This window comes from Ambystoma mexicanum, chromosome 1p (assembly GCF_040938575.1).
Source record: "Ambystoma mexicanum isolate Mex_15411 chromosome 1p, UKY_AmexF1_1, whole genome shotgun sequence".
Lineage (NCBI taxonomy): Eukaryota > Metazoa > Chordata > Amphibia > Caudata > Ambystomatidae > Ambystoma > Ambystoma mexicanum.
The window spans coordinates 1,483,695,338-1,483,839,516 of NC_090921.1; positions in this window are offsets into that span (position 1 = coordinate 1,483,695,338).

Consider the following 144,179-nt stretch of genomic DNA (forward strand, 5'->3'; position numbering starts at 1 on the left):
TATATTACCCTAGAACTATGATACATAAATGGAGGTGTGCCCCAAACTCGTATTGCCTCCGATGTGGGAGAGAAACCGGAACATTTATATATATCCTGTGGGAATGCCCCCGAATCCAGACCTTCTGGGGTGAATGCTGCAGGGAACTGTCTGGGGTACTAGGTTGTGACATAGCGCTAGACCCCAAAATACTTCTACTGGGTAAAGCCGACGGAAACATAGCGAACAAATGGGAGGGATTGCTCCTGGCAACGGCCGCAGGACTGATGAAGCGAAACATCGCACAGAAATGGCAAGCCCCGGAATCTCAAACACTGGATCAGTGAGCAGATGATATGGATGCATGTGCAATGTTGGAACACAGAGTCTACAAAGCAAGGGGCTGCCCCACTAAAGCTTCCAAAATATGGGGGAAATGGGAGGAATGTGGCTCCCTGTAGTCTCTGCAACCTCAAAGAACACGCTTTATGAACACATGGAGATGGCTATAGAGAGGAAACATCGAACTCAAATCATACTTTATTATTGATTCACTCTTTGAATGCATATGTTTATTGAATCTGTTTCTTTTTTTTGATTGTTTGGTGATTGTTGTTAAAACCAATAAAATATATTGTTAAAAAAAATAATAGAAACAACTCAGATAGTTGCCAAAAGATACTGTTTGAATGTCAATTATCTAAAACAGGGAGTACAACGGATATCAACAGACATCCCTCATCATGATCTCTCTCGATACTTCTCAAAGCGTTTCATAAAAATTACATTCTTATAGTAAAAAATCATCATAGGTGACGTTTAACCTGCTTATTACTAACGTCACCCTACGTGGCAAACCACAAAAACCTAATGGTGAGTGTGATAGGTCCTAAAAGGATAATCTAAGTATACGATCCATACTTGTGTAGAGAAGTGGAAGAAAGTTGTTTCTTAACATCAGGTGGGGTAACTAAGCCCTTCCCTAAAAATATGTCACTATGAATGTCACTAAACATACGTCTAATTGGCTACTCAATTATAGGTCCCTTGATCATGCGGTCCTCTATCATTGGTTACTTTCCAACCTCTGTCAATCCCTTCAAAGCCTACGTTGGCGGTACACAGGTTGAGAGTCCAGGTGCAGATGAACTTGTCTTTACCATAGCTTCTCACCATTTAGCATATCCATCCATCATCACCTCAGTGGTCCACTGTCAATTAGGTCTTTGAACTCGGCCTTGAACATGGTCTTTGCTCAGGTGAATTCAGGGGAGTGAAGACACGTTCTGCCCTCATGCGTAGGTGTGACCATCATGCTCGTCCAACTTCTCCTCCCCACGTGACTAGAGACTATGAAATTGAGCTTTCAGTGTATAAAAACACTATTCTTTAATAGAACTCTGACTTCTTCTTGTTTTTGTCCAACCCGTCTGAACAGGAGATTCGTTCTTTCTCATGATTTGTATCCAATGTCAGCTCACCCCAGCCTGATACGGCCTTGGCTTCTTGGCTCATCCAACCTCGCCTTTCTGAGTTTCACTCTTGTTAATTCACTTGTTTTTTAACTGTGCCACACTTGGAAACTGGGACAAGTGGCCTTCCTTCTTCTTGCTCAGCACTGCTATTATAGGTAGTAGAAACATCCATCCTTTACTGACTCCAGTATATATATGTATATGTTCATATTGGCGCATGCCGCAGTCTATTCACTATACAGCTAGCCTTTAAGAATACTTCACCTGCTTGTGTTTATTTGCATGTGTATACGTGTGAGATAGCTTTATCTCTTCATTATGTCTGCAGCATAAGATCTTTGATCTTGATCCCAAGATGTCATTTATCTTGACACTTTCTTGATGCCTTATAGAATTGTCTGCATTCTCTAGTCTCTGCATCTCTTCTCTTATACGTCAACCTTGCTCTGTATGCCGGTGGTGGTGACGTCACCATTCTTCTTCATCATTCAACCGTCCTGTTTCTTCCTTAATTTCATTTAGATGACCATCGTATTGTCTCGTATGCAAGTATGGTTTCCAAAATGGGAACCTTGCCTCTCAGATTCTCCTAGGTATCAGTATTTTCACTGGTACTGCACATGTTTCACACTCTGTCATCCAACGTACAGGTGCTGTGGGCGAGATGGTTGAGGTGGGGGTATTTAGCTCCTTCTCTACACCCTACTTATAAAATCAAATACAAATAAAGCTCATAATAACAGAATATTTCAAGGTCGGACCCCAGCTGGAGGCTTTGGCTGGGCATCTTTTGAAATGGCTGAAAAGTTTTGAAAGACCTTTATCAGTAGATGTTCAAATGTTGTGCACATTATGCAGAGTATAAATATATTTGCACTTTTCAAATAATTACTACAAATAGGTGCCAAACACCACACAGAACAGCCTGTATTATTAAGTGTGAAAGTGGAAAAGCCACAGCATAGTCTGCAGAGATCTTACATGTTGTCCCATCTGATGGGAGGGAAAAAAACAGTCCTGGCTTTTAAACTCACATAATTGTTTATTGTGGTGCATGTGGGCCAACATTTATAATATGGACTGGAAAGAAGAATGGCATGCAATACAAATTCAAAAACGTTTAGTATATGATTTCAGATATCTGTTTAAGACATTTTTTAAGAACTGGAGTGTTTATTCAGTACTGAGAAAGTTGGGGAAAGTATAGAGTGGTTTTCTAGATTACTTTCTTTAGCAGGGTTTAAAGTTTTCATATTCACCAGTTTGTTTCCATGCGTTTGACTTCGGAAGAGAAAACATTCATACTTTGAATACCGGGAATGCTGACTTTCATCTTTGCGCAGTCAATACAAATATGTTGTCGCTTCATGTGCAACAACAACTTGCATGCCCTTGGCAAATAATTACTATAAGCAGGGGCCCTTACCAGAGTTTGTTTTGATGTTTGTCTTGCAAAAACAGTGGTCAAACTCAGAGAATATTTTGTTTAGTTTCCCTTTAGTTTGCGTACAATCAAAGTGTTTTTTTGTTGAATTGTGTCTTCTTAACTAGCTAGCTAACAGTACACTATAATCTATAATAGTTGAACTTTGGCTGGGCCTGTGGGAGAATACACAAGAACACAACGTGATAAAATAAATGGATCACCTTTATTTGCTGTGATCCTTGATATAAGCGCATGTATAGACTGTGCAGTCCCGCCATGTAAAAAAAATCTGGGCTGCACACGTGTGTGTGTGTGGGGGGGGTGAGGGGGAGGGTGACGGTGTGTGATTGTACTGGTATTGTGAGGACCTGGCCTTTAACACTGATAGAAAATGTTGTTGTGCAAACCCTATTTTTTGGTTATGTGTCCATATTTACAATGCAAGTTGATGTACATCCCCAAAATCCATGTAGCGAAGAGTAGAAAATGCAACACTGTCAAATTCATGTTCTGTCTTTTTGTAGCTTAGTGACGATATACTTGGGGCCTTGCCATTCAAATGTCTGTCAACTAAGTCCTCAGAAGGATGGTAAAGTAACAAAAAAGTTCTCCCGTTTTACTTTGGGTCATCACTATAAAAACTGCGTGTTACTTCAACTATGTGAATCCTCACACACCTAGAAATGATAGACTAGGTGGTTTATAAAGATTTTACTGCACCGCATGTGCATTACTGCACACAGAATTTGTGTGTGAGTATTAGGCAATTAACTGCACAGGGAAGTGAGTGTGTTGACTTATTTATTCATTGATTGAGGGGTGTTGTATAATGCTACATGCCCTCTTGCTGCCAATTGAAAGTGCATGTCTCCCTTGCAGACAAGATCAAGGTAGAAGTCTAGTCTCATGGTCTATGGTTGCCATGGTTCTTTGATTGTCCAGTTGGTTGTTTCAGCCCGGCTTTGAAGCAGGGTGGCCGGTGGAGTCTTGCCAATTGGTGGGGCGGGGTCTCTCGGATGAGGGTGTGATGGCTCTGGATTGGTTGGGTGTGAATGAAGGCTATTATGTGGTGCATACACACATACAAACCTTAGGCATACTTATGCATAGGAGAGTTGCCAATCCAATCAGAAAGAGGCAATGTGGAAACCTCTTCTGACCTCAGCATGCCTTGTTGTGAGGCTATTGCAATCTCATTCAGGAGAAAATCCTGAGGATATAGTAAATACCCTCCTACTCGTGCCTAGGTCCCAAACTACCATGAAAGTCGGGGTTCCATCAGTAGGAAAGCTGGGTGCACTCTCAAATCAGGATGTGCTGTGATTTGTAGCTCTTCTCGAATCAATGCCCTGTGCTCAGAGGAAGTTTGTGAGGTGCTAGCAGGCTTTTTAGATGTCATTAGCTTTCACTAGTTTTAGTAGCTGGCTGCTTATGCTTGGTGTCAAACACGTTTTATTATTACTTTGTTGAAAAAGAAAACATTCTGGGCAAAGGCTTGATGCCACTTGCTGTTGAACCAGTAGTTGGGTGCATCTCCACTTCTGCCTGCCATAATTTCAGGCTCCTGTGTGTCCCCTTGCACATAACCCTCTCCCTGCTCCCTGGCACTTACCACCTGAATGGCTCAAGCCTGTGAAGTTCACTTTGTCTCCTCCTCGCTCGTGCCGCTTGTAGCACCACAAAGTGATGCATGGCGTCTCTTCTGCTAACACGTGAGCCTGCTGAAATGCTGCAATGGAGCTGTGGAGCTCTTATCACCATCGCTACAGAACTGCCAAACTCTCGTAGTGCTGGGCAATCTCTCTCTAACCCCTAACATTTCTTGTGTTTGAAATTAATTTAAACAGTCTTAAAAAAATCATGTCTTCATATTCTACAAGTCTATTTGACTAAGTAGCCTAGCAGTGTAGCGTGGTCACGCAGGGGTGTGGCTAGGTTTGTGAAAGATTGTGGGCTTTGCTACGTTGGGACTGTCAGGACTCGGGGCTAGCTAGGCTTTTGGTTGTAGCTCCTGAGCTTCTAACCGGGCTACAGCCAAAACACCCAGGCTATATCCCCCCCAGCAGTCTCCTAGCAACGCACTGGCATGTGTTAAACCTATTTTCGCTTAAGGTTCTAATGCAATGTTGAACCCATTGATCAATCTCACTGGAATGGGTTTCTTCTATAAGTAACTTTAATGAGTAAAAGCCTCAGTAGACAGGAGGTTCCAAGATTTTTTGAAGTAACAAAAGTTGTCTCCGTTTGTTCAAAGCTTCCAATGACCACAGGCCAATTTCAAAGGGAATTATTGAGATGGGTAGGCCCTTAGGAGGGCCAGCACACTACACCAAATTAAACCCTTTAAAACTGTCATTCGGCTTATTATTTGTTAAAGAATAAATTCTGCTTCAGAAGTTGGGGAAGGGACTATACTTTAGCTTTATAGAAATTCGGGAGTGGCAAGAGTGAACATTTGCCATATCCAAACGCGAGGGTCCCTAAACGAGGTAGGCGGGCCGTTACCCACAGGGTGGGCCCAGCCACTGAGGGGCATATCGCCATCAGCACCCGTGTAGATCACTGCATGGGTGCTAATGGTTTTATTTTATTTTTGAATAATGAAAGGAAAACAGACCTTTCTGAATACGTTTTATGAAAGATATTATAGCCCAGGTAGGTAAATGGGTCCATCACCTGTATTTTTGATAGTGTTAATTTCCACGGGAAGGACCAGTGGTGGACAAGCCCACAGGGAACTCTGGAGATGTCCTGGTGGGCCTGTTTTGAGTGGGATGAAGTTAGGAATGTGTTAGAAGGCTTCCAGTATATGTTACTATGGGGCCACTTTTGGTTCCCAGTCCAGCCCTGGGCAGAACTGGCCCTTCCTTGAAGCAGAAATAGCCCCGACTTTGGATTTGGAGTTGCACATTACTAGATCATTCTAGCGCTGCAAAGACCTGTGCAAGCCGATGGGTGACTGGTCTAGGACTAGCAGGCCGTCTGTGTCTAGCAGCCAGCCCTTAGATGCTGTCAGTGACGCGACACATGGCTTAATGAATACAAAAATAAGGTAAAACAAAATTTACCATAAGCTCTCTAAAGTCAACAAAAACAGGGGAACTCGTGCATTGGTACAATATGGTGGCATAAAGATTAACCTCTGCTGGTTCTTTCATGTTGGCCGGTGCCAGCATCCCGTTTCCGGCAGCTTGAGAGCAATATTTTGACACGAATACTCGTGCAGCCCATACCTGTTTTTTTCCAGAATTCTGAAAAGACGAGTGAGCCGGCACGAAGAGAGCGGCCGTCTGGATAGTTTCCAAAAAAACATCAGAGCACAACAGCCCAGGCAATTGTTTAATAAATTATGCAAATTGCACTAAACCAAAGTCTTAATGCACCTTCAAACGATCAGCCGCCGTGGGTTGGAACGTGAATTTGAAGTTCTGCCAGAAGGATAAAGCCCGCGGCTCGGGACTCATCAGGGGAAAAGGCGCTGAAGGATGGCTTTATCGCAAGCAAGACAACAGCCTATCACTGATATTAAGCAAAATAAATAGATTCACGTGTGAACGCATTACTGCTTGCCGGTTGCAGCGATTCATCTTAACTTCAACCAACCGCTGGATTAGTTCCGCCGGCGAACGTGTCTGGCTTTTGTTTCGAAGCCAGCTTTGTTATGCTCGGGTTCTCCCTCCCCAAGCCAGCCCAGAGCGCCTCTCTTGAGAGCTGGTCATCCATTCCTAATGCGGGGGCCCGGTGCTGTGTGGGATTCGGGGCTGGGTGTGGGGAAAGACTGTCTTGATTCAAATCACTGCATAGCCAGAACATTAAACACTCTCTTATTTTCATCTTATCGGCTTTGCTGGGGGTGCAGCTGCAGTGGGGGCGATGGCGGGAGCTCTGGTGCTCTGACTCGTGGGCACCAGTGGCAAAGCCAGAAGGTATTAGTCCAAAGATCGATAGCTAGGAGGCAGTCGCAGATCTAAAGCACACATGATCCTAGTGAAGGCACCAACCTTATACACGTCTCCCAATAATAATAATGAAAAAAGCACCCGTCAGGGAATGAGACCAAAAGATAGTTGTGCAAGGATAACAACGTTTATATGGAAAGATGCCAGCAAAGACCTCTGCTGGCGAGAGAGCTCTTCCAAAAATTACACGGGCAGCACATTATAAAAGACAACTGCATTATTGATGACGATTCACACAAAGGCAGATGTCGTGTTGTGGGGGACCTATAGATTGGCCTGCTCTATATGGGATGCCAGGCCCTAATTGGCTGCTGCTTCCCAGTCAGTCATGGTGCACATGGGTCAGCTAGGCTCCTCTCCGTGGTGAAGGTCAGTTCAGGTGAGCGAAACATTTCTAACTAATCTAAGCTGAACAAAAGGAACTGGTAAATTATACAGAATGGCAGACAACTGAATGAAGCATGCAAGGGGGTACGTTGAGAAGAGGGGATACATTATTGTCATTCTAACCTCCACATTCAGGGCTTCATTGATACTGCAATCCCCGCAGCCAAGTTTCTCTCATAGGGGCTTGATCTACCTCCTACCTTCCCTGGTGCCTCATGATACGGACAGACGTATGTTGTTATTGAGAGAATATATTGCTGCCCAGTATTAGGTCTACGGTCGGCGTTCTGGAATGGCCAAGGCAAGGGGGTTAGATGTTTATCAGCATGAAAGGGATTGGGGGGTCAGGACTGGTGGGCTTTGGCTTGGCGGGGTGGGGGTAGAGGGGACACGGACAGTTTAGTGGAGATAGATGGGCATTGGTGCTTGGGCCTGTTTCTGTCTCACACTCTGTGCAGAGTGCATTCTTTGAGAAACGATATTAGGCATTTGAAACATTGAAAGAACAGTGAACGGATGGACTTTTGTGGGAACAAGGCTTGTGTACAGCTGGCCTGTTAAGTATGTGCGGTTCGCTTGGTCCCTCTGTGAGAGAGGCCGGGGGTGCGAGTGCTGCATCCTCATAGAATGATAGTTTTTGGGCCTAGTAAAAGATGGTGTTTGGGCTCGGGGCAAAAATGGAGTCCTAATGCCAAGGCATAAGTTATGTTATTCACCTGCTTCGTTATGTTATAGGGCTCTTACCCTTGCAGTGGAGGGGGGGGGGCTTCTCCACTCCTTGCCTTCAATGAAGTTTATTCAGTGGCTAGGGGGGTGGGATAGGACCATCTCCTTCGCAACATCCCCCCCTTTTGTTACTCCTACAGCAACAAATACCACAAATATCCTCCCCTGGTATTTCTACATTCATTAGCCCTTCTTTCTTCTTCCTCCCCTACACTTTATAGGCATCCATGCTCAACACATGCTTCTTAAGCTCTCCCCACATCTGGCATATTCTTCAGGAGTACAGGTCATATATATACATCCCCCATCTAAGTATACCCATACTTCCTTATAATTTTCAAGATCTGGGGGTTGTGTTATAGTTGTATGATAATAATTGTCCACCTCACCCTCGGTGTGGTATATTGCTACCGTGTGGTATTTGGGCTCATTGCTCTCTCCTGTTTGTATTTGTGCTTCTTGAGTATCATGAAGAACCTTATTATTATTTCTATTACCAATAGTCACCATTATCATTGCACTATTAGGAACTGCTTTTGCGCAGCATCGAAGACCCAACTGGCATACACAAAAGATAAGCAAGATGAACACAATAATGGGGATCAGCATCTCCATAGTGTTACCAAGCCATGAGGGTACCCAGCCAAAGGCAATGTTAAGCCAGTCAGTTTCCTGCACTCCGGCCTCCTTCTTCATTTTGGCGCCAAGTTCATGTACCGCTGCTATCACGTGTGATAATGTCCCATTTTCAGCATCTGCAAAAGGTACGAACGTCCAACATTAACTCACTAATTCTTGCAAACCCTGCCCTCCATGGCTATGAGGAGGTTGAGGACATATCGGTTCTGCATCGCCATACAGTCCACCTTGATAACGTTGGACCCTTCCTTAGTGTCATTCACCAGCTGGATCAATTCCCACCGGACAATCTGTAGCCATTTGGCCTTTGCTCTCGCTTGGATGCTGGGCACAAGGGAAGCGAAATATGTCTCTGCAGAGTTGAAAAGTTTGTATTCATCTGAGACCTGTTCTGTCTCACGCCCCCCCCCCGCAGAGCGCATTCCTTGAGAAACGATACTAGGCATTTGCAACATTGAAAGAACAGTGAATGGATGGAGTTCTGGGGGAACAGGGCATCTACGGAGCTGCCTGGTGTGTGTGTGTGTGAATGGCTTGCTCCCTCTGTGAGAGAGTCCGGGGATGTGAGTGCCGCATCCTCACAGAATTATGGTTTTTGGGACTAGTAAAAGATGGCGTCTGGGTTTGGTGCAAAAATGAAGTCCTAATGCCAAGGCGTAGGTTATGTTATTCGCCTGCTTTGTTATGTTATAGGGCTCTTACCCTTGCAGTGGAGGGGGGCTTCTCTCCCCTTGCCTTCGATACATTTTATTCGGTGTCTAGAGGGGTGGGTTAGGACCATCTCCTTCCCAACACTATCATGACCTTCCAATACTTGATATGCCACGGCGTGACTTTCTATATCTGGTGTTTTAAGTGTTTGTCCTCCACACTAACCTGCCCACCATTCTGCGTTCCACCTTATACCACAGACATACTCTCGTACCACATGTGAACACCAGCTAAAACCGTCTCCCCTGTGCCAACTAACACTATCAAAATGATGCATCTCTCCCACCGGCTTGTCACACAATGCCCTCCAGCAAACCTTGACCCATCCTCACTCTCAGGGCACACCTTGATAGAAACCAAACAGCCTACCTGTCACTGTGTCTTCTTTCTGGAGACCAGTTGCCTTACTATCACTTACCTCCAAACATCCCAGTATACAGGAACCGGCTTTGCACTTACCAACACTTCAAGTTTCATATCCTGCCCCTCCCTCCCAATAATAACACCCACCCCTACCCCACACCAAGATGGAACCAAAATGGAGGATGTTGTGCTATATAAGACCATTTTACATTTCATTACTTGGCAAGGTCTGCAATCACATGCTAAGTGCAATTTGAAACGGCTCCGCAACAAGCGTTGGCAAAGCCCATAGTTTTGATATTGAGCAGGCATTTTCCAGACACTGCCATAATGGTACTATCTAGCCATGAGATGGCAACAGCTGGTAAATGGTGTTAGTACCTAGGAATGTTGCTGCAGTGCCTGGCAAAGGGCACTCCAATGCCTATCCAAGAGCCAAAGGAGTTGGTTTTGCTATTGCTTGTTTTGGAATTCAGGAATTCAGTGCAGGGAACAGATGCACAAGAAACACAAACTGCGTATACTTCAGGAGGTTGACTCAAATGCTGCCTTCAAACTGTACAGAGCTCCGCTTTGACCCTACTCTGTGCCTGTAACAGCATGGCAAGCTGCCTCTGAACCGCCCAGGAACTGGGAAGAAATTGATAAGCTCAAGACCCATTGGTCCACTTTGAGGGCCCTGGTAATTGATAAGCCACTCGTCTGCACTTTCATAAAGACATCCTTTTTGGTGACTGTCTGCAGTTTCTTGCCCATCACCCCAGCTAAATTATTTACATTGCTTGCAACATGTAAATTGTGCATATTATGTGCCCTTTTCAGAGTGATTGCATATCGGTGTATTTAAGTATACTTTTAAAGAACCTTGATTTAACATTCCTTTTTTTGGACTGTACTATTGCTGTTTGGGTTGCTATTGTTATCACATTCACCCACTTAAGAAAATAGCTTGCCCCGTTACCACAAAAGGCAAAAAAGGTACTCTGCTTGTTGCAACCTTATGATTGGGATTGTCACACTTTATAAGGCGGTCACACTCAACTCAGGGAGTTCCTTTCCCACAAAGCAAGGTGGCACGGACCTAAAGCGATATTTCAGATTCACTTTGGTGGGACCTCCAACACGTCTTGCACTGACCCCAGCAAATACACAGTGTCACTGAGGGACTAGGTACCAGGCCGGTGTATAGGAAGAATATTTATTTATTTAAGGTTTAACAAAGAAGACTAGCAGCCAATATCAGCCACCAATGCTGTGGAAACACCCAATATCACAACTCCCCATTATGTTCTGTTATTAAAACAACAGAGAGAACATTTTGAAACATGCAGTTACAACTTACAACACATTTTATTTGAAATTAACCAATAGAAAACATTCACAATACAAGGGAAAAATCGTTTTGCAACACACATTCTAAGGACAGGCAGTGCTTTCGGATTTTGGTTTGGGAGGCAAGGGAACCAATGGGAAAATTCGTTTTTAGGCTTTCATTTGAAAGGCACAGTTGGGAAAAGGAACTCAAATGGGGAAATCGTTTTTCAACTTGTATTTAAAAGGCAAGGTTGGGACAAGGAATTGAACAGGAAACTGTTTTTGAACACACAGGGCCTCATCACGAGTTGGGCAATAACGCTGGCGCTAATAGCGCCGGCGCTAATAGCCCTACCGCCAAACCCCCGGCGCTATTAGCGCCAGATCACGAGTTTGGCGGAAGGGTTATTGCCCATTCCCCATTGGGCCCATTCGGGAATTCCTCATTCCCCATTGGGCCCAATGGGGAAAATTCGCACTATTACCGCCGGCGGATTTTGGCAATTTTGCAACGGATTTCCCCCCAGCTCAGAGCTGGGGATAAATCTGCCAAAGCCATGATCTGGCGGACCCTTAAATGCGGCAGTAATAGCGTTACCGCCACATTTAAGGGTTACCGCCAGATTCGTGATGAGACCCACAGTCAAATGAGAAGCGGTGCTTGGTACTTCTGGTTTGGGATACAAGGGAATAAATGGGACATTCATTTTGCAACACACATACCATTGAGATGTAAGACTTTGCAATTCTGACTTGGGATACAAGGGAATCAAGGGAATACATGGGAAATTTCGTTTTGCAAAATACATACAAATGAGATGTAAGGCTTTGTAAATCTGACTTTGGAATCACTGGGAATAAACAGAAATTTTGTTTTGTACCCTCTACATGCACTTGAAAGGTAGCATTTAGGATTACTTATTTTGGGATTAATGACACCCCTCTTCGGGTCAGGAGTCAGAGGTTTCGGAAGGACAGACACCCAAGTCTTTATGGTCTATACCGGCTCTAACACACTGGGCATGTACTTAGTTAGTTTAGAATTCCTGCAACACTCATCCCATGATTTTCTATCTGGGAATTAATTGGTTTAAGTTCAATCCAATGCGCTAAGGATCTACACATCTTCCCCCTTCCGATAATTTAATGAAAAGGATTAGGGTGGGCTGTTCCCAACACAATGCAATTTAAATGGAAAGGGTGAACTTCTATTGTGGAATGAATTTGAATTGGATTTAATGCAATGTGCCAATGGCCTACCACCCCCCTAGCCACTAATGCAAAGAAATAAGCCAAATCTATTAGTCTATCAATATTTATAATTCCTCAGATTTATGAAAATGCCAGAATCATACTTTTGATCATAACATAGGTTATGTACATAAAAAAACGTTGTTTTTACAAGGCACCAATTGACTGTTTATCCTCTTTAAAATGAACCCGGGGTGGGCTCGATAGGAAACACAGTGCTCTCTTTATTTAGGAAAATGTGTTCAATGTTTAATCAATGGCATTACATGCTATGAGAGGTAGTTTAATTTCTCCTCCAAGTTTCCATTTCCCCTTGAGCATGTGAACAGTCACCTGCTCAGGCCAATGTTTATTCTACCCTCTTCCGCTGAGCTTCAAAGGGTCTTTGTTCAGAGCTAATGCACATTTCATGTGAAACCTGACCTTAAAGGTCATTTCTGTTGGTCATGTTATCTATAAATCCCATAATTTCAATCTACTTCTTTGTATATTTTAGCATTTACATTGACAACCAGACCTGTTTCCTTGGTGGACCCAGTCCCAAAGGTCTTGGTGATCAAAGTTTCAGCGCAGAGAGAAAAACCAGTTCCAGTTCACAATTCTAAAGGTTTAGCACATTGGCCCTCATCATGAGTTTGGCTGTAACCCTTAAATCCGGCGGTAGGGCTATTGCCGCCGGAGTTAAGGGTCCGCCAAATCAGGGCTTTGGTGGATTTCTCCCCAGCTCTGAGCTGGGGGGAAATCCGTCGGAAATTCGCACTCTTACCGCCGACGGGAAATCCGCTGGCGGTATGAGCATGAAATTTCCCATTGAGCCCAATGGGGAATGGGGAATTCCCGAATGGGCTCAGTGGGGAATGGGCAATACCCATTCCACCAAACTCGTGATCCCGCGCTATTAGCGCCGGGGGTTTTGGCGGTAGGGCTATTAACGCAGGTGCTAACAGCGCCGGCGTTACCGCCCAACTCGTGATGAGGCCCATTGTATTTACCCACTGTGTACATGTAACTTTTAATGCTACACCAGGGCCTGTTGTTCACAATATAATCTTTATATACTGTATAAACAGAGCAAAGTTTACTCTTGGTATTCTTCACAAAATATGCCATAGTTACATAAGAAACAATTTTTCAGTCATGAAATAACGAAACAGGCCTTTCGTTATAAATGTTGTAATTTCACATGCTGAAATTATGTCTCTTTATTCCTCATGAAGGCAATTTGTCATTCAACTTTACTTTTCAAACGTAAGGCATCATTCCTCCTTTTTAATTTCCAAATGCACAGTATTTCAAATGTATTTTTCTTTCCATGTGCACTGTTGCAGTTTTGAATCTGTCAAAGTGGGCATTTACACAAAGTCCGCATCTGAAGTGTCCCATGTGTTTTGGAACCATTTTGACGCAGTTAACCATATTTCAGTTCTAAGTCTCACTTTTTTCTGGCTGGATACCTGTACATTGTAACAAAATGGAGGGAGGCCCATTCTCGCTCATTCACTAAGCCTCATGTTGAAATCACTGTTTTGTATTGTACTGGCTTTTATTTTTCAATGGAACTCCACACTGAGCCAGCTTCACTCTCACAATGGGGCCTACTATGGCCTCTACATCTTTGTCACTCTGGGGCTGTGTTTTTACCCCACAAATCCCCCCCGGATCTTTGATTCAGGTGACTCGGAGAAAAGAGCAAGGGGAGGGTGATTTTTTTTTTGTTTCCTTTTGGCTTTGGTTCATTCCATGAATTTCCTTGTCAGACAACATCTGCTCTTTTTCCTATCCTGAGAGAGTAGTGCTCTGGTCTGCACTCTTTTTGGATTTTGGGGGTTTGGTCCTGAACCCCACCCTTTTTGGAAACTCCAGCCTCCCCTTGTGAAGTTAAGAAGTTATTGAATCTGCCGAGAGTAAAAGAAAGGTTAGGTAAATTATACAGTACTTCTTTCTCCGTTAACTACTAGGGATACAAATTGACAACAAACAACAGTTTATGCATTGCAACCAAATGTTAACATTGATTTCACTTGACATACGCTATTCAACAACTTTCTCTTTCTCTAATTTTGGTACATTCCTTAAGTATGAATTGCTTTACTCCCTGTTAATGTGCTATATTCTTCATTTGGGTTTCCATCCTTTCCTTGCATTCTTCAGATGTTCCTGGTCTCTACCCTCATTGGGTTCTTCAATCAGTCATAGCGCCTGTCAGGGTGACAGCTCTTCAGCTGATTGATATGGACCCATTAATCATCCGTATGTTCTCATTTAGGGATGCAGATCTTATAGGCGACAGGTGAGAGTTTATCGACAATTTCAAAGGCACAGCACCAAGAGGGGCGGAACCTCCGCTCCTTGGTTTGGTTCCTTTGGAATTTGTACAGGTAGACCCTGTCTCCTACTTTGTACTCCTTCTTGGTAGTTTTTAAATCATACTAGGCTTTCCTTCCTTCTGCCGACTTTTCTTAATTGCACTGAGTGTAAACAAAAGCGTGCTTAAGGTGTTTTTTTGTACATTTTCAATGTACTCATGGGTCATGGACGTGTTGCTCAGGGTCTGCTGTTGAGTTCGGCAGAGCAGATGCTGAGGTAGCACCATTTTTTGTCCAGTCATGAGCTGAAACAGAGATATTTTGGTTGCAAAAGATGGTGTGCACCTGACGGCCATTAGGACAAGTGGTAACTGGATGTCCCAACTTGGTCCAGAGTCCAGACGAACTTCTTCAAGATGCCCACAATTGTTTGATTGTACCTCTCAACTCCCCACTTGAGGCTGGCTGCTCGGCTTACTTGGGGAAGGCCGAAATGAGAGAAGATGTGATAGATCATCAGTGCAGCAGCTGTTTCCGCCTTACAATTTGGGACCGGAAGACATTCTACCCACTTGGTAAACAAGCATGTCACGGTCAACATGTACTTGTTTCCTCTAGAAGAGCGAATCGCTGGCACAATGAAATCGACTTGTAAATCCACCCAAGGCAGTGTCATTCCCCTTTTCTGTATGGGAGCTATGTGTTTGAGAGAACTTGCCTAAAACTGAGCACACACAAGGCACCCCTTTAAGTAGATGACTAGGTCCCGGTCCATGAGTGGCCAATATACAACCCCACACACGATTTCTAATGTTGTATGATGCGCCCTATGACCGCCAGTGACTGCGTCATGGGTGTGACTTAACTTCAGGCTTCAGAATGAGGTACGTACTACCCACTGCTCACATCCAGATATGGATCTGCGTACCAACAAACCGTCTTGAATTCAGAACATTATGGAAAACATCATCAACACCCAGAGATCCTCCTTCCAGATATAATTGGATCCCTTCTGAGGAAGATTCATGGGGTCTTCAATATTTTGATAACATTTGGCAATAATTGGATCCTCTTTTAGTGCAGTAATAAAATATGCATCTGGGGTTTCTTTACTGCACTGGGCAGTTGATTTTTGGCATGGGTTTGGGACCTGGTGACAGCAGCAACCTGGATTTCCCAACAGGGATTCCGTTTCTCAGAGATCCCCATGAATGGCTCCGGTTTTGGCCAACTGGTCAGCCAAGTCATTTCCAGTTTTGTCCGGTCCCTCTATGTTGGAGTGACCTATGATCTTTTTCCAATAGATGGTCATCTCATTAGAGGATACCAGATCATCAATTGATTGTATTAATTTCCCCTGTTTGAGCAGTTTGTTATTCGCACACAGCATGCCTCGATTTCTCCAATTAATCAGGTGTTCTACGATCCCATTCCGGACACAATCTGAATCAGTGATTATGACCAGCCTTTGAGTTGGTGTTGCACGGCAGTGAGGATGGCTTGATGTACCGCAATCAAATCTGCCTTCCGACTTCTTCGGGGACCTATTTTGTACCCAGCAGAGGGTTCCAGGGCATCATTCACCCAGGCATTCCCAATGCCAGCCACTAGTTCTTTTCCCCCGTGATTGTCAACATGGTAGGAAGATCCATCGACATACACTGTGGGTATCCCCTGGCACGTGTCTTCATCATAGACTTTGTACAGGGATGTAAGGTACGTCTCCAGATTGTCATTGGTCCTTAGAGTTTCATCCTCAAGACAGTTTTCTTGAGCACAGTCATGCAAGTTTGCCAATCCTTGCGCTAGAGGACTCTTCCTGTTTTGGCCATATCTGACCTCCACAGGAAAGCCTTGCATGGACAGAATCCAGGAAATAATTCTGGAATTACTCACGTTCCCTGTTCAGATTCGGTCACTTTGAAGATAATGCAGGGTTTGTGAGGAGTCTCCACTATGATGTGGTCTCCCTGGATAAATGGGTGGTAATTCTTCAACTCCTGCGTCGTTGCCAGGAGTGCCTTTTCACAGTCATTTAATTTTTCATCCACAGAGGACAAAGTCTTGCTCACATACGAGATTACTTTGTTGACCTTGTTGTGCTTTTGGTATAATGCCGATGTGAAGCAAGTATCTGAGAACTCTGTTTCCAAGAAGAACTCCTTGTTCTTTATGGGGTAAGTCAAACAAGGGGCTTGGGAAAGGCTTTGCTTTAATTGTTTTAATGCCTTGGATTGTTCTAGACCCCACTCCCACTTGAACCCAGCCTTTAATAAATGGAACAAGGATTTGTGACCTAAGCATAGTCTTCAATGAACTTTCTACTATAATTAGTGAGTCCAAGAAGGCTTCTTAGATCTTGCACAGTGGTAGGGTCTTTCAATTTCAATAATGATTTCACCTTTTTTGCCTGGGCACTGAGACCCTCAGGGTGATTTCATGCCCTAAGAAGTTCACGCAGGTCTTACACCACTGTACCTTTGAAAGGACAGTTTTGTTCCGGCTTTCTGCAACTGGGTCAGAACATAACGTATTTCAGCTATGTGTTCCTCCACAGTTGAGCTCTTGATCAAGACATCATCTACATAGGCCAAGTTTCCCCTTTTGCCCAAATTGGGCATGGCCTTATGTAGGAAGATATTAAATTCATTGCCTGAGTTTATGTATCTAAAGGTGGTTTGGTTCCACGTGTATTGTTGCCCCTGAATATCAAAGACAAGCTTGTACTGGTCTTCCCTACTCACTGGTACTGTCCAGTAACTGTTGGTCAGGTCAATGACGGTATACACCATTGATCCTTGGATCAAAGTTCAAGCTAATCCTATAACTATCTCTTGTGGCATTCCACAGGGATCATGCCTCTTGCCCCTGTAATTTAACATTTACTTAAGACCCTTTATTGACCTTCTGGATGTTCTGGGTGACCAATTCGCAAATTATGCAGATGACACCCAGATCCTCTTACAACTCTCGGGTGAATACTCCAGGGATACAGCCTCTGTAAATATGGTATACCTTCAAATCCAAACATGTATAGCCGAAGATTCTCTTGCCCTCAATGATTCCAAGACAGAGCTCCTCATTAGGACATCTGATCCCCGCCTGAAGAAACTTGATGCCCAATACTTATATTTTGACATTGCCAGCACTAAGATTGCTGTTAGTAAAGCTGTAAAAACTCTAGGGGTATTCTTTGATGCAGAACTGTCTATGAAAAGACAAGTTTCACAAATTAATTAATCTTGTGGACATGTTATCAAGCTGCTGCATCAGATTAGGCCTTACCTATCTGTCACAAACAGAGCGCTTCTTACATCAGCACTCGTTAACTCTATATTAGACTACTGCAACAGTCTATTACTGGGCACATTACAAGGCAACCTCCATCGCCTTCAGACCACCCAGAACAGGGCTTTGAGGGCGGTTTTGGACTCCCTAGATGAGACCAAGTCACAGACTCAGGAGCAAAATGCACTGGCTTCCTGTACCACCAAGAATACGACACAAATCACTTTCTCTTGTATACAAATGCCAGAATAACAGTGCCCCTCTGTACTTATCTCAGAGGTTATCCCTCAAAACCTCTATTAGACACCTGCACTAACACTGTGCTGCTAAAAAAACCGCATTTTCATTTGAAAACATTTGGTGAATCTACTTTTGACTACCATGCACTATGTGAATGGAATGCTCTTCCTCCTTCTATCAAAATGGCGCATTTGATAGTCACATTGAAGCAAAGCATAAAAACCCTTTTCTTTGATAAGGTTGACTAATCCATAATTTTGCTGAACTGACCTACCCTGCTGCTCTGCTTTCCTCTTACTTGCTTTGCTCTAAGGCCTTAGGGCATGTATTGCCTTCCATAAAAAGTAAAATAAATAAATAAATACATCTGGGCTAGTCTCTGATCGATATAGGGTAGAGGCCATCTTGCCATGTGGACTCCTTTTTTTAACTTCCTTAGGTCTGCGCAAAGTCTCCATTGGGTTTGAGTATCTGCAGTACCGGGTTGTTAAAGGTACTGTGGATTGGAGGCAGATGCGTTGCTAGGGGGGGGGGGGGCTAAAGCGGATATAGCTCATGGTCTTTTGGTTGTAGCCCCGGATAGAATGTCAGGAGATACAACCAAAAGGTTAGCTAGCCCCCAATCCCAACAGTTCCGATATCAGCGTAGCCCCGGGTCTTTTCCAGACCTAGCAACACCCCTGATTGGAGGAATTATCCCACGGGATTCTAAGTTTTTAATAATCTCTGTGAGGAACTCCACAGACGTGAGAGGTACCCGGTATTGCTTGACAAATACTGGAGCCATTTTGGGGGTCGGTAGGTATGGTGGTTGAATGTATCTCTGTGCGTCCACAATCATAAATCATAAAATCCACTGCAAAGATATCATAAAAATCCCAAAACACCTATTTCAGCTTCTGCTTTTGCTCATCAGTCTCACAGACATCAGCAAGATTGATTTGTTCCTCAACCATGAGGTTAAAGCCTGGAAAGACCTCAGGCATGGTAATTTCGGTGGCATCCTCCAGTTGGGTGGAGGGATCTCTCTGTATGGTGTTGGCCTGCACGTGAGATTTCAAAAGATGGAGGTAGTCACTGTTGACTCGGAATACCACCTCATCCTTACTGATGTCACAGGTCACCTCTCCCCCACCATAAGGGCAGGAAGAGTACACCAAGAAATTATCCCCTTGCCTGATGAAAATCTTTTCCAGAGGAACATTGTCGTTAAAATTGAAGCAGCCATTTGGAATTGGTCCAATGATCTCACTACCTAAATCAATAGAATAATGTTGGGCATCAACCACCATTACAATAAAGGTGTCTGTGCCTAAAGTGATACTTCAAGGGTCGCTGTTATCTAGCAATTTTCTAATGGTGTAATGTTCTAGGTCAATTAGAGGTGTCAGATGTAAATACAAACCTTGTTGTTGGAGATGATAATTTAGATTTATATAGGCGTATTGGTTTTTGAGGTTCTGTCCTTGCTTAATTTTTAGGGGGATTGTAAATTGTTGCTGGGATGGTAACCTCTTCCCTCACTTCAACCTCATACAGCAGCAATTGAGCTGACTGAAATGCTTTCTCATTAATGTCAAAGCCCATGGGTTACCCCCAGTCGGCGGGATCAGGCTTTGTTATTAATTAGGTCCAAAATAATTGTGAATTGATTGAGAATGTCACTGCCTAAGTCAAAGGTGGAGGGGACATCTCTCACAACCCAACAATTATGTTCTATGCTTTTGTCATCAATGGAAAATTTTAGCATGCACCTGCTACACAGGAGATGTTTGGAATTTGGAGTTTCCAGGCCCATTTCCCACTTGTCAGTCAATTTAAACCTGGGAATGTTCTGATCTTTTTGGAGTTTCCTGAATAATGTTTCACTGATGAAGCTTCTTCCCTTATTCAGGCATACTCTGGAGAGAACAGGCTCCTCCCCCTCATTTATCTGAATGGGTAAAAACAGCTGTTCACCCTTTATCTGGATGTCGGACAAATTTTGAGCTGGTTTTTCATCATCATTTGTCATGTGATTTGGGTTTTCTTCTGATTGTGGATTGGTATACAATTTCAGAGTATTTCCTTCCAGTGTGGAATGCCACTACAAACTGGGAGGGAGGTTGATATTCAAAAATGGAGAAGGGCTCCCATCACCAGTTTGTTCTCCTACAGAGATGATGGTGATGTCTGGGACTTGATTGTTCCTAAAATGGAATTACATTTTTTTAGACCCCTGTTCAATCATGTGGAATGTGCCATTCAACCTCAAATAATTTGTACTTTGTTTTAGTTTGATTGGCCGGTTAGTCTGAGTCCAGAGGACCTTGTTCACACAGTCAATCAGGGGTGATAATCTCCTAGGGGTTCATTCCCCAACAGACAAATTGTGCACTTTGGATTGACAACTATTACCAAGTGTTTCGCCCTATGTTGCCCAAATTTGGTATGCAGTTCTGCAGTCCCATCGATGGAAATATCATTCCCATCAAAGTTTTCCTTGTCCAGGAAGAGGTATGAGTGGAATTTGGTGACTCTTCCCGCCTTCCTGAATTTAGTTGGTCAAAGGCCTTTTAGGACAGGAGGGTGGCTTGGGATCCAGTGTCCACCAGTGCTGATAATGCACACTGACCCTGTACCTTGATGCAAGCATAACATCTTCCTTCTCTTTCCTCAAGGGGGCCAGGAAAATGTGTGTGTATACTGTGCCAGTTTGGCAGTTAACTTTTTTATATTGAACTCCCACACTGTGTGATCTTGGACAGTTCTCTATGTCGGAGTCAGGGAATCTGTAAAAAAGGATTTGCACCCAGAAACAAGTGGGATTGCGAAGTCCTCTTCTTCCCCTGATTCTTTGCTGTCCCCCTTTTCTTGGAGACAGTTACCTGAACCTGTTTGCAGGGACGATAGCTCTGTGCTTTCATGGGTATCTGGGTGACATTTTTGGGGTTTACAAATGTGTTTCTCTGGGTCAATTTCCATACTTATTAGAGTGGGTTGGTTGTAGAGGTGCACACGTGCGTTACTAAAAAGAGAGAAATTGACTAATTAGCTCAAAATTAATGGTGCTCCCTATTAGATCTCTGCTACCAGATCGAATGTAGATGCGAAAAGAAATGGTACCTCAAAAAACATTGAGATACAAACAGGGGCACAACCACTACAACCCAGAGTAGTGAACATAATTCTCAGAAAAATAAGTTTAGAGAAAGTCACATTCTTTTCAACAGGATATATTTCCAAAATTAAAGTACAGTGTTACTTGACACAATTATATGTACAATGAGTAATTCAAGATTTCAAAAAATGTATATAAAGAACCAATGGTAATATTTGCAATACATTGATCATCAATTACATCAACAAGTTCATATTTATTGTAATAATAACTAAACAAATATTATTAACTCCTAATTTTCATTAATGGGATTATCACGATATCTAGACAGGGTATAATTATATGAATGGATTTAGGGATACTCTGCCAGTCTAATACTACGCGTTTCGGGCTTTACACCCTTTTTCTGGTATTGATATCGTAGATAGTCTTTCTGAAATTTCAACAGAAATAAATACATTTTAGTTTTTTACTTACCCAGTCTAAATCCGGGTCTTTTGGGACCCATTTTTCATTGGGATGGATTCTTCTATCTCTGAAAGAAAAGATTTTCTTCCCCGAATCCTAAAGGGATTCTTCTCCTTCGAAAGGGATGATGTGGACTTCCTCCACAAAGTGTGTTGTCTTTGGCTTTTGATTCCTCTTACTTACCCTCTGTGCTTTTGGATCTAGCTTTTCAGGGGTAAAAGATTTATGTTCAGGTTCAGAGTTTTGCAGGGATTTTGTTCCAGTGGGAAAGTAAGCTTCCTCTAGGAATTTGCATCTCCCTTCTACCCTGGCCCCCTCCTATGGAACCTGTTGGTTGTCAAAGGTTTCTTCCCATCATTGCCCCAGGGCACCAGACCCGAGTGTCGAGTTATTCTGTGCAGCAGTTTCCAGTTGAGGGTTCTGCTGTGTCCTCAACATGCGGTCTTGAGTTAGTTGTTGGACTTGTCGCTCGAATTGTGAATTTTTTTCTGGTTGGTAGGGAGGTCTTGATTCATACCTTTGCTGCTCACGGAAAGGGTAGCTGTCTCTTTTCCCAGAGTAGCTTGGGTATTGAGATTTTCCCTGATAACCTTCCATCCTAGGTATCCCTTCTCCCTCATATGGCAATCTATTGTCCTGAAAGCGGGGAGAGGGAGCAGGATTGTTCTGTAAATTGGGGTTTGAAGGGTATCTGGGAAAGAAACTTAGTTTGGGGTGGAGTATTTCTTCCCTCCTGAGCGAGGCTTGGGGGGACGTTTTGAGGGTGGTTTCCTGTGGCACTACTTACCTGATTGAACCCCCCCTTGTGCTAGGGGGGACCATACATACCCCAGGATGGGTCTGTTACCCTTGTATCTGGGACTGATATAGCTGGCAGGGTCAGATGGAGCATCGGTCTGGTACCCTGATTGGCTACCACCCGATTGGGTTGGATCTGAGGGTCTCCTCTAACTCTCATTCTGCTTGTTGGTGGGAGGAGTATTTTTCGGCCCCCCCATTTCCAAGTCCAATATGGGAGTTTCTTTCACCTCTGCTACGTTTGCAGTGGCGGGCGTGTTTGATGGTTTGGGGTTTTTAGTGTTGTTTTGGTTTTCAGAGGGCTTTTGGACCGCATAAATCCAGGTGGGCTTTTCTATCGCCGAATCCAGGATCTTATGCTCATGCAAATCCCTTACTAGTTGTGTCATAATGTATTTCGGAAGCGCATGGAACTATGATATGATATGATATGATATGGCATTTGTAACGCGCCTATACACAAGTGTTTCAAGGCGCGATGAGGCAAGGGGGGGACAAAGGGAGACAGACAATGATCCTACTAGGCTAGGTGTCATTCAGATCGCGCAAGTGCAAGGGTAGAGGGGAAAGGGAGAAGTGCAAGGGGGAAAGGGAGAGGGGAAAGTGCATTACAGGGTCAATAGCATACAGGAAATAACAAGGGCCAACAAGTGGCAGTGCGAGTAAGTGCAGATAAGTGCTGGGAAGGGGGGGCTGTGGGATACAGACACAGTCCCGTAGTGCAGGGGGTGCCAGGGAGGCAGTGAAGGGGAGAGTGGCTGGGCCGAGGACCGAGAACGGCGAGTGGCCCAGTTGCAGATTCAGTGCAGTTTCAGTAACTTTAGCAGGGGAGAGGGGGAGAGAAAGTATGTGTTGATTAACTCCTGGCTATTGGTGTTCACCCGCCTAGAGGTCTGTGCAAAAGCTTGCTTCAGCTCGCTCCCATACTGAATATTTGGCGTACTTACGGTAGGGAGCCATACAACTATTTATGGCCTTTATCTGCCGAATTGTGTCTTTCACAAGACCTCTCTTCTGTTTGGTAGACTTTCTTTTCAACTGAACTGCACCTGCATCCACTCAACCTATGGCTGCTATTGGTGGTCCAGTCCCTGTCCTCTAGGTGCTCCCTACCTCTATGAGACTGGGAATCCCACTCAGAATGATGGGGTCTGGTCTCTTATCCCCGGTGATGCTGTGGGCTTTCAGGGTAATTTCCCTTGTACTCCCTTTTTCGCACATGGAAGTACTCATCCTCCTCATCCCTTTTTCCGGGTACAGTGGGGCATTCCCCCTACCTCCTTGAATGTGTGGAGGTCTTTAAGAGGCATAGACTCTCATTCTTCTCTGTCTGCAAAGCGGACCAGGTGGTCCCTTTGTAACTTCCTTTTTTGCCGGTCCAACTCCCTGATCATCATAGGAGCCCTCTTGGTCAGAAGTACATGCCAGGGTATTTTTAAATTCCCCGATTCCACTGGTCCGGCAACCTTCCCTTCTACTGGGTAGAGATGAATATTCATCAATATCTGATAAGGACTGGCCTTCTGGCACAGTTGGACTAGGTCTTGTCGAGTCCAGCTGCCTCAAGTGTCCCTGTTCTTGAAAACTGGCAGGTATCAAGTCAGCTGCATCCTTTACATATGAGATGGTGAGTTGGCTTGAGATCCCTGATAGAGAGGTTATCACTCCCTAATCGGAGGGTGCTTTTCCATACCCTGACTGGTTGGGATGCCTCAAAGCCTGTTTGTATTTGGCTATTTCATTTTTCAACCTCTCACATTTGCCTTTCTCAGTCCCTACCTCTTGGTGATATACCGAGGCCTGAGTTTTCAATACTGACACCAGTGCTTGAGGGACTTCTAGCACTTTATTTTTTTGCCATTAATCAGTGTCTCATTCCCTTGTTCTCTCTATAATTGGACTAATTTTCCTTCTGTGAGGCTTGTATTGTCTGCTTCTTTTTCAGGAGACTAATCTCCTCCTTTTGTGCAATTCTGGCCTGTGTTGCCTGCTGTATGTAAACCTCTGCTTGCCTCACATGTAGCATTCATTTTGCATTTTCTAGCCTCATGTAACTCAGTTCCCGAGAACATAATTCACTTTTCTCCAGGTCCTTCCTTAACTAACGCACTTCCTGAAACAGGGCACTATTCTCTTGACTCAATTTGTTCTCTCTGCTGTTTCAAAGTGTTCAGATCTTTGTGGATCTGATCGAATTCACCCTGAGAATTAATCTCCCTAATGACCAACTGGCTGTTTTCAGTTGTTTAACCTGTGCTTGAAATGTGCAAATGTCCTCTTTGTGCACAACCTGCTCATTTAATTTGTGTTGACTTGCGCTCAGATTTTCAACACATTCTTTATACTCCCCTTGCAGTGTAGAAAATTGAGCCTCTCGCTCTGCATTCACTTGCTGTTGTGTCACTAACTCATCTTTTAGCTGTTGAATAATATTTTCTAATTTTGACTCTGAATTTTGGCTCTGTTGTGCATTTTCTTCTAATTGTTTCATCTCTCTCTGGGCTTCATTCAAAAGCTCAGACTGGTTTTGCACAGAGTATACACTATCCTAGTATCTTTCTTCCATGATCATCATATGGAAGTACATATACCCTGTGAGCTGAGCCATTTTAATTTGCTCATCTTTGCTGGTCTGTGTCATGTAAACATTGGTCAGGGCCTGATGTAACAGTCCATTATCCTGCCACATATCAACATTTGCAGAGGTAACCTCCTGCATCATTCTAGATTGACATTGATCACCTTCTTTTCTACCCATTCACCTTTAATAAACAATTTTGATAGGTGGTGCTTCCTGGCTATATTAACTTCTATGGTGCACATTCTGAAATGTGTTATGCACCTGATATACTCTCTATTCGAGGGCATCCCTGTTCCTGCTTAGTTTCCACTCACAATGACAAATCAAAATGAACACTGTTTTACCTATAAACCACCCTGGAACCCAGGGTACAAGTCTGAATGGCACCATCACAATGCAATACAACTGTCCATCCACTGCAACGCAATTACACCCAATTGAACAGTCTGCTACTGTACTGTCACAAGTGAAGACTCTTAACCAAAACCCGGCCACGAGCACCCAGCTTCGCTGCAGTTTATTAGGCGGTCACACTCAACTCAAGGAGTTCCTTTCCCCCCACGCAAGGTGGCACGCACCCAAAGCGCTATTTCAGATTCACTTTGGTGAGGCCTCTAACAGGTCTTGCCCCACCAACAAATACCCTGTGCCACCAATGGACTATATATATATATATATATATATATATATATATATATATATATATATATATATATATATATATATATACATATATATATATATATATATATATATATATATATATATATATTTAAATTCACTACAAAAAAAACTTTGTTGAGGGGACGTTATTTAAGTTGCCCTACCAAAAACCTCTGCACTTCACTAAAAAAACAATTTCACCCTCCCCTTTATGCTTCAACTTACAACCGAAAAACCCCTGAAATTTGACAATTATGGTAAACTAAGCCCCCAAACCTGCCACCACCCCTGTGCACTGCTAACACTAACATCCAGACCATGAAATATGTCATCTCAAATGTCACTGATATCATCACTGACAACATCACATGTTTAGCCCCTTTGTTTTTGTTACCTGCCATATATATATATGTACATTCAGTAAAAAAACTTTGTTAAAGGAATGTTATACTTCACAGTGAAGCCAAACACCACTGCACATTCCGCCATTATGGTAAGCCAAGCAACCATAACTTTCACCATCTACGTGCATTGCTAAGAGTAACACGTAGGACATCAAAGATGACATCACAAATATCATTGATGACATCACTGATGACATCACATGTCTGCCTCACTTATTTTGGTGCATTGAAAAATGTAGGCCTGGTGGTTTTATTCACTGACCATCACAATATGAGAATTGAAAAGGTGCTGTATATCAAAACGTTACCCTTGTCGTGTGTTCTTAAAGTACTTTCCTTAGGGTCTGGTCTCAGCACATGATGCACATGCATGGGGCAATAGCAGGCCTCAAACACACAATTAATTTGTATACAGGAAGATAAAATGTCTGATGCTGCTGTTTCTTTCTTCCTCACTTCAGTTTCCCTGTATGTGGCTCTCATTTATATGCATTGGGTGTTCATATGTATTGTTTGTAGTAGCACAAGTGTGTATTAAGTCTAGATTTGTGAGCTAGTTATTACATGTTTAACATTACACAATCACTCCCGACATCTTGCTACCAACATAATAGAAAGAACCCCTTGTAGGTAGGGACTTTTCAGGAACATTATTTTCACATGTGATGTCATCAATGATATGTGTGATGTCATCTTTGATGTCCTGGGTGTTAGTCTTAGCAATGCACGTAGATGGTGAAAGTTATGGTTGCTTAGCTTACCATAATGGGGGAATGTGCAGTGGTGTTTGGCTTCACTGTGAAGTATAACATTCCTTTAACAAAGTTTTTTTTAACTGAATGTACATATACATATATATATACATATATATATATATATATATGGCAGGGAACGAAAACAAAGGGGCTAAACATGTGATGTCGTCAGTGATGTCATCAGTGACATTTGAGATGACATCCTTCATGGTCTGGATGTTAGTGTTAGCAGTGCACAGGGGTGGTGGCAGGTTTGGGGGCTTAGTTTACCATAACTGTATAATTTCAGGGGGTTTTCAGTTGTAACTTGAAGCATAAAGGGGAGGGTGGAATTATTTTTTTAGTGAAGTGCAGAGGTTTTTGGTAGGGCAACTTAACCATAACGTCCCCTCAACAAAGTTTTTTTGTAGTGAATTGTACCGGTTTTTCGAAGAGGAACTTAATCATGACATTGTGGCAATGAAGTTGTTATGCAGAATATGCATTGTCATTATGTGATCTTGGGAGATATGTAGTGTAATCTACGTACTTGATATACATTTAACACAGAACATACAGAACCCCCTCCCTACTGATATTAGAAAGGGACGGACTGAGCGCCTGTTTGCGGACGGGGGCGGACAGGATCAAAATTACCCAAAGAGGCGGGGGATATCTGAAAATGTACTATTGTTTTACACAAAAAGTGTGCAACGTAGAAGAAGGGCATAACGATGTTATAAGTAGTAATAAGTAAATATGGAAACCTGAAGATGAGAAAAGAAAATGACACATTTAATAACCATGTAGAATGAAGTGGATGGTATAAAAAAAAAAAGGATGGCTCCAGTGTAATCACTTCACAGAAACTCGGCAGCCTAGAACGATAGTGGACGGACGCAGTAAGACGAAGGGAGATTACATCAAAAGAGTGAGTGGGCATCATTTTTTGGTATGTGTGGTTTTTTTTGGTATGTGGTGCAGAAATAATAATTTCTTTCTATTGTTTTGACTTAGAAATGGCAAGTACTTTGGAGTGGCTGGAGGAGAATTTTCTGCATAAGGAAATGTCTGAAGACAGCGACAATAATGGTACACATTGCTCTGCATATGCAAAATAATGACCAGTATTTTATAGGCATTTAACATATGTATATTTTTTTTAACAGAACAGGAAAGAAAAGAAGAAAGGGCAACAAACGAGACAGGATAAGAAGGATTGAGCAGAAAATTGACATATTGAATGAAAATCTTTAAAGTTTAAGGGAGTTTGTGGAGGACTGTGTGAGAGGAAAAGTTTGTTACCATTGCCCCACCTGTACCTGCCCTGCTTCTCCATTCCCTAGTTAACCTTTCCCAAACATTCAAGAGGAAAATAGACGTTTTGACGAAATATCCATCCCTTCTTCCCCTCACAAATCTTCTCCTCATAACCAGCCCGTGTTGAATCCTAATTCCCCCATATTTGTGTCAGTGTCCGCTTCCCCCGCTATTTCTTTGGACTGAAGTGTGTGTGTGTTTGGAATGTTTTTGTACAGTAGTTGTAGTGAGAGAGTTTGAGTAAAAAGTTTTTTTTTTAAAAAGATGTAAAATGTTCGCGAACAGCGCGCATGTTCATCCTATCCGCAAGGAATGCAATGTGGGTGCTAAGAAGGCAGCACACCTACCCTTACTAATGTCAAGGAAGATGGATTTGATGGTTTAATGCACCATCTGTAGAAGGTGTGCGTACATAAACAGAAAGGGGTGTCCTAAGGACATTATACCTCACCGTACCGCTTGCAAACAAGATGAAACATGTTCGTAGAACACACCAGATGTCCGGAATGGGTGTAAATGAGCAAAATGGGAGTGTGTGGAGGACAGTATACCTGTCCGTATCGGGCGCAGCCAAAATGGTGCCATCCGTAGAACAGGGGCGGTGGCCGGCAAGTTCGTAGGCAAACAAAATGGAGTTGTCCTAAGGACACTGGAACTGTCCGTACAGTGAACATATCATGTGTGCACATGCCCAGTACAACCGTAAGTATAGTGAACATTGCATCTGTCTCTAACTGTCCGTCCCACGTGTGTCGCAATTTGAATTAGTTGGAGAACCCGAACACTGTCCATAGGACACTTGCACGCATGCGCACATTGGGTAATCTGCATTTGCTGTCCAGCAGAGTCCCATTTCTGGCGCGGATGTGTTGAGGACGTCATCATGTGACCACACCCACGCTGAGCGTGTGGACTAATTTGCACAGTTTGTATGCTTCTGCAGCAGTATAAAAGAACTTGTAGGCACAAGGCAAAGTATTGTAGAGTGTATATCCCAGACAATAGCTGACCTGAGGACTTGGTGTGTAAAATGTTTGTACCGCTTTGCAGGGAAGAAGACGGTCACGAGGCACACCCCTCCACCCCTACAAATGGCCACACCCCAAGCGCATCTTCATTGTCCTTTTAGCTATAGCAGATTGAGGTGTATTGCCTTTACTGCTGTAGTGACCAAAAGGAAACTAATCAGTATGGCTTCCATGGCGGCTGTTGGGTCATTAGCCTCTGCACCACCCCCAAACCCGCCACCACCACCACCTCCCCAAGGGCCGCAGAGAGATATACGGGTGAGGATGTAGAGGGTGAGGAAGAAGAGGAGGAAGAGAATTAAGTGGATGAACTCTGCACTAGGAGCACTCGCCGGGAGTCGTGGGTGTGGCGGTTGTTTTCCGTTTATGGGAACGTTCCAAAAGCACGTGCGAACCTGGGGAAGTGTAACCAGTGCGAGGTGGTGCTGAGTCGCGGGAGACTTGATGCGTACAGCTTTGGCACGACAACCATAAAGCGACACCTCCCTTCGTTCCACACTGCGGACATTCGCAAGGTGGTGCCATGTGAAGAGCGTAGTCGATTGAGTTCCTCCACAGCATCCTCTGTGCACGATCCTCCCACCACAAGAGACACTCCTGTGGGGGAGCGCCTCCCTCCAGCTGCCTCACAAGCCAATCGCAATGCTGTTGACCCTTAGCATTTAAAGGTGACAGTAGCGTGTACGTATTGTGATGCAGTACTCTGCAGGTGGGAGAGTTTTTGAAGTGCTTTTGAGGTGCAGTCACAGAGCACCAGAAGATCTGCTCATTACCTAAATTAAGCTCACCCTATATATTTCTCTGTTCACTTGCCCTTTCTTATCCCCGTGGCTGGTGTCCCTTCCTTACCCTCCTTTGGCCTCTTCTCCTAGTGTGTCGTGTGAAGCACTAAACGTGAAAACAACAAAAATTACAGAAAAGGCTCTTTTCAATGCCGCCTTTCTCAGTTTAACAATAGAATTATGAAATGACGGCCATAGACCCCCGCAGAGTTGTGGAACAGTTTGCGGACAGTCGTAGGGGAAAAAAAGGAGGGTGCAAGCGGAGCAAACACAATGGCCCTCATTACAACTGAGGTGCTAAGTGCACCAACTTTACCACCATGGTGTAAACTACGTTTACACCATGGTGGATGGCAGATTTACCGCCCCATTACAAGGTGAGTGGGGCGGTAAATCCCCATTTCCCATTTTCCCTTCCCCATTCCCATTTTTGCCCCATAGGGCATAATGGGAGTGGGGAAGGCGCTAATTACGGCACCGTAAATTACGGTGCCGTAATTAGCACCAAGGTGCCTTAGCACCATGGAACTTAACGCCTGCAAAAAGCAGGCGTTAAGGTGGGAATCAGGCGTTAAGGGTTAACGGTGGCGTTAACCCTTAACGCCTGAGTTGTAATGAGGGCCAATGAAGTGTACGCTGGGAGTAAGTGATGGCTCTGAAAAGAGCCTTTCGGTGGTGTGTTGTGTGGGTCAAAAACTGTGGATTGGAGAAAACGTATTGTCAGATAGGTTAGTGTGATTTCAAAAGAGGTCGCAATGCATTTTGTACATTGTGAAGAAAAATCTGATTGCCAGCATATGTGAGGTGGACTCCATCTCTGCGGAAAATGAAAGAGCTGCGAAACAAAATGTTTTCAATGTGGAAAGAGGACATGCCAACATCTCTTAAAAAGCCAAAAACAGCCTTATTCACATTGCGTCTTGCTTTCTCCATTTGTGGACCAAAAGCAGAAGAACGCAGCCATATTTGTCTTTGCGCAATACGGGAAAAAAGCATTTGAGAATTTGGAAACATGTCCATGAGCTTCTGTATTGCTCTCCCCCGAAAAGTGCACGAAACAACCATACATCATCAATGCAATTATAGAGCAAATACTTTGAACTATAAACAGACAGACACAATAACTCACAGCCACGCACTCTTATAAGATAATCAGCTCTTTACGGCTATTTATTCAAAGCTTTCAAGTACATAGAAATAACTCATAAAAATAATATGGACATAGATCACAGAAGAAGTAAAGAAGTCAAAAAGAAATACATCACCGTGAGCGTAACAGAATTCCTCATCTCGTCCAGAAGCGGCTGGAAGACCCCGGGAACAGCCAGGCCGAGAGCACCACAGCTCACAGGAAGGCCGGACGTAAGCATCCTTCTCCGGCTGAAGTCTCACCTGACCACCTCCGGGCTTCCGCATATATACACACTCCACAAAGGGGAGTTAATTCTCGAACATTCTGGAAATTGCAGTTGCGCAGTTGAGGAACAGCCGTCGGTTGCCAGCTGGGTCAATCGAGAGCTCCCCCCAAGAAGCGCAGTGCCTCCCTTCTCTAAAAACACACTCCACGGAGAACAGTAGCAAGCCATAACAACGTTAGCTTTTCCAGTCGAAATGGCCTTGACCGCATACCAGGTTTGGAAAAGCATGTTTGTCTCAGCACTGTGAATCTAACACTCAGCAAAATGTGTGCAGCGTTTCACTGCGGTATGAAGTAAATATCCAACATGGCTCCGAGCGCTCGCAGAATGCATTGCGCACCCGCGCCATTTTGGATCAAGCATAAATCAAGCATAACAATTCCACCCTTTGGATATTTATCTTCCATATCCCGGTGGCACAGGAACCGGTCTCTGAAACCTACGAAATGTTAAGACTAAATTGGGAATACATTGAAGGCAACAACAACAGGCAATTATAATAGACAGTATAATAAAAATACAAGCAAAAATGTAACGTAGTGTACCCCCAATATCAGGTATCCGTGAAAATAACCAATCCCACCAATTTCTGTTACGATCTTGAGACACTTGAGAAATGAGATCCCTCAAAACACAAATATGACTTTCAATAGATTATGAGTGGTCACTTAAATTGAAACAACACATACCTTCAAAGGCATTACACCCTAAATTATGTTTTAGCAATAGGTTTTCAACAGCAGCTCTGTTCTGCAAAGTTGCTTTTCTAATAACTTGACTTTCAAGGAGTCATTCTTCTAAAGCCTGCGAAGTATGATTAAGACTTTTAACTACTAAACACGCTAATTTCATCAAAGGTTTGTAACCTCCAGCAGCTAAACCCCAAACACCCACTAATGAAAGGGTTAATGCTAGAACCTCAGCTTCTGATAACAGATGTACATGTGAATCACAGTCAGGAGATATCCCTACAGATTCAAAAGTTGACCTTTTACCTCGAGTTATCGCTGAGTGTAAAGGAAACATCATTAGTCCTAATCGAGTCAAAGCACATGGACCTCCAGAAATGTTAGCTGGAATATAAGTATATGTAATGTTACCACATGAAAAGAGCCATCCTGTTGGAAGTTTCACATGATTCATATGACTAGCAGTTATCACTGTATGATTGCAAGACATAGTGTTATTTACACTGGTGCATTTGCGTGACATTAGCGAACATAGTCGCCTCTCGAACATTGTATGATTGTACTGATTGGTCAACTGTGTGTGTGTGTTGCCACAGAATGTTTTACAAAAGGAACACAAAAAATGTGGACATAGCATACAAAATGGAAGACAAGGAAGACTCCAAATGGTTTGAATTAGCTCTGTACCTTTTAGCTGAAAACAAATATGAACTAACTGAACGCCTAATATGTTGCAGTTACTGTACTACAAAATTAGATAACAACCACACTCCTTCACGTGCTATTACAAATAATGTGGAATTGTTTCCATTACTAAAAATCCTGCAACAGCTGAATTTGTATGAGAGCATAATAATTCAAACAGTTCACCCATTTCAAGCAATTATACGCCATCATGGAAAGTTCAATAGAGCATTCTTTAATAGTCTTGGTAAACTCTTGCAAGCTGTTTCAAATTCAATGAAACAATGTTAAAGAAAGAAATGCAACCAATAATAGAAATTAGCGCCACAGACAAACTAGACGTACATGGTATGACAGTACCCATGTGTGAACAAGCCACAACAAGACTAAATAGTTTAGAACATTCAATCTCCAACACTGCTGGTTTGGAAAAAATATTGAAATTATCCTTAAATTGTAGAGTAATGCTTAAATGTAACCTTGACGTAGAGCAAGAGCTAGTTAATGGAGCACTGGGCACAGTTGTTGGCTTTCAATCATACCCACGTGATAGAAATATTCAGTTTGTAAATAATCGCATTGATAAAGTTTCAGAAGTGAAAAGGATAGGGCGCTCAATTTCTCGATTCCTTCTCTTCAAAGACATGTATGTACGTAGAGAGCAATTTTCTCTAACTCTTGCATATGCAGTTACCATTCATAAATCCCAAGGTCTTACCCTAGACAAAGCATTGATAGATATAGGAAACACAGGGGTCGATTCATGGAATTAATGTGCGCCGAAAATTCCCACGCAGAGGTGCCAAAACGTGCGATTCGCAGTAAAAGTGCGCAAATCGCAGTGCAAGTGCGAAAATCACAGGGAAACCAGCGCACATCGATTCATGGAAGTCCGTGCGCGAGAAAAACATTGGATGTGCGCTGAAAATGTGCGCCGCGCACGCCGGCGCACAGGTCATCCAACAGCGTGCGCCATGGCCACTGCAAAATCGCACATAGCGCGGCGCACATCACAAAAGTAGGCGGAACACGGGGCGTAACACTCGGAATGGGGAACAACGTGTGAAAATATGGGCGTCACAGGGGATGTACAGGAGGCAAGTGCGCGGAACGCCCACACGCTCGCCTACAACCCGTATTCATGGAATCGAATAGGGCAAACCAGCGCACGGTCAAAGATGCACACAGGGCCAAACAAGTACGCCACAAGAAAGCAGGTGGTAGCGTCCCTGCGCCTGAAAAAAATGTGCGCCAAAAAGTGTGATAACAAAAAGCACCCATATACAGCCATGATGAATGGTCCATACAGTGGCCCTCTAGGACAAATGAGGTGCAAAGGGGTACCGACAAACACGGACACCCGCTGTGTGAAAAATAGCGTGTGCGTGTGTACCTGGGTGCGCGGGAAGCCCCACACGTGATTGGCCTGGGTACGTGTACTTTGGGGTGCGCGGGAAGTCCCACACGCGATTAGCCTGGGTACGTGTACTACAGGGTGTGCGGGAAGTTCCACACGCGATTAGCCTGGGTACGTGTGTTTCGGGGTGCGCGGGAAGTCCAACACGCGATTGGCCTGGATACGTGTACTTCTGGGTGCGCAGGAAGTTCCACACGCGATTGGCCTGGGTATGTGTACTTTGGGGTGCGCGGGAAGTTCCACACCGATTGGCCTGGGTACGTGTACTTCGGGATGCGCGGGAAGTTCCACACGCGATTGGCCTGGGTACGTGTACTTCAGGGTGCGTGGGAAGTCCCACACACGATTGGCCTGGGTACGTGTACTTCGGGGTGCGCGGGAAGTCCCACACGCGATTAGCCTGGATACGTGTACTACGGGGTGCGCGGGAAGTTCCACATGCGATTAGCCTGGGTACGTGTGTTTTGGGGTGCGCGGGAAGTTCCACATGCGAATGGCCTGGGTATGTGTGTTTCGGGGTGCGTGGGAAGTTCCACACGAGATTGGCCTGGGTACGTGTACTTCGGGGTGCGCGGGAAGTTCCACACGCGATTGGCCTGGGTACGTGTACTACGGGGTGCACGGGAAGTTTCACACGTGATTAGCCTGGGTACGTGTGTTTCGGGGTGCGCGGGAAGTTCCACACGCGATTGGCTTGGGTATGTGTACTTCGGGATGCACGGGAAGTTCCACACGCGATTGGCCTGGGTACGTGTACTTCAGGTGCGCGGGAAGTTCCACACGCGATTGGCCTGGGTACGTGTACTTCGGGGTGCGCGGGAAGTTCCACACACGATTGGCCTGGGTACGTGTACTTCGGGATGCGCGGGAAGTTCCATACACGATTGGCCTGGGTACGTGTACTTTGGGTGCGCGGGAAGTTTGGAAGTTCTATACGCGATTGGCCTGGGTACGTGTACTTTGGGTGCGCGGGAAATTCCACACGCGATTGGCCTGGGTACGTGTATTCCGAGGTGCACGGGAAGATTCACACGCGATTTCAGCAGGGTACGTGTATTTAGGTGGTGCCGGGGAATGCTACACGTGATTTGGCCGTGTGGGTCCTCCCAGGTGTTCCCTCTACACCCTCCACGACCCCTGCAGGCAGCCCACACCACAGGGGACTACCCTGCACCCCTGCTCATGTCCCACAGGCAACCCATCCACCATGGCCATGCCCCCCAGCCAACCCACATGTCACCTTGCACTACTGATCACCAACACATGTCTCCCAGCACCCGCACCCCCCAGCATCCAGGGGCACCCTCCACCAGGCCCCCACACATGTCCCCCTGCACCCCCACCCCCCAGAAGTGCAGGGGCAGCCTCCACCAGGCCCCCACACATGTCCCCCTGCACTCCCACCCCCCAGCAGTGCAGGGGCAGCCTCCACCAGGCCCCCACTCATGTCTACCACCACCCCCACCCCCCAGCAGTGCAGGGGCAGCCTCCACCAGGCCCCCACTCATGTCCCCTATCACCCCCACCCCCCAGCAGTGCAGGGGCAGCCTCCACCAGGCCCCCACTCATGTCTACCACCACCCCCACACCCCAGCCACCAGGGGCAGCCTCCACCAGGCCCCCACTCATGTCCTGTAACGCTCACCTGATTCCCACGGAGGCGCAGGTCTGGCTTCGAGTGCTGATGCTTCTTCAATGGTGAAACGCAGGACTCTGAAGATGGACAGGAAGGGCCCCCTCTACTCTGGCTTCTCCGGCTCGCAGGAATATTCCCCTTAGGGTCAGGAAGGATGAGCTCTCCATCCTGCTTCTGATGCAGGGGCGCGTTGAAACCCAGTTACTTCACTGGATTGAGGATTGATGGGAGTTCAGGTAAGCTTGACTATTCAGGTAAGGCTCTGTAAAAGTTCTGTTACAAGTTTGAAAGTCCAAGCTTAATAATAATGTTCATTGTCTTTTTCCCCTTAGGGGCCGGGGTTCGGAATGCCGGAGATATGGCGCCGACCCGAAGTGAAACTTCCAGTAAATGACAGGTAAGTTCTGGATGAGCGCTCGGGTAATGTCTTTGCATTCGCTCATTCAATGTCTTTGTCTTTTTTCCCCACAGGGGCCGGGGTCCGGATGCCTGGAAGCGGCTAGACCCAAAATGAAATGGAATGACCCAACAGGTAAGACTTAGAAGGAAATTGAGCTTTTCCTATTCCCTTCCTTCTCTCACCTTGTTCTTGTCTTTCTCTCTAGGCTCTGGGAAGTGGCTGTGGATCCGGATGATCGCTGCTGAAGATGGTGGCCTCCAGGAAAGGTGAGTGAAATGCAGCGCTGCAGCGATCGTAGCAAAATGCTTTTAAAATGATGTCTTCCTTTTCAGGATCGTCAGTGTGATGTCTCTGTGGTGCTGATTTAGCAGGTAAGGTCTTTTGTCTCCCTTTGCAGGAGACCCAGGATACTGACAGGCGTGGCTGAGGTCCGGATGCAGGAGCTGACACGGTGAGCGTCCAGCTGCGAGGAGCAGAACAACGCGAAGCGTGAGTTGCTGATCAGGTGTGGTTTAAATAGCTTTGGAAGAAGTTCCAAGTGTGTATCCTTCCTCCGATCAGGTATGTATCCTTCCCCGACCACACCCGGGTGGAAAGTAGTCCCAAAGGTAAAGTAGTTCCATTCAGGCCTCAAGAGGGCCTGGATGTGGCAGCATGGTCTGCATCAGGTAAGTGCACATTAAAACACTTGAACACATGTCTAGCTTTATGAGCCTGGCGCCTAAGGCGCCAGGACAGAGGTCCAACATGAGCCTGACGCCTAAGGCGCCAGGACTGCGTCCAAAGGGCCCCAGCTTGGGCCTGCTGGCACTCCCCTGGGGGAAATGATGCCTGCCTCTGGGGTTGCTGGGTCAGACCTGGCTCCTTGGAGGTAGGCATCATGACAGTACCCCCCCTCAAGGCCCCTCCCAAGGTTCTTCCCTCCGGGGGTTTTGGCTTGTTCGGAAATCTCCGGTGAAACCTTTGTACTAATCGAGGTGCGTGGACATGGTTACTAGGCTCCCACAATCTCTCCTGAGGTCCATATCCCTTCCAGTCAACAAGATAGAAGAGTTTCGACTTTACCACCTTGGAGTCTAAAATGTCTTTGACTTCGAATTCTAGTTCCCCTTCAATTTGAACTGGATCTGGAGGCTTGGACAATCGGGTTCCTGGTTGCACGGGCTTCAAAAGTGATGCATGAAAAACTGGATGAATACGCATGTTGGATGGTAGATCCAGTTTAAAGCCAATGGGTTGATTATAGCCTTGATGGGATAAGGTCCTATGAATCTGGGATTGAAGGTTCGCGGGCCCTTGAGGGTTAAATGTTTAGTTGCTAGCCATACCTGGTCTCCTACGTGGTAAGGAGGAGTTTTACTTAGGTGCAAATCAGCGTTTTCTTTATACTTTTTCTTGGCTTGCTGTAAATGAGTTGCAGCTTCTTTGAAGGCTCGGGTTATTGTGGAATGCAGATGATTTACTGCAGGCATTTCCAGGGTCAGAGGTGGATCTAGGTCAGAGGTCCGAAGATGGTGACCATACAAAGTATAAAAGGGGGTTTGTCCGGTTCCAGAATGCACTGAATTGTTGTATGCATATTCTGCGATCCAAAGGATGTCTTTCCAATTTAACTCGGATTGGTGTAACATGCACCGAAGATATTGCTCGAGAGTCTGATTGGTTATCTCGGTTTGTCCGTCGGTCTGAGAGTGGTGGCTGGTGGATAACCGCACATCTATTTGTGCTAGTTGGCAACACTTCTTCCAAAAATGGGAGATAAATTGACATCCACGATCCGAGACTAATATGGAAGGAAAACCATGTATGCAAACTATATTCTCCAGGAATTCCTTGGCCAAGGTGGAAGCAGAAGGCAAAACCTTTAAAGGGATAAAGTGGGCCATTTTGGTGAATAGGTTCACAATTACAAGGATTGTGTTGTAACCAGCACAAGGAGGCAGGTCGGTTATAAAGTCCATTGACAGGGTGTGCCATGGTGCCAGAGGAATATCCAAGGGTTGAAGTAGGCCGGCTGGCCTTTTCTTTTGAGCCTTATTTTGGGCGCAAATTCCGCAAGACAGAACAAAAGACTTTGGGCCTCATTACGACCCTGGCGGTAAGGGGTTAACGCCAGCGTTAGCTGCGCCGACCCCTTACCGCCAATTACGAGGTCCCTTAGCGCCATGGAGGTTTTAACACCCGCTTTTGGCGGGTGTTAAAATCCATGGCGCTAAGGGACCATGGAGTTAATTACGCCACCGTAATTTACGGTGGCGTACTTAACGCCTTCCCCACTCCCATTATGCCCTATGGGGCAAAAATGGGAATGGGGAAGGGTAAATGGGGATTGGGGACTTACCGCCCCGCCAAGGTCGGAATGGGGCGGTAAGTCCGCCAACCACCATGGCGTAAACGTAGTTTACGCCATGGTGGTAAAGTCACGGCCCAGGCGGTAACTTACCGCCTGGGTCGTAATGAGGCCCTTTATGTCTTTTCTCCAAGAAGGCCACCAGAAGTGACATTTGATTTTTACCTCCATTTTAGCGATACCAGGGTGTCCTTCCATTAAAGATTCATGATGATGGGCAATAACAAGTTCTTGCAATTCTTTACTTGGCAGAAACAACCGCTCCTGGAAGTAGGGTAAGTCATCCTTAACAGTGTAATTAGGACCCTTCTGACTCCATTCCAGTAAGGTTGAAGAGTCTAGAAGTTGTTTTACTTGCGTTTGGATGTCCTCAATAGTTTGCAATGAAGTTAAGCCTAAGATTCTTTGCTCAGGTATGATGGGCACAGGTTCTAAACTCGAATTAGGCTCTTCCATGCCAATCCGGGATAAGGCGTCCGCTTTTCCATTCTTGCAGCCAGGGCGATAGGTAATTACAAAATCAAATTCCGCAAAGAATAGAGCCCATCGGAGTTGTCGTGAAGATTGAGCTTTGGCTGTCTTTAAATACTGTAAGTTTCTGTGGTCCGTAATTACGGTAATGGTGTGTCTTGCCCCGAGAAGGTAGTGACGCCAAGCCTTGAAAGCAGATTTGATGGCTAGTAACTCTTTATCGGTAATTGCGTAGTTGATTTCAGGAGGAGAACATTTTCTGGACCAAAAGGCCAGTGGGTGTAGTTGGTTAGTTTTTGGGTCTCTTTGCGACAGGACAGCTCCCATGGCCGAACTGGATGCATCGGTTTCCACTATGTACGGGAGATCTGGGTGCGGGTGTTTCAATACAGGTCCAGAGGTGAATTTGGTTTTCAGGTCCTGAAAGGCTTGTTCGGCCTCAAGAGTCCATTCGAAGCGTTTGTTTTTCTTTAGGAGAGCGGTGATGGGTTGGACTGTTCGGGAAAATTCCGGGATGAATCTTCGATAGAAATTGGCAAAGCCGAGCATGCTCTGAACTCCCTTCACCGAGCTAGGAGATGGCCATTTGAGGATGGCGTCCACCTTTCGCGAGTCCATTCGGACTCCTTGAGGTGTCAGGATGAATCCGACAAACTCAACTTCTGTGGCATGAAAAAGGCATTTTTCGAGTTTTGCAAATAGTCTGTGCTGGCGCAATTTCTCAAGAACTGCACTAACATGTTTTCGGTGATCAGATTCTGAAGAAGAGTACACCAGGATGTCGTCAATGTAAACAATGACACAGACATCGATAAGTTCCCGAAGAACATCATTCATAAAGTACTGAAAGGCGGCAGGTGCATTGCACAACCCGAAGGGCATCACCTGATATTCGAAGAGCCCAAATTTGGTGCGGAATGCAGTCTTCCATTCGTCACCTTCTTTTATGCGCACCAGGCGCTCCTCGGAGATCTAACTTGGTGTACACACAAGCGTCTTTCACCTGGTCGATAAGCTCAGGGATCAAGGGCAGAGGATAACGATTCTTAATCATTATTTGATTTAGGGCGCGATAGTCTATACACGTTCTAAGGTCGCCTTCTTTTTTCGGCACGAAGAACAGAGCTGAAGAGACAGGAGACTTGGACGGGCGAATAAAACCATTGGCTAGGTACTGATCTAAATACTGACGCAAATGCTGGTTCTCAGGTTCCGTAAGAGCATAAATCCTACTACAAGGTAGTTGAGCATTGGGTACCAGATCGATTTGGCAATCATAAGACCGATGGGGAGGTAACGTGTTAGCCTGTTCTTTCTGAAAAACGTCTTGGAATTCTTGGTATTCTGACGGTAGCTGCACAGGGGTGGAAGTTGCTGAGGCTAGACCCATAGCTGGATTTCTAGGATAACAAGTTGGTTCACAATCAGAAAAACTTATCTTCTTTGCTCGCCCGTCAATTCTGGGATTATGTGCTTCTAACCAAGGAATTCCAAGAATTACTTGAAATTGGGTGGCCTTGATCACATCAAACACGATTGCTTCCCGATGTCCATCCTAACTCACCAGAGTCACTTCAACAGTGGAATGCGTTACAGGCCCTGAGGCTATTCCGGTTCCATCTACTGTAGTAATGACATCTTGGGTTACTTTCGGGCGGAGAGGAAGCTTAATCCTGGAAGCCAATTCACGGTCTATGTAATTTCCAATAGCTCCACTGTCGATGTATGATTTTATAGCATGCAACTGCTGAGGCTGTTTTGGGTCCACGAGCACCATTGGCATGACAAAATGCGAGGTCAAAGAGTTAGTTTTCAAGCTCGGCAAGCGGACCCCTACGCTTGTCGGGCTAGGTCGTTTCCTGAATCAGGTGTCGATAATTCGTTATCAGTAGCTCCAACCACCTTCTTAAGGGGTTTAACTGGACAATTTCGAAGAAAGTGACCGGAAGTCCTGCAATACAGACAAAGTTGCATTTGCCGCCTTCTCTCTCGTTCTTTCTGCGTTAATGGTCCTTTAACACCACCGATTTGCATAGGTTCAGATACGTCGGTACTCTTGGAGTTAGCGTGGGTTTTGATCGGTACTCGGTTTTCATACTTGAACCGATCTGCTTTTCTATTTTGAAGTCTGTGATCAAATTGAACCACCAAGTCTATGTAGTCTGCGCAGACCTGGGATGGGTTTACTATCTGAGCTAGAACATCCTTAAGCTCTCCGCGCAGGCCTCGATGAAATAAGGTGATCCTTTTGTTTTCTGGCCATCCAGTTTCCACAACCAGTCTGTTAAAGGTGGCAATGTAGGACAGAAGATCCTGATTACCTTGTTGTAAGGATAGCAGTTCGTTATCAAGGGCCTGTCCTTGAGAGTGTCGAGCGAACAATCTTTCCATGCTGGCCTGGAAGCCCTGAAAATTCTGGAGAGTGGGATCATCCTGATTTACCAATGGAATAGACCAATCGGCAGCACTGCCACGGAGGTAAGATAGTATAAAGGCTACCTTGGTCTGATCGTTAGGGAAGGCTCCGGGTCTGCATAGAAAGTGTAAACGACATTGGTTAATAAAGACGGCATATTTCTTGGGGTCCCCCGCAAAACGTTCAGGCGGGGCCAAAGGCATGTGTCCAGGTAGATTAATTTGTACCGGTTACTCAAACCCATTGATGTGGAAATGTCTCCAGAACTAGGTAAAGGAGTGTGCCCTGCCTGGGCCTGTAATAACCTTTTGGCTAGGTCATCTGTTCTTTCCTTGGATAAGATCAGTTCTCTTTTGAGAGCGTTAGTCTCCTGGCGGGCTGAGTGCACCTCCGCCCGTAATTCCCCCAAAAGCTGGGCCAGCTGGTCAGTCTCGGAAGTCTCCATAGCGCCCGGGTGGGAAATTGTGGGAAGGCTTCGTGTTCTGTAACGCTCACCTGATTCCCACGGAGGCGCAGGTCTGGCTTCGAGAGCTGATGCTTCTTCAATGGTGAAACGCAGGACTCTGAAGATGGACAGGAAGGGCCCCCTCTACTCTGGCTTCTCCGGCTCGCAGGAATATTCCCCTTAGGGTCAGGAAGGATGAGCTCTCCATCCTGCTTCTGAGGCAGGGGCGCGTTGAAACCCAGTTACTTCACTGGATTGAGGATTGATGGGAGTTCAGGTAAGCTTGACTATTCAGGTAAGGCTCTGTAAAAGTTCTGTTGCAAGTTCGAAAGTCCAAGCTTAATAATAATGTTCATTGTCTTTTACCCCTTAGGGGCCGGGGTTCGGAATGCCGGAGATATGGCGCCGACCCGAAGTGAAACGTGCAGTTCCAGTAAATGACAGGTAAGTTCTGGATGAGCGCTCGGGTAATGTCTTTGCATTCGCTCATTCAATGTCTTTGTCTTTTTTCCCCATAGGGGCCGGGGTCCGGATGCCTGGAAGCGGCTAGATCCGAAATGAAATGGGAATGACCCAACAGGTAAGACTTAGAAGGAAACTGAGCTTTTCCTATTCCCTTCCTTCTCTCACCTTGTTCTTGTCTTTCTTTCTAGGCTCTGGGAATTGGCTGTGGATCCGGATGATCGCTGCTGAAGGTGGTGGCCTCCAGGAAAGGTGAGTGAAATGCAGCGCTGCAGCGATCGTAGCGAAATGCTTTTAAAATGATGTCTTCCTTTTCAGGATCGTCGGTGTGATGTCTCTGTGGTGCTGATTTAGCAGGTAAGGTCTTTTGTCTCCCTTTGCAGGAGACCCAGGATACTGACAGGCGTGGCTGAGGTCCGGATGCAGGAGCTGACACAGTGAGCGTCCAGCTGCGAGGAGCAGAACAACGCGAAGCGTGAGTTGCTGATCGGGTGTGGTTTAAATAGCTTTGGAAGAAGTTCCAAGTGTGTATCCTTCCTCCGATCAGGTATGTATCCTTCCCCGACCACACCCGGGTGGAAAGTAGTCCCACAGGTTAAGTAGTTCCATTCAGGCCTCAAGAGGGCCTGGATGTGGCAGCATGGTCTGCATCAGGTAAGTGCACATTAAAACACTTGAACACATGTCTAGCTTTATGAGCCTGGTGCCTAAGGCGCCAGGACAGAGGTCCAACATGAGCCTGGCGCCTAAGGCGCCAGGACTGCGTCCAAAGGGCCCCAGCTTGGGCCCGCTGGCACTCCCCTGGGGGAAATGATACCTGCCTCTGGGGTTGCTGGGTGGGACCTGGCTCCTTGGAGGTAGGCATCATGACATGTCCCCATGCACCCCCACCCCCCAGCAGTGCAGGGGCAGCCTCCACCAGGCCCCCACACATGTCCCCCTGCACCCCCACCCCCCAGCAGTGCAGGGGCAGCCTCCACCAGGCCCCCACTCATGTCCCCTATCACCCCCACCCCCCAGCAGTCCAGGGGCAGCCTCCACCAGGCCCCCACTCATGTCTACCCCACCCCCACCCCCCAGCCACCAGGGGCAGCCTCCACCAGGCCCCCCTCATGTCCCCCTGCACCCCCACCCCCCAGCAGTGCAGGGGCAGCCTCCACCAGGCCCCCACTCATGTCCCCTATCACCCCCACCCCCCAGCAGTGCAGGGGCAGCCTCCACCAGGCCCCCACTCATGTCTACCACCACCCCCACCCCCCAGCAGTGCAGGGGCAGCCTCCACCAGGCCCCCACTCATGTCCCCCAGCCAACATGTCACCACAATCTAAATCCCTGGCCCTTATGGTCAGCCTCCAAATGCCAAACACCCACCCGAGTATTGCATCCACCCACTTAGAAATGGCAAAAACATGATAGAACCCCAATTGCAAGTTTGGAAATGAACACATGTCCCTCACATACACCCAATGGGTGTCAGTGAATGTCAAAACCCATATCATGATATGCATGAAACCAATGAGATGATACTACACATTGAACTTTGAAGAAAAAATATGTATTAAAAGCAACATAAATTGAATCAAAAATAAACAAACAATAATGGAAATTAAAAAAACAAAAAACCAGCAGGTACGTGAAATAATGCAAAACCACAAATCATAATGCAAAGGAAAGGTGTCCAAAGTCACAGTCCACAAAAGTAAATCCAATGGAAAATTAAAATCGAAAACCATTGCTCCATGGGGAAATCATAAAAAATAATGAAAATCCAAAAGTCAACTATATACAGATAAACAATCCAGGGTCCATGATCCCAACTGAAAAAATGAAACCTATCTAATAACACTACCTAAAAAAATAAACTATATACAAAAATGTGGCCCATTGGCCAAAAGGTCCAAAAAAAATGCTAAACCAAAGGAAACCTAACACTAACTACAGAACTATTTACAAGGGCAGCGGCCTAGTCCGACGGCTCACTTCCGGATGTTCCGGGCCAGGGCATCATCAAACTCCTGCTCAATGTCCCGGAGGCGGTCCTCCTCCATGGCCCAGAGGGTCCGCAGGGCGTCCACATGTTCACCCCAAACTCCCTGTGGATTGCCTCGAGGCACTCGGCCCGCCTCAGGGCCCTCCGCATGGAGTTCTCCGCCCTGACCATCGTGAGCCGTGCCTCTTCTGCCCGCTGCCGCTCCGCATCTATGGCGTGGCCCAACCGCTGCCACACAGAAGACGCTTCCCGTCCTGGGTCCTCCTGCCCTCCGGCCAATGCCTGCCCCTCTGATGTCGAAGGCCTTGAGCCATCATGGCTCCCACCACATTGCTGCTGCTGCTGCGCCTCTGCCCGTGCACTGCCTCCTGCTGCCTGCACATCCTCCACTGGCTGGGGTGCAGTCGTTGATGTGGCCACCCCTGCTGGACGTCCGATTCCCGACTGTGGCAGGGATGCCTCCTCCACCAGCCTGGCCGCACCGTCAGAGGCAGCTCCACAGGGCACCCAGGTGACTGATGGGTGGGAAGATGGCACGGAGGACGACTGGCGCATAGGGGGTTCAGTTGAGGAGGGGGTCGTAGCAAGCCCCATCAAACGGAGGAATCCGGCCTGGGTGACCTGTCCCAGTAGGCCGACGCGGTCGAGCCATTCGAGATGACGTGCAGTCTCCTCATGAAAAGACTGCAGGTCACCTCGCATGGCCCATTGACGCAACGCCACACCAGTCAGGACAGGCTCAACCCGGACCCGGATAGCCACTTCCGCAGGCAGAGGAAGGCCAGTTGTCGTGAGCTCATCCCCTGCCTGAAAACGGGTCTGGATGTAGGCATCCCTGCTGGTGCAAGATGATGCAGTGACAGGATCAGGGACAGGATTGCACACAGGCACCTCCGCGGCGACCTGTGCTGCCTCCTGTCCCTGGTCCTGCACTGTACCACTAGCACCAGTGGAATCCCCACCTCCAGACCCCGTCTCTGTTGCTTGCACGGCCTCCTCCTCCACCAAACCCTCCACCAACCTGGATGGACTCCGAGCCATCTTCCCCCGTTGGGCCCTGTGGGGTCCCAGCTGCCCCTTCTGCTGCCGAGGAGTCCACTCCGACCTCCGCCTCTTGGACCTCCCCCTGGCAGCTGCGGCCTGGGATGCGGCACCGGACTCCTCACTCCCCGACGAGATCACAACCTGGGAGGGGAGCCGGGCCTTGCGTCTCCGGCTGGCGGTGCGATCCCCGCCGCTGTGCTCCACAGCACCTTCTCCGCCCTCTTCATCAGTTGACGCTGCAGACAGGGAGGAATAAAACACAGGCATCAGGGCACTGCACAATGGACACATACACACATGACAGTTGCACATGAGTGGCATTGGCAAACCTCAGACATGGCATCACAATCGGCAACACACATGTCATTTCAACTTGCACACATGAGCCATACCACAGCCACATCGCAACTGCCAGCACCATCCATACACATACAACAGCATGAGCAGGCAAAGGTGAGCCAGACATCACATGCAACACAGGGAGTGCACTACACATGCACGCACACCACCACACTTGCATGAATGTGTACACCTTTGACATCGGAGGGGCAGGCATCGGCCGGAGGGCAGGAGGACCCAGGACGGGAAGCGTCTTCCGTGTGGCAGCGGTTGGGCCACGCCATAGATGCGGAGCGGCAGCAGGCGGAAGAGGCACGGCTCACAAACTCCATGCCGAGGGCCCTGAGGCGGGCTGAGTGCCTCGAGGCAATCCGCAGGGAGTTTGGGGTGAACATGTGGACGGTCCTGCGGACCCTCGGGGCCATGGAGAAGGACCACCTCCTGGCCCGGAACTTCCCGAAGTGAGCCGTCGGACTAGCCCTCTGCCCTTGTAAATAGTTCTGTAGTTAGTGTTAGGTTTCCTTTGGTTTAGCATTTTTTTTGGACCTTTTGGACAATGGGCCACATTTTTGTATATAGTTTATTTTTTTTAGGTAGTGTTATTAGATAGGTTTCATTTCTTAGGTTGGGATCATGGACCCTGGATTGTTTATCTGTATATAGTTGACTTTTGGATTTTCATTTTTTTTTATGATTTCCCCATGGAGCAATGGCTTTCGATTTTTATTTTCCATTGGATTTACTTTTGTCGACTGTGACTTTGGACACCTTTCCTTTGCATTATGATTTGTGGTTTTGCATTATTTCACGTACCTGCTGGTTTTTTGTTTTTTTAATTTCCATTATTGTTTGTTTATTTTTGATTCAATTTATGTTGCTTTTACTACATATTTTTTCTTCAAAGTTCAATGTGTAGTATCATCTCATTGGTTTCATGCATATCATGATATGGGTTTTGACATTCACTGATACCCATTGGGTGTATGTGAGGGACATGTGATCATTTCCAAACTTGCAATTGGGGTTCTATCATGTTTTTGCTATTTCTAAGTGGGTGGATGCAATACTCGGGTGGGTGTTTGGCATTTGGCAGCTGACCATAAGGGCAAGGGATCTAGATTGTGGTGACATGTTGGCTGGGGGACATGAGTGGGGGCCTGGTGGATGCTGCCCCTGCACTGCTGGGGGGTGGGGGTGATGGGAGACATGAGTGGGGCCTGGTGGAGGCTGCCCCTGCACTGCTGGGGGGTGGGGGTGATGGGAGACATGAGTGGGGGCCTGGTGGAGGGTGCCCCTGCACTGCAGGGGGGTGGGGGTGGTGGGAGACATGAGTGGGGGCCTGGTGGAGGGTGCCCCTTGTGGCTGGGGGGGTGGTGGTAGACATGAGTGGGGGCCTGGTGGAGGCTGCCCCTGCACTGCTGGGGGGTGGGGGTGATGGTAGACATGAGTAGGGGCCTGGTGGAGGTTGCCCCTGGTGGCTGGGGGTACAGGGGGACATGCGTTGGTGGGCAGTAGTGCAAGGTGACATATGGGTTGGCTGGGGGGCATGGCCATGGTGGATGGGGTGCCTGCGGGAGATGTGCAGGGTAGGCCCCTGTGGTGTGGGCCACCTGCAGGGGCCGTGGAGGGTGTAGAGGGAACACCTGGGAGGACCCACACGTGCAATTCACGTGTGGTGCTCCCTGCGCACCCCTGGTATACACGTACCCTGATGGAATCGCGTGTGATACTTCCCGTGCACCCCTGAAATACACGTACCCTGCTGATTTTGCGTGTGATACTTCCCGTGCACCCCTGAAATACACGTACCCTGCTGCTTTTGCGTGTGATACTTCCCGCGCACCCCTGGAATACATGTACCCTGCTGTTATTGCGTGTGATACTTCCCACACACCCCTGGAATACACGTACCCTTATGGAATTGCGTGTGATACTTCCCGGGCACCACTGAAATACACGTACCCTGCTGCTTTTGCGTGTGATACTTCCCGCGCACCCCTGAAACACACGTACCCTGCTGCTTTTGCGTGTGATACTTCCCGCGCACCCCTGGAATACACATACCCTGCTGTTTTTGCGTGTGATACTTCCCGCGCACCCCTGGAATACACGTGCCCTGTTGGAATCGCGTGTGTTACTTCCCACGCATCCCTGATGTACACGTACCCAGGACAATCGCGTGTGGAACTTCCTGCGAACCACTGAAATACACGTTCCCCGCTTGGCGTTTGGTGTTTGCCAGCCCTGTGAACTGGTCCAGGGTTAGCGCAGCCCTTTGCGATGATTTGGGGATTTTGAAGGTTTTTCCTTGCGCGAGGGCGCTCTTGGGGGCGTAACTGGCGCTGCTGCAGGGTCGCTGCGCCACTCTGCACCACGGCTGGTTTCGGAGGCTAAAATCCATGAATACGCTGTGCGATGAAAAGGATTTTTTCGCACGCAGCTGGCGCAGTGTATCGCACGGGGACACCTTGCGCCAGCCGCGTGCACCATTTTTGTGCGAATTTCTATGAATTACCCTGACAGTGTTTAAGGAAGGCATGAGCTAAGTAGCATTATCACGCTTACGAACACTTGACGGTCTATTGCTAATAAACTTTGATTCAAGTAAAGTCAAAGCTGATATTCCTTGCATTCTAGAATACAATAGATTGCGTTCATTGTACACCCCTCATCTGAAACAATACTCTGTTCCAGATAAAGTAAAACGTGGTAAAAGAAAAGTAAATGAAATAGGAATGCAACAGAATTCAACAGCAAATTACGCAAAGAAAAGAAAAGAAGCTAAAGTTTCATCATTTACTGCAAACATAGAACAGCCTATTAGGGAATGTAAACCAGGGACGTCGGCAAAGAAGCAACAGAAAAACCAAGAAATGCACTCAGATACAGACAGAACTTACTGGGCCATTCAAATTTGCAAATTAAAGTGGGGTGAGTTGCTATGCAAATGTAGCAATGAATATTCTATTTCTATTGCCACCAATTGTTAGTAATATTTACCTGCAAAGTACAGACCAATTGTGTTTGCAAATGTTAGTGCTGCATAGAAATGCAACAAGCAAACCTGACAACAAATACAGTGTGTATGGAGTAAGGCAACAATTGGACGACTGTGCTGGAATGGTGAGATTCACTATGAACTCACAAGAAGATCCACAACAATTTCTTATGTACATACTATTAGTATTGGAAAACAAAAGCATACCTGTAAATGAAATCTTCCAAATTTCGTACATGTGGAAACATACATGTACTCACTGTAGCAAAGTGATACAGGACGAAATCCCAAATTAGCGATTTGTGTATGTTTCCATACCGAATTGTGAGAGCATTCCATTTCAGCAACTTGTACAAAATGCAAACCATGGCAGATTATGTACTATTTGAAATTCAGACAATCCTCCACCTTACTAATACAATCACATAGTACCTACATAATAGTTATGCAACAAAGGACAAAAAATGTTGCCAACAATTAGTGGACTTACACACAAGTACTACAAGGAAATAAATATTGATGAAAGCTTAAGGAAAACAACTGAAATAATTCAAGAGCCATCAGAAACTGGGAAATTCAAACTTCTGGATCCAGCTACAGTATCCACTCTTTTGGACCATTACACAATTCATCCATTGCATTCCAATGAAAGCATAGATGATGCACTAGAAACTTACCAAATGTGACAAACCAAAGGATCACCAATGAGTATTTGGGAAAAAAGTATAGAAGCATGTGCTTTTCCACTGCTATTTCCTACTGGCAAAGGTGGAAGATACGATGATAGACCCACTCAGATTGGGGCATCAAAATACTGCTCATTACGAATGTATTCACAAGATCCCAGATTTAGACAAAATGTGGAATACATATTCCACCTACTCTTTGAAAGTGAATTAGCAACACTATGTTATGGAGTTGCACACATTCTTAAATCTGGAACCAACTTTCAAAATATGTCAGCTACGCAGTTAATACAAAAAGTACAGGAAAAAGATGAGGTTTTACAATCAAGTATAACACATTTGTTTGCAAACATGCGTGGTACAAAGGAATATTGGTTCAGACGGCACGGAGACGTGCGTTGCATGATCAGAAACCTTGGACCACCGACTTGGTTTGTTACGCTAAGTTGTGCAGAATATGCATGGGAAGATTTACATGAGTTCCTACGCATAGCAAACAGCAATAAAAACAAGATAGATATATTAACACCTGGAGAACTTTGCTCTCTAGATACAGTTAATATCTCAAGATATTTCCATCATCGTTTCATTGCCATGCTACACTTTATTTGCAATAGAACTGTTCCGCCCCTTGGAGAAGTGCAGCACTTCTTTTGGACACAAGAATATCAAGCGAGAGGAGCACCACATATTCACATGCCTTTATGGATCAAAGGTGCACCGAAATTTGGCACGACAGTGATAGCACTGTTTTGCAGCTTAGCAAAAAATATGTCACATGTGAAATCCCTTCCCAACAGACACATAGTGAGCTGCATGGGCAGATTTTACAATTTCAAAGACACAAATGTGGCAAATATTGTCGCCGCAAATACAAAAACAAAGGTAAATACTACACCAAATGCCGCTTTGGTTTCCCTAGACCAGTTACAGAAACAGGTGAAGTAAACAACTTTATATCTTCAGTTCGACATAGGGCCTCATTACGACCCAGGCGGTAAGTTACTGCCTGGGCCGTGACTTTACCACCATGGCGTAAACTATGTTTACGCCATGGTGGTTGGCGGACTTACCGCCCCATTCCGAGTTTGGCGGGGCGGTAAGTCCCCAATCCCCATTTACCCTTCCCCATTCCCATTTTTGCCCCATAGGGCATAATGGGAGTGGGGAAGGCGTTAATTACGCCACCGTAAATTACGGTGGCGTAATTAACTCCATGGTCCCTTAGCGCCATGGATTTTAACACCTGCTAAAAGCAGGTGTTAAATCCGCCATGGCGCTAAGGGACCTCGTACTCAGGCGGTAAGGGTCGGCGCTGTTTACGCCGCCGTAAAACCCTTACCGCCTGAGTCGTAATGAGGCCCATAGTGTTAAAGGTAAATCAGCTAAGAACACATATTACATAGAAAGAAGGGAAGAATCAAAATATATCAATGATTACAATGCAATCATTGCCCTCTTATGGAATGCAAACATAGATGTGCAGTACATTGCAGAGAATTCAACTGCTGGTGCACGATATGTTACAGCCTACTTAACAAAAGCAGAAAAAACAGAGCTTCAAGACCTCTGGGATGACCTAGCATCAGACAAAACATTATCACAGAAATTGTACAGCCTAGGCATAAAAATGCTCTCTCATAGAGAATGTAGGGCCTATGAAGAAGCAGATCGTTTAACTGGCACTGCTTCGTATGGAAAATCAGACAACATAGCATGGCTCAATCTTGGTCCTGCAAAATCTAGAAAAAGAGTGCTAAAATCATATGAGGAGATAGAAACAATTGCCATAAATGATCCCAACAGCCAAGACATTATAAAAAACAATTTACTGGACAAATACTATCCGAATAGGAGTAGCACTCTGGAAAGCATGTGTCTATACCACATAGCTCAAAACTTTGCAGACAAAAATAATGTAAAACCCGATGAAAGCAAACGTAGATATAGAGTGAACGATTGTGAAGTTGAAACCTACCAAACAAAGCTTAATTAATCATGTAAAATTGTCATTAAAAACTCAACAGAAAGAACTATATTACATGTCTCTGTTACAACTTTTCAAACCATGGAGAAAAGAGGAAGACATACTAGATAACTTTGACTGCTATGAAGATGCTTTCAAAGCAAATGAAAGCACATCTCACCGATATCAACTTTAAGCAGTACAAAACAATGTTACACAATGAGCAGCAACAGGAAGAAGAACTTGAGACCCAACTAGATAAGGACTCTTCTGACAGTACTCAACCTTCTGTAACAGGAAGTCAAGAACCACTAGGACAACCATTAATAGCAAATGAGGCTGAAGTAGCTATGGCAGAAGTAGAAAACACCATGTATCAGTATCAAGAAGATACAGAAGACTTAACTGTACAACAAACAAAACTTAACAATGATCAGCGCACCATTTTTGAAGACGTAACAAAACAAATTGTACATGGTGTACAACACGAAAATAAAGAATGTACCTGCCAAAATTCCTTCAACAATTGACAAACAACAAACTGTCAGCTGTTGTAACGGCCCCCACAGGTTTAGTTGCCTACAACATAGGCGGTGTCACTTTACACCGATTACTACTGCTTCCAGTAGAGCATCAAAATAAATTAGACTACTACAAACTTTCTGCAGAAGCTGCAATGGAATTACACAGAGTATTGAAACAAATGAAAATGCTACTAATAGCTGAAGTGAGCATGGTCTCCAACCTAATGTTGGCTTTGATTCATCTCAGATCGCAAGAAGCACTTAAAAATAACAATGAAGAACTCTTTGCAGGGAAACACATTATCGTTTTCGGAGATCTTCTACAATTGACACCAGTGGAAGGTGAACCGATTTTTAAAACCTTAGGCCACAAACTCTGCCGGAAAACTGTTGGTAGCATAGGTAATGTTAACCTTTGGCAACATTTCCAGTACAGAGAATTAACTGAGAACATGCAGCAATCTGCAGATCACACTTATGCCAACATCTTAAAAAGTATTAGAGTTGGTGTATTATTGCAAGAAGCACAAGTTGTATTGAAAAACCGACATATACATGCACTTTATGGCAATAATGCATATGCAACTGATGTTATGGAACAAATAGCACACAAAAATATGAATTGTATGGCCTTAATGCCAACTCTTGCAAGCTGTTTCAAATTCAATGAAACAATGTTAAAGAAAGAAATGCAACCAATATTAGAAATTAGCGCCACAGACAAACTAGACGTACATGGTATGACAGTACCCATGTGTGAACAAGCCACAACAAGACTAAATAGTTTAGAACATTCAATCTCCAACACTGCTGGTTTGGAAAAAAAATTGAAATTATCCTTAAATTGTAGAGTAATGCTTAAACGTAACCTTGACGTAGAGCAAGAGCTAGTTAATGGAGCACTGGGCACAGTTGTTGGCTTTCAATCATACCCACGTTATAGCAACATTCAGTTTGTAAATATTCGCATTGATAAAGTTTCAGAAGTGAAAAGGATAGGGCCCTCAATTGCTCGATTCCTTCTCTTCAAAGACATTGATCTATGTAGAGAGCAATTTTCTCTAACTCTTGCATATGCAGTTACCATTCATAAATCCCAAGGTCTTACCCTACACAAAGCATTGATAGATATAGGAAACACTGTGTAAGGAAGGCATGAGCTAAGTAGCATTATCACGCTTACGAACACTTGACGGTCTATTGCTAATAAACTTTGATTCAAGTAAAGTCAAAGCTGATATTCCTTGCATTCTAGAATACAATAGATTGTGTTCATTGTACACCCCTCATCTGAAACAATACCCTGTTCCAGATAAAGTAAAACGTGGTAAAAGAAAAGTAAATGAAACAGAAATGCAATAGAATTCAACAGCAAATTACGCAAAGAAAAGAAAAGAAGCTAAAGTTTCATCATTTACCGCAAATATAGAACAGCCTATTAGGGAATGTAAACCAGGGACGTCGGCAAAGAAGCAACAGAAAAAACAAAAAATGCACTCAGATACAGAACTTGCTGGGCCATTCAAATTAGCAAATTAAAGTGGGGTAAGTTGCTATGAACATGTAGCAATGAATATTCTATTTCTATTGCCACCAATTGTTAATAATATTTACCTGCAAAGTACAGACCAATTGTGTTTGCAAATGTTAGTGCTGCATAGAAATGCAACAAGCAATCCTGACAACACATACAGTGTGTATGGAGTAAGGCAACAATTGGACGACTGTGCTGGAATGGTGAGATTCACTATGAACTCACAAGAAGATCCACAAGAATTTCTAATATACATACTACTAGTATTGGAAAACAAAAGCATACCTGTAAATTAAATCGTCCAATAATAGTTATGCTTCTATGTTATAATGTGGATGGCACCAAAAACAACTGCAAACTGACTGGATTCACACATGGTCAAGTGTCACTTGGAAAGAAAACCTTTACAACAGTAGGTATAATCTACCATGCAGGAGATAAAACCAATGCAGGTCACTACACTGCATACATTAAAATGAATTGTGGATGGTTTGAATGTAATGATAGCACCATTACTCTAAAGCAGAACTTGCCAGCTAATCTAACAAATGCGTATTTAATGTTCTTAAAGCCAAAATCTACGAAATAATGTGTACTTCAAGATTGTCAACAAATTATGTGAAAGACTACAAACAGTTAGAATACGCCCACAGGTATCTAACTACCCAAGAGGATGGAAGAATGACACAAATAAAAGATTATCACAGATCGTTGGAAACAAATGCACAGGTAGAATACACCTACAGGTATCTAACTGTTGTTAAAAATCGTCAGGAAGGCAACAAACATAACATTGATCAGAAAGATGAAGGAAACACGCAAAGGAAACAAGGAAGTAGTTAGTACCATAGTAAACAAAGGTTTTTTTTAATCCAACAAGAATTTTTTTCCCCAGACGCAAGGATTAGAAAAGCAAACATGGAAACTGAGCGCAATGCACAGTACACTGGTTTGTAAACTAAATATGAGGGTAAAAAAAAAGGTAAAGTGTCTATTATGCAATGTAGTAAATTTTCAAAAAATGCAAACACTAACACACCTTTTTCTTTTAGCACAGAAATGGAAAAAGGGATACTTCTGCCAAGTACGATAGCCACTTAAAATTGCATGTGGATTCTGAACAAAGTAAGGAGTAAGTATATTGGCAGTCATTTTCTACACATGGGAATCTACACGTCTAATCTATGGTACTAATATGCTGCAATGCCTGTAGGCTGGCCCTTGCATCTTCGGTGAGTAATGGACCACCTACACCTTACAACCAAGGTGCAAGGAGTATAGTTCCTATCCACAACCATCGCTCCATATCAAAACCATGGTCCTTGTAAATTAGCTACTTATAAATGTAGATTTCGGACCATCGCCTGCAGCCATGAAGCTAAGACACTAGGGCGTCAACACAACTAGCGCATTACACCACACCCATATTGACTTGTAACTCCACTGCTTATGACTTCAGTTTTGGGTGCATGGCCTTTGGGCATGCAGTCAAGAGTCTGAGTCCTGGCCAGAAATACCACAGCATATCGGAACCATGGTGCCTTGTCATTTTACTATGTACACACTTGGTTTTGGCGGCATGGCCCTTTGGCCATGCTCCCAAAACGCTACGCCCTCCCCACAACCATCTTAATGATGTTGCATAGTACAAGTGTACCAATAGCTCTGATATGTTGCAGTAGTTTGTAGCCACTGGCTACAGAGGTGAGTTTGAGGCCATAGCATTATGAATGTATGGGTATACAGTATTTGAAATGCATAGTTACTTACAACTGCAGTGCTTATTACTTAGCTCAAGTATTCTGCATCCTGGCCACTACTACTAAACCATATGACATTCATTGTGGCATATAACTACACTATGATCAAATGTACTTTTGGGGGCATGGCCTTTGGCCATGCACCCATGATTGCAGCCCCTCCCCACAGCTGCCAGAGTGATGCACTACCACACCATATCGTACCCACTGTACCTTGTAAGTACACTACATATAACTGTGCTGTTGGGTGCATGGACTGCGGCCATGCACTCATGACTGCAGACTCTACCCACAGCCACCTGATTGATGTTCAATACTAGGGGTGTCTGTGTAGGTCTGAAATGCTGCACTGTTTGTGGGCAGGGCCTACAATGTTAGGTGTATTGCCATACATTTCAATATATGGTTGTGAATTGGCTTATAACTCCAGTTCTTACCAGTTTCCCGTGGGGTGCATGCTTGGATGTATGGCATACAGCCTGCAAACATGCACTCAAAAGTTCACATCTTGTCCACAACCACCGCACTACATGAAACCCATGTGGGCTTGTAAGTGAAAAGGTTATAGCTTTGTTGTTGGGGGCATGGCCTTCAGCCTTGCACCCAAGAGTGCACACACTCCCCACAACGTGGCAATCGATAGGCATTAGTAAGAGCGTATCCATGGGTGTGACATGCTGAAGTATTTGTGGCCAGGGCCTCGAGTTTTGGAAGTAAGGCCTTCGGCTTCGGCCGACGCCCATGCATCCAAGAATCCAGGCCCTGGCCACAACCACCGTAGCATGTGACACCCATGGCGGCGTACTAAAGAATATAATAATAGCCGTAGGAAAAAGTAATGCAATCACGGCATGTTGTCAATTTTAATGTTTGCTGCCACTATGCGGGTCCTTACAATTGTTACAAGTTCCCTGTGCACTGGTCGGACTGAAATAGTGCCCTTATTGGACCCCTAATTTTCTGTGCATACAAGGTGGCCATAGGAAATACATCATAAAGAGATTATCTCACTCTTGGTTGCATGGCCTTTGGCCATGCACCCAAGAGTGCAGGGTCTCTCTACAACCACCACAGTGATGTGTGGTAGTGGGGGTTTTTCTATAGGTGTAGTATCCTTCAGTGGTTCTGGATAGAGGCTTTACTCCTAGCTGTATGTCCATAGATCTTACATGGGATGTGTGTGCAGTGGCTTCCACGTCTAGTACTTATAACTTTGGTCTTGGGTGCATGGCCTTCGGCCAAGTACCCAAGACTGTACGTACTCCCCACAATTTGCCAATCGAAACGCAATACTACGGGTGTATCCATTGGTGTGACATGCTGCGGTGGTTGTGGCCAGGGCCCACAGTCTTGGAAGGAAGGCCTTCGGCCTTCGGCCGACGGCCATTCATCCAAGACTCTAGGCCCTGGCCACAACCACTGTAGCATGTGACACCCATGGCGGCGTACTAATGAATACAATAATAGACATCGGAAAAAGTAATGCAATCACGGCATGTTGTCAATTTCAATGTTGGCTACCACTACCCGTTTGTTTTCAACAGTTAGAAGTTTCCTGTCCGCTGCATGGACTGAAGTGCTATCATTATTACACCCAACATTTTCTATGCGTACAAGGTGTCCATAGAAAGTACATCATGAAGACCAACCCCCTGAACAAATGCATTGATCACCCATGTCTTACCGTCTGAACCTTTCCCAATGCCCTGTGACACAGCAAAAGAGTTTTATAAATAGAGCATGTGTACGCTGGTTGTTGCTCCGCTTTCGGCGGATCCAAGATGTCGGCGCATCCAAACAATCTGATGCAGAACACGTCTTGCAGCAGCCAATGGGCAGAGACGTTGCGTGTCTGCGGTCATGACGCCAGCCCCTTAGCCAATCGGTATCTTGTCCGTGGACCGAACAGGGAAGTGTGACCGCAAAGCGGACATAGATATCACTAATTTTTTCAGACCTACTTTTTGATAATTTCAAAGAAAAGTACTGCAGGGAAGCTCACCAAATTTACAAAAGCACGCTTTCAGGACCAAACCGCTGCCCCTGCCACAAATTTGGTGAAAATCCGTCCAGCGGTTTGAACTGTAGCCATACGCAAAGTTTTTACCCCTTTCAGTCTATGGGAAAAAAAGACGTTTTGGGACCCCCCCCTAAAACTTTTGCCCCCCTTGACCAAACATATCCAAACTTTGCAAATAAATTCAGAGTAGCCCATATACTTTTACAAAGTTTGGTGAGGATTCGTCCAGGGGGAGCAAAGTTATAAGCCGCCCAAAAAGTGCTCTTCCTATGGAAACAGCAACTTAACCATAACTACACGGCCACTACTGTGGCTGTGTAATATATATATACATTTATTTATTTAAGGTTGGCAAAGAAAAATAGCAGCCAATATCAGCCACCAATGTTGTGGCAACACCCATAAAACAACACAAATAAAATTCTAAAACATTCAGTCACAACTTACAACAGATATAATTTCAAATTAACCAATAGAAAACGTTGAAAATACAATGGAAAAATTGTTTTGCAACACACATTCAAAGGACAGGCAGTGCTTTGGGATTCTGGTTTGGAGGCAGGGGAATCAATGGGAAATTTTGTTTTTAGGCTTTCATTTGAAAGCACAGTTGGGAAAAGGAACTCAAATGGGGAAATCATTTTTCAACTTTTATTTAAAAGACAAGGTTGGAAAAGGAACTCAAAGGGAAATCGTTTTTCAACACCAATTCCAATGAGAAGCATTGCTTGGTATTTATGGTTTGGGATACAAGGGAAGAAATGGGAAATTTTGTTTTGCAACACACATACAAATGAGATGTAAGGCTTTGTAATTCTGACATGGGATACAAGTGAATACATGGGAACTTTCGTTTTGCAACACAAATACAAATGAGATGTAAGGCTTTGTAATTCTGACTTTTGAATCACTGGGAATAAATGGGAGGTTTTGTTTTGTACCGTCTACATTCACTTGAAAGGTAGCGTTTAGGATTACTTATTTGGGGATTATGGACACCCCCCTTCAGGACAGAAGTAGGGGGTTTCAGAAGGACAGTCAACCAAGTGTTTATGGTCTATAGTGGCTCTTACCTGCTGAGGATGAACTTTGTTAGTTTCGAATTCTAACAACACTCATTCCGTGATTTTCTATATGGGAATTCATTAATTTAACTTCAATTCAATGTGCTAATGATCTACACAGCTTACCCCCTCCCCACAATTTAATGGAAAGGATTAAAGTGGGCTGTTCCCAACACAATGCAATTTAAGTGGATAGGGTGATTTTCTACAGTGTAATTAATTTAAATTGGATTTAATGCAATGTGCCAACGGCCTACCCAGTTTCACCGCCCCTACCCACTAATGGAAAGGGACATGTCTTGTAGCTCCCCACACAATTGATGGCTTTTGGATTGGTGTACTTTCATGGGAGGCTTTGGACAATGGGAAATAGCATGGCTCCTCTGAAGACAGTGCAGATCTGGTCAAGCGGTTTCGGTCAAGGATTTTCTCCTGCACCCAGACTCCTTCTGTACCTCTGGTGGGGTCTGAGCTAGCCTCTAGATTTCCCTGTTAATGTCTCCAATGCAAGGATTGAGGCCTCTCTGCTAGTTGTTCCTCGCAAGAGTCTGTCATCAGGCCATCTCCCTGAATGAAGTGAAAAAGCCCTGTTCTGATGCAAACATGACCTCTTATAGGGCTGATGACACGCCAACATTGTCATTATTCCCACGGTAAGGATTGGCTAGCACTCTCTCTTTGCCTCCAACCAAGACGCCCAATGGCTGCTGATAGGACCAGAAGTTGGGAGATACGTATGATGTAGGCTGAGGGAGGAGAAAGATTTGTCATCTCAAAATGACAACCTTTTTGTGTTCTGAAAATCTCATAACATGACAGCTATGCACATTTTTCAGATAACTACATACATCAATATATTTTTGGATTCTACATTTTATGGCGTGTTTGAAAATACTAATTTTGTTTCGGCACACCCGTCCAGGGCAGAGCCACAATTTTTTCACGGTTTGCTGTTGTGCCAAAATAGTGACAACTCTGATACTACATACTTCCAACATTCATTTTACAGACTATTAGTCTATCAATATTTCCAATTCCTCTGATTTATGAAAATGCCAGAATCCTACTTTTGATCATAACTTAAATTATGTACATCACTAAAAAAAATATTGTTTTTACATGGTCCCGACTGGCTTTTAATCCCCTTTAATATGAGCCCAGGGTGGGCTCGACAGGACACACAGTGCTCTTTTTATTTAGGAAAATGTGTTCAATGTTTAATCAATGGCACTGCATGCTATGAGGGGTAGTTTAATTTCTACTCCAAGTTTCCATTTCCCAATGTTTATTCTTCCCTCTTCTGCTGAGATTCTGTCAAATTCTGATGAACCCTCCCGGTCCTCCTCCTCACCTGTGTCTTCAATTGTACTGTCGTATGTCTCTGATTCCTTCTTCCGACGAGGTCTTCGTAGTTCCTTGGACCTTCTGTCTTTTTTGTGATGCAGATAGGGACGAGCTCCCTCAGAGGCCACCTTGACCTGAATTATAACGAGGACCAGGGGGACCCAGAGGAGCAAGCTCCCAAAGTTCAGGGAAAAAGCCATGTAGGCGTAAAAAACCCTGAGTGATCGAGATCTGGAAAACCCCTGTAGCGGTTTACAGATGAGGGTTGATTCTTGCACTTGGAGTCCTTATAGATCACAACAAATGTCCGTGAGGTAAATGGAGAAGGATGAATAATACTTCTGGCATAGTGTAACAGGCTGGACACTGAGCTTGTCTGTGAAGGTAGGAAGGAGGCTTCCCTTAAACCAGGTGGCGGAAGAATACTGATAGTCGGAGTGCTAAAAAGGTAAGGCACTAGGAAGAGATGTGGAGAGAACAGGACGTCGGAAAACCGTAGAAGAACGGGGAAGAAATGTAAGGGTAAAGAGGAAGAACGCCAAGTGGCAGGAGGGAGAGCGGCAGGTAAGAAGTACTGGAAAGATACAAACAACCAGTTTACAAATGTAAACACGGAAAGGTAAGGCAAAGGCAAGCAGATGGAAAATGGAGGCAGTGAAAGAATCAGGGCGGAGTAACAGAGACAGAAAAGGTAAGAATGAAACACCGAATAAGCAGGCTGTGTAAGAAAAGGGAATGAATACACGTGCAAAGACACTTACCCGGCACCGTAGATAGTGAAACTGAGTAGGTAAGAAACAGGTATCCACTGAGATGGGAAGGGAAAAGGAATACCGGACGAGACCGGTACAAAAGCTGAGCGTAGACAGGCAAGGGCAAAAGTAGAAAGATCGGGCGGAGCCGATTGGGTAGCAGGAGGTGAAAAGATTCCTCCGGGAACAAAAACACAGCAGAAAAGCACGGGAACGTCACCAATAAATGGATACAACGCTCAGAGCCAGGGAAACACACACAGGAAATAGAACTGGTGGCCATATTGGGAAAAACACTAGACTGCCAAAACGGAACATGCACCACCATATTACAAGTATTTCCATCTTTGCCATACCTTCCACGAGCGTGGCATGGCAGATTCAAAGGGTCTGTGTTCAAATCTTATCTGAAACCTGACCTTAAGAGTCATTTCTGTTGGTCATGTTATCTGTAAATCCCATAATTTCAATCTACTTCTTTGTATATGTTAGCATTTCAATTGAAAACCAGGCCTGTTTCTTGGTGGGCCCAACCCCAAAGGTCTTGGGGTCAACGTTTCAGCTCAGAGAGAAAAACAAATTGCAGTTCAAAATTCTGAAAGGCTAGCACATTGTAATTTACCCACTGTGTACATGTAACTTCCAATACTGCACCAGGGCTTGTTGGTGACAGTATAACCTTTCTTTATATACTGTATAAGCAGAAATAAGTTCACTCTTGGTGTTCTTCACAAAATATGCCACAGTTACATAAGAAACCAGTGTTCATTTATACAAAAATTAAATAGGCCTTTCCTTATAAATGTTGTCATTTCCTGTGCTGAAATTGGGTCTCTTTATTCCTCATGAAGGCAATTTGTTATTCGACTTTACTTTTCAAACGTAAGGCATCATTCCTCCCCTGTTTAGCTTCCAAATTCACAGTATTTCAAATGTATTTTTCTTTCCATGTGCACTGTTGGAGTTTTGAATCTGTCAAAGTGGGCATTTACATGAAGTCAGCATCTGAAGTGCCCCATGTCTTTTGGAACCCATTTGACGTAGTTAATCATATTCCAGTTCTAACTCTCACTCTTTTCCGGCTGAATGCCTGTACATTGTAACAAAATGGAGAGCGGCCCATTCTCGCTCATTTACTAGGCCTCATGTTGAAATCACTGTTTTGTACTGGCTTTTGTATTTCAATGGAACTCCACACTGAGCCAGTTTCACTCTCACAATGGGGCCTAGCATGGCCTCTCTATCTCTGTCGCTCTGGGGCTGTATTCTTACCCTGCATGATAACTGCTGCTTTGTAGTAATAAGAGGTCAGAGTCAGTGGTTAGCCACACCAATTCTTGTACTCCTGCAGAGCGGAGTGATTGCGTCATACGAAAGGAACTATTTATGGTATGGGAGTCTCGGTTTTAATGAAAAGTAGACTGTAGCTGTGATATGCTTGAGATAATGAAGAGGACCCTTCAGGTATAGCTCACACTTCACTAGTACAACGTGACCATGCAAGTAAGACAGGCACTAGGAGGGACACTCCACAGACCTGATTTCTCTTTCTGTTTACCAACTCTTTGACCTCGCGCTATTGACTATTAAGTATGTTATATCCCTTCTGGCACCGGCTAGGCAATCCTAGATCCCTCTCTGAGGTCTGCTATACTAATAATTACCCAGTTATAAGCGTGTTTGCAAGAGTATTATAATATACAGAACTATTACCCGAAGTGTGCACATTTTTAAAAAAAATGACACTAGACAGGCCAAGGACATATTAAGAATCCCCTTTTTGGTTTTGGTTCTTTTTGGTGGTGTAAGTCACCAAATATCGCCAAAACATTGCTAAAGAAGAAAGGGGCTCTAAGAAGCAGTATTCACCCATTCGTGGAGAAGGGAGGCTTGCGGTGAGAAAACAGATCACTGCGCAGTGGAAAGTCACACAGAAACGTGACCAGTGACAGTACTCCTGATTGGAGTACATTAATGAACACTTAGTGAATCAGCAGTGTATACCACAGTATTTACAGTTGTCACGTCAGCCACAAATACTGCTTCTTGGAAGGCCTTTCTTCCTTAGCAATGTTTGGTGATATTTGGTGGCTTCCGCCACCAAAAAGGACCAAAACCAAAATGATAGTTAATTTCAGCTAATACCTATACATGGTACAGGCAACATATGTAAGACATTTACTCAAATGGGCAGGGGCTGCCATCATATGTAGAGCTCTGGCTCAAATGCTGCAGGAATGGTATCTCAGACCAGTTATTATATCTTATATCTTATTTGATAAGGAAATATGATTATGATTGTCATAAACAGTTCATAACACTGTATATAAAATCACACCTTAGTGTTCCAACAATAGCCACTCACTACCATCAATGTATGCTATGAGGAAGACACCTTAAAAGTGTGATTCTGAGAAGCCTGACATTCACATAATAAACTCGGGGCAGTTAAAAACAATCAACAGCCTCCAATGAGCCAGAAACTATATAAAGTTTTACAGGGAATTTGATGCTGTGCCCACAAATGCAAGCCATATTTCCTTCACGTTTTGGAGAGAGCCGAAAATGACATAAATGTTAAACTTATGACACGAGGTATAAAACAACCAAAGGTCCAAACTCAATGTGTGGCACATTATTTACATGTGCCAAATCTTGGTTGGTGTAATGAGACTTTGTGTATATCTCTGTGATCGGATTGGATGGGGAGTTGACACAACCATTCAGGGTGAAGGCGGGTGTCAAGCAGGGGTGTGTTTCAGCCTCAATGCTATTTTGTTTGTATATTAATGATATTATTGCTGCCTTGTTAGAAACTAGTATAGATCATTCAGGCTTCGCTGTGATATAATCACTGACCTATTCTGCACAGTTGATGCAGTTTTGTTGGCTACCACTTCTGTTGGGCTACATAAAATGGTGGACATCTTTTGAAGAGAATGTGAAGACTTAGGGCTTGAAATCAACACAGGCAAAACACAGGTTATCGTTTGTCGGCCTAAGTGTTCTAAGAGATGTCAGATGGATATTGAGGTTGAAAGTAATCGACTAGAACAGGTAATAGATTATGATTATCTTGATATGAGGTTCCATGAAAATTGCTAGTGTGGCCTCCCACATTGATAAGGTTAGCACCTCCTTCAGGGAAAACAGCGGGGCAGTGAGGAGGTTTGCCTCATCGAAGGGTGGTGGTGCATTATCCACTGCCCTGAAGGTTTATACAATCCAAGCCAAAGCATCAATATTTTATTGGGCAGAAATGTAATAGTATTGTAAGGTGCAGAGCCTGGGTGTCACTGAAAAAAATATATATAGATTATATATATATAAACTACTTTTACTCCCTCAGCCCAGGAAAAATGAACTGTGGAGCCAGATTAGGCCTTAAGATAAAATACATTATTCTTATGGAAAAGGCACATTGTTGGTTGAGAGACAAAAAGCAGGATTTGCCATGGGAACTACCACACATCCAAATGCTGTGCACTCTGGAAATTAAGAGTGCAAAGTGGGCCTTGCAGGCAAAATTCAAAGCCAAGTGAATATCTTTCCTTTCAGGCTACTAAGACCGACTTTTTAGTACAAGAACGGACATCATGTAAATACAAATGCATTTGTGAGCGTTCAAAATGAACAGGAGCCATTTACTTTCAGTTTACCACCTTAATGAAAATACTACAGGATAGAAGAAATTAACATATCAGTAAAAACAGCATTGAACCATGAGAGAACAATACAAGAAACTTAAATAAATAAAATACAGCAGTGAGAAAAGAAGACAGTAATTGAAAAGTGTATTTTCTTTCAGATACAAAACGTGAATCTCCTTAAACACAGACAAATGCTTGTCTGGGTATATTGGTTGTTGGACAGATTCTCAAGTAACCAACGTCCTCCCGCCCCCAGGGCCGGCTAGCTTGCTCATTATCTGGAGAGAGAGCTCTGTGAAGCTCCGGCCTAGAAAGTATTTACGACGGGCAGGTGAACAACAGGGCGGGTGAAAATGCTTGTACATACAAAGTATTAGACCAAAATTGTGGTTTTTTAAGGATACAAGGACAAAATGTCAGAGGACAGCTGGGATTCATGATGGCAGAAGGCACATGTGGGCTGTTTGCAGCATGATATGAATCTCCTTAGCCCATCAACTTTCAAAGAACAAAAGTCTAATGGCTTTTATCCCAGCCCTAAACCACCATTCAGCCCAAGAAACTGCAGCTATTCTGAACCATGTGTTTTCTGAAAAATAAACCTAGATGGAGAAATGGGAGTTTGGATTTGCATATATGTTGGAACATTTCCATTAGTTTAAATGAACTATCATAATTTTGAATTTTCTCAGCAACGTTGAGTCCATTCATATGTCATTTGAAAGCTGATGCCTAGCCCATTGCAATGCCATAAATGTTCGATTTTTAGAAACTCTATAGCAATCTAAAATGTATTCTTAGCTTCCTGAAATATGTGGCAAAGCCAAAAATTCGGGATGATGTTAGCCTAGGGAATCATGTACATGTATATACATTTTAGCAGTGTAGATGGTTATAATAGTTGTGCAAATTGGAGAAAAGAAACACTATTTGCGCATGCCATCTTGCGCGAACATGGGAATCATCTCATTAAACCCACCATGAACAGGGGAATATTAATATCTATATATTATGACATTTATAGGTAAATTACTAAACTTTGGCATGTAGGACTTTTTGAAGGAAAAAAATGTCATGCTAAAAAATGCAATTGTCAGAAGGTGTGTACCTCTTCACTTCACTTCAATTACAGAACTCCCTTAGTCTATACCCATGAAGGAAGTGGCTCTTGGGAGGAGGAAGAGAGAATAATCCTCCAATGGGAAAGTTAGCACCAATAAATTGGCATCTCCTAATTTTAATAATTGGAGATGTGGCTTATACATTAAAAACACTTGCAGAAAGGGATCAGACAAGGAGAAAAGCTGCCTAAAAATATCCTTGAGGGAAAGCTGTGAAGCATCTTCCAGGAATTGCCTGTAATCCACCTGGGGGTATCCTGAGACAGCTGCCTGACATTTAGAGTGAAGAGTTTTTAACAGTTAGAGGCCTTAACCATTGCCCGGGAAAGAGAAACTGGGGGAAGCCAGTGGCTGATGAGGCCCTGATACCTAAGGAGAAGCCAGTTGAGGGATGAAAGCTGGTGACGATCTCTGACTGAAGTGACCAGATCCTATGATGTCCAAAGAGGAGCCTGGCTATCTTCCATGAGTGGTCCCCCCAAAACAGATGTCCCATGTAAGTAGAATTGAACCATTTGAAACCCAGAGTGTAGTGTGTTACCTGCCTTAATATACTCCCTTCTTAGTGGGCGGAGGGGAACATTCTATAGATCCTTATATTTGACTATAGATCCTTATATTTGACTTTATATTAATTTAATTAACTCCCAAATAGATTGATGCGGGGGGAGCTTGGAAGAGGTCAACACTTTCACCCTCTCTGCTAGCAGGAATATTGTTATAGTCACAAAGTAATTGAGGTGTCCTGGCCACAAAAATGGAATGTGTAATTGTCACAATTCCCAAACCTTGCCTTTAAAAGAAAAAGGTTCTTGTCCCTAAAAAGAAATTCCCAAAACTTGCTTGCAAATAAAGGTCATACTTATCATGAAATGAAAATCCCAATTGTCACCACTCCTTATACATTGTATGTAAACAAAAGGAGTGCCTTTGGCCCCGAACAAAATTCCTATACTGTCGCCAATCCCTAGACCTGGCTTTTAAACAGAGGGATGCTGCATATCACTGATGTCTGATTTTTTTAGAGCCGGGGGCGAGGCACTTTGCAACGTCAAACTAGTATGATTCGCATTGAACAACATACAATCCCTCCAGAGAGTGAGTAAATTACCCTGCTAGCAGAACGATTTTAGATTGTTTTGGGGTGAAAAGGAAACAGGCTGCTATTTGCCACATGCATTTGTCCATATCAGTCTTCTCAAAACTGGAAGCATTATCAAGTGGGCAGGGAAATTAACCTAACAAATGCTGCTGAAGGATTGCTTTGAAAATCAAAATGTGTATGTGATTAAAAGTAATCCCTTATCAAGAAGTGCTGATCTTTGATGATATGATATGATAGGTTATTTATAACGTGCTTAATACCGAGAGGTTTCTAAGCACGGACCCAGGGATCGAACCTGTGTTGCTCTGTGTCATCTTGCTTCCAAGGCGAGCCATTGCCGCTGAATTATCCTCCCGAGCTATCATCCCAAGGCTATGCTCTAGTCATGTTACAAAGTATTACTTAATTTTACAAAAGGGGTTCATGGAACAAGAGGGTTGAACTGGCTATTTAGCCTGGGTTACATGTTTGTGAGACAAAAATAAAATGCAGGAAAAGTGTGTTTAAAATTCTAGAAAATCCTAAAAAATGTTAGAGTTGTAATTGAAGCTTTGTTTGTTTTGCCACAGAGAAGGTGGAGTGTGTAATTAGTTGAAGTCATTATTTATTGGGCTTATAATTTGAATAAATACATGTACTTTCTATTACCCCAGCCTACTTCTTGGCTCACTGCTGGCATGGGGTCGGGGATTTATGTGGCTCTATATGAGCCGTAAATAGGGCTAGCATTTCAAAACTTAAACAAATTATTGTGGGGCGACGTGATTGTGGCGAAGGAACTCCCCAGGTTAAAGGTGGTCTCTAAATATATTGTTACAAATTGGGGGCTCATCTGGGATCTAGCTTATTATTTTTGACTCATGACAAGTGCCTTGGTAACAGGAACCTCATTTTGGTGTAACTGCAATGAGGTAGAAAGAAGGTGGCTGTGCCTTGTTAAAGGACCACTGTAGCTTGACACCTGAGAGGGAATGGGGTACAAGTAGCAGCTCCGAGTCCGCAAATGAATGGATTTAGGTGCAGAGGAAGAAAAAGACAGCGAAACAGAGCAAGGGTTTTGTCAGAGACCCAGTAAGACAAATGAAGGCCATAAAGAGCTTCCTGAACCCATACCATAAGAATGCCAAATATTAAGTGTGGGAGCAGTCATTTTGAAACATTTATCTTCATAGACAAACCCACAGGAGGCCCATAAGGATGCCTATAATTTGCAATATGGGGAGGATCAGGCCCATAGGGAGTTTGTGCAGGAGTTAAACCGTGCCTTTGTGCTGACTTCCCAGTGGGTGAACACTGTTAGGGGTCAGAAATGCGAGACTCAAGATTTTGTTTAGTATTCTCAAGGTTCAACATTTTATTTCAAACCAAAATAAAAAATAAAGCCTATGGTGCTCCTTGTCTCACCTATCCTTTCTAACTGCTTTTCTTTTTTTTATTATTAATATTTGAATTTAATCAAAAATAGATTTTTACAAAAGTAGAAAAGTGCAGTCTGTCTCTTGGACCTTACAATACAAAAGTAGATTGCGAGTATTCATGTCTTCATCAAGATAACAAAGGGCCAATGTTCATATTGAAGTAGCAAGTATCAAGTCTGTTAGGTCAAAAAAGTTGGCATAGACACGAACTGTGATCACGATATGAGTCAGGACAAGATGGATTGGCTCGTAGGGAATTTTATGTGCTGAACAATTTTGAAGGTCGCAAGTAACCACTTTGTTGAGTCACCACTGATCAATCTGGGCGAATATGTATGCTCATCCATTAACACAAAGTTTGAAAAGATGTGTTTCAAGTAACGAGATCTAATCTGTTGGTTAGCTGGGCATGAAGTAACAGATGTCGATTGATTTCTTTTTCTGTGATTGTGTTGCAGAAGCGACAAAGATTAGTTGTGCTGAGACCTCTCATGGCCAAAATTTAGTTTGTAGGCATTTAACCTGGCTCGCAAGAGGAGGTCACGTCCCTGTTAGCATAGGAATTTCATGATAAAACCCTGGAGCTCATTTCGTTTATTTGTATTAGGTGGTAAGTGGGACGTCAGTTTATTTTTAGATGCCGCTTCCAGATCCAATCTTGATCGTTTTCTTTTCGTTTTCTTTTTGTTCTACCCGGATTATTGAACAGTGTCTCTTCATTGCACTCAATTAATGCAACTGCTTTTCTATCGACTATCCTATCCCTCTCACTAAGTCTGGCAGGAAGAATCTCAAAAGGGTCATCCTGGTCTCCAACCCAGGCCTCCCTATATCCGATACCTATACAAGTGCTTCCTCCAGACGGACCCTTACCAACATCCTCTTTGTTGTTCCCTCTCCAGGTCTACGCACACCCCATATGGTCTATGTTCTCTTTCTTTTTTCCTCTTCTCCCATTAATGGAGGCACCCTTCGACTCCTCTAAGACCATCCCTAATGTCTACTTAAATGGCACTGTCTTGGGCCTTCTGGCCAATCTCCTCCTCTTTGAAAGACGTTTCCCGTGCCTTATAAACTTAATTTCCTCTCCTGCTATCCCATCTTACCCCTATCTGGCTCCTCGGCCGCCTCCTTCCTCTGCCACCTCTTCTTATTTATTTTTCCTTTAATTGTTGTTTTATAACGCGTCTAATACCGTACTTGAGTTTGGTTTCTAAGCGCAGATCTGGGGTTCGGACCTCTGTTGCTCTGCGTGGTCTTGCTTCTAAGACCAGCGCATTGCCCCTGTGCTATCCTTCGTTCTTCGGTAACCCCTGCTCCTGTTTCCTTCCTCCTCTGCCACCCGTCTCGCACTATATTCTCCAGCTCTGTCTACCCTGCCTTCTCTTCCTGCCCATCCTTGGATACCTATAGAAACTTCTGCTGGGTGTACCTCTGGCCAGTACCACTGCCTGGAAGCCCTTCAAATGTGGCAACCTCCACATCGCTACTCTCAACTCTCTTTCAGCTGTCAAACACTCCTCAGACATCAGCCGTCTACTGGAAGAGCCTCATTTGGATGTACTCGGTCTCACTAAGACTTGGCTCACGACCAGCTGTGTAACAAGTTTCAACACTCTCCTTCCTGATGGCTACAAGATCTTCTCCAAACCCAGAACTAACCGTCCCGGTGGTGGTGTAGCCTTGACTTCCCAGAGTGGATCCCTGCTTCTATCATTCCAATGCAGAATTACTCCTCCTTTGAATGCCTGGTCTGCAGACTCTCTATCTCTCCTGGCCTCTCTCTCACTGTGGCCACCATCTACAGGCTAAAGAGTGAAGTAAGTGGGCACCACTAGTTTAGAAATGTGTATATATCCAGGTAGATGTAGAGGTAAAAAATGTATAATAGTAGATATTTGAATGGAGCTGGCTGTGACAAGTCTGGAGACACCCGGACTTCAAAATACACCAACAGCTAAAGAGCAAGTAAGAATACAAGGTCACACAACCGCTCTCAAAAAGGGCCCAGATCTGGGCATTCAGTCAGGACATTCAAAAATATAGTTCTTATCAGGGTAACACAGGAGTACTTCAAGGTTGGTAAATAATAAAGATGAGGTTGTCAGTTGATTTTCATATAGTATTTTATCGGAAGAATAAAGCTTTCACTAAATTAGTGACAGCTTTATTCTTCCGATAAAATACTATATGAAAATCAACTGACAACCTCATCTTTATTATTTACCAACCTTGAAGTACTCCTGTGATACCCTGATAAGAACTATATTTTTGAATGTCCTGACTGAATGCCCGGATCTGGGCCCTTTTTGAGAGCGGTTGTGTGACCTTGTATTCTTACTTGGTCTTTAGCTGTTGGTGGCACTATCTACAGGCTGCCTGGCCAGGTCTCTCTCTTCCTCTGTGAGTGGGCTGATATCTCCACCTCGTTCCTTGCCTCTACCTCTAAACTTCTCCTCCTCAGAGACTTGAACATCTACCTGGTGTCACGAGTACAGGAGGCTGGAAGTTGTGGAACAGGTGGAAAGGCAGACTCCATTGAATGTGCCATCACGTTCTTACATGGTCATCCATGTGCGGTCTAGTCTTTTTTTAACATGGCCGCCGCCGGAACCTTTAATTCAGTACGTTCCCCGGCGGTCGGCGCGTTGCAACTTGTTAGGTGTTTTCAATAAGCTTTGTTGCTCACACTCTCAGAGTTTTCCACTTGGCAGTGTTCTGCCCGTTCTGTTCCTTTCCTGCCTTTACCCGTCTCGCTTCTGTTTCCTCCTTCCTTCACTCTGCTCTGGCTTCCTTGCCAGTAGTCTTTCGCTTTCCCTTTCTGCTGGCTCGTGATCTTCTGCGTCTCTCCGCTGCCTTCCGTTTACTGAAACCGCTTCCCTTTTTCTCTCCTCCCGCTTACCTGTGTTTGTTGCTCTACTGTGCTTCGCGCTACCCGGGTTACTTCTTTCTTTTCGGTGCCGCCGCAGCTTGCCTTCAGTATTACCTGCTTCTTTTATTGCTTGCGAGCAGTTCAGAAGAGTTCCTTTCCTGGCTCTTATCTTTCCACTCCCTCCTGTTGTTCTGTGTTTTAGTGGAGCTCTTTGTGCCTTGCCCTCTTCTCATTGGAGTATCAACAGAATTCACATATTACTCGACTGGACAGACAAACAAGATCTATCAGCAATACCAGCCTCCAACTCTGAATATTGAGGACCATATCTCACACAGGTTTTTTTATGCCTAACCGCTTTTTTCCCTTTGAATCGGTTGCTCTGGGAACGGAGTCCCTATCCTGTCTTCTAGGCAGTCAAGGTGGCTTCCTTTCGTGGCAGACCCTATCTCATAAAAAAAGAGAGATACCAGTCCGGAGAAAGAAGAAGGAACCTACACCAGAACCCAGCACATCAGGTGAGGAGGAGGAGGAGGGGGATTTCCTTACTGAATCTACCACTTCAGAAGAGGGGAATTCGACCAAAGTGACACCTGGATGATACCAGCCCTTCTTTAGGACTCTTTTGCAACCTCTGTGATTCTCTCTCTCTCTCTCTCTCTCTTCTTCCCTCTGTCCTGACTCACTGTGCAGGGCATACCCTGGATGTCTTGATCTCCTCAGACACCCTTCTTTAACCATCTCACCACACCTCTCTCTTGGAGTAATCACTTTCTCCTTTCTTCCCACCTCTCTCTCTCTTCCCTGCAGGCCAAGCCGACTCCAGCACTGCCACCTACCTTCTTGGTCATCTGACCCATGAAGCTTGTGTCAGTTGAGGCTTTTGCTGCTATTTTCTCTACTCTCCTCCTGTGCCTTTGGCTGACTCACACCTAGGGATGTAATGGTATTACGGTATACCGTTAAAGATACCGTGAACCACTTAACTGAACAATAATAACCGTCACATTGTTTATCCCGGTATACCGTTCATACCGTTAAGTGGGCTTTTCAATCTGATTTGGAAAGGCTGCAGTAAGCAAGTGCTGTACAGTCTTGGTCTTGCACTGTTGGATGTGCCGTCTGCTAAGTAGTTTCAGTTTGAGCAGTTTTTAAGGCCATTCCATAAACCACACGTGCCTGACACAAAAGCAATATGTTAGCAATAGGAAGAATAAATTCACTGCCAAGAAGGAAGAGGGGTTTTTTTTATGCACATTTTTTTTAAAGCGCTCATACAGCCTGCGGGCATCGAAGCGCTGTTAAATAAATTGGTTTTGTTTATTTAGTTGCGTAATTGTTTTTGTCTTCGTTGCGTATTTATAACGCACTTAAGCACCCAGAGGTTTCTAAGCGCGGACCCAGGGATTGAACCTGTGTTGCTTCGTGTCGTCTTGCTTCCAAGGCACGCACGTTGCCGCTGAGCTATCCTCCCGGGACTTTGGGTTGGTCGCTCTGGGGTTTATATATTTATAATGGATAATGTTTTCTAAACATATGACAATGGGGGATTTGCCTGGTTCTTTCATTGAATTTACATATAATAAGTCACACTGCGAAATATAATCATCTCTGTGGGTATTCCCTGCTGCCATACCAAAGGGTAACATGTCTGTGATTACTGAACACCTTTTGGCCCGGAAGTAAACTAAAGGCTGTAACATAAAGAGAGAGTGTGTGTGCGTGTGTGTGTGTGTATGCGCACAAGCGTATACTACCATCAGACTCCATTGATCTGTGGCATGCAGATTATCAAGATGGCAACATGTTCATCTTCACCAGTAGCCAGTGGGGGGAGCTAAAAGCCTAAACGACAATTTAAGAAAAGCTATTCAGTTTGCTTTGCCAGTTGCAGCAGCCCCCCCCCTTTCCACACGTGTTTGTGTTTGGTGGAAGCAAGGGGTGGCATTTCAGTGGAAAGTATGTTGAAAAGCCCAATTCTGGCCCTGGGTGCCTGGTTTTGTTTGTGATGATAAACCTGACAATTTATGACCTTTTAGAAAATATTTGTTAAGATTAGTTAACTCCACCTGCTATACCGCGATAACCATGATATACCGTCATTTGGCAAGAAGGTTATTGTACCGTCATAAAACTAATACCGTGACACCCCTACTCACACCCTGACACAGCCCTCTCTAACCTTCATCTCTCTCTATCTCTAACACTCTGCATGTCCTTGCCCTGGCATGAGGATCTGCTTGAATCCCACATCCTAGCGCAACCCTTGGTACAATTCCGACCTTGCGGCCCTACACAAGTGTTTCAGAGAGTGAAAAGGCAAAGGAGGGGAACAGGGGAGAACAAAACAACGATCTTACTAGGTCCAATGACATTGAGAATGCGCAAGTGCATGAGAGAGGGAGAGGTGGGAAGTGCGGAGCAAAGGAGAAACAGATCAATAATAATAAATAAATAATAACAGCAACAAACAGTCGTAGTGCAGCCAGCAAGTGGCAAGTGCTGTGTTTAAGGCAGCAGACAGGGTAGGTCTGATAAGTGCAGGAAGAAAAAAGGGGGGTTGTACGAGTACAGATACAGACACCAGTGCAAGGGGTGGCCTGGAGGCAGTGCGGGAGGGTCGCAGGGTGAGCAGGTACCTGGGCCTGGAGGACAGAGGTTGGCCAGGAGCACGGTGCCAAGAGAGAGCAAATCAGCAGGGGAGAGGGGGAGCGAAGGCAGAAGCAAAGAGGAAGGTCTTAAGGTTCTTCCAGAACCAGAGATGGTTCTCCACCAGTTTTAGAGTGGCAGGGAGGCTGTTCCAGAAGGAGGCCCCAGCCGAAGACAGAGGTCTACCCCAGCTTGTTTCTTTGAAAGACAACTGACCCCGAGGGAGTTATAGGAGCAAAGAGCTCGAGGGGTGAGGTATTTGCAGAGGGATGCAAATAACCTAGGTATTTTGGACCCAGGCCACAGAAAATATTGTGGACAATGCAGAGGGTTTTGAATTTAATCCTTGAATCCACTGGGAGCCAATGGAGAGATTTCAGAGCTGGAGAGATACAATCCTAGGGCTTGAGGCCAGGGACAAGGGAAAAGCAAGGAGGCTTGCGTACATCCAGGCCTACAGTTACTTCACTGCTGCTAGCATGGGCTGTGTCTTGGCTCTACCCCTTCCCCACTGCATGCTTAAGCGGCCCATGTTACCTTATGCAGGAAGCTCTGTGGCCTCCCGGTACCCGGAGTCACCATCTGCTGACAGGCTCGACTGTTTTCTCATCTGCTGCTCCTTCTGCCTGCCGAAGGAGGCATGCCAGCATCCAGCCACTTCACTGCCACTGCTGCGGGCTGTACCTTGGCTCTGCCCCACTCTCTGTGGTGTGCTACAATGGGTCACGTGGCGGATCACATGACCCTATACAGGAAGCTCTATTGCCTTCCGGTGCCCGGTGTCAGCATCTGCAGAAAGGCTCACCTGTTTTCTCATCTGCTGCACCTTCTGCCTGCCGAGGGTAAAGCTAGGAGGCTTGCCTACATCCAGTTATTTGTTGTGTTGTGAGCACTGATTTTGCTACGTGTTTTAAGCACATTTTTTGTATTACACACTTTATAGGACTGATTCATCCTCCTTTTCCAACCTACTCATAGAAGTTGAGAGCCCCCACGAGCACCATATAAGGTAATTTGTTTCCTTCTTGGTACTCTAGTTAATTTATTGAGAACTTTTCAAAGTATTTTAGCTATTAACTAGCTGACCCTTTGTCTTTATATGTTTTAACCCTACAGGTGCTATGAGACTGACCCAGATCAAGTCTGTGACTCTTAGGTTTTTTGTGTTCATTATTGTTTTTCTCCTGATGAATGTTCGTTAAGTATGTTTGTGAACAGAAACATGTTGAGACAGCTTTCTGGACTTAAAACAGGGAAGTGAGAATATGATATAATAATCCAAATGGAATCTGGTACACAACAGGTTTTCTTAGATGTACCCAGCTTTTTTCTGATTTGGTGTAAATTAGCATTGATTGCCAATTACGTTTTCCTATGTTTTTCTGTATAGTGTTGTATTGTGGACAATTGAATTTAGTCGTGTATTTTAGCTATCTGACCTAGTATTAAAATTGATGTTATAGTTTTTTAGATGCGTTTGGTCCACCTTTCCTTACATATGTTTTGAGACCAGCACCTGTACTACTAGCTCTGTCTTCTACTTAAATTTGTTATTGATCTGCCCGGATACAGACAGAGTAGACACTGCCAACGGATTTATACAGTGTTCTACCGGAATTCCTCATTTGATATTAGATTTCCTACATCCAGGCCAACAGCCACTTCACCATCGCTGCCACAGGACGTGCCTTCACTCCACTCCCCTCCCCGTGGCATGCAGCAGCGGGTCACGCAACGGATCACGTGACCGTGCAGGAAGCTCTGTTGCCTCTCAGTGCCCGGAGCCACCATCTGCTGACAGGCTCACCCGTTTTCTCATCTGTCTGCCAAGGGTAAAGCCAGGAGGCTTGCATACATCAAGACCTCCAGCCACTTCACTGCTACTGCCACGGTCCTTGCCTTGGCTATACCTCCTCCCTGTGGCATGCTGCAGCGGGTCATGTGATCCTCTCTGTTAAGGCATTCCAAGCACTGGGCATCCTAATCAAAGGGCACCACTCTAAAGGCTTTGACCATCCTGTTTGGTCCTTTTGTGATGTAGCATTGTTTTCTCTCTATTCGTGGTGACCATCGGCCATGAGACTTACCTTCCAGTCATGTTGCCCTCCAGCTGCCTTTTTCCGGCAAGGACTTTCTTTCCCATAAGACTGTGGCTTGATGTGATTTCATTAGCCGGTTATTTTCAACAACGTATCATGGTTGCCAGTGATAGGGTCGAAAACAAAAGGATCGAATGCCTTTTGATCGACAGTCAAAGGATCGAAAAAAAGGGTCGAATTTTTATTTATTTTTTTAATGGAGGGGTTCTCCCCCTTGCTCCCTGTTTTCTTTATTAAATACATTTTTTTACCAACCCAAACTAAAAAATACATATAAATAAATTAAAAAAAAAATTCGATCCTTTTTTTTTATCCTTTTGCATTCGGGCAAAAGGTCATTCGAGCCTTTTTTTCGATCGTTTGACTGGACACCCATATCATGCTTGTTCACTGGAATACTTGTCGCTCCCTACCCATACGTCTTTCAGCCATCAAAATCTTTCTAATCTTTCATCTATTTCCCCTCTCCAAGCCCCCCCTCACTACTGGCGTTCTTAATGTCTGATCTATTTGTAGTAAGGTCCATCACCTCCCTGATAGGAATTGTATATCACGAGAAAATAATCTATGTCTCAAAGAGACTTGGTTTGTATTGCTGTCACTGTTACCTCTGCCTCTTTGGTCACATGTTTATCCAGTTTCTCCCATTCCCCTCATCTTGCTGGTAGGGGTAGCAGGACTGGTATTCTCTTTAATTCTTCTTTTATCTAGTGTCCCTCCTCAGGCTCTCTTCCTTTATTCCCCATCTTTGCATACTATTTTATTTCATTTTCTAAACCAAATGCTATTTCATTTCTTATTCTTTATCGCCATCCAGGCATTTTTTCATGTTTGTTCCGTCCTGGACTCCTTGCCACTCCCTTTCACTCTATTTCTTATTGGGGATTTTAATCTTCATCTCTCCACCGTTCATGATTCCTCTACTTTTCTTTCCCCTATACATTCCTATAATCTTTTCCAATACCATTCCCCTCCATCACACTCTTCTGGTTCTTGATTTTATCTTTGCTTCTGTTCCTTCCTCCTCTCCTTTCTCTTTGCAGCCTTTTACTCTTTCGGATCATCTTCTTCACTCCTTTTCGTATTCTATTTTGATACCCCTGCTTCTCTTACATCTAAGCAAACTTTTCTTTATAGAAATCTTCATTCATTCAACACTTCCGTCTTTCTTTTGACTCTTGCCCCCCTTGCAACTTTTTCTTCCCTCCCAATTGATACGGGACACTCTCACGCTCCTTTCTCCTCTCTGCTACAATTCCTCAACCATGGTTAACATCAGATGTGCTCTACCTTGAGGCATACTAAAAAAGTATTGAAGAAAAGCAGTTCTTCAGATCTCGCTGCTCTTTCCCATATTGACACTATCCATGATTCTACTATGTTTGATAAACAATAATGATATTTCCCCAAACGTAATGTTTATTCTTCATATTCTCATCGTCTATTCCAACATCTTAACCACATTCTTTCTCCTTCCTCTTCATAAGTTTCTCTTTCCTCTTCACTTTCTCCCTCTGGTTTTGCTAACTCTTTCATCTCTAGGGTTGCACTTTTACATGCCTCCTCTTCATCTACTGTTAAGACTTCTTCAACTACTGTTTTCCAGACATTTTCTTCATTTTTGTAAATATCTGAATCTGATATTGCCCTCTATCTTGCACGCGCACATCCCACTGCCTCTTCTCTTGATCTCATTCCATCTACTCTTATCACCAAGTGTTTCCTTGTTTATTAGCTTATCTAACCTCATTATTTAATCTTTCTTCTGCTACCTTCCCCAGAAACTTTAAAAGTCGCTACTATTCTTCCACTTCTAAAAAACAAAACCTTCTTTGGACACTTCCTTACCCTCTAACTATTGTTCTATTTCTGTCTTGCCTTACATATCCAAGATCTTGAAATGGGTGGTCTACACTCAGGTTTCCTCTCATCTTGATTTTAGCTCTGTCTCCCACCTTCCCAATTTGTTTTTTGCCCTTTCCACTCCACAGAAACAACCCTTCTTCTGTTTCTAACTCTTTCCTATCTGCTAGGCACGCTAAGCACTCTTCTATCCTTATTCTTTTGGATCTTTCGGTGCCTTTTGATTTTGTGGATCACTGCACTTTGCTCGCAACTTTACATTCTCTTGGTTTATATGGCTCTGCTCTGTCTAGCTTTCTGTCCTTTCTCTCAGATTGTTCCTTTTCTGTTTCTTTGGGTGAATCTAAACACCCCGCCCCTGTTTCCGCTTGCCCATGGTGTGCCACAAAACTCAGTCCCAGGCTCTTTCCTTTTTTCTGTATATACTGCTCCTCTCTTTGCTATTGTATCCTCTTTTGGTCTGTCTGCAAATTTTTATGTTTCCATGCTTTTGTTCTTCTGGCCCCTAAGATTGGGAACGCTCTGGCACTACATATTCGATCTATCTGTTCGTATTCTCTGTTTCGCACTACCCTTAAATCCCCTATGCTTGCCTCCATGGGCCTCATTATAAGTTTGCCGATCCGGTAACAACAGTACCGGTAAGCTACCGGTACCATTGTTACCGGACTGGCAACTACGAGGTGTGCTCACGGTTGCCTTTCCGCCCGCCAGGTGTGACCTGGGAGGCGTACCGTAACCCGCAAGCAGAGCATGTTAAATGCACCAGCACCATTCACGAATTATGGCAGTACATCCGACCGCCCCATTCCCATTGAGCCCTGGGGACTCAGTGGGAATGGGGAGCATTTTCTGGCGCCCGCGAATTACCGGGTCCGGCAAGGCCGTAATGACCCTGTAATTACCTTTTTACAGGCACTGGAAAAAAAATAATACCGGCGACAGCTGTGACGGTTTTACCGGCACGGCTACTGCTGGTCTCATAATGAGGCCCATGACTTAATTTCTCTGCTTTTGGCAAATTTTGCTCTATGCATTCATTGTTTGTACCGTTTTTATATTGTATGTGCAGCGCTTTGGCAAAAGCGCCTTATAAATCAAAATATAAATACAAATACCAGGTGTATTAGTCTATGGACAGGAATTCTATACATTTTCCCTTTAAGTGTTTAAAGCAGAATGTCTGTTTGCTGTGTACCTAGATTTCAGGCACCTTCCTCCTCTGCCTCTTCTCTTGATCTAATGCAGTTTTTTTATAAAATGGGAATTGAAATATATGCCAGGTTCTCTTTGAAGCTGAAATCCTTGTGTCCATTAGTGAATTCCTGTAGTGCGTTTATAGGGTTATCTCCTAAAACCCCAGCCCCCAATCCAATATATCAATCATTCGGTGTGGGTCTAAAGAACATCTGCCAATGGGGTTATTTATATGATTTTTGGAGCCCATCCAAACAGGTAACCATCCAAACCCATTTGTGTATGCACTATCCATGTGTACATTGCAAATTCCTGAGCTGGGTAAGATTGAATAAATACCCAAAGTATTTCAGGTTCCATGTTCAGCACACAAAACATAAGAGAAATTAACTTTTAAATGAACTTTCAATTTTACCCAAAATTTGTCGTCTCCTTTTGGTTCATATGAAACATCAGCATCTCTATTCCGTAAAATGAAACAAGCTTTATCATAATGCTGCAATAGTGCCTACACGTTTGCACCTTTTTTGTTTTGTGCTAAAAAGACAATCCTTTATTTCAGGACATTGGAACTGGAGATGCACATTTTCCTTACAAGGCACATTTGCAATTATGAGGAGATGTTAAGGTGCCCAGTTCTTTGAGACTTTAATTTAATGACTGGCTGTATTCCTTGTATTCCTTCACTTTTGGGCCATTTTCCAAATGTAATATGGTTTATTTTTTTAGATCGTCACACAGTTGCTGAAAGAACATATGTAATAGGATTCCACATGCACATAGCAGCGAGCAAAGTGTGCAATCTGACAGGTGCTTTTTGAACCCTGACAGCAAGCAAGAGGCAGCAATCTCCAATAAATGACAGAATTATTTGTAAATGGTGCCTCTTTTGTTACATCACAAAGCCCTTACAAGTTGAATTTTATTTTAGGTTTCCTTTTTGCTCTAAAATATTCAGGTGTTTTTTCGCGCCTGGAAACACTTGTGTATAGGCGCGCTATATATAAAATATCATATCATAAGTGTAAATGCATGTCTTCACATGTGTCTGTTATTATGTGAAGGGGAAGTGGGAGCAGGGCTAAATGGAGCCGGTCCCAGGGTTGCTACCCATTCAGATTAAGACATGACTGACAGTTTTACTAGTCCTTTGCCCGAATTTCCCTCTGTATTCTGTATTTTATCTGCCACTGCAAATTGACGACAGAGATTACATCAAATCTTAAATTGTCCTAAAGATTCTCCAAACTGTCCACACCATTGTTGGTCTCATGAAGAATTCTTTCCTGATGACCATTCTGGAACTGGGAAATTGGTGACTTAAGAATGTGGCGAAGGCAGGAGTAGGAGAGGAACAAGGACCTGTACAGGGAGGTCAGGCCATTAGGGGAAGGTTATGTGAAGAATCCTGCAGACCCCGCACTGAAACCCTGACTAAAGTCTCCATCCAGGTGGCCAGTAGAAGGTAGACTCTTCCTGATCCCAACCCTGAGGGTGGAGGATCACCTGGGAGGAGACAGGGCCCATAGTGATGAGGAGATTCCATGGGATGAGATACCGTTTTTTTCCTCTGCAAGGAAGATTCTTATCCTGGTGCCAAAAGAAGTTATGGCTTATTATCAGTTTAATGGCTCACAACCGTATATTAAATCTAAGGTTGTAAACCCTAAGGTTGTAACATCAAAGCACATTATATCGTCAATCCTAAGGGTACAATACAAAGGATTATGGAAATGATGTCTTCTCTAAACATCTTCCTCTGTAAAAGCTACATTTCACAGCCTCTCTGCTAAAAAGCTCAAGGGAAGCAAATCTACCTGTATAAGTAATTCAGAAGTAGAAAAACCTAACTTTCTTGAAAAGAACTACTTGTCCCAGAATCCTAGAAGTACTGAGAGGAGGAAGAGGGCTGAAGAGGCATGCAGATGGAGGAGTTAGGCAATTAAGCCCAGTAGCCATTGCCGTAGTCAGACAATTAGGTCTAACAGCCTGCGCCTAAAGCTATTGACAAACCTGTGAGGCATAAAAGGGCCCAGCAGGAAAGCAGAAGTATAAGGAGCTGGAATGGGAGTTGGAAGGCTGGCAGTAGTGATAGCAGAGGAGAAGCACGAGGCTGGCTAATCACGACAAAGTGGCATAATAGAACGGACATCGGAATGTGGAGACAGCAGATTTCACCTGCAAGCTCTGAGAGTCTCTTTCTCTCAAATGTTGAATTGCATAGCTGCGCAAAGGAGGACGTGCTGGAAGCAGAGTTTTAAGCATGTGAGCCGAATTGCTGCGATTGCAGAGCCTTGGCCGTGCTGGAGCCCAAGGCCAGAAGCAGAGGCAAGCCAGGAGTCTCGGGAGAAAAGGAAACTCCCAATTGAAGTGGCTGGACCAGGGACACCTGTGTCGGTGAACGGAGTGGGTCCCAAGCGAGCCAGAAGTAGCAGCAGAGCAACCCAGAACAGCAGTATTCCTGAAGACAGTGAGTGAATTACAGCATTCAGACACACTTCACAAACCTTGCCGGTAACTAACCAGCTCCTAATGGACTTGTATAGTGTTGGAAGTGAGAAGTTGTTCGATATACTTGAACTGTGGTTTAACAATGGAATTGTAGCACTCATCCTTATTCTGAAACGCTTAACACTCACCTTAACACTCATGTGAGAATCAAAATGCCATTAAATCCCTTGTAGTAGTCTTTTAACTCACATAGTGGACGCGTGTCCTTAATTGGACCATTTCAGAATACCTAACATTGAAGTTGTACAAGTTACAAGTAATACCAAGTGAAAACGGCATCAAGGGAAAAATGTGTCTGCCCCAATTTGTGTTTTCCAAAGAAGTCATAGTTGCATCCTTTACGATTGCACAGGAATACAATACTTTTCACAACTTTAACCTTGAAAATCTTCCGTAGAGTGGTTGCATGTGCCCAATTATATGTTCACTCTAAAGACTGAACTTCATACTGTATCCAGAAGGGGCATTCTTTCTAATTCCAAAAAGTAAAGAGTAAAAAATACTCAAAAGAAGAACAAGCATTACCCAAGCCAAGAGGCAACCCATTTTAATAATGAAACCAGTATTGTTAAGAGCTATTAACCTTTACTGCAAGGTTTTCAACAGTCAAGTGACCTAAGATACAAGTGTGACATTGTTACCTGAAGCTGAAAGAGCGGCACTATGGCTTCTGGGTTATAACTTGGGCAGAAAAGGTGTGAGTAAAGCCAGGGACGGGAGCTGGGTGTTTTTGAAGAATATTCAGAAGTAGACTAAAATTTGTGGTGCAAAGAACTACTGAAGAGAAGTAAGTCTTGTGAGCAGAATCAGGTTGTTCTTGTAGCAGTCAGATGGAAGAGGCACAGGGGCTACCCCTTTTAGAAAGTCGTTAAAAGGAAGATTGCCTTATCTACATGAAGAGGTCAAAGTGTCTTATCAGATTTTACCTAATAATTAAAAAGTACAAAGCCGTGGTAGTAGTACCTGAACTGTGGTGGTAGACAAAGTTGTCAGCAGATGTCACATTGAAGTGGTTTGAAGTAGTGGCATGCTGTGGGATAGAGGTGACTGTTCTCATTAGAAGGGTGTTGTTGGAAGGGAAGTAGCAACCCAAAGAGAAGTACCATGACAAATATACCAAATGTACCGAAGAAGTCTTAACCAAACGTAAAGTGGTAGCTGAAGAATTCCTAAAGAAATTTGTATTATTGTTATTGAGGAAATATCGCACCTTCTTTTTTACTGTGACAAATGATGTTGAAGAAGAGACAATTTATTATCATAACCAGGATTACCATTGCTGCTATTTTCTTTGCTGGAAATTGGAAGGGGATCTTTTTATCCAGGAACAAAGAATTGTTACCAGCAGATATTTGTTTGATGAACTTTTGCTTTGATTTGGAACTGACAAGAAGTGGTTCAAGACCTTTCTTTTCCTTTGAACATTTTGAAGTTGACTTTAAAACCTGGGGAAGGGATCTTACCCAGGACAGTTGAAGGTCATTCAGATAGATATTGCTTAATATTGTTTTTTTTTACCTTGTGTTGCTTTATAATTTCGTTTGTATGTTTGTTGTTTAGAGTGAAGGCCAGTTTACACATGCTAGAGATTGTTCCCTTAGCCCATGGGTGCACAACATACGGCCCGCGGGCCAGTTGCGGCCCGCCATGCTCTTTTGTCCGGCCCGCGAGGCACAAAGACTTTCCTAATAGAGGGCGGCCCGCAGCCGCCCTCCATTAGGAAAGTCTTTGTTGTCTTCCGGGCCGGACAAAACACTGGCCCTCATTGGCTCAGCACACACACACACCACGTCGCTCCTACGAGCCACGTAGTGCGTGTGTGCTGCACCAATGGAGGGCCAGCACTACAGCTGGCGTGGTCCATAAAGCTTGATGCCGGAAGGCATTTCAGCCTTGGACCACGCCAGCCGTAGTTTGATTCCAGCGTTCCAGCTTACCTGCCGCTTACCTGCCTGCCTTCCAGCACGTCTACGGTAAGTGGTCTGTTTGTGTGTCGGGTCTGTTTTGCTTTATGTTTGTGTGTGTATGTTGCGATGGGGGTTGGGGGGGGGTGTCGGATGTGTATGAATGTTTGGAGTTTAATGTATTTTGTGTGTATGTTGAGATGCGGGGGTGGAGGGGGTGTCGGATGTGTATGAATGTTTGGATTTGAATGTATTTTGTGTGTATGTTGAGATGCAGGGGTGGGGGGGTGTGTCGGATGTGTATGAATGTTTGGATTTGAATGTATTTTGTGTGTATGTTGAGATGCGGGGGTAGGGGGGTTTCGGATGTGTGTCGGATGTGTATGAATGTTTGGATTTTAATGTATTTTGTGTGTATGTTGAGATGCGGGGGTGGGGGGGGTGTGTCGGATGTGTATGAATGTTTGGATTTGAATGTATTTTGTATGTATGCTGAGATGTGGCGGTGGGGGGGTGTCGGATGTGTATGAATGTTGGGATTTTAATGTTTTTTGTGTGTATGTTGAGATGCAGGGGTTGGGGGGGTGTCGGATGTGTATGAATGTTTGGATTTGAATGTTTTTTTGTGTGTATGTTGAGATGCGGCGGTGGGGGGGTGTCGGATGTGTGTCGGATGTGTATGAATGTTGGGATTTTAATGTTTTTTGTGTGTATGTTGAGATGCGGGGTTGGGGGTGTCGGATGTGTATGAATGTTTGGATTTTAATGTTTTTTGTGTGTATGTTGAGATGCGGGGTGGGGGGGTGTCGGATGTGTATGAATGTTTGGATTTTAATGTTTTTGTGTGTGTGTTGAGATGCGGTGGGGGGAGTCGGATGTGTATGAATGTTTGGATTTTAATGTTTTTTGTGTGTATGTTGAGATGCGGGGGTGGGGGGGGTTGTCGGATGTGTATGAATGTTTTGATTTGAATGTTTTTTGTGTGCTGAGTTGGGGGGTGGGGGTTCGGGTCTGTATGGGTGCATGTTTGTGTGTGTGCTGAGTTGGGGGTGGGGGGTTCGGGTCTGTATGGGTGCATGCTTGAAAGTGTGTGTGCTGAGTTGGGGGGTGGGGGGTTTGGAGTTGGGGGGTTGGGGGGTTCGGGTCTTTATGGGTGCATGTTTGTGTGTGTGCTGAGTTGGGGGGTCGGGGGTTCGGGTCTGTATGGGTGCATGCTTGAGAGTGTGTGCTGAGTTGGGGGTGGGGTGTTAGGAGTTGGGGGGTTCGGGTCTTTATGGGTGCATGTTTGTGTGTGTGCTGAGTTGGGGAGTGGGGGGTTCGGGTCTGTATGGGTGCATGCTTGAGAGTATGCTGATTTGGAGGCGTGGGGGGTTCGGGTCTGTATGGGTGCATGTTTGTGTGTGTGCTGAGTTGGGGGGTCGGGGGTTTGGGTCTGTATGGGTGCATGCTTGAGAGTGTGTGCTGAGTTGGGGGTGGGGTGTTAGGAGTTGGGGGGTTCGGGTCTTTATGGGTGCATGTTTGTGTGTGTGCTGAGTTGGGGGGTGGGGGGTTCGGGTCTGTATGGGTGCATGCTTGAGAGTATGTGTGCTGAGTTAGAGGGTGGGGGGTTTGGAGTTGGGGGGTGGGGGTTCGGGTCTTTATGGGTGCATGTTTGTGTGTGTGCTGAGTTGGGGGTTCGGGTCTGTATGGGTGCATGCTTGAGAGTGTGTGTGCTGAGTTGGGGGGTGGGGGGGTTCGGGTCTTTATGGGTGCATGTTTGTGTGTGTGCTGATTTGGGGGGTGGGCGGTTTGGTTGGGTGTGAGGGGGCCATGGGGCATAGTGTTTGGTTGGGGGTGAACGGGCCATGGGGCATAGTGTTTGGTTGGGGGTAAGGGGGCCCTGGGGCATAGTGTTTGGTTGGGGGTAAGGGGGCCATGGGGCATAGTGTTTGGTTGGGGGTAAGGGGGCCATGGGGCATAGTGTTTGGTTGGGGGTCAGGGGGCCATGGGGCATAGTGTTTGGTTGGGGGTGAGGGTGACATGGGGCATAATGTTTGGTTGGGTGTAAGGGGGCCATGGGGCATAGTGTTTGGTTGGAGGTGAGGGGGGCATGGGGCATAGTGTTTGGTTGGGGGTGAGGTGGCCATAGGACATTGTGTTTGGTTGGGGGTGAGGGACATGGGGCATAGTGTTTGGTTGGGGGTGAGGGGGCCATGGGGCATAGTGTTTGGTTGGGGGTGAGGGTGCCATGGGGCATAATGTTTGGTTGGATGTAAGGGGGCCATGGGGCATAGTGTTTGGTTGGGGGTGAGGGACATGGGGCATAGTGTTTGGTTGGGAGTGAGGGGGCCATGGGGCATAGTGTTTGGTTGGGGGTGAGGGGGCCATGGGGCATTGTGTTTGGTTGGGGGTGAGGAACATGGGGCATAATGTTTGGTTGGGTGTAAGGGGGCCATGGGGCATAGTGTTTGGTTGGGGGTGAGGGACATGGGGCATAGTGTTTGGTTGGGGGTGAGGGGGCCATGGGGCATAGTGTTTGGTTGGGGTGAGGGGGCCATGGGGCATAGTGTTTGGTTGGGGGTGAAGGACATGGGGCATAGTGTTTGGTTGGGGTGAGGGGGCCATGGGGCATAGTGTTCCACTCCAAGAGTGAACTCAATAATAAAGCTAAAACAGGCACAGTTAGTAGATGTTCATCTTTGGCTTTTTGAGGAAACCTGACTCAACGAAGGCCATACTCCTCTTGGGCAACCCATATAGCAAACTGTAGCAGTCCAGAATGACGGCATGTCCAATCTAGGGTCAATAAAATATATATAAGTTAATTAAACAGGCGAGATACAATAACTAAATAGAAATAAATTATAACAATGGAAAATGTGTAGTACAAAATGTAAGTTTGAAATGCAAATAAAAATCGTTACCCCTCAAAAACATTCTTTTTCCATGTGTTTAGTACAAATTGGGGGTTTAAAAAGCCTCCTACCACGCCCCGCCTACCGCCCCGCCCACATTTACTTTTCGGCCCACTATAGCCCTTATTTAAGGTACTTTCGGCCCTCTGTCAAAATCAGTTGTGCACCCCTGCCTTAGCCTTTAGATTAGGTAGGGAATTTCTTGGTAGAGTAGGGCAAGTGAGGCTTTATTTGAACATATTTACTTTAATAAAAAGTCTTACTTTGAGAAAACTACAAGTAGTTGTCTGCCTCGCATTACTGACCCCTCACACATGTCAGGAGTATTGAGAAGCAGGACTTCATTTCCATGCTGTCCTAGTTTCGTTATTGCATTCTGGGACTTGTAGTTTTGCATGTCCCACTTTAAATACGCAACTACAAGTCACAGAACGCAAATAAAGCACTAGAAACGGATGACCTAGTCAGGCATTACAAATCTGCATATAGATGATTGAATGTGTTTATTGTGTATTTTTACTAAGATCCCCAAGAGCAGCAAATGTACAATGTAAGTACAAATCTGATTTTGCGGTCACTAAATTATTTGTATTCCTGATCTAAGTAGTAAAAATTAAAAAAAAAAAACAGGAGAGGGCTGCCTTGCACCTAGCTCTCAACTAGAACCATGTCATGCAGGCAATCCTGTTTTTTTACTTTGCGTTCTGGGCATGTGGTCCTTCATTTTTAATAAAATATAAAACAAAGTCCCACAGTCGTCTGGGTTACACTGGATTGACAAGGAGAGTTCTGGACATTGGGCAGGAAATTAGATATTGTTAACAGTCTGACTAAAACATTCTATGTCGAAATCAGATCACTATAGGTGATATTATGTTATGCTGATAAGCTTGCACACCGAGACTTAATTTCATAACTAACATGGCTGAATAAACAAATCGATATTACACTGTAATAAACCAAACCGACCAGACATTAGCTATAATCATGTGGGAAGAGGGTATGACAATGGGGGCAGTCGTTTCATTTGTGAGGGTAGCTTCTAGTGCGGTTTTTGTATGACACAAAGATTGTAGCCCAACTGGGTGATCGGGCAAGGCCAATGTATTCGTTTTGTCAATATTATGAGAATATTTTTGGGGAGAGTGCTCGTTATTAGAGAACCTGTCACAGCCGTCTGAAACAAGCTAGGGTACACGATATGATCCCAGTGAATAAACGGGCGTCCTGACTCACATACTGCGAGAATCATTATAAACGCTTTTCTCTTGTACAACGCACTGGTGGAACCATAACACATGTTTGCCTTACACACAGAACTTGTATGATTAATATCTCATTGCCAGCATATATCATAAGCACCATCAAATGTTAAATGCATTTTCTTGCAACATCACAATAGGTACGTATGTATGTATGTATGTATGATCTACCCGCTTCGTTTTCTGCATGCCTTTCAATTTATCGTTCTATTTGATGATCTCCATTGCGTTATAGTCTGCGTTTTTTTTTGATAGTTCTTCAAGGAAATTGCTTCCAGTAACATCTGTTTGACTTGCAGCTTCTCACCAGACCAGGTTTACACATCCGTTCACTCTGGCGATCCATCTTGGTCGGTCTCGCACTCCCTTCCTTTCCGCCCTCTTCCCTTCTTGCTGTTTTGCTGTCACGAAACAAAGCCCCCGGTTGTCTGGGCTAGGAAAAGTTGCATTATGCAAATGAATGAAGTCTGTGGGAAATGCCCCTGCGGTTCTCCGTGCCTTCATTGCTCCGCGGTTTCCATGGTGTAGCCAAGGCGCGCGCGCTCTGTTTTGCATACGTATGAGGTAGAGCACAATCAGACACCGAGGCAGCCCGGACAGTGCCCCTTTGTTTGAGATCGTCTGATTCACAGTCTAATCAAACGGTGTCGGAAAGCGCGGTCGTCTCATCTTCTGCGAGGGTGGTGGGATTTCTTTCTCTAGTCTACCCCTTTGCACTCCCCGCAGCCCTTTTTCTCTGCCTCGTGATTGAATACTGTGCACGTGATCCCGATTTGAGAGAAATGTATGCGTATGCCACAGAAAGGAGTGCCGAACCCCCAGAATGCATTGCGGCAGAGCACAGCAGGTGCAGGCAGAAACCATTTTCTGACAGTAGATGGTGCTGTGGTTAAGAGATTGTTTTCTTTGCAGGAAAACAGCCTCTCGGAATCGCCTGTTTATTTGTCCTTTGTAAGAAAAAGACCAATCTTTTAAGTGGCCCGTACCTCCACACCCTCACTTATCACGTTTTACTATATTGAGTACCAAGGCCTCTCCACGCTGAACGGGAGTAAGAGTACTGAATGAAGAGGCCAAGTGAAAAATATAACATTTCATTGAGCTGTAGCTTCATTAAGGAATGAAGTCCCTGCAATCTTTGAAAGTAGAGCGTCTGAGGACAGATGGGAAACGGCTCCCTTACTTCTGTAACAACGTGGGGGGGGGGGGAGGCCGCATTTCGTACAGGTTTTAGCTGCTGACTACTTCCCAAACGAGACTGCATGCATTATCAATGCTGCAGGAGATGATATGACAGGTTATTTAAAACGCGCTTAATACCCAGAGGTTTTTAAGCGCGAACACTGGTATCGAACCTCTGTTGCTGGGTGTCGTCTTGCTTCCAAGGTGAGCACGTTGCCACTGAGCTATCGTCCTAAGATGAAACACAATTGGCTTTTAAGCCATGGACACGAGCCACACTTTTGCTAATGCAGTGACTCTGAGCAGTAGCCGGCATCCACCTGCAAATGCTGAATTCTTTAAAGTTGATAGACAGTCTGCAAAAAGCAACGCTGCAAGGCAGCACAGCATGTTATGTGACTGTTGCTGGAATATTATATGTTGAGAAGAACCTTCTTTAGATTTTGTGTTAGTCCTTCTGTTAAATGTGCGCCAAATTGCACCTTTTCAACCAAGAGGAGGGGTCGAGCCAGGTGGCTTGATTATATTCACGGGGAGCGGAGGGGTGAGGTTTGGAAAAAATTGCCCTATAGTTCAAATCAAATGTAGGCACCCATACTTCTTACTAGACCATGAAAGTGAGCAAAAATGAGCTGTCCCCTTCTGAATCTTAGTTTAAATCTATGATATATGCTAGTTTGACATGCACAAATGAAAGGGTTTACTTTTATGTGAATAGTCAGATATATTTAACACCATGCACAACAATAAGCTGGCGGTATCTCTCAAACAATTACTTTAGGTAAGTAATCTTATCACAAAATGTATTTTATTATGTGCCTCAAGTGAAGAAAGGAAAGTGGCGTAAAGCAGACGAGATTGGTTAGGGTTGTATTACTTTGCATTCTGGCACTTGTATGTGTCCCTTTAGGATGTGAAAAATAAATCTGCAACGATACTCTTTTGGCTTAACATGTTTCCATACAGATGTATACATCGTCAGATTGCTTTACTTGGTGAGGTGTGCACTTTGCAAGCAGGCTTTATAAGATTCTGTTCTTGATGCCAAAACCTCAATATGTATCCCAACTAGAGCGCAAAATGTATGTGGCCAGGTGCCTAAATTGCACAGTGTGCTAAAATCCCAGCTGCACTGTTTGACAAAAGGTGTAATCCTGGGCAAATAAATCAATCTCACTGTGCCTTATCTGCAAAAATGAAAGATATGAAAACCTCCAAACTTTTGTACATCACAATAGTGGTGCCAAAATTAGGCAAAATCAGTCTGTGATTACTGAGCATCTTTGAGAGATTGTTGCATTAGAATGACAATCACATTTAGAGTTAATAACTTAAGAGTAAACCATTATACTCAGATTTTGGTTGGAATCACTGACCGGAAGGTTTCAGCTCGTCATGCGTCCAAGAACCAGGCTTAGGAAAAAGAGGGACTAACATTGAGTGTTAAAGAAGAGGTGAGAAAAGAACTGGAGTGAGGTCATGACATCACTTACTTGAGGACCGTTTCAAGGGGACATCTTACGACAGGAAACATTGTAACTTCTCTTTGCTGATACCTGCATTTTCAGAGGGTCTCTGTTGGAGGATGTCTGGTTGCATTCTGATCCCTATTTGCAGCATCATGTAATGGGGGGGGGGGCAATTTAGTAAAAAAGAATCCAATCCTCTTTAACCATCTCTTCATTACCACCAACAACCTAAATACGAATTCAAGAAAGGTTCTTTGATTATATATTTTTGATTGTGAGAACTCTGGGTGGTGAGAGGGACAAAACAATAAACACAAATAGATACACAAACAGCGAAACACACATAGAAAGTGAGACTGAGAACTACACAAATGGAATTGGACAAATTGAGTGAGATTAGTAGAAACAGATTGGGGAGCTCCAGCACGACCCCTGCCAAAGAGCAATTTGGGTCCTCACCAGAGCTGACCCCAGGCTCAATTAAAGCCTAGATTGCCGAGTACAAAAACGTCTTTTTTCAATTTAAAGCACTGAAACAGACTAAACAAGCATTGCAAATCAACCAGTTTTAGCTGTTTATTTATTTATTTATTTATTTTTAATTTGTTACACGCCCAGACCCTCGGGTGTCACGGCGAGGTTATAAGATAGCTTAGAAATTAGTCACATTCAAACATTACATTAGTTGCATTACATGATATATTGTGTTGGCATGGGTGCTATATGGCCATAAGATGGCAACAGCTAGGGAATGGTGTGAATACCAGGGCATATGATAGCAGTGCAGAGAAATGGCTATCAAGTGCCTATTCAAGCTTAGACATTTTAAACAGGAGTTCAGTTCAAGGAACAAATGCAAGGACACACATACTGCTTATAAATTAAGTGGCTGGTGACACAATTTTTTATTACACCTCTAGTGCATTTACAGCTACAATTAAGCCATTAACTTTCGTGAAGCTGCTTAAAATAACACAAGTAGCCCTTATGCTGCACAGTTGGCTGTTACTGTTTGATAGAGCAAGCTGACAGAGATCCCAGAAGGATGTGTTTTGGATGGGGGAGTCAGGTAGTGGGTGGGAATGGTCATAGGGATTAGCATGGCTATGGGCACCAAATTAGTGAGTAAATAACCAAAGAACAACCACAAGCTATGTGTCCATTCTCACATCCCTGGTTTACCCTCCTTTGGTGACAATGGATTAATCTAATCCATTTTTGGCAAACACAGGTCATGGAAACCACCAACAAGCCTGTGCAGTGAACACAGGGCTGGCAAAAGTGTTGTCCACTTTCTATGTCCAGTAACCCCTGGACAGAGCCAGGAAGTGGAGCACAGTACAGCAAGGACAAAGCGACAAGGAGATCCTGGGCCATTGGTAGAGTGGTGTGAGGGAGCATGGGGTTGGGTTGGGGTGTGGGTGAGGTGGCATGGGGCCAGCTGAGTCTCAATGCGTTGAGCATGGGGGTGACAAGTCCTCTATTTAGTGCACAGGTCAAGGATAGTGGCCAGTGGAGAGGTGGGTATGGGAGGTGAAACCCCCTTGTGCAAATAGATTGGAGGCGAAATAATCTAATTCGGCAGATGGGACTGTGGGAGAGGAGTTCGGTGGTCGGGATACGGTGGACGGGATTTGATGGGCTGCGATTTCTGGGAGCTCTGCTTCGGTGTAACACATAGATTCCACCTTCTGTCTGCCTCCAATATGTGCTGCAATGCATATGTATTGGCTTATAGATGTCACGCCTCCTAATATCAAAAACGAAAAAGATATGGCAATACATAACTGTTTAGAAAAAGGTATGTTTGCATGTACGGATAGTTGGGAACAATAGTGGAGAGCATATATTAAGAGTGTATGAAAAGGACATAGCCTATTTTCATTCATGTCCCCACTTCAACAGATCTTCCACACTAGGAACTCAGGTGAATATATGGTCTGTGGTGTCATCTCAAGCAAATAAGTCATCTCACAAAGGATTTGAAAATGCAACATCTTTGTAATGTAATTATTTTACACATATAACAATTTCAGTAATGCAGGCGGTTAGAAAATATAGTACGCCATGCTATATGATGGCATACAATGTAAGTGGTCTTGTATAGTGCCCTTTCTACCTCTGTTGATGGCTTTGTGCCACTCGGCTCGAAGAAAAGCGGGGTCATTACTGGAACAGTTGGAGAGGCCGATGAGAAACCTGGGGTGTTGATGATTAGGTCTTAAAAGACAATGCAACCTGTAACCCTGGAACTCCCACCACTGGCCTCTTGCAGACTTGTCTCATTTCACTAGCTCATATTGCCACTGTCAATCTTTCTTTCTCAAAAAGATTCTTTTCTGGTGGTGTTTGTTTCCCAGAGACGCACACAACGGAGCCCTGATTCAAAAACACAACTGAGCGTGGAGTGCACGCGGAAGTGCAGTCTGCTGCAGGTGGGGGCGCAGGGCACTTGTTTCTGGTGGTGTTTGTTTCCCGGAGACACACAAGACGGAGCCCTGATTCAACATCATGCCTCAGGGCGGAGCGCACGCGCAAGTGCAATGTGCTGCAGGTGGGTGTGAAGCGCCCTTGTTTCTGATGGTGTTTGTTTCCCTGAGACAAACAAGGCAGCACCCTGATTCAAAAACATTTCCGAGTTTGCACGGAAGTGGAAGAGAAGACCAGTCTGCTGCAGTCCACAGCAGGCGTCAGAAGACAGTCCCTGTGAGAATACATATTGAAGTGTATTGAGTCCTGGGAGTCTTGGTTGCTGGACTATTGGGTAAGCGCTTGTCAAAACAAATGCATATAGAATCAGAAATGTATGGTTTACACAGTAAACCTGGTAAAGACGCTAAACCGGAGTCCTTTCATAAAGACTTTGGCATTTTACATAATGTCTTCTTCAATTACACCCACGAGGGCTAATAATGGTCAAGTCCTGCAAACGCTGTGCCAAGTGGCCTCAACAGGACTCGTTGCTTTACCACCTTTTTTCAAGACAAGGGCTGGTCCTGCAATAGAGGTGTCTGATGAGGTGTCTAGCGACACAAGGGTGACTCCATCTTCACTAGAGGGGTTCATATTTTGCTGGCTCAATTTAATGCTCTTGTTGGCGAGGTGCATATTGTGTCTAGAAACACTCTGGGCTTCATTACGACTCTGGCGGTAGCCGTGCCTATAAAACAGGCATGGCTGCCGCCGGAGTCATCATTTTTCCGGCGACCCATGAATGGACAATAACTGGGGAATTACAACCCCGGGGGATCGGTAATTGCCCATTCCAGGGCGCTGGAAAATATTCTTCCCCAATCCCATTAGAACCCAACAGGGCTCAATGTGAATGGAGAAGCCGGATGCACCGGCTCCTTTATAAATGGTGCCGGTGCATCCGACATGCTCTGCTCGGGGGTGGCGATACGGCAGCCAGGTCAGACCTGGCGGCTGCACAGACACCAGCGAGCAGAACTCGTAGTTTGCTGGTCTGGGAACTACGGTACCGGCATGCTTACCAGTACCGTAATTCCCCGACCCGCAAACTTGTAATGAGGCGATATGCCTCACACAGAGTTCCAGCCAACTTGCCTGGGAAGGCTGCTACCATGCCCGTGGCCCATAGAGTGGGTCACGAAGTCTCATTTGACCCCTCAAACAATGTCCCACTTTGGCTTCGGGACCACTCATCATCACCAGAGTCATCATTCAATGCACCAGACTTTGAGGGGGTTTGATGCTACACGAACATGCTCCCATACTCCATTCCTCTGATATTGGTTTGAGTGCTATGACGGCCTTACATTTTGTGTTCGTGTCAATCATGCGTCTCTATGATAATATCATTTTAGATTTAAGAGAGAATTAAGCTTCACAGAAGGAGCTTTTATGGAAGGTGTTGGTCTTGCTCTTTACTGTTGATGAAAAAAGCAATTGCTTAACTATCAAACAGAGCAGGAGGCGGCTGATGTGTTAATCTCTCATCCGCATCCACAGTCATTGGCCCTCAATATAATCCAGTGTGGAAAGGCCAACTTGGAATGCAAGTGGGCCAGACAAAAAATATAGCATAAAACAAAACCACTGAAATTCAGTGAATACACTTTAGCGAAAAGATAAAACAATTCATCATAACAACACACATGAAATTCAGTGGGTGTGGGAAGCGACAGCAAACGTTATCTCGGTGACCCGCATTGCCCAGCCCTTGAGCACATCCACGAGATGGAAGGGGTGAACAATGAGATCAGAAATTACGTCATGGGTGACTTATAAAGGGGCACTTCTAGCTAAGATTGTCGTCACTGCCTACACCCGCTTAATTTTGTGGGTTTTGTTGTAAAATTGCTTTATCTTAAATGGCTCTTCAGTAAAGTCTTTCACTGGATGTGTATATATGGGGCCTTGCAATGTTTTCAAGTTGTGAAGAAGTTGGACAAACCAGAAGAGTTATTCAACCTCATGGTGTCCTGACCGGCCACTGCAGGTGCAAGGTCCGACACAACCATTCACGGATACTCCACCCCTCTGTGGCATGTCCTTCCCCAGTCATTTTACCACACCAGAGCGATATAACGGTTTGACATTTTATTTTAGGGGGACACCAGCCAATCAAAATGGCCAAATTTAGTGAAGTGGCCATTCATGATAATAATATTATAGGGCATTCATAACACGATTACTACACAGAGGTTTCTAAGCGCGGGCCCAGGGATCGAACCTGTGTTGCTCCTGCTGTCTTGCTTCCAAGTCTAGCACGTTGCCCCTGAGCTATCCTCCCAAGGTTGATATCTGCAGATCCTCACGCAGCCAATCAAACTGATTTTCGTGACCTATCAAATAGCGTTTTAAAATTGAAAAAACAGATCGGCAAAGTTGACTGTCAACATATATGCTCTTCATTTTTGGATCTTTGGATTTTCACCAAATTTGACAACGCACGCTTTCAGCAACAGATCGCAGTTCCTTGCGAAGGTGTGGTGCACAACTGTCCAGTGTTCTTCTTTGTAGGTGAGAGTAAAAATACACTGTGGGACAATGAATGGAAAGGCCAACTTTTGGGACCCCTATAACGTTGTCGCCCACTGACAGAGCTTTACAAAGCATTCCAACAATATTGAAAGCAGCATGCGTTTGTTTTCCAGGTTTTATGTATATCTGGTGAACGGCGCCACATGTCAATCCTATGAAAATTGCCTCTTCCAGTAGAAACAGCAACCTAACCAAACCTACAGAGTCATAGCTGTGGGACCGACTCTCAAAAAGTAACGCACGTGAACAGAGAGCTCCGAAGATGCGCGTGTTTCATTGGCATTCCTTCCACAAATGTGCGGAACACCTTATAGTCAAAGCTGAACTGTGTATTTCTTGGGGGTCCTGCTGCAGCGCAAAGGATGCATACACTAGTCTGGGGGGTGCGCTCCCTATGTTAATGTATGACAGGCTAACATCACCCACGTGTGTGCTGGGAGCCCATTTCACAGTGACTGAGTCTTCAATGTGAAATGTGAATTAGAGAAACATTTCTAACTCTGATGGGGGACCAAAAAGCAACTTAAAGAAAAATGCATGACTTCAAAAAATGACCCCTTCATGCTTTGCGCAATCCTCTGCGCCCCTATTCCTAACAGGTGCGGTGCAACGTGCCTCATTTCTGCGCACATCCAGTTTGTGCATTTGAAACGAGCAGAGGCACCCCCTTTCTTGCAAAGGGGGTGAGAAAGGCGGTCTGAATGCGCCCTTCTTTGATGGAGACATTCGGACGCCGCTGGGGAATCGGCTGCAACCTTTTCCACGGAAGTGATGACGTGGGTTTGCAAGTTTTGATAATCTGTCCCGTTAGCTTTATCTAGCTGTCATTATATTATAACGTTTTGTAACATATGTTTTATGGTTTATATTTTTTCTGCAAAGCTATTTATGGCAGTATCTTATTTTCATATTGTATCTTTTCTAAAGTTCCAGATTGTACTGTACCCACAAGGCCGGGGTTGTGACGTATTGTTGATCTGTATGAAGTGTTTGCTAAGTAAGTAATGGATATGTCAAACAGTGAGCTAAAACCGGCGGGCATAGAGAAATTGTGTTCATCAAAATGTAAATAGGTGTTTTTCAACGGCTTTGCATTGTTGCCTTAATCGAAAGTGTCCATGGGTAAAGAACACGTATATGATGGACGCCGTATCCAAGACGGTTGCGGGAGTCTGGGGGTGGTCCTTTGGAGAGAGCTGGAGAAACAAAGGGAGGAGCGCACTAAGCCACGCACTCGGAGGAGACCCTTTCATTCTCATAGAGTACATACTTACCGATTGTTAGTAGGGGAAGAGACAGAACAGGGATATGCTGTACAGTACACAGCAACCCGCCCTTTGCGATGAGGAGGCCTGTGTTCTTTCTTTAGGAGCAGTTTGTGTGACATGGTCCACGTAGTGCAGAATTTATTGGCCTCCATTTAGATTCACGGAGAAAAAATACTTTACATTAAAAAAAAAATATATAAACCTCGGCACCCGTGAAGCGAACTACACAGGGGCATATGACCCCTTTTCACTATGGAAACAAATGTATGTAGTCAACTTTCTGACGGATTGATCTACTCGCACAGAGAGGTTAACGGTTCCAACGGCATTTTGGTCACATTGACAATGCGGGCCCGAGGCCACGCCATCTTTTGTCAGGCAGCTCCCGGAAAAGGAAATGGCATGAAAGAGGTCGGAGCGTGCTAGAGGTGAACGGGTGAAGGGACTCGACAAATTGAATTAGAAATATACTGGCGAGGGCAAATAATTCACTGGCGTGAAAATTGGTGGAGCGATTAAAAAATGGCGGCTGCGCATGGGCAATTCATGGTGTGTGTGTGTGTGTGTGCACAAAGTGCATTATTACCATCATTCGTCCTAGACATAATTTGCATGTGTGAGAGTGTCCCCAGATGGGATAATAATCACGTGCACCCTAACTCGGAAAGGCGTGCCCTTACATCTGTGTGCGCTCTCTGACTTCCTTACCCTGGACTTGGACTGATCTGGTACAGTCCACATCTGGGAGAAACGCACAATAATCTGATATTTTTTAAAAAAAGAACAAACATTTATCATTTCTTTCCGATCAAGATATCTTACACGCACTGATGCCAATGATACGGGAAAGCTCGAGTAAATCATTGTTCTCTGACATGCAACAACTGATCTTGACAAGTTGTGGCGGGGCACTTAACCTTTGATCGGAGGTATGTAGATTAGGGACCATTTAAAATAACACATCTATTACAGCGCTAAGAACATGCCGGAGTTTGGTATGAAGCACTATATAAGAACACCGTTTTTTAATGATGTCTTCCTTATGATACATAACGTTGCCCAAATACGGGGGGGTGGGAGGGGGCTAAGGGGCTGAAAAGTTAGCTTGTTCCAAAACATCCTCATATCTGGTATGCAACAACAAAAGGTTATTTTTGAAATTTAAAAACAAACAGCAAATTAAACGAGCAGAGCGACGCAATATTACTTATAATGTAGATGGTAAAATAAGTCCGTGAATCGATTGCTTGCAGCACTCGGGTGAATATCCTTAATAACGGTTAGCGTTTTTACTTTTGCTTGCAATTCGAACCTATTGCACTGGCGTCCAGCTAGGAGAGCGATGGGATACGAGGAGGGACACAACGCTGGTGGGTGCTGTTTGTTTATTTACCTACTCACTGACTGCTTATGGTCATTTCAATCCCTATGGCCATTCCCACCCACTTCCTGCCTCTACCCATCCAAAACACATCCACCCTAGTGTCTGATCTGAACACCCCGAGTCAATGTATGGCCAACAAGAAATTCAAAACGGAAACATTGCAAAAGATAATGCTACTGATCACGAAATGGGATTGGTTAGTGTCCATAAACCAACAGGATGCATGCTGTCATATCCCTATTAAGGAAAGCGTCTCTTGGGCGCTGAGTACCTGAACTTCTGGTAGTTGATCGTGGTGAGGTCGCCAGGCTGTCCGACTGATGGCTGCAGAAGGTGTAGCGCGAGAAACCAGTGCAGCCCTCTCCCTGGTATCAACAAGGCTAGGGGTGGACCAGCTCCCAACGCCACAAGTGTGCACCTCCCTGATTCTCGTGGCGCTGGGGCTGTGCAAGCACAGTCAGGGAGGCCGGTGCTTGCGGACTGTACGCTGAAAAACTACTTCTGTGATGACTCCATAAGTAGGCTGATGATAAATCTTATGTCCACAAAAGAAGTAGCAAAGTTCCAGGAAATGGCAGTGGGCCAATGGTAGAGCTGGGTAGATTGTCCAAAGCTGTAGCTGCAAGGCACAAGGAAGGCAGCAGGCAAGTTGGCTGGTCTGAGGAGAATAGTCCACAGCAGGGAGAGGCTTGGCTTCAGGAAGGCAGCAGCAGGCAAAAGGCTGAACGGAAGCAAGGCTGTGAGGGAAGGAGGGGAAGGAGATGACCAAGGCAGCCTAAGGGAGAACCAAGGGAAGGAAGGACCAAAACCCAGGGAAACTGGGGGAACAGGAACCAACAAGGAAGAATGGAAGGCAGCGGAAGGCTGTGGGAGCGAAGAATGCGATCCGAGAACAAACCACGTTGAGACGCGGTAAGTCTCAAGACTCCGTCCCTTAAATAGGGCCGGCAGCACCCAGGAGGCTTGGAACGCAAGCCGTGCTGTCCCCGGGTGCTACCGTGCCCAGAACGAGGCTTGGGAAGCAAGCTTGTGGCTTCCCAAGCGTCTTGTGGACCGCGCATGCGCGAAGGACAAAACGCGGCCTTCCGCGCATGCGCGAATCCCGAGACACGGAAAACCCGGAAGCGCCGAGTGCCGCAGAAGACCGCGGTCCCCCCAGCCGGTATCAGGGATAGCAGCGCCAGGATGGGGCGCGCCGGGACCCATAGGTGCGCTCCCTACCCCAGGTAAGTGAAGAGGAGCACCCCCTACAACAGGTAAGTGATGTGGTAACACTTTGCCCCCTCCCAGAAAGGCCAGGAGCCCCAGGTTTCCAAGGAAAGCGGCAATAGAATTCACGAACCAGGCGGGGAGCATGCACATAACTACGTGGTTCCCAAGTGCGATCTCAGGCGGGGTAGCCTTTCCAGTCCACCAAGTACTGGAGTACCCCTCGCCTTATGCGTGAATCGCAAATCTCCTGCACCTCAAATTCTGGGGACCCCCGGACAACAACAGATGCGGGACGAGGGGAAGACCGGCCAAAAGTATCAACCACGTATGGCTTCAACAGGGAAACATGGAAAACTGGAGCACCCGCCATGACTGAGGCAACTGCAAACAAAACGCTGCAGCTGACAAGCGCCTGGTAATCCTGAATGGGCCAAAATATCGGGGAGCCAATTTGGTGGGTAAATTACGTACTGGAAGATTCTGGGAGGACAACCAAACCAAATCCCCCACCTGGAAAGCGGGTTCTGGGGTTCTCCCCTTATCAGCCTGTTGCTTCATCCGTGCCTGTGCCTCCGCTAAGGTACTGCGTGCCAAGGAGTGTTGATCCTGGATGGAAGTGACGAGCTGATCAGCAGAGGGAACGACACTAGGAAGTACGGGACAAAAGGCCACCAGTCTAGGATGCAAACCAGACAAACAGAAAAACGGATTCAGGCCAGTAGCAGAATGAATCGTGTTGTTATAGGAGACTCCAGCAAAAACCAGATGAGACTTCCAGTTAGATTGAGTGGCATTGGCAAAACAGCGAAGGTACTGTTCCAGAATCTGGTTTGTCCTTTCTGTCTGGCCGTTAGTGTGAGGATGATAACCAGAACTGAGTGCACGATGAATGCCGAGATGGCTACACAATTGACGCCAGAAAGTTGACAAAAATTGAGATCCTCGGTCGGATATGATCTTTTCCGGTAATCCGTGTAACCTGTATACCTCCTGAAGAAATGCCAATGCCATCTGCGAAGCAGTGGGAATCCTAAAAAATGGAACAAAATGGGCCGCCTTAGAAAAACAGTCCACAACTACCATGATACAGGTATATCCTTCCGATGGAGGGGTTCCATCGATCACCTCGACGGGCCGGACACTTCTCCGGGCGAACAAAGGTATGCCATGACAGGCTGCAAATGTCTCGTCTATGTAGTTTCCGGAGGCCCCACAGTCCAATAAGCCTAGAACTTCTGCCTCTTTGTCTAACCATGATAGCTTGATCTTCACAACCAGTAGAACAGCCGGTTGCATAGGCTGAAACAAGGAATTGGAATTGGAAAGGACTAAGTACGAGTCAGGACCTGTCGTTGCAATTCCTACTGATGACAGGCCTTCTAGTTTTCTGACTTCCTTTGAGGGCGTAGAGGACAGGAACCCAAGAAATGCCCGGCAGCCCCACAGTATAAACAAAGTCTTAAACTTCTTCTGCGTTTTCGTTCTGCTTCGGAGAGCGGACCTCTAACGGCTCCCAACTGCATGGGTTCTGGACCGGGGTCCAAAGACCCGGAATTTCCGGCCTGAACGTTGGGTGGTCTTGTGAACTTCCTCTCAGCTCGTCGTCTCTCACCCCTTCGTTCAGCCAATCTATGGTCTATGCGCAAAACCTGTTCAACTAGTTGCTGAAGGGTGTCAGGCTCTGGAATATGCAGTAATTCGTCCTTATACTCCTCTCTCAATCCTCTTCGAAACAAAGTCTTTTGGGTTATCTCAGGCCACTGGGAGTCGGTTGCCAATTGACGAAAACGGCCAATGTAGGCTATTATATCCATAGATCCTTGTTTCAGATCCATCAATTGGTTCTGGGCTGTGGAGGCCAGATTTGGTGATTGGAAAACCTCCAAAAATGTTTTTTCAAATGCTGCGAAGTCATTGAGTATGGGGCTATTGGCGGACACCAATGGGGCGGCCCATGCAGGGCATTCCCAGTCAAATTTCCCAGAATATATCCTATCTTGGCCTTGTCAGAATTGAAATAGGAGGCTCTAAAGAGGAAATGTATCTTGCAGTGGTTGCAAAACTCTGCCACACGTCTTGAATCACCGTCAAACTTGATGGGCGCGGTCTGAGACATAGCTCCTTCACCCTGAGGTGATGCCCCAGAGGCTTGTGACACCATCTGTCTTAGACCAATGTTCTCTTGACAGAGTGCTGTCATTTCGGCCCGAAGAACTCGCATCTCCCCCCGAAGTTCTTGAGCCTCATCCATCTAGGAGTCGGAAGGTAGGCGTCTCAATCTATTAAGGAAAGCGTCTCTTGGGCGCTGAGTACCTGAACTTCTGGTAGTTGATCGTGGTGAGGTCGCCAGGCTGTCCGACTGATGGCTGCAGAAGGTGTAGCGCGAGAAACCAGTGCAGCCCTCTCCCTGGTATCAACAAGGCTAGGGGTGGACCAGCTCCCAACGCCACAAGTGTGCACCTCCCTGATTCTCGTGGCGCTGGGGCTGTGCAAGCACAGTCAGGGAGGCCGGTGCTTGCGGACTGTACGCTGAAAAACTACTTCTGTGATGACTCCATAAGTAGGCTGATGATAAAGGCTTATGTCCACAAAAGAAGTAGCAAAGTTCCAGGAAATGGCAGTGGGCCAATGGTAGAGCTAGGTAGATTGTCCAAAGCTGTAGCTGCAAGGCACAAGGAAGGCAGCAGGCAAGTTGGCTGGTCTGAGGAGAATAGTCCACAGCAGGGAGAGGCTTGGCTTCAGGAAGGCAGCAGCAGGCAAAAGGCTGAACGGAAGCAAGGCTGTGAGGGAAGGAGGGGAAGGAGATGACCAAGGCAGCCTAAGGCAGAACCAAGGGAAGGAAGGACCAAAACCCAAGGAAACTGAAGGGAAACTGGGGGAACAGGAACCAACAAGGAAGAATGGAAGACAGCGGAAGGCTGCGGGAGCGAAGAACGCGATCCGAGAACAAACCGCGTTGAGACGCGGTGAGTCTCAAGACTCCGTCCCTTAAATAGGGCCAGCAGCACCCAGGAGGCTTGGAACGCAAGCCGTGCTGTCCACGGGTGCTACCGAGCCCAGAACGATGCTTGGGAAGCAAGCTTGTGGCTTCCCAAGCGTCTTGTGGACCGCGCATGCGCGAAGGACAAAACGCGGCCTTCCGCGCATGCGCGAATCCCGAGACACGGAAAACCCGGAAGCGCCGAGTGCCGCAGAAGACCGCGGTCCCCCCAGCCGGTATCGGGGATAGCAGCGCCAGGATGGGGCGCCCCGGGACCCATAGGTGCGCCCCCTACCCCAGGTAAGTGAAGAGGAGCGCCCCCTACGACAGGTAAGTGATGTGGTAACACATCCCAATCAGAAAGAGACACAAGCAGTTTCCTTGGGTTTTCTGTGGAGTGGAAACATTTTCAGTTTGCATTTTTCCTTTTCGACCTGAATATGGCTCCCAGGATTTCCACAAACGTTCTGGCTCCCCTAGTGTCAACAGTGCCTTTGGAGGGAATCCAGCTATTTCCATACCTGGACTGGGTGTTCAAGGTGAGTCTGAGGGAAACGATGGCGACTAATATCCAATGAACATGTAAGTATCTGATGGAACGGGGGTTTCTTGTGAACTGGCAGAAATTCCAACTAACTCCATCTCAGGACCTAACGTACATTATTGCCCAATTATGTATGATGCACGGGAAGGTGTTCCTGCAGAGGGACAAGGGGACACGCACCTACATGTTGTTAGCCAGGATGCTGGAGGAGGATACAGTCGCCCTGTGAATAGTTGAGGCTAGAGGGACATTTGGCCTCTTATGCATTTGTAGTCCCCTGGGCCAGCGGGTCTATAAAACCATTGATCTCTTACATACATAGGAATTGGGTTCCAGAATCGCGGGAATTTGAAGCAGAGATTCCTATGTCTCATCAGCTCAGCAAGTACTTGCTGTGGTGGTCAGTAGGTAGCAATCTAAAAAACAGGGTAAATCTAGAACAGCAACTCAAGACCATCATTATTGCAGATGCCAGTTCCCTTGGTTTTGGGGGCTGATCCTAGGGGGCAATGTAGAAAATAGGGCAATATTCCAAATGGAAGAACTTGGCAGCACTCTGGAATCTTTGCCCGAAGCACAAAGGCAATCAATCCACATAAGGACATACAGCGCCACAGCTCTGGCATCCATAAATCAGAAGCCCTACCAAGGAAAATATGACAGAATATGGAGATCCACTTGAAGTCACTGGATTCAGTTCACATCAGGGGGTTGGACAATGTCACAGCACAGCAGACACGTAGAACATGGTGTTACTGCCAACCACAGGAACTGTCCTTATACTCAGAGGTGTCCTGGGAGGTCTGCCAAAGCTTTGGGAGTCTTCCGATGGATATGTATACCTCCCCAGAGATGGCACAAGTAAAAAGATTATGCTCAAGGTTCCAGACACAGGAGGTGTGGGTAGTGGATGCACTGCCTCTAGTCTGGTCCAGGGGGCTGGCGCGTGCATTCTCAGCTGTCGCGATTCTGATCAAAGTCAGGAGGAACATTATGACTAATCAGTGAATAGTGAAATAGGAAGCTTTATTCTGGATAGGGCCATGGTTTTCAATGTTATTTCATCTTCAGATACAGTAAGTGTTGATGTTTCCAAAATGGCTCTCTCAACTGAAAGGTGCTCTTGGACTCTGTGATGAAATTACTACTGCTCCGCAGGAGTGTAAGGGTGAGTAGTGTCTAAACTGCCTACTCGGCCATCATGCTACTACAAACCAACAGTGATCCCAATCATAAAGGTGAAACAGTCTCAGTCAAGAGCTATACCTCCTTCGAGATGTGGGGGGGGGGGAATAGAGATTGGCTGAATCTAAAGTCAGAGACACCAGAATAATGCCTTGCTTCATTCACATGTTGTCCTTGTGTTCAGCTACCATGAAAGGGGTGGACTTTTGGGTTGCAGGTAGTTTCCTGCTCACCTGAGGCCTAGTGCCCGACATACGGCACATATTTTACCACAAGCAGAAACTTAATATCGAACTGCATAGGCAAAAATGTACTTCAGGCCCAAGGACTGTCTTGTGACAACTTGAAACTTGCAGCAAAAAAAGCTGAAAGCCCCTTTTGCAAAATTAATCCTTCGACTTTCATGTGAAATATTGTGCCTTGCTGCATTGAGATCAGGTACTGTGCAAAGCTCTGCAAATGAAGAGGTTTGACGTCTGCAAAATACACAGCTGCATTGCATCAAATCAACAATAACATTCCCTCCAATGAATAGAGAGCAAAAATGTTAGAAAGCACTTTTGCTCGTTTCTACATATTGTGTCAGAAATATGATAAAGCATAAAAGAAAACCAAGCACTAGTTCTTACTTGCTCCAGAAAACATGGTTACGTTTTCACCAGAGCTTGATGTATTCACCTGTAATGTTGGAAACCAAAATGTTGCTGGCGGTTTTTAAATGAAGCATCAAAGTGCCGACCCTTTAATTTCATAAAGTCTTCCAATGTAATTTCAAAGTAAGCCTCATACTGTATCAGTGAAGTCAGCTTGCAGTGCATGTCATTCAGAATATGTGAAACAATATTAAATATAAAAGTGTGACCTTAAAATAAGGATTAGATTACTGTTTAAAATTGTATAAACAGATTGGTATTCTTATTTGGCTTTCTTAATGTTAGATTTCTGTTGAAATTTCAGTTAGTCTTGTCACAAGCTGAACCCATGTTGTAGTGCCTTTGCATGTGCAGGGTGCAAAACTAAATTGCCTCCTTCTTCCTATTGCGCTCTGACCAAAACCACAAAGCCCTGCATGTTCTTTTTAGGCATGGCAAAAATAATTTCCCATTGCTTTTCTTTCCCCCCATTGCACGTGTGATTAGAATCCCAAAACTGATTTTCCCATTGTGCTCCCACTCTCTGCCACTGGCCTTCCATTCAGAGCGGTCAAGTCTAATTGATGTTTGGAGGGTGGGGGTTGCTGGGAGAAAAGTATTATAACCAAATCAGCAAACACTGTGGGCCTGATTCACAGAAGCATTTGATAATGTCGCAATCCCATGGGAAAACACTCTGTGAATCAGGCCCTGTGTGTCTTGAATAGTTTCTTTTCTGTATTGGTGGGTGATTTAAAAATAAATAATTGTGACTGCATATCTCAGTGTTATCTCTGTGTTGGTGCCTTTATGGAAGTAATTTTTGTTCTTGTGTTGCCATAGCACTGGTGGCTGATGTTAATCTATTTGTCAAATGTGGTTTAAATAAATTAATGAATATCTATATTGTTAATACATACCAGTCTGGTTCCTAGTCCATTGTGGCAGAGGGTATTTGTTGGGGTTGGGTGCGAGACGGGTTGGAGGCCTCACCAAATAGAACCTGAATAAAAATCACAGTGATTTGTTGTGCGCCACACTCGTTGGGGAGGAAAAGAACTCCCTGAGTTGAGTCTGACCGTGTAATAAACAGCAACATAATGAGCATTTCTTTTTTTTTAAAAGAACATTTCTACAGCTCGCAACTTTCCAAAGAGATGAACTTGAAGAATATGAAAAAAAGGCAATTAAATATGATTGGATAGCAAACTGGCCGATGTAACAACTAGACCGCGCCTAAAAGAATTTTGAAATGTTCCACCTTTACATGAAGTTTTGCAGAACTATGTTGTACACTTTTAATCCAAAGTCAATAGATATATCTTTCTAACATTTTGAATCAATACCTTAGGATCTCTACAGATTGTTGTGGCCAAACGAGGGAGTCAGACAAAGTCTTAACAGAGCCTGTAGGTTCTGTAAAAATATAAAAGAGCTGGGAAATTTGAAACACTTGTACTTACACTGCCTAGCACTATTGGGTGATAGGATTGAGATTTTTGTAAACTTTGTTAATAACACAAAGGCTGTGATCGGGGACCACCTTTGGATGAGGTTCAATAATGGGTAACAACTAAGGCACCTTGAACACTAATAAAAACAGCAATGGAAACCAACCGAAAACATGAGTTAGCCTACTTTCTTTAGATCTCTCAAAGAACCAAGAGGTTCACTTAGAATACCCATACTAAGGGCCGGTTTCTCCTGGTTCTCACCACAACCCTACCCATATCTTTAGCTGTGCCAAGATTTTGGAATTATGTTTAAAGTAAGCAGAGTTCTAAGGACTGAATGCAAAATATGATATCCCAGACAGTTCCTTTTTCTGTACTTTTTTTTTCTTTATATAACAGATTATGGAATTAACGTTTTGTATAAGGGTTGCCACCGGACCTCTATTAATTTACCCGTGCCTGATTTTCTGGTACCACTGGGCTATTTCAAGTCCGGCAGCCAGGAAGTCAGGCGCTGGTACAATTGTTAATCCCCATTCCCATAGAGTCGTGTAGGAATCTATGGGAGTGGGGAACACAGGAGCGCCGGCACCGTTACCAACAGTGCCGGTGCTCCCATGACAAGTCTGCCTACCGTGGCTGCTGCGCTCGGCAGGGTCAGACATGTTGGGCATGTCAAGGTTGTTGACCCATGTTGAATCAATAGACTGGGTAGATGTGTGGCTGAGCTGTCGCCGCACATTATTCTATCCCAGAACAAACAAAATCAATAGACTGGGTGGATGTGGGGATGAGCTATCGCCACCCACATTCACGCCAGAATAGGAGAACTGCGCAGTTGGCACGAGACCACTCCAAAGATACAACCTTCTTGTGGGGGGTTCCACATCACCACTCTACTGTAAGGATGCCAACAAAACAATGTTAAGCAAGGGTCCTATGCTATCAAGCAAAAGACCACTCTATTGAAATGCAGTAATTCAAGACAACTCAAAAATGGATGCAGTACCGACAAATTCCCCAAGGTGGCGCTAGCGGTCTAAACACTGACAGGGAAACTGTATTTAGGAGTTGCAAGAGGGGCAGGGACTTCAAAGCTTGTTAGTTAATTGGAAATCTTAGCCACCTGCTGTTCCCAGAGGCCAAGAGGCTGGGAAACCTTAACACCTCAGAGATTCCACACCAGGAGGCAGGATATCACATGACCCTGTTGATTGATTGAGGAGAGACTTCCAGGCAGCATGCTGGAGCCCACACAAAAGGCTCTTTCTGTTGAATGGGGTATGTTAATTTTGAGTGTTTCCTGTCAACAGCCCTCTGCCAGCAAGGAGAGACATGTGATCACTGACCCACCCAGACTCCTGGAGGCGGACCCAAACACTTGGGGGAGTTGAATTGCAACAAATATATATTTTATAGAAACAGTGATAATTTATTGTAACCAAATGACAGGAATGTACAACTTTGAGAGTCTTAGTTTGAAAAATGCCCTCACGATTTGAGTCCAAACTCCAATTTGTACCATATTCTGGGGCCAAACCCCGCTAACTATGATTATTGTAGACAATGGGTTTAAGCTAGAGACATGGAAAGTTACTGGGATATATGTGGAAGGGAAATGTACCTTTGTATAATTTTTGATGAAAATCCCATATTGCAAAACCCACTAAAATATAAAATAAGTTGCCATTTTTTAATGCAAGCTCCTAGAAACGCCAGAGTCGGGACAGGGGCTATCTTTAGTAATATATGATGTGTGTATGTGATGTCAAACAACTGTGTACCTGGGAAATATGTATTTGGATCAGGAATAGATTTGTGTGCACATTGACCAGGGGAGTGTCATTTCTGCAGGTCATAAAAATGACATCACTCTGACACACTATCCCTTCCCAAATCAGGGACCAAAGAATCTATTGACCTATCAAATCAAGAGAGGGGCAGGCTTAGGGATGCTAGCCTCTCCACCCACTTTTCAAAACACATAAAAAGAGACTGCTGGGACAGGTAGAGAGATTCAATTCCATTTGCTGCGGAACATGCTAACCGACGACTTCACATCCAGAGATCCAGACTTCAAATCCATCAATCTCCAGAACCTGTAGCAGAAATTAACTCCAGAATTTGTAGTAGAGAGGCCTGAATCCACCAGCTGAATCCTCTTCAGCAGGCCTCAAAACCAACCAAACAACTATTCAACAGCCGGGCGAGCTGTTTGAATTTTTGCCAATAATTTTTGCAAGAACCTGTAGCAGTATCCAGAAAGCAGTGCTGTATCCGGAACCCAAGAGAACCACAAACCAGACCCTTGTGAGCAGATCCGGTGCTTGACAGACCCAGAGAGCAGAGCTGACCCAGACAGCCAGGACTTCAGAACCACCCGCCGGAATTCCCGTCCAACTTGTCCAAACCGTGACGAGGCCTATTTCAAATTGATATTGTGAGTACCTAGTAGAACTGTGCAGAGCCAATCTCTTAGTTAAAATAATCTAATCCAAACTATTTTAACCTAAGTAGAACAGCCTCCTAGAAATCGTGTCATCTGTCATTTTTAAAGCTGCACAACTGTCACCTGTCAATTCTGCAGCTGCAAGCTGTCACCTGTCATTTTGAGTTTTACTTTAAATCTGAAAATATACCTTTATTAAATCGTCCGTATCTCTGGAACCGTTTGGGCTAGGAACGTGGTTTAACTTTCATTTTAAAGCTGTGATTCTAGGCTTTCCAACGAACTGGCTTCCTACTCCTTATACCTTTTCTGCAATCACGATTTACGCACTCGCGAAATTTACCGCAATTTGCGATTTTGGCTCAATTTCTCCACTTGTCAAAATAACAGCTCCATTCTTTCTTTGCTAAAATTCGTTTGCAATCTGCTAATCATTCATAGAGTATTGTTAAAGTGAGCCTGAACTAATACCAACAAGCATCTCTCACTACCCTGAACCTCTAGAGGGAATTAAAGCAATTTTAGCACCTTTTCACTTCCTTGCAAACCACATTAAAGTAATTTGCTTGTGTTTAAAACTCATCCCTGTTTTCTCTAAGCTTGCTGGGGGAACTGGAACTGTGTATTGCATTATAAAGTTTGATTTGTTGGGATTCTTGAAGACTGTGTGCTCTCCTTCCATTTCTTGTATTGCATGGGGGGGAGTGAATTGTCAAAAGAAAAAGTGATCATATTACCTTTTGCTAAAATCATAACAAGTTATTTCTGTACTGCATTTTAGTCCACCTTGCATTTCCTTGAAACCATCAAGCATTTTCAGCTACCTCATCCTCTACACTACTCCTAAGTAACCAAATCAGTGTACCCCTGTAACATTATCCATTGTTGATCACGGTCATATTCTGAAGTGTGATATCAGTTATCAATTTATTTATAAAGTGTGATAGATATGTATTGTTGAATTGTCCAAATAAACCTTTTAATTTGCAAAACAAACCTACTTCTTGGCTCAGTGGGGTCAGGGGGATTCTAAGAGGGGGGTGTTATACAAGGGTTGTCATCCAGAGTACTGAACTGGATAAAAAAATACATCAATAAGGGTTTTCTTCAGCATCCCAGACTAGGCATTGTTTTAGCTGTAGTGTTGATTGAATATCGCTTACAGGCATAACAGTCTCTGGCAGTTTGCCAGTCCGGAAACAAGGGTACCGGTGAGCACCATTTTTCCAGACCAGCAACATTGTAATGAGGCCCAAAGATTGGGAAATATCTAATACTCCTGTTTGTCATTCTATATAATGTCCTCTCATTGCTATATCTGTCTGACAATCTCCTTCTCTTGTCCTACCGAACAATTTTATACGACAGTGCATGTTCTTATCGTATCCAATAGCACAACCATTTCATCAAAATATGTATCTTGTGTACAGAATGAAGGGTAACGCAGCAGGACCAGTTTCTTTAAGTGCTTAAGGTCTAATATACTACATAAGTGGTAGTCGCTGAGTGGACTTTACCATAATCCTCCTTCCTCTCCTATTAGAATTAGATTCAGAAATATAATTAATTGATCCACTGTGTGAAAGCATGAGTGCATGGTTTCTTATTGACATTTGCGCAGGCAGACCAATTTGTGTTTCTGTAAAACAATTATAAATGATCCAATGTTTTTTTCTCATGACTTCCCCAGTATAGTCATAGGGGACCACCTTTCAAGTGATTTTATTTGAATAAAATAATGTATTTTGATTCCTCATATAGCTTGTTTTTTATCCCAGATTTGCAGGGTAGGATTGAATACTAGAAGGCATTACATTAGGAGATATACATAATGGAATCCACTAAGGATCCAACAGTCTTGTGTGGTAACATGGACAGTGAGCTGTGCATGCCGGTTGAATCAGGTTTTAATGTGGATTTTCGGAGTGGTCCAGGTGGCAAGTTTGCAGCGAGTCTGGTTCGATGTGAAGCTCCCTGCGGTGGGATGCTTTATTTGAGTGGTACAGTTTGATGAAGCCACCAGGGTCGGTTCGACAATCAAGCTAGGTTTGATGGGAATATGCTAGCAGTTCTGGTGTGGTTTTTGAGATGAGGCAGTTTGAAGGTGTCTGCAGCAGTGATCTTGTTCGCTCTGGGCAGATACCACACTCTGCTGGCGCAATGTGTCAACAAACTGGTTCAATGCAGCGACACAGAGGTTTCGAGGTTTGGAGCAAATGCCAAAGACAGCACTGTGGGCCCTGGCTATTTCAAAGGCATTCAAACGTGGTTGACTATGGCTCAAGAATGGTTTGAAATAGCAAAACACATGAATCCAGTTGCTATGGGTCCTCTGGTGCTGTGAGCCCCAATACCTTTCCCGACAAAATACCCCATATGTTCCTCGCCACTCCCAGTCCAGGAAAGCTAGCTGGCATGTGCAGGAATCCTTCACCTCCAGTGAGAAGCATGGGTACTGGTGCAGCTGGCAGAGAAGGCAGGCCTTAATCGAACAGCAGTCACCCCCCAGTGTTCCCTTGAGATGGTTAGGGGATTCTCTAGCCTAGCAGTGGACAAAGCTTTGAATTAAAATATTTCGGCCCTTTCACAGACTATACAGGCATCAATCTCACAGGCCATGGGTATTCCCAGCACTCCCCTAAATAGCAATAGGGGTTCTGACTCTAATTCCCATTCCCTTACAAAGAGGAAACACCTGGAACAGCAGGCCCAATGTGGTTATTTTCCTACGCCTGTTGACCCCATTGCTGGGACGATCCTGGGATCATCAATGATTGATCTGCTTTAGGCATTTGCAGGACCCTATGGCCTAGAGGAAGACCATGTACAGGCTAAGAGATCCAGAAGTAAGGTGTATATGTCAATACAGAGGATAAACAAAGAAGGTTAATAGGGGGTGTAGCCGTATATCGGAAATCGTTGTGTGTTTGTCCCTTCCAGCAGATCAGCTTTGGCATTCCCTAAAGGTAAGAACTGGGAAAAGAAAGAGGGATGTGGTGCTAGTCATTGGATTACTTAGTGGTAATATGAATTACTCATAGTCCTACTCTTCCTTGTCTCCCGGTTACGGAAGGGGTCTTGGACTTGATTCAATTTGAAAAAGAACTAATAGAATCAGGATCACTGGTGGCGTTGTACTTCCAAATGGGGAGGGGCGGGGCATGGGGATACGTTCTAAAAGCACTAAATATGGGAGATTCTGGAGAGCCTATATTGGAAAAATGTTTTGGGCATTTCCGAAAAGTTCCTTGATGCAGAGATGCAGATAGTATGATACGAGTTGGGCCTGCTGTTTCTTGAAAGTGATAGTCCAATATAAAGCAGAGAGAGATAAGGCACTAGAAATTGAGGATAACTGTGCTAGATTTCTTCAAACCTGAGAGAAACTCTGCTGCCTGTGACTATCTTCTTGTGAGATGGTGCCCTTCCATCTCGTTTCTTGGTTTAGACAGTGTGGGTATTTAACCTGTGTCACAATGGCACTGAGTTGGTTGTTAGTTTCCTTTAACGTAAGGCGTTCTCTGATCTTGAAATAATTTGAAACAGTCCAGTTCTGTTTCTTTAAAGAAACCGAAATAAGTTAAAATGCTAAATTTGTGTGGTATGAAATGATATGGCATTTATAATGCGCCTATAGACAAGTGTTTCAAGCTCTATATATTGGTGATTTTTAATAGCACAGATTAGGCAACATGTGTTTCGACTGAACCAGGGTCTTTTTTAAGGCGTAGTTGTGTGTGCATGTAAGGTAGATTTTAGTAAGGGTGCTCTGGGATAGAACCTCCAATTGGGGTAGCTTGTAAGGCCTGGGGGGGCCTATGCAATCAGTTGAGCAGTCTAGGCATTGCCCACAACCACACCTTGAAAAAGACCCTGGTTGATTCCAATAGAAAGCACTGTCGCTTTATAGGAACTGCTCGAGTGCAGATCAGAATGCTTTATTCCCTGGTTTTAAGAGGTACTTTGGCTGGTCAAACAGACGCAGTCCAATCTCAAGTGGAAAAAGATTTTTTTACTGTTATTGCTGAAGAAATTTTTACAGTTGACCTATTGCTCCAAAATCCAGCTGCAGCTAAAGGCAAACTATGGGTCAAGGACTAGATTGATACACACGAGCTGTGCAGGGGGTACACAGTGTTTCAGAAATTTGGTAATGAGACATTTGGCCTCATTCCGAGTCCGGCGGTAACCCTGCCGGTGCTACCGGCAGGTTGCCGCCGGACTCAGAATGAATTACTGGTGCCTGACTTCCCGGTAACACCGGGGGATTACAACCCCTGCAGCCGGGAAATCAGCCACCAGCAATTTCGTTAATTCCCATGGGACTCTATGGGAATGGGTACACGGGAGTACCGGCACCGGTACTCCCATGACAAGTTTGCCTACTGTGGCCGCTGCAGTTGTAACAGGGCATTACAGCTGCCTTACCAAACCAGCGAACTGTGGGTTTGGAGGTAAGGTGGAGGAAAAACCTCCAGCAAAATGCTAGCAGTAATTTCACCAGTTTACTGCCAAAAGTGGCAATTTTGGTGGAATTACTGCCGGCGGTAATTCTGTCAAATTCCCCATGGAGCCCTACGGACTCCATAAATGGGGACTAACACTGCCATACTGTCCCTTTTAATCAAGCATTATTTCCACCAGACCAAGTGGCAGCAACGGTAAATCCGTTTGGTGATATCTCAGCAGATTTACTACGAGAAACCACTAAACTTGTAATGAGGCCCGATGTGCGTTCTTGCATTTGTTGCATGCACTGAAGTCCCATTCAAAACATGTTGCAAAGCCAACAGTTTTGGCTTGTGTACGGGCACTGACATCATATGCCAGGGTACTAAAATACATTTTCCAGCTGTTGCCAGTTTATGAGTAGGTGCTACCATTAGGGCAGTGCCTCCTGGCACTGCTCAGCAGCCAACAGCAGAGAGATTTTTTTTATACCACTACAAAAGAGACAGACACCATAATATTAATGTAGCTATGTTCCTTTAAATTGACCGTCAGGATTTAGCCTGCTTGGATTTAGACCTGTGACCTATAAATTAAACATCCCTCTTGGTAACTCACTGAGCTATGTATCAGTTTAGCAAATACAATCCTACACTTGCATTGCTATACATTTTTGAACACCCTCCCCGCGGCTTTGCAAAGAAATAGTTGGACATTTTAAGACCAGAAAGCTCCTCTTTTCTGAATAAAAGAGTTACTCGCTGCTTGGTGGGTTGAATAATACATGAACCCTTTTGTCCTTGTAAACATCATAAAATGTGCTTTCTCACGCTCAGTGAAAGATCCCCTGGGAATACAGGCAGCGATGACAAATATCAATTTCCTCGTCTGGCCACTCCCTTTTTCGGGCCATTACTTGCAATCAGAAGGAGCACAAAACATCCAAAGCCCTTGCCTTCCCCGCGTGGAGGACCGCCCTCTCGTTGGCGGCCATTGTGCTCCAGCCCTGTGCATATATCTGGGAGCAGGCGGCCTTGCTGCGCAGTGCATAATTAGATCAGTGGCTGGCCTGGCACCCACCTGCCGTCCAGGAAGGGAGGGGAGCCCTTTAATTGTAATCTCTTAATCTCCCCAAAACGTCTTTCATATAACTTTTGCCTGAGCACTGTGCTAAATCTTGCCTCAAGAAATCATTATGTGGGGATGAAGCATTAGCCTTTCCTGGAGGGGACCTGTTTGCTCGGGAAGCGCCCATGTGCTACATAGCCACATGGTTCCATGCCGTTCCATTGGCAGGTTTTTTCCCCCAGAGTTTTTGCCACTGAGTTTGTATTTGCGAGGGCTCCACCCAATCTCACCTTCCGACTTGTTGCTAACTTTTCCCCACACCACCTACCCCTTATATCCCTTTACACCCCTGCCCCCCTCATACTTTTCAATTCGTTTTTTCAGCCAAAAATCGGCAACAAAAAACTCCACGGAAAGAAATCTGGCGGTCAATGGACGTCATACCAGCCACGCCCTGCTGAAATCCCCGAATGCTGAGTACATCAGTGGAAAGGAACTCGGGGATAGACATGATTAGCAGGGTGCGTGGAATTTAGGAAGCAGAGGGCACTATAACATTGCAACATTAAACAATGTGTGTGCACTAGATGCAATGTTAAGCCTGTGCCAAAGCACACAGGGTCCCATTCAAAAGATTTGCAATGGAGCAAATGAGATTTCCGTTAGCAACTTACATTTGCCCTTATACCTGGTTCACACAGCCTAACATCAGAGCAGATTTGGAGACTGGGGCGCATCCCGACCAGTGGAAAACAATCCATGTGATGCACTTCACAATGTGTAGTGCTGGACTGCAGTAGAGCGCTGACACTCATGCATTTGACCACGGCTATGGTTGTGCAGTCTGTGGCCCAAAGGGCACCATCAGGGATGGCCTTTATCCTGACATACTGTGAAATGTGACTATGGTGATAAATCTAAGGTGGGGGCAGAATTGCCAAATTAAATGTATACAAAAGAAGGAAACCTCAGAATATAGATTTATGTAGCTGACTACTTTTGGAGGTCTATAGTTGTGGAGCAACCTTGCCACCATGCAACAGTATAATGCTGCGATTTTGAGATCAGTGAGAGTGGAAATCCCTGCATGTTCCATTGTCCCACAACCAACCATCCACGACATATCAAAATAAGACTCCACCGTCTCAGGGAGCCTCTTTTAATATGCCCTTTACAGACAAGTTCCAGGTTCATTTACGGTATTCCAGCTTCAAGGCTGCTTGCGCTTGTAATTAATCTACCGATCATGAGAAAGTAATACACATTATGTCCAACCATTGCATTACTGCTGCACTACCACACCGCTGAATTACAGATTTAGAAGTGAGGTGGAGGAAAAACCTTCAGCAAAATGGTGGAGGTAATTCTGCTGTTTTACCGCCAAAGGGCACCCATTTCGGTGGTATTACCGCTGGTGGTAATACTGCCAGCATTAATACTGCTGTAATCCCAATGGAGTCCTATGGACTCCATCACTGGGCACTAACACCACCAAAGCACCACTTGTAAAGTAGTGGTATTACCACAAGTGGTAAAACCATCAGTGGTAATATCGTCACACCAAGTGGTGGTAACAGTAATACCGTTTGGTGGTATCTCGGTGGTATTACCATTGAGATACCACCAACTCCTAATGAGGCCTAATGGCTCTCTTTTTGAATTCCTGTCTTGTTACAGTTGCACCCATTACTACAGTGCCTGTATCCTTATATCTTTTTATACAATTATTTTTGCTTTCATGAGCTAACTTATAAATAATGTTATGTCTAATTCCATTATTGATTTAATCAGTTATATACAATGCAATTAGTGTTGTTACCAGTGATATCATCAGTGATGTGATTTGTAATTTCACTAGTGTTTTCATACAACATGTAATTAGTGATGTCATTGGTGATGTGATCTGTGATGTCATCATTGTGGTCATAGGCTGCGCAACAGGGGGATCAAAGTTAAGGTGGCTTTAGCTGAATTTCAGGGGTTTTGTTGCGTTAAGTTCTCACCTTAACGTCCCTGGAACTAATGCTTTTTCCTTGTATTTCAAAGGTTTTGTTATTCCATAGATTTTTAGAACGCTTATCTAGACCACTAGCATGGTCGTCGGCCATGGTCAGTGGGCACAGCCTTTGGCTGTGCACACTGTCCATATTAAAAGACTACCAGACCACTTGCCATGGCCTCTGGCCATGCCAGGTGGGCACGGCCACTGTATATTTTCAACCACTTGCAACCCATTTTGTCCTGTTTTCTCAGTGGTATTGTTATGTATAAAAGATTGCAGGCTTTGAGAACTCACAATGTTTTTAGGCAATGTGCAGTGAGATTAAATTATTTGCCATGGACCACACATTTTGGTTAAGCAGCCTGCTACAAGCCCCTTGTTTTATGGCCGGCCTCTTGGTGACTCTTATGATACATCGCACAACCGCAACAAACCGCATTTAAACTGCACTTAAAAGGGAAAAAAATGACCAGCTGCAAAAATAACATATACCCAGGTACTTTTGCCCCCATAGCGAAAATCAAAAGCTGGAACCCATGAATGTATGCACAGTAAGTGACCATATATTTTAAAGTGAAATATACAAATATTGTTTTAATTTACTGTTTCCTTAGAAGAAAGTGCACAAGACAAAATAGCATTGGACTTAAAAAAAAAAAGTAATTAACAACAGAAAAATAACCTGAGAGAGGAAATCTTACAATAAATATGCTGCCAAAGTATAAAAGGTGCTCACCTTTTAAACCCAGCAATCTGTAGTGGAATATTCCATGGAATATAAAATCCCAATATGAAACAAGTACTTGTGGTCTTGTGGGTAAGTGTCTGCACTGGGATCATGACACACCGAGTATAATCCTGGTAGCCAAATACTTGAGCAAGCTTGCCAGTCTCCAAAACCTCAAGGGGTTGCACACTCCCTCTGAAGAAAAGTTACCATGTCCACCCACATGTGTCCTTTACTTGTGCCCTGAAAAGCAGCCAAAATTAGAGGAAAATAACTGCACCAGTGTCCAGGGTTGCAAACTCTCTTGCCACATCATGGGCAAATACTCATGACTTACTTGCCCTCTCATCATTTCGCCTTCTCACCCCCATGTCTGGCTTACAACAATACTCTGCTTTATAAAGATAAATTGGGAATTACACATACCATAGTTCCACTCAAATACATAAATCCTTATAGAACTATGTTAGGAAAAAAGTGTACAATTGTGGCATTATTCCCCTGATCTTGACTGGAAGACTACAAATACCAGAATGCAATTCAGCAAGTGGCAAAAAAATGGTCTCTGAGTACAAATCCTTCAAGGACTGACAGTAGCACGGTTTAAAAAAATATAATGTGGATGTTGTGTGTTATGAGATAACTAGGAAAACACACAGCATTCGGCACTGTGGACTGTTTCCCACCCATGCTGGGTCTGACCCTGCTTATCTTCAAAGGGAGGAAGGATCCAGCCCCCTCAGGCCATGATGCTCTAAGTGGTCTTGTAAGGTGGGCTCATTTGTGAGGCAACATGGCTTAAGGGGGCTGGCCCCTTCTTTACTTTGAAGCTAAGCAGAGTTTGTCCTGGTTACTGCAGGGATGGGAAACACACTGTAAACATAACTATTTATTTTATTATGTATACAAGATTGCAGGCTTTCAGAACTCAGAATGTTTTTAGTCAATGCGAGTGATATTATATTATTTGCTGAGGTTAACTCACTTTGGTTATGCAGCATGCTACACACTCCTTGTTTAATGGCTGGTCTCCTGGTGACTGTTGTGATACATCTCACCACCCTAACTAACCGTATTTAAGCAGCACGTCAAAGGGTACAAAAATGATCAGCTGCAAGAAAAACATATGCCCCATAGTGTAAATTAAAAGCTGGCACCCATGGATATCTGCACAGTGAGTGACCATATATTTTAAAGTGAAATATACAAATATAGTTTTAATTTACTGTTTCCTTAGAAGAAAGTGCAAAAGACAAAATAGCATTGGACTTAAAAAAAGTAATTACAACAGAAAAATAATCTGAGAGAGGAAATTGTCCAATAAATATGCTGCCAAAGTATAAAAGGTGCTCACCTTTTAAACCCAGCAACCTGTAGTGAAATATTCCATGGAATACAAAATCCTAATATGAAAAAAGTACTTGTGGTCTTGTGGGTAAGTGTCTGCACTGGGAGCATGACAACCTGAGTAAAATCCTGGTATTCAAACACTTGAGCAAGCTTGCCAACCTAAAAAAAAACCAAGTGGTTCTGTCCACCCTCTGAAAAAAAGTTATGCTTTCCACCCACATGTTTCCTTTACTGGTGCCCTGAAAAGCAGCCACAATTGACGGAAAATATCTGCACCAATGTCCTGGATTGCAAAACTCTGTTGCCACATCATGGGAAAATACCCATGACTTATTTGTCCTCTCATAATTTCCCCTCCTCACCCCCATGCCTGGCTTTCTACTATACTGTGCTTTATAAAGCTAACTTGAAAAGTACACATACCCTAGTGTCACTGAAATGAATACATCCTTATTGAACTATGTTAGGCAAATAAGTGTACGTTTACATATTGACCGTAGCACTAAAAATACCAGAATGCAATTCAGCGAAAGGCAACAACAATGGTCTCTGAGTTTCAAGGACTGACAGTACACGGTTTAAATAAAAATAATGTGGATGCCGTTATGAGATATTTCAAACTTAGAAAACACAGTATTGGGGACTGTGGACTGTCTCCCATTCATGCAGTAACCAGGAATTACCCTGCTTAGTTTAAAAGCGAGGAAGGATCAAGCCCCCTCAAGCCATGTTTGTCTAAGTGGTCTTGTCCGGTCAGCTCATTTATTAGGCAGCATGGCCTTAGGGTGCTGACCCCCCTTTCTCACTTTGAAGCTAATCAGGGGGTTTCCCAGTTACTGCAGTGATGGGAAACTCACTGTTGTTGTAAAAATATCTATTTTTTTAAAATTATTGATTGGGAGACTGCAAATTTCAAAATGCAATTCAGCAAAAGGCAAACAGTTGTCTCTCAGTGCAAAACATTCTAGGACTGACAGTAGCAGGATTTAAAATAAAAAGAAGAATTTGGATGCCCATTAAGTCGCCCAACAATGCAGTAACCGAGACTGACACTGCTTAACTTCAAAGCGGGACTGACTCTGCTTAGCTTCAAAGCAATGATAGGGCCGTTCCATTTCAATAACTGGTCTTGCAAGTTTGACTCATTTATCTGAAAACATGGCTTAAGGAGGTTGCCCCTCCCCCCCCCCGCTCCTCAGTTTAAAGCTAAGCAGAGTTTGGCTTGGTTACTGCATAGATGGGAGTCCTCCGTGTCAACCCCAACATTACTATAGATGTAAAAATACCTTTTAAAAAAACACAAAGAAAACTGTAACCGCAGGTACTGAACTACATATACACTTGGCTATTCATAGTACTTTATAGCTGCAAATATTGGAAAAATCGCTGAAATAAAAAAATGTTTTCCTGACTCAGCAAGTGCCCCACTCATCTGTGCCAGCTCCCCCCACTTCCCAGATGGCCTCCTCACCTCCCCTGCCCTCTCCCTTTCCCCCACAACACATACTGTTTTTGTGACGCAGCTTGCTTTGAGATGTCAGCTATTTGCGGCTATAGCAGAGGCTACAGAAAGCTTTGTGTTGCAAACTCAGTCCCTAGACCCCTCCAACTCCCAGATTTCACCTCGTGCCCTCTAGCCACCCCCCACACCTCTAGTCTGATGGCATTTGCATGTTTTTGTACCTGCAAATAGCTTTTTTCCTGTGTTTCATGTTCCCATATCCTCGACTATAACCTTGAATATCTCTCGCACCGAGAGAAAAACAAAATGACAGGTTTCTCATTTCTGAAAACCATGATCCTTCAATGCACCATGGGAGATATAACTATCCATTTGTCAGAAGGGGCACTGCCTTCTCTGTCAAATATTTAAATAACTACTGCACAGAATAACCCCAAACCACGCATGGTCTGCGAGTCAACGCTTCGTGCCCAAGTTGTTTTGGACTTAGTCCAAATCCATCCAGCAGTTTGGGCTCTGCGTCTTGGCACAACTTTGGGCAAATGTTTTTTTGTCTTCATAATAACTTTCTTATTGTGTAATGTATCTTTACAAAACTCTGCAGTCTGGGGCCAGGGGGGAGGGCAGGAGCGCAAGTCCCCAATCACTTTCGTAATGTCGGTCAAATCCGTTACTCAAATACAAAGTTATTAACAATAGAATATTGAGGAGTTCCTATGGGAGTCTGACTATCGCCACGCCACCCTATAATATATATATATACATATATATATGTATATATATGTATATATATATATATATATATGAAATTTAACACAACAAAACCCTTCAAATTTGGCAGACACTTCTCAATCAATTCGCTATTTGTATAACCCACTGCCACCAAAGGCATCATGGTGCTTTTCACAGATACTAGACGGAGAGACAAAGAGACCACCTAACGAAAAGAGACTGGTATTGAGCTTTTGCTTAAAGGATAGAAAGTCGGCCGTAGTTCTTAACTGGTAAAGAAGGGAGTTCCAAAGCTTGGGGCCAACCACGGAGACAGCACGGCCACCCAGCCGCTCCTTCCTATATTTAGGTACACACAGAAGAGCAGCATTGGAAGATCTTAAAGACCGGCCTGGAGTATAGATCTGAGGTTTCTCCTGAATGGCTAGACATCCTTTGCCACTCAGTGCCCGATTGATCATACACAAGGCTTTGAATTTTAACCTAGCCACAATAGGCTGCCAATGAAGAGACTGCCGAGTCCCGGTTACCCCTACTCCAAATGGAACATGTTTCACCAGATGCACTGCTGCATTTTGCCGCACTTGCAATTGCTGGATGACGTACGATTGTTGTGATAATTAGATAGCATTGCAATAGTCAATGCTATCATTTATGCATGCTGCCATATCTGTGCATGAAAGTTTTCGGAAGGGAGTTCTTCAATTGCTTAAGTTTAAGGAAACCCAGTCCACATACTGAGTTAACCTGGGTCTCCATATACAATGTTTCTGGTATTTTGACACCCAGATTTCGAAGCACTCTGGCTGATTCTGGCACAGGACTGAGCTATAATTGCCAGAAATCATCGGTCCATCCCCTAGGCACCTCAGGTGGACCAGTGATCAGGACCTCTGTCTTCCCGCCATTCAACTCAAGTCAGTTTGCCTCCATGTCGCGCTCTGAAACACTTGTGTATGAGCGTGATAGAAATATAATAAAATATCAAGATCAATATCCATCCAGCCCCGGACAGAGTCCTAACAATTTTTAAATCTTTGGTTGATGTCAGCCTGTTTTGGATCCAGTCTAAACCTGATCTGGGTGTCATCAGCATAGGAAAAAACCCTAAAACCAAATGAATGAGTAAGTGCCATCAGTGGCCTGATATATAAATTGAAAAGTAAGGGGGACAAGGCAGAGCCCCATGGGACCCCACAAGTAACTGCCACTGAGGGGACCCGATAGGGATAGATAGAAACAGTTTGAACTCAAGAAGGCACAGAACCAATCCAGTAATGCCCCCATGAACCATGCTTCCTGTAGCCTAGATATCAGAATCCCATGATCAATTGTGTCGAAGGCGGCCGACAGGTCCAATAAAATAAGGGCTGCCGAGCCCCCCTCGCCTCTGATTATGGCAAGGTCATCAAGTACTGATACCAGTACTGATTCTGTGACCATCAGTGGGCGAAGGCCCATTTGGCAGCTGTCCAAGATGTACTGTCCTTCGAGAAAAGCTGCAATTGCGGCATAACCACTGCTTTGAATACCTTCATAAGGAAAGGAAGCAGCGAAATAGGGCGATAATTTGCCAGGACTCAGGCATCAAGGGATGGCTTCTTCAGTAAAGGTATTACCAAAGCCTCTTTTAGTTTATTGGGAATTTGACCCCAGATCAGAGACAAATTCACAGCTGAGGCCAAAATCTCATAGAAATCCTCAGGTACCAGTTTTAGTAGGTGCAGGGGGATGTCATCAAGAGGAGATGCAGATTTTATCCTGCTACCCTCTTACGAATTTCCTCCTTATTTGTTAATACAAAGGTCGAGAAACACGCAGCCGTGTTAGCTACAATGGGGGATGTCACTAACCCACTTTTGGAGGTCTTATCATTAATATGTTGATCATTAATATATTGAATATTCCCTTTCTCCATAATGTCTTTGCTGATCTCTTCAATTTTGCTAATAAAGAATTTCCGAGAGACCATCATATAATGAATGTGAGCTAGCTGATTCCATGTTAATGACTGGTTTTGTCAAGTTTTTTATTATTTCAAAGAGCTTTTTTGGGGGCATTTACCACAGATTGAATAAAATCAGCAAAATAGAGTGATTTAGCTGCTTTCAAAGCATTGTGATAAGCTGTATGCTGTTGCTTATAGCCTTCGCAAATTTGGGTATCATAATGCTTTCTTCATTTCCGCTCTGCCTGTCAGGTCGCAAGGCATAGTAGGTGAAGCGCTGGCGTATACCAGGGAGCGCAGTGTGGGGCCGATTTTGTCATCATTCAAAAAGGCGCCATTTTGTCCGCCACTGCCTCCATTAAATTAGTCAGTTTAGCTATATCCGAGGGCCTAAGCCCCGAATCAGATATGGCATGCTGCTGAGCAACTTTGGAGGAGACCACAGCAGGGTCAGCTCTCGCCCAATTGCATCTCAAAGTGGGTATGCTATGAGTATGGGTTTTTTTATTGCCCAACTCTCTGAATCACAAAAGGAACAACAAAATGATCTGCCCAAGTAAGAGGATGACTTTGGAAGACCTTCACAAGCAAAGGGGAGGCAAATATAAGATCCAGAGTATGACCTTTGACATGAGTGGGTCCCATTAACTGTTTATTAGCTAAAATTGCTTCATGGCTTTAAGAAAAGCCTTATTTACTTGCGCTGATGCCTCCTCCGCCCATACATTAAAATCTTCCAACACAATTAAATATTAAATTCTTGTATTGCAAAGCTAGATTTGATGCATCATTCACAAAGACTCTAGTGAATATAGCAGGATTGGTAGAAGGCGGGCGGTATCCTGATGCAAGATGACGCCAAGTAGCGTTTACTACAATTCTAACTACTAAATGCTCCAACTCTGCCTCGAGTGAAATGGGCAGCAGTGTGCATTCATATTGTGCATTATAAATCAATGCCACCCCTCCTCCCGCATGCTTTGCCCCTTGGTCCACCTGGATTATAGCATAGCCTAGTGGTAATGCCTGTAAGATATCCGGACCTGTTGAATCAGAAAGCCAGGTTTTCGTGACAAACACGAGATCAGGACAATGGAGTTCCAACAAGGAATACATCTCCATTCCATGTGCCACCAGGGACTGTGTGTTGATCAAACATGCCTATAAGGGGGTCCCAAGCTCTGACGTCAATTTCCCTTGTATCTGCTGCCAACTGGCTGGAAACCGCATTTGCGGCGGTGCAAGAGCAAGAATCTCATTGCGAATATCGGCCTTGCTATTAGCCTGCTGTGCCCAAAGCACAGACTCCGCGCAGAATAGCACAGAAGGGCTGGACTTTGGCCTGACTTCGGGCTGTGCTCCCGATGTGAACGTTTAAATGGATTTGCTATGAAATTGAAACAGACCAACCCCCAAGGAGGCTGGAGTTGGTGAAGCCAACATAAGTACGCGCCCCCTGTTGCTCAGCATATCACCCAATGATGTTATCATAGTGTACATCACTAATTACATCACATATGACATCACTGATGGCATCAGACATAACATCATATTTGACTTGACTGATAAAAGCAATGATTATATTAATTACATTTTCAAATTTTAGTAGTATTTTCCACACATTTTCAAAGCACATTCTATTATGCTGTGCATTCTTGTATGGTCCACAATTTGAAGTACATTCAAAAAGGAGGACAACAAAAATAGTATAGTATGCAAAGATGAATTTCCTTTGGCAAGTCATCTATTAGATTGGAATAAAAAGTCATATTTAATTTACAAACAAATTAATTGAGAGTAATATAAATTCAATGGCATGCCTACAGATACATTTTCAATTTGTAATCTTACCTTTATTTGTATATATGTAATTATATAGTAATAATACTTTTTAAAAGAATGCCCATACTAAGAATTCTTCTGATATATCACAATACATAAGAGCATGCACTTTGTTTTACATGTGTTTTTTTTAACACTTCTCATTTAGAAAACAATATGTTTATATATAGTTTTTCATAATAAGCACAATAGAAAAAGTAAACTGTATGTACATTTAACATTTTCCTAACAATCAGCATTCAATGTTTCTATTTCTATCTATTCATATTATCATTTTTTTACTACTGTATACATATTGTATCATTTTACACATTTCTTACAATCATCTAAAGTACATGTGTCACAATGAGGTACATTCTATGTAATGAACTATTTAATATGCTTGCTATTAAACGAAATTAACAATATTTTTAAAATATTACATACTTATATTTTAAATGTCACCCTTCAATAAATACTTCAAATAAATGTGTCAACAGTACTCATATGATGCATTTGATGCTGGAAATGCATCGGAAGGGACAGGGCCTCCGTATCTTTGTCCTTTACTGCTTTTTATCGTGTGTTCTGTTATGTTTTCCATGCAGGAGTTCATGTGGGACTCCTGGTGGTGCAGCTTTCTCTTTTGGTTTGGTGTACAGACCCATGGGATACCCTTATGGCACCCATGGGTAGGGGTACAACCCTGTGCCCCTAGTGTATGTTTTTGGGCACCTGTGTGTGGCCCACAGAGCAGGTTACGGGCTGGTGGCAGCTCTGTGCTGAATTGACTGGTGCCCTGAGCGTCCTCCATTTTGGGATGCCTAGGCTCTGTCATTGGAATCGGTAGATTCCTGATGGAGACAAGATCGCCCTCATGGCCTCTTGCCTTCCATCACCTGTTACTTTGATCTTTCCGAAGTCCGGGAAGCCCTGACTCTGTCCCTTCCCCCGGACTGGCTGTTGGGTGGAAGTTCCATATATGGTAGTGTGGGAAAGTGCCGACCAGACTGGCTGGAGCCTTCCCAACGACAGTATGTTGTGGGTACACCTGTGGTTGGGACCTGGTTGAATGGAGTGTGTGACAAATCTACACCTCTTGTTGTGGATGTCTGGTATCTGGTGTTTGAAACAATGACTGAGACAGCCCTGCCCGAAACTGGTATGAATGCAGTGTGTAATGTTGAATGGTTTGGTACTTGTCTGAATCCACATTCTGTGTTGTGAGTGTCTGGATGGAGAAGAATGGCCTGAATGCACTGTGTGCATGATTGGCTGACTGACTGCTGAATGCCCTTCAAAGTGATTGGATGTCTGAGTGTGACCCAGCAGAATGAATGGGAGATCAACAGTATATTTGGGGACCTCTCACTGCTAGAAATCATGTTCAGAAGCTGAATTCCAAACTACAAAGAGTAACTGGAGTGAAACTGAAGCTTGACCTTGAAGCCCTGCTGGAAGAGAAGAATTGCTGTTGCTCTCCTTCATCAATCTGAAAGCTGCTGTGTCTCCAAGGACTGACCCAGAGAGGACCTGGTAAGGCGCCCTCTTCCCGAGCTATGAGGGAGCATCGTGTACCAACTGATCTTTGCCAAAGCTCCCTGTCAGGCAGACCTACGAAAGGCTGCCGACCGGAGACGGGGACTGCCGCCGAATCCCAAAGAGAAGCGGCCTGACTGTTGTCTGCCACCGTCGACGACCGCCATCGCTGCCGCTGTGCTCCCGTTGCCTAAGAACCTTCGATTCACTGACACACTCGTCCGCACCGCCGCCCGCCTTATCCCGTCGTAGAAGGCCAGGCCGTCGACACGTCGATGAGTATCCACCGGTGGGTTTCCCCCCACCAAAAGACCACAGAGATGTCGACGCCTCTACGCCCTTGCTGGGCGACAGTTCTTCAAAATCTTTGCAGTCCAGAACTATCGACATCGAGGTGCCCCGCACGCCTCCCCCTTGCAGGACGTTTATGCTTTCCCGTCGACGAGCACCGCTAGGAAAGAAGCTGCCACTTCACCACCGTAGTTCACCCTGTTCATCGCCGGACGTTCGACGACCGATGACTCCTGCCTTAAAGGGAGGGCACTCAAGAAGGGCTGTCTATTCCCCGACGAGGAACGCTACAACACCAGGTACTTTGGGGTTGCTGAACTACTGGAAAGACTCTTGTGAACAATATATGGACTGGGCTTGTGATATATCTTTATTCTACAGGTTGCCCAGGTGGGAGGATCTCCACACAGAACTGTGTCTTGGTATCGGGGCCAGTATTATGCCAATTGTTCTAACCAACTGCTTTCCTCTTATATCTATTGTTGGTTTCCTCTACAAAATGATTTGTGTGACATTTAACCGTACAGTTGATGCACTTTAAAGAGATCGAATAGTAATTGTGGTACCACGTAGAACTGTATAGAATTGCCATTATAGATAACTGAGTACAAATTATATTATTATACATAACCTTGACTATTAATTATATAAAGACTGTGTTTTAACTAATACAGTGTGTAGACATTCCTTTGTGGGTGCTTGGGGACTACACTGTACTTAAGAACCATCCCGCATCACCTCCTGAGAAGCTGGGCCCTGATTGCCCGTCCATTGCTACCAACAATAGAGAAATTTGGCTGGAGTCTTCTGTGCCTCTCCTCTACCATATAGAGAGCAGGAGTACAGACAACCCCCTCCGGTCTTTACAATGCATGCGTTGTCTACTGTTCTGTGTCATGTTCTTATTGTTATTAAAAGAATTCTGAAATAACATATGTACCAAAATAATGACCCAAAAATATTTTAAACTACATGAGTGGTCTCATGTCTGATGTCATCAGTGATGTCATCAGCAATGTAATCAGTGATGCCATCAGTGATGTCATCAGTCATGTCACCAGTGATATCACCTCAGATGTCATCATTTTGGTTATACGATCCAGAACAAGGGGGAGCATAGTTAAGGTGGCTTTGCCTGAATTGTCTGCCGAATTTCAACGGTTGTGCTGCATTACATTTTCACCTTAACATCTCTTTAAGTAAGGTTTTTCATTGAATTTGAAAGGTTTTGTTGGAATGTATTTTCCACATTAAATCCGATCACCTTAATTCTCTATTAACTTTCTTTGGGGTCCCCTAGCCATGGCATTCGGCCTTGGCCCTGCACGCTAATAGGTTTCTTTATGGCCCACTAGCCATGACCTTTGGCAATGACCAGTAGCGTGACCACTGTACAGGTTGCACCAATACGTTTCTTTGGGGCCCACTAGCCATGGCCTTTGGCCTTGGTCACTTCAATGTTGCACCAATAGGTCCCATTGGGGCCCACTGGCTATGGCCTTTGGCATTGGCCACTGCACATGTTGCATCAATAGTTTTCTTTGGGCCCACTAGCCAAGGCCTTTGGTTTGGCCACTGTCCACGTTGCACCAATAGGTTTCTTTGTGGCCCACTAGCCATGTCCTTCGGCCATGACCAATGCACATCTTGCACCAATAGCTTTCTTTGGGACATACTAGCCATGGCCTTCGGCCTTGGCCACTGTACATATTGAACCAATAGGTTTCATTGGGGGTCACTAGCCATGGCCTTCGGTCTTGGCCACTGTACATGTTGCACCAATAGGTTTCTTTGGCCCATTAGCCATGGCTTTGGACGTAGCCACTGTACATTATTCACCAATACGTTTCTTTGGGGCCCACTAGCCATTACTTTGTCCATTACTAGTTGCACAAAGACCCACTGCCCCCTGCCTAGTAGATGTGGATACTGCAGGTGTAACATTTTTTTTTTTACTTTCCATTCGTGCGGCAAGATTAACCTGGTATTCCCCCGATGATACCAGCTTAGTTCCCATTCTCGAGAGATAGCCCACGGTTTTCCCCAGATAAGGCCGGAAAATCAAAAACTCAACATCGTCGCCACTTGCACTCACCATGTGCCCCACTACGCTTTCCTTGGTCCCCCACTTCCCTCAATTGCTTCTCCCTCTCCTATTACCGCCTATCACCCTTCGGTTTGTGTGACGCAGTTTTCTTTCCGAGTGCCTGTTGCGTTATTGCACTATAATCTTGTAAGACTTCTGCGGTATTGCCCCGATAAGCCGTAAATATTTGAACTGTAACTAGCTCCCCTGACCACCCCCAAATCCCCATGGTGTCCTCTTTCTGCCTCGCGATATCTAGCCTGATTTGATTGCATTCTTTTTCCTCTGACAAATAGCTTTTTGAAAACCTTTTGTTTTCGGCTTTGCCTGGTATTATCGCAGGCTTTGCTTGTATCGAGCAAAGGAAAAAATCAGTTTTTCATTTATGAAAAGCCTTTCAGCCTCTCTGCTGCAAAACACCATGGGAGATATGTAAATGTTTTTGAGTGCAGGGGGCAGCCCCCACTCTGTCAAATATCTTTTTTTGTTTATACTTTATACATGAGTTTACATTTTCACCATTATATGGAACATGAACTACGGTCATCATCCTGTATCTGGGGAGTGTTGTGGTGTTTGGCCAGGTACCATCGATAGGGGGCCCATTGTCTTTGGGTCTGCTTGTGGGGGAGACAAGAATGATGAAGCCCTCCTCACACTCATTAATATAGGTCAGGTCTTTAAGCCATGATTGCATTGTAGGGGCTGTCCTAGATTTCCAGCATCTGAGGATGCTTTGTTTCGCCACTGTGCAGGCCACATTAAATAGCCTTTGTGTCTTGGTGGGTACCTTTCCGATATCGCCAAGTAGGTATTTCTGTGGAGTGAGCAGAATGGGGATGTCTAGTATGTCTGTTAGGGTGTTTGCTATCTCTTCCCAGAATTCGAGAATGGGTGGGCATGACCAGTACATGTGGAATGAGTCTGCCTCAGTCATATGACATTTGGGACAGCTAGACGATTGTCCAGGGGAGAACGTCGCCATTTTCTTGGGGTTAAAGTGTAGATGATTTAGTATTTTGAATGCCTGTGGGCTCCGGCGCATTATAAGAAGATAAATAAATAATAATGATTAGCCTCAGGTTTGCATTGAGAGACACTGCTTTGGTAAATTGGCAATGTCGGGTCAATTGTGTGTCATCTAGTGTTATGCCCAGGTCTCTCTCCGATATAGCCTTCATTTTGTTGCGCGTGGGAGTTTTGGGTCTGGATCAATTTGTATAGGTTGGCAGAGCCACAGTGGACCCCAGTTAGTGCCATGATGGCTAATATGAATGGAAGGACTAGCGGTTCTGTCGGGAAAGAGGGCCACCGTTCATGAAACACTGCTCTCCTCCGATGGTATTGCAGTGCTTTAATGGGTCCTAGCCCTATTTTAGTATGAAAGTCGGCAAGTGCTACGAATGTTCCATATTGTTAGCTGTCCTTGGGGGTCCCATGTTTTCTGTAGTGCTAGGTCCTGCGTGGGGGAAATACCAGGATAATGCCACAAGGGGGATGTGTTACAATATGTGGTAGTAACATAAATCCTCTGGAACATTCTGGACCAGGCTTTTACTGTTCTTCCTACTGGGTCAATAGATGTGGGGTCACTGTAGGATTGTGAGAATATTATTGATCTAAGATCAATAGGGGAAGCCGCATATTTTTTGACACAGAGATGTGCATGGCTCTCGGTTTCCGCGAACCAGTATCGTATGAAATGGGCTTGAGCTGCATTTTAATACAGTTCCAAATCTGGGGCCGCAAGGCCTCCGATGTCGTATTGCTCAGCCATTTTTGCCCAGCTCATCCTGTTTGACCCATAATTTCATATAAATGCCAATATCGTTGATCGCAGTCTGGTAAAAAAAGATCCTGATCGGCCATATCGGAATGTTGCTGAATAAGTACAATCATTTAGGCAGTACAATCATTTTCAGTAACGCTATGCGTCCGTAGCACAATAGAGCAAGGTAATTCCAAAGTTTAAGCTTGGTTTCCAGTTGTAGGATTACCAGTTCGTAGTTAACACTTGTGTACGAGCGTGATACAAATAAAATATCAATATCAATACAGGGTGTGGCGGTCGGTGGCTACTACCACCCCAAGATATCGGGCCGATGTGGGAGACCAGCAGAAACCCAGTATTGCCCCCATGTGTGCCTCTCTGCCGGAGAGTGGTATAATTTCTGACTTAGATGGACGTGGACTCCCTGCTCACTGTGTTCAGAGAGACAAAGCTTCACCTCACTGATGAGGCCCAACAAGGCTGAAACACATGTATGGGGTTGCTTTTGGTACTCTTGTGCAGAGAGGAATTGCCATAGCATTTCGGTGCTGGACTGCCCATGTGGGCGGGACAAAGACTGATATGCAAATGTATATTTCCCATCTGTGAAAGGTGCAGTGAGCAAAAAGCGTGTGCTGCAAACTCTCATCTCAGAACAGGTTATCATGCCATGTTCTTTCTGGAGAGGAGCGCCTGTTACCTTTTTTGAAATATTTGAAAGGAACTTGGGGTTGGTTACCCTGAGTTACCTGGGGGCAACCAGACGTGGACTCCCTGCTCACTGTGCTCAGAGAGACAATGCTTCACCTCACTGATGAGGCCCAACAAGGCTGAAACACGTGTATGGGGTTGCTTTTGGTACTCTTGTTCAGAGAGGAATTGCCATAGCATTTCGGTGCTGGACTGCCCATGTGGGCGGGACAAAGACTGATATGCAAATGGTTATTTCCCATCTGTGAAAGGTGCAGTGAGCAAAAAGCATGTGCTGCAAACTCATCTCAGAACAGGTTATCATGCCATGTTCTTTCTGGTGAGGAGCGCCTGCTACCTTTTTTGAAATATGTGACTTAGATGTGTTGACCTTGTAACTGGAGTACCTGAAAAATTCACTTTGTGACAGGGGCGAGATTGGACTCAGGTCTATGATATATAATAGGGTGTCATCCGCGTATAATGAGTTGTGGAGATCCCCTTATCCGTATACCACGATAAGAGTGTTTTTGTCTGATCAACAATTAGTTTGATATTGAGGGTGAATATAAGGGGGGAAAGTGAGCATCCCTGGCATGTGCCTCTACAAAGGGGATCCTGGGCAAAAGGGTGTGATTTGTTCGGACCATGGAGTATGGTTTGCTGTACAGTAATCAAAGGTAGCTAAGGAATTGTGGTCCGAACCCCAACCGCCCAAGGACAGCAAACATATATTTCCAGCACACCGAATCCAACACTTTTTCAGCATTAAGCGAGGCAGCAATTACTTTGGCTTTATGGTCTACTTGGGAAATGATGGAACATATCCTAAGTAAGTTCAATGAAGTGGCTCTAAAAGGGATACATCCCGATTGATCAGGGTGTATCAAATAATCCATATGGGGCATTAAACAGTTTGCTATGGCCTTGGGGTAGATTTCTGTGTCCGAGCTGATTAAGGAGAGGGGGAAATATGATGAGGCCTCCTGTGGGGTTTGTTAGGTTTGAGCATGACTGAGATGATTTTGTCCCTTAATGATGGGGGTAGTGTCCCTGTGGTGATGGCCTCTTCCCATATTGTAAGTTGTTTAGGGGCACGTTCTGGTAAATAGGTTTTTTAAAGATCTATAGGAAGGCCATCTGGACCTGGAGCCTTCCCACCTGTTAGGTCTTTGATTGCTTGCCCTATCTCTACTATGGTCAGGTGGGATTCCATCACCACGCAAGACTCAGGAGCGATTTTGGGGAGTGGGATTGAGTCTATGTACCTGGTGAGATCGCTGTCAGAGACTGAGTCAGTTTTGGCATACAATGTTGAATAAAACTCCATGAACACCTTATTAATCGTTTTTCCCCCCAAGCATGCCTCGCCATCCATAGACACTGGTGATTGGTGGCATAGTGTTCTCAGCTTTAACCAGTCTAACTAGGGATCTACTAGCTTTGTCCCCCTCCAAACTGGATCTCAAGGTCCGCTAATCTGTGGAAATTCACCAGATGGTTAGGAAACAGGGCAAGTGTTCTCTTCCCCCCAGTTTAAGGGCATACATGTTCTCCAATGTTCTCCAATGTTCGTGGCTGAATCTCAGTCCGGTTTAGTTCTTGCCATATGAGATTTAGGGAACCATGTGTTATGGACAATATATGGCCTCTCAACCAGACCTTGAAGGTTTCCCATTCCACTGATAGGGACCTCACTGATCCCTTGTTACGATTGAAGAATTCCAGTATCTCCGTTTTCAATGGGCCAATTACTGTGGTGTTATCCATAGTCTGGGGCCGGGGTCTTGGTGAGCCACCTGGATCTCGAGTAGCACTGGGGAGTGGTCCAAAATGGTGCAAGGGAGGATGAAAAAGTCTGTTGTGAATGGGACATAATCTGGGGAGTACAGCCAGTAGTCTATGCGTGAGCCAGAGTCATGGACCGAGGAGTAGAAGGTATATTCCGCAATGAGGATCATGGATTCATGGCTCATGGATTGAAGGATGTATGTGCTGCCCTGTAAAGTGATCGGGGGTCTTAGATGTCCTGTCCTTGAACGGGTTAAGGATGGTGTTGAAGTCCCCACCCCAGAGTACCTCAGTGTTGTCCAGGAGAAATATTAACTCGACTAGCTTGAGGTAGAATTTGGGGTTGTCAATGTTCAGACCATATGTATTGATAATGGTGGTAGGATGTCCTCTCAGAATCTCCCAGATAATAACATAGCTACCCAGTGGGTCAACTATTAATTTAGTCATCTGGAAGCTAACCCCCGTAGATTGTGATGAGTAGTCTGTACCAAATTCTAGACGGCCACAGCAGTGAGCAAATGAGTCCACCACTTTGGCTGTGGTATGGGTCTCCTGTATTATTAGGAGCTGGACATTATCAGGCCGATTCATGGAATAATTAGCGCGGCGCAAGTGGGCAAAAACGTGCGAATCGCAGTGGAATAGTGAAAATCGCAGTGCAATTGCGAAAATCGCACGAAAAGCAGCGCACGTCGATTCATGGAAGGCCGTGCGCGAGAAAACCAGCGGATGTGCGATAAAAAAGTGCGCGGCGCACGTTGGCGCACAGGCCATCTAACAGCGTGCGCCCGGTCACAGCGAAAATCGCACAGGCCACAGCGAAATTCGCACATAGCGCGGCGCACGCAACAAAAGTAGGTGGAACACGGGCGTAACACTCGGAATGGGGAACAACTTGCCAAAACGTGGGCGTCACGGGGGAAGTACAGGGCACAAGTGCGCAGAACGCCCACACGCTCGCCTACAACACGTATTCATGGAATAGAATAGGGCAAAAAAGCGCACGCTCAAACCAGCGCACAGGCACAAACACGACCGCCACAAGAAAGCAGGCGGTAGCGTCTCTGCGGCTGTAAGAAATGTGCGCCAAAAGGTGCGCCAACAAATAGCACCTATATACTGCCATGATGAATGTCCCATACTGTGGCCCTCCAGGAAAAATGACGTGCAAAGGGGTACCCACAAACACGGACACCCGCTGACAAAAAATACGTGTGCGTGTATACCGGGGTGCGCGGGAAGTCTAATACGCGATTTCAGCAGGGTACGTGCATCACAGGGGTTCGCGTGAAGTTATTCACGCGATCGGGCCTGGGGGAGCGGGCTACGTGTATTTCAGGGGTTCGCGTGAAGTTTCACACGCGATCGGGTCTGGTGGAGCGGGCTACGTGTATTACAGGGGTTCGCGTGAAGTTCCTCACGCGATCGGGCCTGGGGGAGCGTGCTACGTGTATATCAGGGGTTCACGTGAAGTTTCACACGCGATCGGGCCTGGGGGAGCGGGCTACGTGTATTACAGGGGTTCGCGTGAAGTTCCTCACGCGATCGGCCCTGGGGTAGCGGGCTACGTGTATATCAGGGGTTCGCATGAAGTTCCTCACGCGATTGGGCCTGGGGGAGCGTGCTACGTGTATATCAGGGGTTCGCGTGAAGTTTCACACGCGATCGGGCCTGGGGGAGCGGGCTACGTGTATTACAGGGGTTCGCGTGAAGTTCTTCACACGATCGGCCCTGGGGTAGCGGGCTACGTGTATATCAGGGGTTCGCGTGAAGTTCCTCACGCGATCGGGCCTGGGGGAGCGTGCTACGTGTATATCAGGGGTTCGCGTGAAGTTTCACACGCGATCGGGCCTGGGGGAGCGGGCTACGTGTATTACAGGGGTTCGCGTGAAGTTCCTCAGGCGATCGGGCCTGGGGGAGCGGGCTACGTGTATATCAGGGGTTCGCGTGAAGTTCCTCACGCGATCGGGCCTGGGGGAGCGTGCTACGTGTATATCAGGGGTTCGCGTGAAGTTTCACACGCGATCGGGCCTGGGGGAGCGGGCTACGTGTATTACAGGGGTTCGCGTGAATTTCCTCACGCGATCGGGCCTGGGGGAGCGGGCTACGTGTATTACAGGGGTTCGCGTGAAGTTCCTCACGCGATCGGGCCTGGGGGAGCGGGCTACGTGTATATCAGGGGTTCGCGTGAAGTTCCTTACGCGATCGGGCCTGGGGGAGCGGGCTACGTGTATATCAGGGGTTCGCGTGAAGTTCCTCACGCGATCGGGCCTGGGGGAGCGGGCTACGTGTATTCCAGGGGTGCGCGGGAAGTTCCACACGCGAATAGCCTGGGGGCGCGTGTATTCCAGGGGTGCGCGGGAAGTTCCACACGCGAATAGCCTGGGCGCGTGTATTCCAGGGGTGCGCGGGAAGTTCCACACGCGAATAGCCTGGGCGCGTGTATTTCAGGGGTGCGCGGGAAGTTCCACACGCGAATAGCCTGGGCGCGTGTATTTCAGGGGTGCGCGGGAAGTTCCACACGCGAATAGCCTGGGGGCGCGTGTATTTAAGGGGTGCGCGGGAAGTTCCACACGCGAATAGCCTGGGCGCGTGTATTTCAGGGGTGCGCGGGAAGTTCCACACGCGAATAGCCTGGGCGCGTGTATTTCAGGGGTGCGCGGGAAGTTCCACACGCGAATAGCCTGGGCGCGTGTATATCAGGGGTGCGCGGGAAGTTCCACATGTGATTTGACAGTGTGGGTCCTCCCAGGTGTACCCTGTACACCCTCCACGGCCCCTGCAGCCAGCCCACACCACAGGGGACTACCCTGCATCCCTGGTCATGTCCCGCAGGCAGCCCACCCACCATGGGCATGCCCCCCAGCAAAGGCACATGTCTCCTTGAACTAATGACCACCAACTCATGTCCCCTTGCACCCCCACCCCCCAGCACTGTGGGGCACCTGCCAGCAGGCCCCCACCCATGTCCAACTCATGTCCCCCACCACCCCCACCCCCCAGCACTGTGGGGCACCTGCCAGCAGGCCCCCACCCATGTCCAACTCATGTCTCCCACCACCCCCACCCCCCAGCCACCAGGGTCACCCTCCACCAGGCCCCCACTCATGTCTCCCACCACCCCCACACCCCAGCAGTGCAGGGTCACCCTCCACCAGGCCCCCACTCATGTCTCCCACCACCCCCACCCCCCAGCCACCAGGGGCACCCTCCACCAGGCCCCCACTCATGTCACCCACCACCCCCACCCCCCAGCAGTGCAGGGGCAGCCTCCACCAGGCCCCCACTCATGTCTCCCATCACCCCCACACCCCAGCCACCAGGGTCTCCCTCCACCAGGCCCCCACTCATGTCACCCACCACCCCCACACCCCAGCAGTGCAGGGGCACCCTCCACCAGGCCCCCACTCATGTCTCCCACCACCCCCACACCCCAGCAGTGCAGGGTCACCCTCCACCAGGCCCCCACTCATGTCTCCCACCACCCCCACCCCCCAGCCACCAGGGGCACCCTCTACCAGGCCCCCACTCATGTCACCCACCACACCCACCCCCCAGCAGTGCAGGGGCAGCCTCCACCAGGCCCCCACTCATGTCTCCCATCACCCCCACACCCCAGCCACCAGGGTCACCCTCCACCAGGCCCCCACTCATGTCACCCACCACCCCCACACCCCAGCAGTGCAGGGGCACCCTCCACCAGGCCCCCACTCATGTCTCCCACCACCCCCACACCCCAGCAGTGCAGGGGCAGCCTCCACCAGGCCCCCACTCATGTCTCCCATCACCCCCACACCCCAGCCACCAGGGTCACCCTCCACCAGGCCCCCACTCATGACACCCACCACCCCCACACCCCAGCAGTGCAGGGGCACCCTCCACCAGGCCCCCACTCATGTCTCCCACCACCCCCACCCCCCAGCCACCAGGGGCACCCTCCACCAGGCCCCCACTCATGTCACCCACCACCCCCACACCCCAGCAGTGCAGGGGCACCCTCCACCAGGCCCCGACTCATGTCTCCCACCACCCCCACCCCCCAGCCACCAGGGGCACCCTCCACCAGGCCCCCACTCATGTCTCCCACCACCCCCACCCCCCCAGCACTGTGGGGCACCTGCCAGCAGGCCCCCACCCATGTCCAATCCATGCCCCCCTGCACCTGGGTCCCAACATTCCCCAATCATGTCCGTAATGCCCATCCTCCCCTGCCAAAAGGCCCAACCAACTATCACACCCACCCACATATCAAAGGCAATTACATGTTACAACCCCAATTTAAATAATGCAATTCAACACATGTCTGTCACACACAATGGCTGCAAGTGAATGACAAAACACCCAACATGACATGCCTGAAAGCAATGAGATGATACGACACATTGAAGATTAAAATAATAATATGTATTGAACAGCAAGTAGAATGGAAATGAAATAAGAAAAAACACAAAGCAAATCAAACAAAACAAGATGAATGTCCAAGAAAATAATCTGAAAAATTAAAATAAGCCAATGAAGAACCATGAAGAAGATCATCCTGGGTCCATGAGCCCAACCAAATTAAACCTAACTATGACTACTAACTAAAAACTGAACTATATACAAAAAAGTGGTGCATTGTCCAATCGCAACCAAAAGAAAAATCAAAAAAACAAAGGAAACCTAACCCTAACTATACAACTATATACAAAGGCAGCGGGCTATTCGGACGGCTCACTGGTTGTTGTCATGGGCCAGGGCATCATCGAACTCCTGGTCAATGGCTTGGAGGCGGGCATGTTCCCTGGCCCCGAGGTCCCGCAGGGATAACGCAGTGTCAAGCTCAAACTCCCTGCGAAGACCCTCGAGGCACTCAGCCCGCCTCAGCGCCCTCCGCATGGAGTCCTCCGCCCTGACCATCGTGAGCCGTTCCTCCTCTGCCCGCTGCCGCTCCGCACCTATCCGCTGGCACAACCGCTCCCACACGGAAGCCACTCCCATTCCAGGGTTCTCCTGCCCTCCGGCCGATGCCTGCACCCCTGATGTTGATGGCCCCGAGCCATGATGCCTCCCACGTTGAGCCTGCTGCTGCCTCCGACGCAACTGCCTGTGCCAGCACGACGGCATCCGGGCTGATGGAAACCACCGACGCCGTCGTGCACGTGCCCTGCCCGATGATGCCGTCACATCCTCCATCTGCTGGGGTCCAGTTGCTCTGGTGTCCACCCCTGCTGGATCTCTGACTCCCGACTGTGGCAGGGATGGGATCCCCACCGAGCTGGCTGCATTGGTCGGGGCAGGTCCACAGGGGGCCCTGGTGGCATCTGGGCTGGAAGACGGCAAGGAGAACGACTGGTGGATAGCCTGCACAGAGGAGGAGAGGGCCGCCACATTGGCCAACACATGCAGGAAACCCCCGAACATGGCCGATCCCAATTGGGCCACGTCGGCACGGTGCACTTCGTGATGACGTGCGTGCTCCTCCCGGGAAGCACGCACGGCATCACGAATCACAGCCGTGCGCATCGCGACCCCAATCAGGACCTTCTCCGCACGGCCAAGGGTTCCCACGTCCGCAGGTGGAGGGGAGTCAGGTGACATGGACATCCCCTCTACCTGCGGACAGGCCTGGGACGGGGCATCCCTGCTGGTGCATGGTGGTGCACTCACAGGGTCAGGGACAGCGACATGCACAGGCCCCTCCACGGTGACCTGTGCTGCCTCCTGCCCCTGGCCCTGGACTGCACCACTTGCACCAGCAGGGATGCCCCCACCAGGCCCCATGTGTGCCCCAGTGGCGGCCTCCTCCTCCTCTGTGCAAACCACCAACCTGGATGGCTCCTCACCGTCTCCCACCGTAGCAGGCCCCTGTGGGGGCTCACCCACCCCTTCCGCTGCAGCCGTGGGGGCATCCCCGCCGCCTTGCTCCACAGCGCCGTCTCCGCCCTCTTCTTCACTAGCCGCTGCGTAGAGGGAGACAAAGAACACAAGCATCAGGGCACTGTACAATGGTCCCCTAGACAGGAAGCAATAGCAGATGAGCACCACTGTCAAAGTACACTTCCATCATGTCCCTCCACAACACATGGGTCAGTCCAGGCAAAACACACACAGTAACAGGCATGGTGCATGCCATGGACATTTCCATGCATGTCCAATGGACTCTTGAAACATTCAATGATATGTAACTCACATGCATCATGGCTCATGCCCATCACATGCACACACTTCACCTCAGTCACATCCATCTGGCCCCAAACACACCAAACACAGCGGATACAAGGGTAATTTGGCTGCTTTACTGAATCTGTGCATTGTCACACACATGTGTCATGCATCCATGGCATGCACAAGTCACAGACACGCAGGTCAGGCACACAGACATGGCTACCATATATGTACCTGGCATCAGCACCCATCCCTCACCCCCACCCATGTCCAGGTACAGAGACTGGCATGCTCTCATGTTCAAAATCTGCATAGGGCTCCCCATGCGGCATTTCAACACATGCAACAACCATGTGCATCACACATCACTGGTCGCACATGCATTACCATGATGTCCCTGCACACATACATGCATACATGGCCTATGGCACACATACAGGCAAGTATCATAGAACCAGCACACCGCAACATGCCCTGTCTCACACAGTAATGCATGGACACTTACCGCTCAACTCCAGACGGGCCTCCCTCTCAAGGATCTGGGCGTGGAGCGCTGGGCGTACGCGTTCCAGGACCCTCATCTGGATGGAACTCATGTGGCCCCGGCCCCCCTCCACGAGGCGCCGGGCCTTCACAAGGGTCCTGGACCTCAAGTCCTCCCAGCGCTTCTTGATCTTCAGGACGTCGCGGGTTGCCACCCCCTCCGCGTTGATGGCAACCACACAGTCGGCCCAGATCCTCTGCCGTCCTTCCTTGCTGGCGCGGGACGATCCAAAGAGGGCATCATACTGCCCCAGGACATGCTCCACCAGGACACCAACTTCGGTGACAGTGAAGCTGGTGCCCCTCTGCCCCTCTGGCCTGGGGTTGCCACTGGTGCCAGATGTGGAAGTGCCCGACATGGCAACCCCAGAGGCAGGTGTGGGTGGGCAACTGGGTCCTGGGGCTGGGCTGTGGAGCGTTGTAATCCCAGTCGGGAGTCTTCAGTTCCAGCAGGGGTGGACACAGCAACTGGACCCCTGCAGATGGCTGATGTGCAGGCACCAAATGGCAGGGCACGGTGGCAGCAGGCAGGCAGGCAGGCAGGCAGCAGCAGATGGCACGTGGGAGGCTGCTCGGGGCACTGGGGGGCAGTAACTCGGCCTTCTGGGCAGGAGCGTGGGCTTCCGTGTGTTTTCGCGTGGCTAGCTTGATACGGAGTGATTTGGCACGTGAAAATCCTGCACGTCAGCGTGAAATCCGAGGAAAGGCCCTTAGCGCGTAAGCGCGTCAGCACGCATACGCGATTCTATTGGACCAGAGTCCCTCAGGGCGTAAGCGCGTCTGTGACGTGACCCGCACGGGTGTTCCCCACTCAGCACGTGATGACGGGGCACACGTGGAGATACTGCACGTCAGAGTGTCATCGCGTGTAATTGGACAAAAGTGCGCGTACACGCGATTGGCCTATGTACGTGTATTTAATGGGTGCGCGGGCACTTACACACGCAAGTACGTCAGCGAACCTGTATCCCGTGGTGCGTGTGAATTTCCACACGCTATTGGCCTGGGAACTGGATTCCAGGGGTGCGCGGGTCACACGCTGTAGCCCGTGGTGCGTGTGAATTTCCACACGCTATTGGACTGGGAACTGGATTCCAGGGGTGCGCGGGTCACACGCGCGCCTAGAACACGCGCAAAGCATAAATTTGCGGACTTTAACAATAACAAGCTCAGACGGCAGGATGAACATACCGTTCCTAGCAGCAGTGGCAGTGGGCTACCAAAGGAGGAGGAGGAGGATAGTCAGGGCCAGAATATTCACACCCAGAACCAGCCTTTTCGGGATGCCTGATGACCAGGTGTATGGGAGGTACAGGTTTCCACCACACATCATACTGGACCTGGTGAGTGAGTGGGAGGATGACCTCACATCACCCACCCTGTGCTCCCAAGCACTCAGCCCCCTGGAGAAGGTCCTCAATGTACTTCACTTCTTAGCCACTGGATCATTTCAGCGGACAAGTGCCATAGTGGGTGGGGTGTCACAGGCCACCCAGTCACGCTGCCTACACCAGGTCTTGAACATCATCACTGCACGCCCATCAGTCCGCAGGCACATATACCTGCCCAGAACACCTGCAGAAAGGCATGCTGCCGCCCTGGATTTTTACGCTGTGGCACGATTCCCCAAAGTGCTAGGTGCCATCGACTGCACCCATGTGGCTCTACGTCCCCCCAGGGCATCTGAGCACATCTATAGGAACCGCAAGCACTGGCATTCCATCAACGTGCAGGTAGCATGTAATGCCAAGGGAATCATCACCTCAGTATATGCCAACTATCCCGGCTCCACCCACGACAGCTTCATTTACCGAATGTCCACCCTAAGCCGGGACCTAGAAGCTGGGCGGCATGGCGATACATGGCTGCTTGGTGAGTATGTATGCCACTGCACATGCATGCATGTTGGATACTGAGCAATGTCACAACCCCACCAATGATACCAATCACCACCTCCACAGGGGACAGTGCCTACCCTCTCAGCCCCCACATGATGACGCCAATTCGGAACCCCACCACGCCACCCCAGGTAAGATATAACACAGCCCACATTACAACCAGGGGCATAGTGGAGCGCACATTCGGAGTGCTAAAGTCACGCTTTCGCTCCCTTGACCGTTCTGGCGGGCAGCTGTTATACGCTCCCCCAGTAGTGTGCAGGATCATAGTGGCAGCATGTGTCCTGCACAACGTTGCAACACGCCGGGGCCTGGCCGTGGACATGGTGGTGGCCCCACATCCCCAACCACATGCACAGCCGCTGCGCATGGGAGGGGAAAGGGCACGGGGGGAGGCAGCCCGTACACAGCTAGTGGCTAATTACTTCACATAGAAATCACACCCCTGTGGAGTGCACACTGCCCTGGCACATTCCATCTGACAATCAATGATGACTCAACCTGACAATGATCCTGAATGTCTGGAGAATGAACCGGGAATACCATGTCAGCCTGAGATTGTTCACCTGGAAGTGTCACAATGTGTGCATCCCTACCCACACAGACACCACCAATGCAGTTTTGTGAAGTTACACATGGAAGCAGCTAAAATGAATACCCACTTGCAAAATGCAACAAGAGGACAGTGCCATGTCAGCCAACCCAACCCCAGCACCGCCACACGACACACCGTGCCATGTCATGCTAATTGCAGGTAAACAAAGTAATCCCCACAACATGACATCAGTCTCACTATGTACAGTGGCACTATTAGAAACCTGCAACACCTGAAATGCTCACAGCAATGCCGGACCAACAACATACTTGAGCACGTAGTACCATTAACATGACATCACAAATGTTACATATTAGTAGTCTCACCACCTGGAAATGCCTGCACTCCCACCACTACCAACTGTGCAGTGTTGTCGCCATGTAGAGTTGTAGGTGCACTGCTGCCAACATGGTTCCCATCTCCAGACTAGAGGTCCTTGTGTGGACATGAGGAAGGGACCTGCAAATTGGGAGGTAGACACAGAAGAAGAGTTACACATCAATGCAACATGCAGTGTACAACACAACAGCAATATGCACTATGAATGTATACACAGTATCGACTACAGACTGGCCACACAGCTCATGGGAGTCCAACGTCACTGTGTAATTCACTGTCACTTGGGCACACCCTTTGCAAGCCCATGGAAACGGGAAGCAGGAGGAGTGTGTGTGACTCAAACCCAAGCATCTGAACCAAATACATTACAAGCCTGCATGTGCCCAGCCACAATGCAGCGTATGCCCACAGGAACCACGGAAGCCAACAGATCGAAGCCAACAGATCGTCCCAAAAAAATTGGGAATAAAAGAAATCAAAATAAAAATAAAAATAAGAAACAATCAAAAATGGCCATTGATGGGCCCGGGGGGGTTGGGGAGGCCACCCAGGAGGTCCGAGGACAGGATGCACACCAGAACCCACCTGCGTGGATCCTGGGAAGATAAAACACCTCCATGGGCTCATGGCCCACACGGCTACCCTATTGTGGGAGTATCACTGCTGTCGCTATTATCACCCTGTGCAGCTGCATCCGGAGGTGGTTGCACTATGGGAGGCAGCCCACGCAAGGCCCTAGTCTGCTCCTCCATGGCTGCAAGCATGCGGGTGTGGTAGGTCTGGTTCTGGAGGATGAGTGTGCGGAGGTCCCCATGCAACAACTCACGGGATGCCCGGACCTCCGCCCTCGTTGCCTGCATCTCAGCTGAGAGCGTACGGGTGAGACGCTCCAGCTGCTGTTCTGTCCTTTGGTGTGTTGAAGCCTCAAGCTCAACAAGAGTCGTCCTGAGGTGAAGGAGCTCCTGCCTCAGGGCTTCCCTGTGGCCCTGGGACTCAATGGAGATGGCCTCCTGCAGAGTCGCCAGTGCCGCCCGCCTGTCCCTGTTGGACCCCAACATGTCCTCCCTGTGTGACTGGCAGATGGAGTCGGTTGCCTGCTCTAGTCGCTCCATCAGCCTTTCTGGGGGGACAATGGAAGTGGCCACCCTATCCATGGCCTGAGCCATCATCTCGGATGATGCAGCCTGTTGGGTTGCCATACCGTAAATGGATTGCTCCCATGCGGTATTGCCGGGTGGCGTACGGCCACCACATCGGCGGGCACCACACCTGTCTGGGGCAAGGCGAACTGCGCCTTGCTGTGCCGGCACTGCCTGAGGCTGCAGGACTGCATTCCCCCTCTGATCTGCTGGCCCAGGAACAGGATCAGATGTCGCGGAGTGTGACCCTGCATCCGTAACCACCGAAGGCATAGCTGCCAACACTGACATCCCCATGGAGGGTCCTGACCCTGGTGCAGGTGGGTGAGACAGAACAGAATCCCTCCCTGGAACACTCACCTGCGACGGCACGTAGGTCTCATCCGAATCAACACCTGAGTACAGCTCGGGGGAGGTGCAGCCAGAGACACCCCTTGAGAGCACGACCTGCAGCACTTGTGGGTTCTCCCCCACCACCACACCACGTCCCTCACTGGTGGTTGGTCGGCCCTCGGACCCCTCCTGGGTCTGCACCATCTCCACAACCCCAGCAGTATCAGGTGCGTCTTCCCCTACAAAGACATGAAAACAATGAAATGGAAACAGGCATTAGCACCATGGCACACAATGAGGGCTGAGAAGCAAGAGAACCAGTACTTGATTGACACATGTCCCACATGACTAAAACCCTCCCATGCATGCACCCTCACTGCGTATGAAGCGCAGGCAAAAGGCACACACTGATGACACCAAGATGGAAGATGAACACATTTTCTGCATGCTGCCTGGCAGTGGCATCACACATTGGCCTGTGATTGCCAGGTGAAACACACATGCCATCACACAGATGGCATGTACCATTGCAATTGAGTGAAGATGGAGAGGAGGGCAGCACCTATTCATTCAGTCCAGTTCCCGCATGTAATTGCTTTTCTAATTCTAACAGGTCAGATTTTTCACCTGGAGCTGCCAGTCTGAAATGGTCCAATTGCACAGGAACATGTGTGTACAAATGATATCCAGGAAACAAAGTCACTCCACTTTACCATACCCATGTCAGACATGTGACTAGTGGACAGCGACATGCCTAGTGAAAGTGGTGGAATGCAAACAAACTGACTGAATGAACAGTGAAAAATAAGCAAATATGTTGTGGCAAGGTGACACTTCAAGGGCAACTGGCGTGCAGTTGGCCTAGATGTCTACTGTTGGCAGAAGGGATACTGCTATGGCCAAATGCAGCTGCGCAGGAAGGATTGCATGAAGCACATGGCTGACCCATACGACTCAGGCGCACACACTCTCGTCTGGCACACAAACAGAAGCCCTCACACACACACCATGCACATGGATGACACACACATGCATGTGCACTCACCGGACAATGCCTCGTAATCAGCCAGATCTCCCACGCCTTGGATCTGTTCCTCCGTGACGTAGGTCCCAGCGACTGACTCATGTGGAGTGAGTTCCATGTCTACTACTGGAGACCCACCTCCAGTCACTAGAGTTGCGGCATGACTTGAGGCCAGCTTACTCTTTGCCCTGCGCTTTAGGTCATTCCAGCGCTTATAGCAATCATTGGCTGTGCGCCTCACAATTCCAAGGGCACTTACGATGTCCGCAACGGTCTGCCAGTGTGCCTGGCGTTGTGCAGGTGTGGTCTTGGATCCTGCAACAATGACCATCTCGTTGTCATGTCCGGACACATACTCGACAAGTGCATTCAGTTCGTCATCCGTGAAGCTGGGCTTCCTGGACGGGCCGGACTGTGTAGCCGTGTCTGGGGTATCAGCCTGTGCCGGACGAGCACTCTTCCTCTTCCGCTTGGAAGGTGGTGGTGATCCTGAGTGTCCTGCGCCGCTCTGGACACTAGGGGCAGGAGCCCTGGTGGACTCTGTATCAGGAGTGTGGGATTGCACACTCAGCATGGGAGTTGGTGCAGGCATTGGGTCTAGTGTGATGGTGTCAGGGGGAATGTCAGCAGCATGGACTAGGACCGACACTGTCCTGGCTGGGTGTGTGAGGGCTGGGGTGGATGGAGCCGCAGCTGCCCCTGCAGCCTCTCCGCCCTGCCTCCTTGGTGCAGCAGATGACCTTGCTGCCCCAGATCCACGTGGCATGAT